The 128,541-nt window shown below is 44.7% G+C and overlaps 7 protein-coding genes and 1 long non-coding RNA gene across 17 annotated transcripts in view; 3 read left to right on the forward strand and 5 right to left on the reverse strand.

Moving 5' to 3' along the window:
• Positions 1–1,421: 1,421 nt before the first annotated feature.
• pisd (phosphatidylserine decarboxylase) lies at positions 1,422–25,681 on the reverse strand. Of its 2 annotated transcripts, XM_015943276.3 has the most exons (9): positions 25,427–25,681; positions 18,259–18,296; positions 18,056–18,192; positions 14,210–14,344; positions 14,026–14,127; positions 8,150–8,315; positions 7,772–7,918; positions 7,544–7,704; positions 1,422–1,913 (listed from the first exon to the last, which is right to left on the reverse strand). In XM_015943276.3, the coding sequence occupies exons 1-9, from the start codon at positions 25,471–25,473 to the stop codon at positions 1,647–1,649; spliced, it is 1,200 nt and encodes a 399-aa protein (XP_015798762.3). In that variant the 5' UTR covers positions 25,474–25,681; the 3' UTR covers positions 1,422–1,646. The 2 variants fall into 2 exon arrangements, with proteins under 2 accessions (XP_015798762.3, XP_054600593.1); XM_054744618.2 differs by lacking the exons at positions 18,056–18,192; positions 18,259–18,296; positions 25,427–25,681 and adding exons at positions 14,571–14,715; positions 15,416–15,677.
• Positions 25,682–28,741: 3,060 nt separating this feature from the next.
• On the reverse strand, positions 28,742–51,641 carry wu:fi75a02 (uncharacterized). Of its 2 annotated transcripts, XM_015943282.3 has the most exons (11): positions 51,451–51,641; positions 50,548–50,652; positions 50,251–50,472; positions 45,483–45,894; positions 43,910–44,206; positions 39,882–39,905; positions 37,927–38,104; positions 37,746–37,834; positions 35,525–35,596; positions 29,858–29,988; positions 28,742–29,222 (listed from the first exon to the last, which is right to left on the reverse strand). In XM_015943282.3, the coding sequence occupies exons 2-11, from the start codon at positions 50,642–50,644 to the stop codon at positions 29,062–29,064; spliced, it is 1,683 nt and encodes a 560-aa protein (XP_015798768.3). In that variant the 5' UTR covers positions 50,645–50,652; positions 51,451–51,641; the 3' UTR covers positions 28,742–29,061. The 2 variants fall into 2 exon arrangements, with proteins under 2 accessions (XP_015798768.3, XP_054600595.2); XM_054744620.2 differs by lacking the exons at positions 50,251–50,472; positions 50,548–50,652; positions 51,451–51,641 and adding an exon at positions 49,330–49,474.
• Positions 51,642–61,055: 9,414 nt separating this feature from the next.
• Positions 61,056–62,587, forward strand: LOC139070260 (uncharacterized). The gene is made up of 4 exons (XM_070551990.1): positions 61,056–61,383; positions 61,600–61,717; positions 61,972–62,068; positions 62,185–62,587. Exons 1-4 carry the CDS (start codon positions 61,056–61,058, stop codon positions 62,494–62,496), a joined length of 855 nt encoding a protein of 284 aa, XP_070408091.1. The 3' UTR covers positions 62,497–62,587.
• Positions 62,588–65,313: 2,726 nt separating this feature from the next.
• On the forward strand, positions 65,314–95,503 carry ythdc1 (YTH N6-methyladenosine RNA binding protein C1). Of its 4 annotated transcripts, none has more exons than XM_015943277.3 (17): positions 65,314–65,400; positions 65,470–65,533; positions 70,461–70,562; positions 72,755–73,035; positions 74,090–74,444; positions 74,523–74,585; positions 74,666–74,781; positions 78,881–78,989; positions 79,082–79,199; positions 90,168–90,252; positions 92,170–92,324; positions 93,889–93,968; positions 94,044–94,083; positions 94,168–94,207; positions 94,280–94,345; positions 94,959–95,147; positions 95,231–95,503. In XM_015943277.3, the coding sequence occupies exons 2-17, from the start codon at positions 65,506–65,508 to the stop codon at positions 95,417–95,419; spliced, it is 2,016 nt and encodes a 671-aa protein (XP_015798763.3). In that variant the 5' UTR covers positions 65,314–65,400; positions 65,470–65,505; the 3' UTR covers positions 95,420–95,503. The 4 variants fall into 4 exon arrangements, with proteins under 4 accessions (XP_015798763.3, XP_015798764.3, XP_015798767.3 ...); XM_015943278.3 differs by having other exon boundaries at positions 94,047–94,083; XM_015943281.3 differs by having other exon boundaries at positions 74,687–74,781; positions 94,047–94,083.
• LOC107375826 (uncharacterized) lies at positions 79,489–79,818 on the reverse strand. Its single transcript, XR_011520899.1, has 2 exons — positions 79,687–79,818; positions 79,489–79,545 (listed from the first exon to the last, which is right to left on the reverse strand). It is a non-coding gene; the product is annotated as an uncharacterized lncRNA (long non-coding RNA).
• Positions 95,504–103,095: 7,592 nt separating the features above from the next.
• On the forward strand, positions 103,096–103,808 carry ufc1 (ubiquitin-fold modifier conjugating enzyme 1). The gene has a single exon (XM_015943285.3). The coding sequence runs from the start codon at positions 103,166–103,168 to the stop codon at positions 103,676–103,678; it is 513 nt and encodes a 170-aa protein (XP_015798771.1). The 5' UTR covers positions 103,096–103,165; the 3' UTR covers positions 103,679–103,808.
• Positions 103,809–107,087: 3,279 nt separating this feature from the next.
• fktn (fukutin) lies at positions 107,088–122,722 on the reverse strand. Of its 4 annotated transcripts, none has more exons than XM_054744623.2 (10): positions 122,489–122,722; positions 119,679–119,735; positions 119,259–119,456; positions 119,039–119,185; positions 114,256–114,386; positions 114,031–114,163; positions 113,825–113,954; positions 112,473–112,606; positions 108,632–108,756; positions 107,088–107,922 (listed from the first exon to the last, which is right to left on the reverse strand). In XM_054744623.2, the coding sequence occupies exons 1-10, from the start codon at positions 122,588–122,590 to the stop codon at positions 107,709–107,711; spliced, it is 1,371 nt and encodes a 456-aa protein (XP_054600598.1). In that variant the 5' UTR covers positions 122,591–122,722; the 3' UTR covers positions 107,088–107,708. The 4 variants fall into 4 exon arrangements, with proteins under 4 accessions (XP_054600598.1, XP_015798773.1, XP_015798774.1 ...); XM_015943287.3 differs by having other exon boundaries at positions 119,259–119,459; XM_015943288.3 differs by having other exon boundaries at positions 119,679–119,738.
• Positions 122,723–127,910: 5,188 nt separating this feature from the next.
• slc31a1 (solute carrier family 31 member 1) overlaps positions 127,911–128,541 on the reverse strand; it is an 11,996-nt gene continuing 11,365 nt past the window's right edge. For both annotated transcript variants that reach the window (XM_054744624.2, XM_015943289.3), the window contains exon 5: positions 127,911–128,541. This exon is cut by the window's right edge and continues 919 nt beyond it. The gene's annotated coding sequence lies outside the window, so the exon portion shown is untranslated.

Here is a 128,541-nt window from a genome sequence, read left to right on the forward strand (position 1 = left end):
AAAAATGAAGTGGAGACTCCTCGGACGCTCTATTAGTGCAATTAATGCCACAGCAAGTCATTTTGTCCAACAATTGCACAAATAATATCCAAAAGGAACGCACAAATGCTGCAACTAATGGTCTAAGGTGAGAGACTGAAAATGGCGGAACAGTTTTCAGGCGAGGCCGAGGCTCAGGCTGAGGCCTTTCCCCGGAGCTAGCTCTGTGGTCACGTGGGTCTGATGCTCATTAATTATACAGAATTTTAGGCTTTTAATACACTTAAACAGAAGAGTGAGAAAAAAAGTCACCCCCCTCAGAGTTGTCATGAGTGTAAACTAGATCATTTAAACCTAAAACATGTTTTGGAACCAGGCTGTAAACATGTTTATTTCTGCTGTGAAATTGGTGTTTTTAACATGGGAGTCAATGAGGATTTGCTCGCTTCTGACACCAGCCCCTAGTGGATGAGGGTGGAACTGCAATTTTTGTCACTTCCTGTTTTGCTTCATTTCCAGACCCGGATTATAGAGGCTTGGTTGAGACTTAGCTAAGCTTAAGGACCTCATACGTTTTGTATTTGTATAGCCATGTAATTGTCCATATGAACTTATATCCTTTTGAACTTCTAAAGTGTGATTTTAAGCTGACACCATTTTTTGGGAAATTGAAAGGAATGAATTGCATGAACCTAGTTCCAATTTAGCATAAGTTAGGGCAAATCCAAAGTAAGTTTGCAATCGAGACACTCAAACTTAGATGACCGGTCATAACATAGAACTTGAAATAAGATTAGGAATTTAGAAATAAACCTTTATTAGATCTTTAACCCAAAGCGTGTAAGGAAAAACTTAAAAGGGTGATTCTAAAGCAAACCTCAAGTAACTGAAGCGGCATTTATCCGTTTATTGTTCGTCTTTGTTTTTTATTTGTTGTGATTAAGTTTGCCAGCTCTTCCATTTAAAGGTCAGTCTCTGACTCACCCCTCCTTCAGAACATAGAACTGGCCCAACAGTTTATTACCCTGTAATAGCATAGGTGTTACACTATGTTATATATTACATCAAAACTTTAAAGACCAATCAGATTGATCATTCATATTTACATGGAATACCACATCTTATTGGTTATTTAACAAGTATGTAGCAACATCCATCACACACACACCATAAAACATGAAACCCAAACAACCTGCATCAACACAGATCCTCTATGAAGGCTGCTCCTACTGATTAAAGAGAGAAGTTCATTACTGCTGACAGTAGTATGGCAATATTCACACTTCTGTACCATAAAATGGTTCACTTCTAAAAATGTGTCACTTTGCGTTCTCGTCGGTTTCATCAGATCAGACTTGATTTTGAAGCTCACATGTTTATTTTGTTTACTGTTGTTTGAGGAATGTCGAGGTGATTTTAAGGCACTGCAAAGAAAATACATCTCAAAGTTAAAGTGTATTTATTACATTTACATATTTTACAAAATATTGTGGAAAAGCAGACCTTCTGTTACTTTCAGAGCTGTGAAACGAGGCAAGATGAAAAAAAATACAGAACAGCTAAAATATTTTGTCCCTTGTGGATCACAAGGCATTTGAGGAGTTTGAGTCTGTGACATGTCTTTTTTCTGTTCTCCGCAATGCTCTGCCACTTGAGTGTGCAGCCAATCACAGGCTGCCGAGGCCCTCCCCTACTCTGATTCGTTGTCCGGGCTGCAGGCAAAAGGTAAAGTTCTTAGGAGCTTCAAAGAGTAGAACGATGGTGGAGCCGAGGTTAAATTCACCAACAGGCTGGCCCTTCTGTAGGACCACACCTCTGTCCAGAGACTCCATGCCTTCTTCGCCTTCAGGCCTCTTTACCTGGTCACCCAAGGAAACATAGCTGTGATCGTAGAAGGAGCCTTTCCTATAACGAGGGGTGTTGGTTTGAAGTTCCTGAGGACAAAATGAAGCATTTTAATGAAAAGTAAACAGTTATGTAAATACCCTGTACACAGCTATTTACCCCTTGATACATCTATAGACACCTGTGTACACCAATATATGCAAATATGCACTTTTAAACGCCTGTATTCACATATCAAAGCAAAAGTACAGTGTCAGGTAAATATTTGTTCATTTAATAATTTCATCTATCACTATACTCATACATCATAAGACTATTATTAATGTTTAAACATTCACTTCACAAAAATGTGTAAGAACATTTTCACTTCACATTAAGAATCAACCCCTAAGTTTGTGAGTGAAGATTGATTTTCTGAGATCTTTGGTAACTCCTTTAAAACTTCTCAAATTCTGATTTGTCTAGAATTTATAAACAAAAGTTGATATCACTTCCTGATTCCTCAGTTCTCCCGCTGCCTCCTGGTTCGGTCAACTGGTGAGCAAGCATTTGGAATCATCCTCTCATTCAAAGCCTCTCCGCAACGCTTGCTCGTGATATCAGACAATGGCTCTTTTAGAGCTACAGTGATCCCTCGTTTATCGCGGTAGATGCGTTCCAGACCTGGCCGCGATAAGTGAAAATCCGCGAAGTAGGGACACCATATTTGCTGTACAGCACATTCTATTTTTGTGGGTAAAACTCAAGAAAAAAATTTTTTTACTTGTTTTTTTTATAGTTTTATTACAAAAAGTGCATTTTATGATGAAATTGATGAAAAAACCAGTACTTTCTTGATATTTAGCATAGAAAAATACCGCAAATCTGCGAATTTCCCTTGAATAAGGCCCCAAAGAAAAAATCTGCGAAGTCGTGAATCCGCGATAAACGAACCGCGAAGTAGCGAGGGATCACTGTACTAAACCCCTCAGAAACAGAACGTCCAACCTGCAGACCCTGGTTGCATCTCATGGCCGGTGAAATCTGAATTCAAAGGAAGCTACGACTCTTTGGGTTCTCATGGTCACGATGTTTGGTAAATCACCACTCGGGCTGCCTTTCTTCCGGACCGCCGAGAGCGACAGTCACACAAGGGTATTGTAGACGCTGCACAATGGTGTCAGATGGTTTTATAAATAATCTCTAGCTTATTAAACCATACAGTCAAACTGATTTTACAACCCAGACATCACGAGACCTCTAAGATTCTGCTGAAACATCTAGCCTCCATTCCAACATTTCCTTTATTATCTGTACAACCATCATTTCATTCATACTTTGTCCTGTATAATCATTAGTTTGAAAATTTAAAACATTTTATAAACTATATTCTTGACTGTCTGAATTGATGTGAAGTGTGTGTTCCCTGAATAGTCAAAGAGCCTAAAGGAATATTAAGTCAAATAATCAACGATCAATCAGATTGATATTAGATATTTGTGTGCCTGTCGTGGCGGCAATCCCCGAACCCGTTGGTGGACACTGGCGGTTAGGGATGTTGTCAAGCTGAAGAAAGAGTCCTACCAGGTCTTTCTGGCCTGTCGGACTTCGGAGGCAGCTAATGGGTACCGGCAGTCCAAGCGGAACGCGGCTCGGGTGGTCGCGGAGGGAAAAATTCAGGCGTGGGAGGAGTTCGATTAGACCGTGGAGCAAGACTTCCATATGGCTTCGAGGTGATTCTTGTCCTCCATCTGGCGCCTCAGGAGGGGAAAGCAGTGCACTGCCAACACTGTTTACAGTGGGGACGGTGTGCTACTGACCTCTACTCAGGACGTTGTGGATCGGTGGGCAGAACACTTCTTCCAGTGAGGAAGCAGAGTCTGAGAACTTTGAGTTGGGCTCTCAAATCTCTGGTGCTGAGGTCACTGAGGTGGTTAAAAAGCTTCTCTGTGGCAAGGCTCCAGGGGTGGATGAGATCCGCCCAGAGTTCCTTAAGGCTCTGGATGTTGTGGGGCTGTTTTGGCTGATGTGGCTCTGAAATATCGCGTGGACAACGGGGGCAGTCCCACTGCACTGGCAGACTGGAGTGGTGGTCCCCCTATTTAAAAAGGGGGACTGCAGGGTGTGTTCCAACTACGGGGGGATCACACTCCTGAGCCTTCCTGGTAAGGTCTATTCAGGGGTTCTGGAGAGGAGGGTCTGTCAGACTGTCAAACCTCTAATTCAGGAGGAACAATGTGGTTTTCGTCCAGGCCGTGGAACACTGGACCTGCTCTATACCCTTAGGGAGATCCTGGAGGGTGCGTGGGAATTTGCCCAACCAGTCTACATGTGTTTTGTGGATTTGGAGAAGGCGTTTGACCGCTTCCCTCGGGGGGCCCTGTGGGGGGTACTTCAGGAGTATGGGGTACCAGGCCCTCTGATATGGGCTGTTAGGTCCCTGTATGACCGGTGTCAGAGCTTGGTCTGCATTGCCGGCAGTAAGTCTGGCTCGTTCCCAGTGAGAGGGCAAGGCTGCCCATTGTCACTGATTCTGTTCATAACCTTTATGGACAAGATTCTAGGCGCAGCCAAGGTGTGGAGGGCATCCATTTTGGTGGCCTGAGGATCAGGTCTCTGCTTTTTGCAGATGATGTGGTCCTGTTGGCTTCATCAGAACATGATCTTCAGCTTTCGCTGAGCCAGAAAGCCAGGCTCTCGATTTACCGGTCGATCTACGTCCCAATCCTCACCTATGGTCATGATCTTTGGGCAATGACCGAAAGAACGAGATCGCAGATACAAGCGGCCGTAATGAGTTTCCTCCGTAGGGTGGCCGGGCTCAGCCTTAGAGATAGGGTGAGGAGCTCGGACATTCAGGAGGGACTCGGAGTAGAACCGCTGCTCCTCCGGATCGAAAGGAGCCAGTTGAGGTGGTTTGGGCATCTGGTCAGGATGCCTCCTGGACGCCTCCCTGGGGAGGTGTTTCGGGCATGTCCTGCCGGCAGAAGGCCCCCGGGTCGACCCAGGACACGTTGGAGAGGTTACATCTCCAATCTGGTCCGGGAACGCCTTGGGGTCCTGCCGGAGGAGCTGGTGGAGGTGGCCGGGAAGAGGACGGTCTGGAGCTCCCTAGTTGGGATGCTGCACCCGCGACCCGGATAAGCGGAGGAAGACGACGACGATTTTAAGGAATAAAAGATTTAAAAAAGGAGACATAATAAGTAACCAATACCACTGATGTGTTTTATTTCTAATTAACTTGCCTGTGTGTAATTTATTTATTCCAGATTCCGTGTTTATGCAAAAATAAGGTTTTTTCCAAATGAAAAGGCTCAACAAAACATATGTAAAGGAAAATGTGCACATTTGCCATAACTTTTCAATAATACCGAGTTTGGCCTGCGACTTTGTCCCAGTTTTTCATTTCAGCCCGGTGTGAATTTGAGTTTGACACCCCTGACTTAACGTTAAGCTCGTCTAAATGATGGAAACGTTGTTTTCTACCTCAGCGTTGTAAGTACACTGCTCACAAGAATTAAAGGAACACTTTTTTATTGGGCCGGGCATGAAATCAATTAAACCTGTCTAATAATTTCCTGGTTGATTAAGCAGCTGAGGGCATTGTTAATCACTTTCAGCTGTATTGGTGTTCATGGACTTAACGACAGGTGCACTAAAGTGGCAACAATTACAAAACCCTCGAAACAGGACTGGTTTAACATGTAGAGGTCATTTCAAGTTTCTTCCTCTTGATCTTTTTCGGCTGGTTTTCCACTCGTGCTGGTTTTGGCTCTACTGGCAGTATGAGGCGATTCCTTAACCCTACAGAAGTTGCACAGGTTGTCCAACTTCTCCAGGATGGCACATCCACACGTGCTGCAGCAAGAAGGTTTAATGCGTCTCCCTGCACAATCTCCAGAACAAGGAGGTTTCAGGAGACTGGCGGTTATTCTCGGAGAGCTGGACAGGGCCGTAGAAGGACCACAACCCATCAGCACGACCGATACCTGCTCCTTTGTGCAAGGCGGAACAGGCTGAGCACTGCTCGCGCCCTACAGAATGACCTCCAGAGGGCCACTGGTGTGAATGTCTCTACCCAAACAATCAGGAACAGACTTCATGAAGATGGCTGAGGGCCCGACGTCCTGTAGTGGGCCCTGTGCTCACTGCCCAGCACCGCAGAGCTCGACTGGCATTTGCTCAAGAACACCAGAATTGGCAAGTCCGCCACTGGCGCCCTGTACGTTTTACACACGAGAGCAGGTTCACCCTGAGCACCTGTGATAGGCGTGAAAGAGTCTGGAGAAGACAAGGAGAACGTTATGCTGCCTGCAACGTCGTTCAACATGACAGGTTTGGTGGTGGGTCAGTGATGGTCTGGGGAGGCACATCCATGGAGGGGCGCACAGACCTCTACTGCCTAGAAATGGTGCTATGACTGCCATAAGGTATCAAGATGAAATCCTTGAACCCTTTGTCAGACCCTACGCTGATGCAGCAGGTCCTGGTTTTCTCCTAATGCACGACAATGCCCGGCCTCATGTGGCAAGAGTATGCAGGCAGTACCTGGAGGATGAAGGAATTGAAACAACTGAATGGCCTTCACGATCCCCTGACCTAAACCCAATAGAACATCTGTGGGACATTATGTTTCGGTCCATTAGGCGGCACCAGGTTGCTCCTCAGACTGTACAAGAGCTCAGGGATGCCCTCACACAGATCTGGGAGGAAATGCCACAAGACACCATCCGTTGTCTCATTAGAAGCATGCCCCGACGTTGTCAAGCATGCACACAAGCTCGTGGGGGCCACACAAGATACTGAAAAGCAATTTCAGTTGCAGAAATTAAGTTTTTGAAATAATGGACTAGCCTGCCACCAGTGTTGCCAACTGTTTTTGACTGAAAGTAGCTGAAGTTCCCCCCAAAAGTCGCTAGATGTCTCCAGATATATATATGTGACTAAAAGGGAGAAAAATATAAACTATGTTGTGTTTAAGTTATTAATTAGTATGATTAAAATGGCTCAAATTGCTTTGATATGTACAATAAATTCCAAAAGTATATATAAAGTGACATTAAGACAGATATGGTGTGGTGATCCAAACAGTTCTGTTGTAGGATGTAACTCAAACCTGCTCTCCTCATTCTCACAGACATTTTCCTAAAAAGCAAAAAATTTTTTACACCTCATAGTTTCTCAACTTCTCCGTTGTGTATTCTCTCCATTGTGATAATAACGGCGCACCGAGCAAAAGGGAGCGGGTGTCTCATGGTATAACCATCCCTGTGTCACTGAAGGAAATTCAGATGAGCCACAGAGCTGCGTGTGTAAACGGGACGGTAGTTGAAACTCCCGTTGACTTTATTTGCCAAATGCAGGAAAAGCCAAAGTGTCTGACGGCTGCAGAACCAGAGATCGCAGGTTGACGCCTGCGCCATCTCTAGTAGAAGCGTGAGCCTGCAGCAGCAGCAGACGTAAGTCGAAACTGAATCGAATCGATCTAGGATATTGGCTACAACACCCATCACTACTGATTGGCTTAATGAACTGAACTGTATTGGAACGTTTACTGTGTGAAGATCCTTGAGACGACTCTGGTCGTGATTTTGCGCTAGATGAATAAACTTGAATTGAATTGAATTGAAATCCTGTACTGTTGAAACAGTGTAATGAAACCCATTAAAACAAAGTAAAACAGAACCTGTGAACATGCATAAACACCTGTGCAATAAAAAATAAATAAAGAAAAAGTTACCTGGTCGAAGTAAACCCTGATGGATCCCACATTTGTGGCTCCAACTGCAGTTAATGAAAAGAAACCGTGCTGCCATTGGCCACTGAGTACCACGCGCTCGTTAAGGCAGAAGAGCTCCTTGACCCAACGAGCAACCCCCGGGTTTACAGACATCAACGAGCCTAAAAAGGACAAAGAGGTAAAGAACCTCCAGATGACACCAAGGTGAGTCATCAACAACATACTCACCTGGGAAGTGACGTCGAAGTCCCACCTTCCAATCAGTTGGTGAGTGAAAACAGTGGTAGTCACCTGGAGCAAGGTAAACCACGACATGGAACAGGTCACTAGCAGGGGATGACATGAGGTGGTCTCGGAAAGACGAGGTAGACGAGACTGACGAAAGAAAGGCATCATCGGGTTTTAGCTCTTTCAAATCATAGTAAATTGTAATAAATCAGAATAAATCACAATGAATCAATCAATATTGTAATAAAATACAATAAGCCGACGAGCACCACACGCTCGTTAAGGCAGAAGAGCTTTTAGACCGAACCCTAAAATGAACAGGTAGCCAGCGCAGCGAGGCTATAGTGGAACCTGCATGCTCTCTCCTGGGCCTGGTACCTGTTTGATCTGACACCTGTGGACCTGACAGGAGGGTCTTTCCATCACTGCAACTCATCTGCGGGCCCAGGAAGTTCTCAAGACTGTAGGTCACCCCCTTCACCTGTTCCACCTCTGAGTTTTTTACTCTACCAAAATGCAGGATCCTCCCATCAGCTGGAGAGGTCTGGAAACAGAACCAGAAACGAAACATAACTGAACAGGTTAAAGACCAGAATAAAGCAGCTGAATTCATAATTGTGTCTTCTCAGCAGCAGCACTGCAGGTGCTCTCCATGTCCAGAGTGCACGTAAGCCAGGTCCTCAGTCAACTTAAAGCTGTGCACATTTTTCTGCTACGTTTTATAAATCCCAGTTTTTTTTTTTTTTCCCCCGTGTGCTGTCTGGCTGTGAAGCAAACAGAACTGATGTCTGAATGCTGGTGACAAGCCTTACAGATTTACTCTCAGGTGGAGCATCAAAGCTTCTGCTTTAATGTCACGCCTGATACTTAAAACTTTATTGTTATTGTTTATAGGAAACAATAAAGAGGAAAAAAAAAATAAAATCCCAAAGTCCGCGTGGAAAGTTGCTTACGCAGTTCTCCGACCCCATAAGTTTAGAACAACATTAAAACAGATGTGTATCACAATAATAGGGGTTAAATTATGGAACAATTTAGAAGAAGAAATCAAAGTAAGTACAAATATAAATGTGTTTAAAATGAATTATAAAAAACATATTCTGAACAAGTATATAGTGGAAAATAGATGATTTATGTGGGTGTCCTTTATTCCAAGGAAAAGTAAATTGTATCAATTGTAAAAAGATGTGTTTTTTTTTTCTTTTTTTGTTTTTTTCCATATAATTTGGTGGTTTTTGGTGACTTGTACCATTTTGTTTGTTTTAATGTAGGTTTTGTGTTAGATTTAGTAAACAAGTAAAAATTACTTGTATAAAGGGGTAGGGATATATAAGTTTCCACTTCAGCCTACTCCTTTTCAAACACAAAAGAAGGGATGATATGTATTTTTTCTGTTTGTGGTATTTTTTAAAAATTATGTATGTTTTCTTTGTTTGAAATAAACTAAACTAATAAATTTAAGCAAGCTTTATAAATGAGACCCCTGGTCCAGTCATAGAGCCAGCCTGATGCCTGTATCCCAGTTTAAGACATGAAAATGGAAATCTCATAAAAATGGGAACAAATTCAACTGAGCAGAAAACTAGAAAAATTAAATGTGGGTTATTGAACATTAGGTCTATTTTTCTAAGACTTTGTTAGTTAATGACTTGATTTGTGATAATCAGATTTCTTTGCTCTCTCTCACAGAATCCTGGCTGCAGCAAGAGGACTATGTTAGTTTATGTTACTATGTCAGTCTGGTCAGCAACCGGTAACAAGATGGCGCCTGTGCTTGGCTTAGCCGCGGTCAACGGCCACATTTTCAAACTTTTCTCCACTAACCTCCTCTTTTCCACCTTGCTCCTGTCTGCGATCGTCTTCAGTAGTGTCCCTGCTACCATCTCCTATGATCGCCAGACTCTTTTGTCATTCCGTTCATTCAAGATCGCCCAAGATGCACCGAGGACGTACCTCCCCGTTTGTTTACCTGAGTGGTGTGCTGGCCCGGAGCCAAATGATTCCTACCAGGACACCTCCAGCAATGTTTATCCTGTCCCGGGAAAACGTCGGAGGAAAAGTGGTAAACGAGCAGGAATCCAGGTGATAATAACCCCTCCTCCCTACCGGAGCCGTCAGCAGCACGTCTTGCTCGTGTAAGCTGCTGCTTGGCTCTTCCCACCAGAGACGCGAAGCAGCAGGGGAGCCGCTGTCACCGACAGAGCCCGAAGTCACACGAGTGACTTCGTCAGTAAACACAAAGAGCAGGAGAAAACTACAACATGGCTCCAAAAGGTTTGTGTTTTATGTTCTGTCCGTTTTATAATCGCCAATACGGCCCTGAAAAACAAAGGAGACCACTAGCTAGGTGATAACTTCTCACGGGGCCGCACAGTTAGTAACTTTTTTTTTAAAGTAAAGCAACCGGAAGGCAGTACGTTTCTTTATTCTGAAAATCTCAACATAAAAATCACGAGGATTGCTGTAAGACACTGACACTAGTCGGTGACTCGATGCAATCTGCTGGGTTCTTCATATCCATCCATTTTCTTCCGCTTATCCAGTCGGGTCGCGGGGACAGCAGCCTAAGTCAGGAGGCCCAGACTTCCCTCTCCCCAGCCACATGGGCCAGCTCTTCCACGGGAATCCTAAGGCGTTCCCTGACCAGGTGAGGGACACCGTCCCTCCAACATGATCTGGATCTCCCTTTAGGCTTCCTTACAGTTGGACGTGCCCGGAAAACCTCACCAGGGAGGCATGCCAGCAGGCATCCTGACCAGATGCCCGAGCCACCTCTATTGGCTTCTCTTGATGTGGAGAAGCAGCAAATCTACTCCGAGCCCCTCCCGGATGACCGAGCTTCTCACCCTATCTCTAAGGGAAGAGCCCAGCCACCCTGTGGAGAAAAGTCATTTTGGCTGCTTGTATCCGTGATCTCGTTCTTTCGGTCACCACCCAAAGCTCAGGTGAGGGTCAGGGCCACCTTAACCGACTGATAGGCCCCTGGGCAGAGAGGCTCATTAGGACCCCCACTGGGGTGGAAATATGTGTGCATTGGTGTAGGAGGTGCTCTGGATAACTGTTCTTGTTAGGTGATTGGATTGGATTTGTGTCAGTGCTTGTCCTTCCCTTTCTTTTTCTGCCCCTGAAACCCTTATTCATGCATTCATCACATCACACATCCACTAAAACAACAGCATCTTATATGGTATCCCATCCAAAACCCTCGCCAACCTTCAACACATCCAGCATCTCCTAACCCACACCTGCTCCACCACCGTGCCCCATCCCTCCCCACCTATGACCAAGCTCTGAACCTGGGGAGACGCCGCTTTCTCCATTGCTGCCCCCGCCCTCTGGAACTCACTCCCACAGCCCCTCCAAAGCTGCTGACCTCTCCACCTCCACAACTCCTCTCCAGGCTCATTTTAAAACAGTTTAAAGTCTGATTTTGATTGTTGCATATTCTGCTTGTTTAATCTGGAATCTTACAGCATCTCTGAGTGTTTAAGTGTTGGGTAGGGCTGCAACAAACGATTATTTGGATAATCGATTAATCGGATGGGGTCTCGACACGATTAATCGATTAATCGGATTACATAGGGACATTTTTTAAAACTGCTAGGGAAACGTTATTTTTCTCCTTCCTTCACTTTATTAAACACAACATTATTAGAAAACAGTTCAATAGCAGAAAACCAACATGCCATCACCTAAATTGTCTTATAAGGTGTATAGACAGAGACCCTAAGCTACATCTATCTGTGACCTAAAATGCTTGGTCCAAGTTAAACAGCTTAAAGAGCAAGTCAACCCCTACCAGAGTCTAACTCCACTCCTGCTTCATGTTTGAAAAATGCAACACATGCTGTTGCCTGGCAGACCGAGAGGGCAGAGCCGCTAACAAATACACACACACTCAGGCTCACGACAGCATTGTGACATCATAATGTACCAGTTTACATCATAGCATACTTCTTAGCCAATAGCAGTGGCAGATTTAAATTAAAATACAGTGCAGAGTTTTTACCTGACAACGGCACAACACTGCCAGTTTGAGGCAGAATATTTAAATTTTAACTAAGATGCACTGAAGTGCCAAATTATTGACGACACGTGTCTGCAGCACGATTAGACACTCGTTTATTTAGTTTATCAGCAAAAAAGTTTATTTGGGGGTGACTTGCTCTTTAAGGGCAATTCTCATCTGTTTTGTTTGATCTCATCTGTAGACATTTATTATAATTGGGGGTGTCAAACAACTAATTTTTAAATGAAATTAAACATAGGCTGTGAATTAATCACTATTTCCAAAAATGACTGAAAAATACCAAATAAAACAAAAGTAAATGAATGCCATTCTCCTTGTGATGATGCCCTGGGCAACTGCCATAAAGTCACATCAAGAGATGCTGCTGATCATTCCAATGATCCCAAATAGACTCACATTAGGCCACATGAAAGCAACTGAACCCAAAAATATACCAGTATATAACTACACGCACACAACACGCCTGCAGCAACAGTTAGGACTCCTCCCTCCCTTTTAAAAGCGTTTTCGCTTGTGAGGACACTGTGGTTGTAAAGCCACATGTTAGTAGTCTGGCCCCGGTGTGATCAACCAGTTTCTGCGGGAATGTGACGGCGGAACCGGTTCGCAGCGGCGCGAGTCCCCCCCCCCCCCCCCCCGCCTATCTAAGCTTACAATTTTATAGACTTTTTTTTACGAGCTTAGGGCATGTCTAGCCTGTGTAATAATCCGGGGCTTGGGTGAATCACTTTTGAAAAGTTTTTTACTTACCCGGACACCGAGCTCTCTCCTTCCTCGCTGATGATTCTGACATGCTTGCGTTTAAGACGCTGCATCATCACCGTAGTATCCCCGTGCCATGCTAAGTCTGACCTACAAACGTTGAATGTCTTCGCCTGATTTAACTGAAAATGCTCCCAAAGTTTAGAAGTTTTTACTTTTTTTGGGGTCTCGCTGCTTCTGCCATGTTCCTCTTACAAACACCTGCCGGCTCTCCACCGGTCTGCACGCAACGGCGGGCAGGAGGGGAGGGGGCTTTTGGAAGAGTTGCGCAACACAACGAATCGATGACGCAATTCGTTGCCAACGCTTTTAGTAATCGATTTTCATCGAATTTATCGATTCGTTGTTGCAGCCCTAGTGTTGGGTAAAAAAATTGATATTATAGCATAATTTCTTGACTGCTAAAACATCTGGTGCTCATTAAGAATGATTAAACGCAGGTTTCATCCTGTTTCCTGTTGCTAAGTCTCCACAGGGAGGACAGTGACCTTGCTTTCCAGATCAAGCTGTTCTGGTCAGACCAAGCGGGTCTGATTTATCAGTAAAACACTCCCATGGGAAGCTGTGGGAGAAACTGCTTGTTGATTTAGTGAGCACATGGAGCCGAGAACTCCCTTCACTAGCAGCTTACCGCCTGTTTGTGTGTGTGTGTGCTTCAATAAATGCTGTCGGAGGACTTCGGTCCGATGAGTGATCTGAGATTCTCGCTTGGTGTGTATTCATTTCCTCTCCACTTTGCAAAGTCTACATTGATTGTTTATAATTGGCATTGGTGTTGATTGGTTATTGCTACAACCCCTGTGCATTAAAGAGCAAGTCACCCCCAAATAAACTTTTTTTTGCTGATAAACTATATAAACGAGTGTCTAATCGTGCTGCAGACACGTGTCGTCAATAATTTGGCACTTCAGTGCATCTTAGTTAACATTTAAATATTCTGCCTAAAACTGTCAGTGTTGTGCCGTTGTCAGGTAAAAACTCTGCACTGTATTCTAATTTAAATCTGCCACTGCTATTGGCTAAGAGGTATGCTATGATGTAAACTGGAACATTATGATGTCACAATGCTGTCGTGAGCCTGTGTGTGTGTATTTGTTAGCGACTCCGCCCTCTCGGTCTGCCAGGCAACAGCATTTGTTGCATTTTTCAAACATGAAGTGGGAGTGGAGTTAGACTCTGGTAGGGGGTGACTTGCTCTTTAAATGTTCCCTAAGGTAACCCTGGATGGATAAATAATTACCTAACATTTAGAAAAGCACTTGATGAACAAAATGTGTGATTATTCTATATTATTAACCTACGAGCCGTCCTACTGTGGTCCCACCTCAAGGCTGAAGCCCCCTTTTACTGACCGGCCTAACGAGCTGACCTGCGTTGGAACGTTTACTGTGTGGATTGACTCGAGACGACTTGGAGCTATATAAACAAACTGAATTGAAAAAGAAAACAGAAACAGGTGTACCAGACAGGAGGCAGCACAAACGGGTCTGACTGCAGGTTTGAGACGTCGACGGAAGAATTCTCCCAGGTTTTTGTAATGATGCAAGTCCTCTACTGCTGCCTCCTAGTGGACGAGTAGAACAAAACACAAGTCAAAACACAGAAAACCAACAAACAGCAGAAGTGTTCTGGTTTTTGCTGGAGACCTGCATGTTGACCCCAAAAGTCCAGATGTAAAGCGAGTAGATGGGTTTACGAAGCCAGGTAGGGAGGTCCAACCCATTCAGACGTCCCCAGGCACGAGAGACGAGACGAGTCGGAAAGGACCGGTAGAGCGCCACCTACAGGAGCAAACAGAAACGACAGATCATCATCATCTTCAGTTAGAGAAAAACATCTGGGTTTCCTTAATCACTGGTTATGTGGATCAATAGGCCATAGTCCAGAGGTTCTGGATTATGGTCCCCAACGAAGACAGGAAACAGAGAGGCTGAAAACTCGAGTTAGGGAAGAAAACAGCAAGCGGAGCATCAGCCAATAAGAAGCCTGTGTTTCAGACAGCCTTACCCGATTAGCCAGCGGCCGCAGGGCATTTACTGACAAGATGAAGCCAAGGAAAGCAATTGGTCGACGATGCCAAGGGGCGGGGCGACAGACGCCATTACTGAGGATGCTCAGACGATGACGCAGAGCCAGACGAGGCACCCGGAGCCTGATTATGAAATCCAATGACATTTAACCAGAATCAGAGGGGGGGCGGAGCATTAAAGGAGGGGGAACAAAGTTGTCACCGGACAGAAACAGGAAGAACTGAAAATTCACAGAAAAAAACGGAAAAAAAACTAAACTAAATGAAAACTAAACCAAACAGGATGTGAAGACAGGTGTAAGGTGGGCGGGGCTGTGCAGAGAGTGGAGGAGGAGTCACTAAAATAGAAAAAAGGCACCAACAGTGAAGCTGAAAGTCTCTTTTTCTTCATTAGATTTCACAACTGCAGCAAACCCAAAGGTGGTAACCAGGGTTAGAGGAGCTTTAATGATGCCCCTCCCCTTAATCCGCTCCAATCCGCTCCACCTAATCACCCTCTCTCTCCAGCGCGGTCTACTCTAAAGCAGCTCACTCAGCAGATCCGTTAGATCAAGACGGGTGGACGTCAAACACACGCTGCATCACAGCTTCACTAGACCACTAACCCTAACCAACAGCATGAATAAAGCTGATGTGAGCTCTTCCCGTTTGTCGTCCTCTCCCACCTGAATCGTGCGGTTGCTCTTGTCCTCACCCCTCTTCCTCCTCCATCTCTCTCACTCTCTCCACTGGCTGCACGCCGCCGCCGCCGCCTCACCTGCCGCAGCAGGTTGCACTCCTGCTGCGTGCCGCCACCGACGCGGCCTTGGCAGCAGAACCTCACCATGAGCCGGAGTTCAGCACCGAGGCCGCTGGAGGCCGAGCCGCCCGACAACACATTGGAACAAGGAGGAAGGACAGAGAAGAAGTGTGCAGAGCCACACCACAGAAGGAGTAACAGATGGTGAGTTGTTAATGCGGACAAGCTCCACCCCGAGTGGCCTGGGACAATCCATAAACAACACAGACGGTCGAAGGAAAACAAGTCAGTAAAGATGATAAATGTCAGTCCTGTTCTGGAAAGAGAGCTGACTGCTGTCTGATAACGGCCCAGATCTATACTCCCATGGTCCCAGATAACGGACAAACGGGTCAGACACAACCAATAGGAACCTCCTGCTGACCAACCTGGTGACTGCTGCACCAATCACATCCTGACGACTATTAACAGACCAATGAGAAAGCGAGGAGTGGGGAAGTGTGACCGTCTGTGATGTCATCATCACCTTTCACCAGGTGAACCCATCAGAGACCTTTGATACGGCAGACGTGAGCTCATTTGCTGTGTGATGTCATAGGCTGACTTCACCGGGATTGGTTGATTCTTTCAGACATCGTTGATGAACTCCTTTACACGTCTCCGGCGGTAACGATGACTCATCATTAGAAAGGTACAACCCCCCAAGACGCTTTAAAACTGTACCGTAGACAAGGCCTGCTTCATCATTGTGCCACCCACCACCAGAATAAGGATAATGAAATATCTCCTGACTCATCGGGCCAACGAAGCCAAGGTCCTCCTACAGGAGACTAGGGTTGAGCATTGTGCGATTCTGAACGATGCCGATTCCAATTCCTCGTTTCGGTTCCGGTTACCATCGATTCCCAATTCTGATTCTTTCAAGACATTCCATTTTTGGTTCATTTTTTAAACACAGATAAGGTTTTTCTTTACCTTGCTGACGTTTCGTTTGCGGCTGCAAACATCCTCAGAGCTGACGCTGATGTGGCGTCACTTCCTACTCCGTTTATCCGCGGGTAGCAGAGGACGTTGTCGCCCTCTGCTGCCCGCTCTCCCCTCTCCGACGATGCAGTCCTATGCGCGGTCCAACATGTAGACCCCATCGTCTCTGTTCATGGTCCCACATCCACGTCTCCTTATCTCTATCGCTTCTTTTATCCATCTTTTGTATTTCTGTTGTTCGGTGTTTATGATCCTTGTGTTGTCCCAGTCCATTATGTGGTTTTCTCTTGTGCAGTGATCTGCTACGGCTGACTTCTTTATTGTACTTTCTTCTTCTTGTTTCGCTTACTCTTTTCTAGTTTTGTTAGATCTCAGTGCTGCCTTTGACACAGTTGATCACAATGTTCTTGTAGAAAGACTTGAACATGTTGTAGGGATCAAAGGAACAGCGCTAGGCTGGTTTAAATCCTACATCTCTGACAGATTTCATTTTGTAAATGTACATGACAAATCTTCTTCATATTCCAGGGTTACTTGTGGAGTACCACAGGGTTCAGTGCTTGGACCAATTCTTTTTACTATATATGCTCCCCATTGGTAAAATCATTAGACAGCATGGGATAAATAGCATGGTATTTCTGTTGTTCGGTGTTTATGATCCTTGTGTTGTCCCAGTCCATTACATGGTTTTCTCTTGTGCAGTGATCTGTTACGGCTGACTTTTTTATTGTGCTTTCTGCTTCTTGTTTTGCTGCTCTTGTGTGTTTTCGACTTCTTTCTTTCTCACACTCCTTTCTATGTTCTATTGTTCGTGTGTTGAGTCGGCGTCCGGTTTCTCCTATGTATGTTTTATTGCAGAGTTTGCATGGGATTTCGTAAACGACTCCACATTTAAGTCCAGCTGGTATCTTGTCTTTTGGGTGTACTAGTCTGTTTCTAAATGTTGTGTATGGTTTTGTTGGTGTGTTTACGTTGTGTTTTTTCATTGTTGCTCTTATTTTTTCCGTTATGCCTCTGATGTATGGTAGGGTTATCACTGGTTTTGGTTCTTTTCTTTCTGGGTTTCTGGTTCTTTGCTTTGGTTGTTCTTTTCTTTCTGTTGTTGTTTGTTGTTTTCCTTTGTTTATTGCCCATGGATAATGGATGGAAGGATGGATAAAGGAAGCTATAGAGATAAGGAGACGTGGATGTGGGACCATGAACAGAGACGGTGGAGTTTACACATTGGATCGCGCATGGGACTGCATCATCGGAGAGGGGAGAGCGGGCAGCAGAGGGCGACAACGTCCTCTGCTGCACACGGATAAAGGAGTAGGAAGTGACGCCACCATCAGCGTCAGCTCTGAGGATGTTTGCAGCCGCAAACGAAACCATCTGCAAGGTAAAGAGAAACCTTTCTGTGTTTAAAAAAGAACCAAAAATGCAATTAGAAGGCAAACACAGCAAGAATGTACAGAAGATTTTTCAAGACATTCCATGTTTTACAAGTATGGATATACCAACGTGTGTGTGTGTGTGTGTGTGTGTGTGTGTGTGTGTGTGTGTGTGTGTGTGTGTGTGTGTGTGTGTCCGTTTGTGTGTGTGTGTGTGTTTGTGTGTGTGTGTGCGTGTGTGTGTGTGTCCGTGTGTGTGTGTGTGTGTGTGTGAACCCCTCCCTAAACGCTGACACCAGCTCTGTCTCTAGACGAAGGGCAGCAGGAGGATTTGGGTAAGACAGGTGCAGGTGATTTTCTAACCTACCTGTCTAGATGAGGCCAGGCTGGGTGGAGCTCTCTCATCCCAGTGACTCCTCCTTTTGTAGTACTGGTAACCAAGGTAACCACCTCCTGTGACAACAAGGATGGGCAGAGGGCGGGGCCAAGACAGGACTCGACGATCTGAGAAAATGGAGCAAGGTGATTGGTTGTGGACCAACAACAATGACCAGCTGTGCAGAGACTCACCTGTGTGACGGCCACGCTGCTGACTCAGCAACAAAAACCTGAAACAAGAAAGCCAGATTTAAACATTTTTCTGCATCTGGTCCACACTGGAACTGGCCCTGTGCAAAAACTACAACACCCCCACTCTTCAGATGTACTGCACTATTCCAGACCAAGGGTCGGCCACCTTGTCCCATCAGAGAGCCGCGTCCCACAGTAAAGAAGACACTGGGAGCCGTGGCTGTCTGAGGGTGGGCCCAGGCCCATAGGCCCACCCTCAGACAGCCAAGAGCCGTTTTAACCGACCACAACAGGTGAAGGCAACCCATTCGCTCATGTACGTCCAGTTATCTTTCAACAGAAGATAATTAATTCATTAAAAGTACTAGTTGTTCCACATGTGTAATGTTTAACAAGAGGAGGCAGGGCTTTCTCAGTTCTGGCCCCAAAGCTGAGGAATGATCTTCCAATGGAGGTCAGACAAGAATCCTCACTGATGGTTTGTAAGAGTCGCTTTTACAATGTAGTGTTCCCTCAGCATGCGAGTTAGCCATACTTTAGATATGATAGTTCCATTAGATCCTGTTTTAGTGTCTTCTTTTAACATTTGTTGCTTTTATCTTAGTTTTTATTTGCCTTCGTGTATATTTGGAGGGCCCTTGCTTGGGTCTGGGTCAGTGTTGTTTTAAATTCCCTCGTTCACAGTGACAGAGATAATGGCACAGAGTGCATGGCTCTGGTGTTAAACAGATTTAATTGTTTCTCTTTACAATAGGGCTGCAACAAACGATTATTTGGATAATCGATTAATCGGATGGGGTCTCGACACGATTAATCGATTAATCGGATTACATGGGGAAATTTTTAAAAACTGCTAGGGAAACGTTATTTCTCTCCTTCCTTCACTTTATTTAACACAACATTATTAGAAAACAGTTCAATAGCAGAAAAACAACATGCCATCACCTAAATTGTCTTATAAGGTGTATAGACAGAGACCCTAAGCTACATCTATCTGTGACCTAAAATGCTTGGTCCAAGTTAAACAGCTTAAGGGCAATTCTCATCTGTTTTGTTTGATCTCATCTGTTGACATATATTTTAAATGTAATTAAACATAGGCTGTGAATTAATCAAAATTGATCACTATTTCCAAAAATGACTGAAAAAATACCAAATAAAACAAAAGTAAATGAATGCCATCCTCCTTGCGATGATGCCCTGAGCAACTGCCATAAAGTCACATCAAGAAATGCTGCTGGTCATTCCAATGATCCCAAATAGACTCACATTAGGCCACATGAAAGCAACTGAACCCAAAAATATATTAACCAGTATATAACTGCACTCTCACACAACACGCCTGCAGCAAAAGTTAGGACTCCTCCCTCCCTTTTAAAAGCGTTTTTGCTTCTGAGGACATTGTGGTTGTAAAACCACATGCTAGTAGTCTGGCCCCGGTGTGATCAACCAGTTTCTGCGGGAATGTGACGGCGGAACCAGGGCCAGATTAACACTTTGTTGTACCCTGGGCAACAATATTCAAGGGCTCCATCATCACGACCCGAGGATCACCATAATGTGGTCACATACAGAATATTTTACTGTAATATGCAGTAAATATACTCAATACTTGAATGCCTGACAACACGTAACCCGCCCAGAGTAACCTTTGACCCACCTCGTGTGGACTGACCAATGAGGAGAGGGTCTTAACTTGAGGCCCTCTCTTCATTGGTCATTCTGCATGAGACTGACTCTCAACTGACGTTCAGTCGTAGCAGCGAAGCTTCTCTGTGCAGTGCAAAAGCCCGGGTGGACACTTTGTTTAATGTAGGGTGATCATATTTCCATTTCCAAACAAGAGGACAGGGGATCTGTGCCTATGACGTCACACTATGGCAACGCCACACAAACCATGTTGGGACCCATTTTTTGTAAGAACTAAATTAATATCAGATTCTGCCAATTAAAGGGCTCTAAAACAATTCATATATAAATATTTAGCATATTTAATGCTAAATCAAATTTTTCTGCTTTAGTTCTGCAACAAGGTTTTATTAATAATAAATTATTATACCTTTTGTTTTACTACAGCATCGGTACGCTTCCTGTGCACAGATTATTAAGGATGCTTGTTTCAGCTGTGAGATTAGACGATAGGATCAATGAAAAAATAAGTTGTCACAAACTCCATGGAAACTTTCAGAGAATCCACAAATAGTGGCTTTCAAATTGTTTTGTTACTTTTTGCAAGTTTAGAAAAGAAGCAGATGAGACAGCATGTCTGATAATTTAGTTTTTCATCTGATAATATTAGAACATGTCAGTAATGTCTGAGGGGCTTTTATAAACACCATATAACTAACACTACTGGAGAGGGCATGAATTACACAGAGGCTTCTGGGGAGCCCAGTTATTGGGGGGGGGGGGCATTTTGCCTTGGCCCCCAAAATGTCTTGAAACGGCCCTGGGTGTGTGACTGAGTTTTGAAGGTGATCTGAATTGTATCAGATGTATAAATATGACATGTGTATAACTTATTGTTTTTTATAGGTAAAAACGTGTAGTGGTGATAAATCTACCTACATTTTACTTTTCAACACTTTGTTTTCAGCGCTTTGTTTCACTTTCAGCGCTTTGGGCTTCCTGACAGGGTTGCGGAAGGCGCTTTATAAATAAAGCTTTGATTGATTGATTGATTGATTGATTGTTTTTTTGTTTTTATTGAACTATTTTCCTGTCCTGTCTGTCTCTCATCTTCCTGCATCTCCTCTTAATTCTCCAGAAAATCTGTTGCCTGGATTCTTACCTTTTCACCTCATCAGTTACTTTTGAGCAGATCAAAGGGATCTCCTGACCGAAAAGCGCAGAGCGCGTTTTCGATGCTGCGTGAGGTGACATCACCACAGCACAGGTGATGAGCTCCGCAGTAGCGAGCTTCAGGCACAAATAAGACAGAAAATAGAGAAGATGTGCAGACAAGAACGATCGTGTGCTAATTATAGTTTTTTGGTTGCGCCACTTTGAGAATGGACCGTGCGCTGGAAGCAGCTGCCTGGATCGCTGTGCAACAATGCGGAACCGGTTCGCAGCAGCGCAAGTCTGCCGGCTCTCCCTCGCGCTGATCTGCCGGCTCTCCCTCGCGCTGATCTGCGGCTCTCCCTCGCGCTGATCTGACTTGCTCTGGTCTGGCTCAACGGCGGGCGGGATTCGGGAAGGGGGGGGGGGGGGGGGGGCTTTTGGAAGAGTTGTGCGACACAACGAATCGATGACGCAATTCGTTGCCAACGCTTTTAGTAATCGATTTTCATCGAATTTATCGATTCGTTGTTGCAGCCCTACTTTACAACAATCTTCACAATAAGGCAGACCAGTTAAATGGCAGGGTTCATGTTGACCGGATAGTTCCCATATTTATGATGGTTTGGATTTACATAAAGATTTTCATTACTCAAGCGCTCTCATGTATGTAGCCGCAGCTGCCCTGGGCAGTCTGACAGTATTTGACCATTTATTTTGATGGAGAAAGAATAGAAAGAATTACTCCACACTTTCATCGTTACACACATCTCGGAGGTAGCTAAATCAGTCATGAGAAGATTCCCATCAGAACATCTGAGATGGACACTGAGCTCAGCGCAGCTCGCTGTCAGCGAGCATTTAAGGTGGACAGCGAGCTGAAGATGTGGGGAGGAGCTTGGAGTTCGTCAGTCAACGGCAGCTGAACCAGAACCATGCAGAAAGGTTCCTCTCACTGAAGCAAGTGTTTCCAAACCCCGTCTCTCAGAGAGACTTGTCACTTAGAAAATGTTCCTGATGATGAAACTTTGGCGCTTGTTCCTGTCTCCAACGTGGCGACGCATCCATGAGACTGTCTGAGGAAAAGTCCAAAAGCTCACATCCTCTTCAGCTCAGAAAGCTCCTGTAGAGACATCTGATTACACACAAGCAGGTGACCTGTACACCTGGTCTCACGTGCACCGGGTCGGACCTGTTCAGGTTCACTCTGGCAATCTTTACATTTAGAATGGGCATACAGATAAAAATGAATGCAGTAAAATAAAATAAATGTTAATTAAATATTCATTCATTATTTTACAAGCAGAGAGAGCGGCAGCGGTCCCAGAGCTGCACACGGCCCCAAAGCTACAGGTGGCCCCAGAGCTACAGGCGGCCCAAGAGCTGCGGCCCCTGAGCTACAGGCGGCCCCAGAGATACAGACGGTCCTGAGCAGCAGATGGCCCCTGAGCTACAGGTGGTCCCAGAGCTACGGGCAGCCCCAGAGCTGCGGGCGGCCCCTGAGCTACGGGTGGCCCCAGAGCTGCGGGCGGCCCCAGAGCTACAGGCGGTCCCAGAGCTGCGGCCCCTGAGCTACAGGCGGTCCCAGAGCTACAGGTGGTCCCAGAGCTACGGGCAGCCCCAGAGCTGCGGGCGGCCACTGAGCTACGGGTGGCCCCAGAGCTGCGGGCGGCCCCAGAGTTGCAGATGGCCCTGAGCTGCAGACGGCCCTGAGCTGCAGACGGCCCCAGAGCTGCGGTTGCTGACCCCTGACCTACCCCCAACTAAAAGCAGATTACATAAAACGTAGTTTGTGATTTGTCAAACTTCACGAAAGCCATGTTATGCATCTTTTGAAATCTGGCCCACACTGGAACTGGTTCTTCAAACTGGTACTAGACCAGGGGTGTCAAACTCAAACTCACACGGGGCCAAAATGAAACTCTGGGACGGAGTCGAGGGCCAAACTTCATATTTTTTGAAAAAGTGACGGCAAATTTGCACATTTTCTTTATCAACATATGTGCAATTTTGATCCTTTAAATTTGGAAACAAACTTATTTCTGCATTAACACTGAATGTGGAATAACCAAATTACACACGAGCAAGTCAGTTTAAAATAAAAGGCATCAGTGGTATTCATTACTTGTGGTATTCATTACTTGTGGTATAATCAGCATTTTATAAATCTATTCAGGATTTATGTTTTCTTGTTTATTCATTTTTCTTATTTTTTATTCTCCTTTTTTTCTCCTGTAATAAGTGTCATCACTGCTGTGACGTCTAGCTTTCCCCACTGAGGAACAATAAAGGGATTTTCTATTCTATTCATCTATCTGCAGCCTTTCCACTTCCTGTTTACTGTAGGTTAAATCTTTTCTCACGGGCCAACAACAAAATAAAAATATCATTTTATCTTAAATGAAAATGCAACATCTGACCTGTTAACTTTCATGTTTTGGAGCAGAAAAAAGAGCATCAAACCAACATATTTAAAGCTCAGTTTGCTCCACTGGTTTACTGTGATGCTCACCTGTTCCAGCCAGATACCTGCATCATGGGGTTGATCTGAGCTGAGGAGGAGACTCCTGTTGTTTTGTTCATCTTCATCATAATAATGACAGCATTAGATGACAACAGGTGCTCACATAGGTTTGTGCTGATGAACATGTCTGAGCAGCTTGACCGCGTTGTTGTGTGTTGGGGAGGAAACACAACCACAGAGCCGTGCTGGTTTGAGCGTGTCGCTGCTCGCTGGAGTTATATCAACTCTGTCTGGACGTTTGTTGGAAAACTTTCTCTTTCAGTCGTGAACACATTACTGAGCGGCTAGAATCTCCGTTTCTGGGCTTCAACGTCAGAAAACAGCTGAGTGAACTCGGCGCTGAGTGAGAGGAGTGTTTAGTTTGTCCGAGACAGCGTAGCTGCAGACACCAGCAGCAGACGCTGGAAAAAACACAAAGGAGGGGGCGCGTCGGCTCCGCGCTAACGCCGCAAAGCATCATGGGTGTTGAAGTCTTTGCGGTAAAATCGGCCAGCGGGCCAGTTTTTTGATATTTATCTCGCGGACCACATAAAAATGCTCCGCGGGTCGCATCTGGCCCGCGGGCCTTGTGTCTGACACAGGTGTACTGGATGATTCTAGCTAACAGCAGAAACTGTTAAAATAGTCCATGATGGATCAAAATGTCAGGTAGATGACTGGTTGTACCAAACATAGAAGTTTTACAGTGAAGTTACATTGTGAATGCACATTACTGAGTTTAATTTTTTATTTGTCTTATTTTACATGAAATTTGGAAACGAACAGAGAAGTCTGTCACTTTGTAGCCCATCACAGTTTAATCCTGATCTTCATGAAGTGTTTAGAAACAGCAGGTTAAGGTCATTTTTCATACTGAACATTTTAATATCAGATCATGAAAATGAAACACGGGGTGGCTTTACCAATTTGGATTTTAATATTTCATTTCTTCTAGATATACAGCGACTATCAGATTATGAGTTTAGAGTGGGCTGAACGAAGAGCCCCTAGCGCACAAGACATAAGCCAAAGGTCACGTGGTCAGATACACGAGCTCCAGAAGCACTCCTGACCTGAAAAGTGCTTTTAAAGTCCCTGAATTGAATATTTGTCATATTTGCACCAGGAACCATGACAGGTATTAAATGCCCTTTTATGTAGAGCTTTCACAAATCTCAGAGATGGTTTTAATTGTTCTGCTAGTGGTAATAATAAAAATAATGCATCAAACGTACATAGCGCTTTTTAGGACACTCAAGACGCTTCCATGCACTCTCACATTCACACACTGCCAGTGATGGTAAGCTACTACGTAGCCACAGCCGCCCTGGGGCGGTCTGACAGGTGAGGCTGCCATTTGGCGCCGTCGGCCCCTCTGACCACCACCAACACAGGCAAGTTGGGTTAAGTGTCTTGCCCAAGGACACAACAGCAGAATATCCCTGGCAGGAGCTGGAATCGAACCCATGACCCTGTCATACCTCCTGAGCTCCTGCTGCCCCGTGGTGCAGAATAATCTAGCACAGGTTTGAACCATAGGTTTGAACTGACTAGGTGTTGGGAGTTTTTGCACAGGACCAGAATCAAAGTAGTGTAGATGCTACAAATAAGCATAAATCTGGCTTTCTTGAAGATTCACATAATCTGTTAGTGGTGAAGAACAATCTGGTCCAGGTTGGACGAGTGTGGGTGTTGTAGTTTTATAGCTAGAGCACATTAGAGATGGTCAGAATGTTTCTGTTCCAGCAGGCGTTAGCAGACCAACATGGTGACAGAAACGCTTCACGAGACCTCGTCTACCAATCACTACTGACTACGTCACACATTTAACACAAACAGCTGCTGGATCCGAGCGAAAACAAAGAAATACAGGTGAGATCTTACCTGTCACTGACCCGAGTCACTCTGCTGAACCTCAGTGACAACGCCATAACGTGTCTGCAGAAGTGACGTAAAAACTTGTGCGTCACCACATGGCGCGTTCCGGTTGTCCTCGGGACTCGTCTTTCCGAGATTGATTAGCCGGAAAAGACACAATCAAGTCGGAATACCGAGCTGTGAGCTCGTCTGCGTCCAAACGGTCCAAACTCAGGGGTTGTGTCGTGTGCTCATGAGATCGGAGATCGGAGTTTAATACCAGTGACGTCAAAGCGCCGCGACAATGACTGTCCAAAGAGCCGGAAGTGTTTTTTTTTGTTTTGTTTTTGTTTTTGTGACTGACTTAATTGAACATTTTCAAAAATACATAAGAAATGGTGTACATAGAATCAATTATATATTTGAAAATTAACAGCCAGAGGGAACCAGAACACAACAAAAGAAAGTAAACAGAATGTACAAAATAGAAGTGAAAAAAGAGAGGCATAATAAACGAGATAAAGCAAAATACATCACGTTTCTAACGTGAGGGGAAGAGCTGCAAGTTTATTATATATAGTTGTAGATTTATTTGTGTTTTTTTCAACTTCTTTTTGTCTGTTAGGTTATTGATGAAAGTAGCATTTACAAAACAAATAAGGAACTTTACAGTTGTACAATAGTTTCAGGTGCAAATAGATGAAGTGATATATAATTTTGTAAAGAAAAGGAAACTTAAAAAAACAGGCGTGTATTCTTCCATTTATATGTATGAATGAAGTATTTACACAAAGTAATTATGAGGTTGACAGTATCAGAGTCCAGATCGTCCATATACCGAGGTACGTTGGACATTTTTAATGAGATCCAACCATGAACGCCAGACCATAAGACCTTAATAGCTTGACAATTATAAAACAAATGTTCTATCGTTTCTACTTCTGATGAACAAGAAACAAAAGGGTCATCTTTGGTGTGTTCTTGCTGCATTGAAATTCTAATTCCATCTTTCAGTTCTTTTTAAAACACAGAAAGGTTTTATTCAACGGCTGCAAACGAAACATTGCAGGTAAATAAAACCTTTCTGTGTTTTAAAAAGAACTAAAAGATGGAACAAAAGGGTCAGATTTGCATCTTTTATATGAGAAATCACCAGTAGGGTACAAGCCAGATATAACCTTAAAGTGGGTTTCTTTCAGGTGCTAGTGGAAACTTAGCATAGGTGGAAAATGATTTCCTACTAAACATAACTTCCAAACCTTGTCTAGTTTTAATGTTAGAGCTATAATATATATTCTGTTTAAAAACTGAAGAGATCAGTTTATTGTTGCATTTTGTATCGTGTAGTAAAAGATTTTCAATTCTTAGTGGGGGCAAGTGAGTTTGGATTGTAGAGTGCTGCTGCTGTTTTGTATTAAGCTTAGGAGCGGTAAGGGGATCGCTTTACCAACTTTATTATATTCTTTGTAAGAAACAGCAATATCGTTTTAAATTATGACATCATTCATCATTATCTCTCTCCAAATACAATATTTACTAAGAAATCACAATGTAACCATAGAAACACCACTTGGGGTGTGTGTGTGTGTGCATGCGCGTGCACGTGTGTGAGTGTGCGTGTGTGTGTGCTCTGTCTTCTCCATCCCCAGTGAGTCGTAGTGGATGGCTGCTTATACTGAGCCAGGATCCTCTGGAGGTTTCTTCCTGTTAAAAGGGAGTTTTCCTCTCCACTGTCACTGCATGCTTGCTTAGTATGAGGATTGCTGTAAGGACTCTGACACTAGTCAGTGACTTGATGCAACCTGCTGGGTTCCTTATATATGAAACATTTTACCGATTGGCTCAATGACCTGACCTGTGTTGTTTACTGTGTGACGGTCCTTGCTGTTATATATGTGTATAGATAAATACCAGCACAGTGGACAAACAGTATCTGAGAGGTGCTGACCTAAACCAGTATGCGAGAAGCTTGGCGGCGCTCAGTGGCTCATGAAAGGATTTGATCTATCTAATCACAAGGAATCTAAATTAATAAAATGTGTTCATCATTAATCAATTTTATTACTTAATTAGCAAAAATCCTTGATATTTTAATTACTTACTTCTGACTTTATGTTACTTTTATTTGTTAATCCCGAATCCTTTATATTTGTATGACCTCAACCTTTGGCCTTTAACTTTTTTAGTTGTGTTTTACCATTTAGAATTTTACCATGTAACTCTTAACATGTTAAGTGCTTGATTTGTGTTGCATCTATTACTCTGATATTACTCATTAGCTTGGATTGCATTTTAACTTTAGTTCGGTAGTTACACGCTTATGATTTGGTTTTAATGCTTTTGCTTGTTTTACTTTATCACCCAAAAAAAAACATGGCTTAGCTTTTCTTTTTAATAATTTATGCCGCGGCCTTTTGGCTGATTTAGCTGTGTTAAAACTGTTGACTCATTAAAAAGGGTTGCTTTATTAGGACCAAAAAAACAAAGCATCATCTCCTGACTTATCTAAACTAAACAGTTATATATGTGAACGCTCCTTTCTCTTTACTCCTAATCCCAGAGTCCAGCTGGAGTCTACAAGGCTCATGCAGCATCTCTGCATCAGAATTCCCCAATACCCCTCCTACCATCCGGTTTGGTGGGATAAAGAACCCAGAATTGTGTGGAGAGACTTCTCCTGGCCAGCACGGTCCGTCTGAATCCAAGCCAGTAGGACGTAAGCCCAGGAACTAGACCAGGACTATTCAGTTCCAACATTTTTTTGTTTTAACCCTGCTTCAGCACATTTGATTTCAATCAGCGGGTGATTAACAGGCTTTTGCAGAGCCTGATGAGCTGCTGCTCAGGCGATTCACCACTGAGCCAGGTGTGTTGGACCAGAGAAATCACTAAAGCGGGCTGGAAACCATCCCTCAGCCTTTCAGTCTAGACGTTCAAGCTTTTTCTGAGGAGGCTCCCTAATCACCCTGGGTGTGTTCAGGCTTCAGGTACAGGAGGTTGTGATCAGAGCGGAGGGAGGGCTGGAAGTGTGTGCATACAGCAGGTTGTCCTACTGTCTCTGGTGTGGCACTTCCCATCCTGGGTAAAGGGGGGGATAGAGGAGAGTGAGGCGTGGTTAAAATCCCTGCTGATGAGAAGGAGCCGTCTGGAGCTTCTCCACAGAACGTTGGAGCCGCCCACATGTAGCGCGGGGGGGGGGGGGGGGGGGGGGTTACACCCCATCATCCCACCACCCAATCACCCCATCATCCCACCATCCCATCATCGCATCGTCCTCTCATCCCATCAAGAAAACCATTTAAACTTAAATCAGTGTAGGAAATTATGTGCTGAGGGAAAAACTTCTGAGCAGAAACAAACTTTATTTGTTCCAAAAATACACGTTTATCAGAAATATAAATTACTTTAGAATGTGCACCAAGTACTTGTTCTTGTAATAGAGAATACTGCACAGTACTATTCAGTACTACAAAGGTAAGTACACATCAGTGCTGACAAGACGATGCCTCCTGGAAAGGGGTGTGGCCTCATGAAAGATAAAATGTCACATGTTGCTGATTCATATTTCAGTTTTAGTCAAAAACATCACGAGGAAAGCAGCCATGTTTTCAGGTTTCATCCATAACAACTGCTCCTTCACTGGATTATCTCCCCATCACAGTTCACATATGAAGACCCCGCTCAGTCAGGAAGTTCTCGAGGGAGCTGAGTCGCTCCACCAGCATGGCATCCGGGTCTCCGCCGCCATCGAGGCCGGTGGTGTGAAGGTGTCGTCGGACTGCTGCACGTTTCCTGGGTGTCATAAAAACAGGAAATCCCGCCCCTAACAGAGACACAAATACACATCCTTGTGCTTAAACCGTCTGCCTTTGAACACATTGTGTCTCCATATATGGAGTTAAATTGTGGAATAAATTGAATACTGAACTCAAGAATGCAAAAACAATATTGACTTTCAAAAAAGAGATAAAAAATAAAACGATTAACTTATATAGATCCGTTACATAAATGTGTGAGGGGAGGGGGGTGGGGGGGATGAAAGGAAGAAAAAAAAAAACAAGTATGTATTCGTATGTGTATATATGTATGTATATAGATCTGTAACTTAATGCTTCTTTCTGTGTAAATTGTTTTCTTTTTCTATTTTTTCTCAAATTCATGGGTTGAGATTTTGTCGGCCAACAGGTCCAGGAACTATATTGTTCAATTTCTTTAAGAATCATATGATTATTTCATTTGTATTAATGCTATTTTAGTTAAAAGGGGCAGACAACATAAGTTTTTCTTCTTTCTGTCCCCTTTTTCATTTTGGCTTGCAGCAATTTAGTTCTGACTGTATTTTTATTTTAATGTCATTAAATGAAAATAAAAGATTTAAAAAAAAACAAAAAAAAACACATCGCTGGTCAAAGCCGAAAGCACACTGAGATTAACAGCAGAGAACATTTCCCAGCATACCTTGTGGCTTCTTCCTTTTCCTGGGCTGAGTAAAATCAGGAAAGAACAGCAGCCTGCGCCGTTTCTGCTGGCCAATCAGAAGCAATGCTCCATCTTTTTCTCTTGGGACCTCAAAGATGGTCTCCAGGCTTCTGCAGAATAGAAAGCAAAGCGTGCTGAGAGATGGAGACACGTGTGAAAACTTTCATGGAGCAGTCATCATTTCAGACCATAAAAACAGAACGTATGCCGTCATCACTTTAAAATCAGCTGCATCCTGTTTTCAGCAGCGCTTGGCACCATACCTGTGTTTGCTTATTTAATAACACGCATCTACACTAATGAATAGATCTTTCTTTTCATTTGTTTCTTCCTGCAGATGAAGGTTTTTGTGAGTGTCAAGCAGGGAGGTGTTGGGTCCCATTTTTAAAGACTTTAGTTTGACCCGAACGGGACTTGAACCCCCAATCTCCCAGTCCCAGGGCAGACACTCTACCACTAGGCCACTGAGAAAGAAAGAAAACAATATTTCATTAAACGCCTCTAAAGAAAGAAATCACGAGGAACTTCACACGAACAAAGATTTTAAAAATAAAGATTTTTTAAAAAGGAGTAAAAAAAGAAACAATAAGAAAGAGCAAAATCAGTGGATCCTGGGAAAGGTGGAATTTGTAAAAAGAGCAGAAAAAGGAGAGGGTGGTGATGAAGGTCACACCCCAGCCACTTGGGCCAGGCCCTCCAGGGGGATCCTAAGGCGTTCCCTAGCCAGATGACAGACATAGTCCATCCAGCGTGTCCTGGGTCTCCCTTTAGGTCTCCTCCAAGTTGAACGTGCCTGGAAAACCTCACCAGGAAGGCGTCCTTAGATTTATTGCATAGTAATAAATCAGGTAAATTCTTAGCTAGCCAATTAGAAATTAATAAAGAGCAAAACTACCATATCTGCTGTTAAAGACTCAACCGGGAATATAGTTTATGACCCTGAAAGAATAAACAACACCTTCAGAGACTTTTACCAAACTATGTACTCACCACAGATAAACCCGTCAGACAGCAAGATCAATGAGTTCCTTGACAGGATAACACTTCCTAAATTATCAGACAGCCAAGTTACAGTCCTGGACTCGCCACTAACATCAGCGGAGCTCCAGGAAGTCCTTAACTCCATGACGAATAGGAAGGCTCTAGGTCCAGACGGGTTTCCAGCAGTTCTACAAAGAATTCTGGATCATTCTGGCTCCAACATTCTTCAGAATGGTGAGGGAAACCGAAGAGAGCGGCAGATTACAGCCAAACATGAATTCAGCCAACGCGCTGTGCCAGAGCGTCGGTACTGACACGAGATCGTTCATGTCGGTTCATTTCCTTTAATGTTTTCTGTCTTTTATTTGCGCCTGATGTGTTTCGCTGCTGTGGAGCGGGGCGCATCACCTTGTCCTCCGACGCACAGATCACTGATGCGGCCGCCAAGCAGGGAGCACTCCGCTGCTTTTGCGGTCGGTAGATCTGCGTCCTGAGCACGGCCACAGTAACAATCAGGTGTCGCCACCTCAAAAAATTATTTAACACGCGATCGTTCATGTCGGTTCATTTCCTTTGATGCTTTCTGTCTTTTATTTGCGCCTGATGCGTTTCGCTGTGGAGCGGGGCACACCTTGTCATCCGGTGACGCACCGATTACTGATGCGGCCACCAAGCAGCGAGCACTCCGCTGTTTTTGCGGTCGGTAGATCTTTTAGAACTGCAGTTCAAAGGTAACTCATAAGGTGAATATATATGAACCCAGGTAGCAGTTTCTCTTTAGGATTGAGAGGAGATGCAGGAAGATAATAAACAGGCAGGACAGAAAAATAAGTCAAATAAAAACAAGTTAGTTTTTGTACCTGGTGGTTGCAACAAACAGACACCATTGAAGGTAATCAGAAGTGAGGAACAGAAAATGAAATAATTATTTTAATGTTTAGAGCAGCAGGAACTCCGAGAGGCTGCAGGCGCATCAGTGAGTTTGCTGCTGCTGCGCAGGGGGAGGGGGGGGGGAGGGCTGAAGTAGAAACTACCGTTGTTAAAAGAAATGTGTTTAACTTTGAAAATGTGGGCGCAATTTTAATTGTCAAAAACTCCAGCGAACCATTAGTTCATTTTACTCAAATAGAAATAGAGGCCTGCCTCTAATACTGGCCCTCCTTCCAATAAAGGCCTGGAGCTTGATGAGCTTGAGTCTAATGGGCCATTCCCATCTGTACCGGGTCGGCCTGGGCCGGGTAGCGTAGGTTGTTTACATATCTGGGTGGCCTGGTATTTTTCCGGGCCAAACAAGGCTCATTCTCAGCCCTCTTCTCGAGGGGGTCTGCTTCAGGCCGACCAGGGCCAACACACCCACTGCTGACAGCAAATTCACACCTTCCATTAGAGCAAGCCTCTGATTGGTGGGTAGAATCAGCCCACATGGGCTTAAGACAAGGATGTGTGGAATCAACCGGGCCAGGCTGGGGCCGACTGGGGCTACCCGGCCCGGGCCGACCCGGTACAGATGGGAATGGCCCAAAATACAGGCCCGGGCCTGTATTAGAGGATTTACGGTAGATTACTTAATCTGATAGATTTCTCTTGCAGTACAAACATAGAAACTAGTATATTATCTCTAGATGCAGAAAAGGCTTTTGATAGAGTTAACTGGAAGTTCTTACTTGCATCTTTACATACATTTGGTTTTGGGAACTTCTTCATAAACTGGTTACAAACATAACAGAGAAAAAGTGGTTTTCGCTGACATTACTGCTTAAAATCATAGCTGCCTTATAAGTAAAACACCTGTTGCTTCATTAAAATCCAAGTGTTATCCTTTGCCAGCTTTCCCGTCTCAACAGGGAGGACAACGACCTTCCTCAGACCACGCTGTTCAGTGTTATCAGTTATACTCCCATGGGAAATAGAATGTTGACTGAATGCACCTGGTTTTGTATGAGGGAGTTGTGGCATTGTTTTTACTCCCTACGTTAAACAGATTTCCACCTGAATCTCTACGGAGCAGTTTAGGAATGTGATGTGTTGTGTTGTCTGTGCTTGCTAATAAATACCCTCAGAGAACGAATGTTCGCTGAGAGATCCTGTGAACCATGCTTGGGTGTGTATTCATTTCATCTCTCCACTTTGCAAAGTAGAATTGAACAATAATATTGCTCTAATCCTCTGTGCGTTTGACTTCTTTTTAAGGTGACCTGGTTTTATTAAAAAACAACCCAACAGTTATGTGAGACCAAAATAAAAATCATGTCATTAAGAAGAGAAAAGTCTCATCTTCTGCACGGACCTTGGAGTTGCAGCTTCTTGTAAACATGGGAAATTATTTTGGTTTCCAGATGGTGCTGCTAGGGATGGTTAAGCATGGAATTGTTTTGGTACAGGGAAGAACACAACATTCCTAGCAGAGGAAGCTGCTGGACAAATAACCTCTTTAACGTCTCTGGTGCTGTCTGCAGATGGTTCACATCTTACCTCACAGTCAGGGCATTTATGCTAGGTTGGAAACCTGTTCCTCGAGGGTCCATGGGATTACATGTGGTGTGCCCCAGGGTTCAATTTTAGACCCAGTGCTTTTTAACCTCTATATGCTCCCTCTTGGCGGGGTCATCAGGAAACATGGGGTGAATTTCCACAGTTACGCTGAAGATACACAGCTGTACATCTCCGTGTCTCCTGATGACACACAGCCAATGGATGCACTTTTTAACTACATTTTAGACATCAAATCCTGGATGGCAGAAAACATTCTCCAGCTGAACCAGGACAAAACTGAAGTTTAAAGCCTGGTTTATGCTTCTCCGTCAGCTCCGCAAGGGACAGACACGCACGGATTGACGGAAGCGTTTTGCTCTCATACCTCTCCGTCTCCTGGAGAGTGTTGCAAAGCAATTGCCCGGCAGGACAACAGAGGGCGTAGCGCTGTTCTGTGGTATCATGTCACGTATCGGTCCAAGATCGTGTGTTTATATTGTGTTTTTTGTGTATATAAGAAACTTTTAATACGGACATATTTGTCTCTCATTCTCCTCCACCTCTTCATGCGCTCCCCACCTCTAAACCCACGTTTCCTGACATTTCCGTCCACAAATAAAACGCTTGCAGTGCATCTTTTCACTCCTCCAGTTACGGGAGAATTAAACGTTCATATTTTTAGAGTTTTTTCGCGAGGCATTCTTCAAGCTTCTCTGTGTCTGCCGCTAGTTATCCTTGGCTCTCTTTGCAATGGCGGCGCTGTAAACAACAGCGGCGTCCTGACCAATCACAAGCTTGCGTAATCCGTCTCGTTCGACGGATGTTTAAAAAAGTGGGCTCGACTCCGTACGTACTTGCGTGCCTGCCGAAGCCCTACACAAGGACGGATAACGGCGTTGCGTGTCTCCGCACTGACGCAGACGGAGAAGCATAAATCAGGCTTTAGTCATCGGTCCTGAGGCCCAGGGAGAGAAACTTTTACCAGAACTAGTCTTTTAATCTTTCTTTAAAAGTCAAGAACCTGGGCGTGATTCTCGATCCCTACTCTGGTTACCAGTAAACCACAGAATAGACTACAAAGTGCTCCTACTAGTTTATAAATCACTCAATGGCATGGGACCAAAATGCATGTCCGATCTCATTCTTGTATACACACCCAAAAGGGCTCTGAGATCCCCTGGAAACAATCAGCTGGTAGAACCTCGGGTCAGAACCAAACATGGTGGAGATGCATTTAGTTACTATGCTGCTCACAGATGGAATCATCTTCCCCATGATCTCAGATCTGCCCCAACCCTAGTGTTGTTTAACCCTAAAACCCTCATGTACTCATCAGCCTTTACATGAATTGTTTCCTGTGCTGCGTCATCTCCTCTGTAATCTGTAATCAGTGCTGTAACTTTGTCTTCTCCTTTAGCTCTAAACTGTAATTCTATCTGTGTGCATTTTAATTTGTGTTTTTATGTGTTTTAATATCATGTCCTGATGATTGTAAAGCACGTAGAATTGCCTCTGTGTCTGAGATGGGCTCTAGAAATAAAGCTGCCTTGCCTACTTACTCGGTTTTTTTAGGTTTTGTGTGTGTGTGTGTGTGTGTGTGTGTGTGGGTGCGTGCGTGGGTGCGTGTGTGTGTGTGCCTGGCAAATTGGTTGTGGGACGGGAGTATGTGGGGTCATTTTAACCTGTGAAGCACGTTCAGCTGCATTTTCTTTTGTATGAAAAGTGCTATACAAATAAAGTTTCATTGAGTTTGAACCTTGTTGGCCTTTCCGAGCGTTACAGTTGAGTAACCTGAAAATCAAAATTGTTCAATCAATCAATCAATCAATCAAAGTTCTATAAAAATAAAATGTGGCAGAAAGCAGAAAGTTAGCAGAGAAAAGTCTGAAAGAGTGGCTAATGACAGCAGGTTAGCTGATCACATGCACCATATTGTTACCGGCTGGAAGCAGAAGTATCACAGAAAGACTTTTATCCTCAGACACGTTTTCCAGGAATAAATGGCCATGCACTGAGAAATTAGGGAGCATGTGTGACCTAAAGGAGTTTCACTGCTTGTATGTAAATAAGCTGATAAGCCAAGTGTGCTGGTTCAAAATACCCACATGGTACAAAACGATCTCAGCATTTCAGAACATTGAAAATAATAGATCCTGATGGTTAAACACTGAGCAGCCAGAGCCATCAGTTTACCTGTTGAGGGGGGGAGGCTTGTAGTTCTTGTTAGTGTAAATCTCCTCCAAACTGAACTCCTTCTTCTTTAGCCTGGACAAGACAAGACACAGGTTACCCTCCTCCCCATCCAGCTCCATACCTCCTTTTGAACCCTAACCCTCTACTATTTCCTCCTACATATTAAACAGGTTCATCTTCTCTTTGTTATGAACTGATAGGGCTTCCACACTAGCACCTCCTCTACTCTGCCTAGATACGGTATGAAGTGTTCACATCCATATAGCCTGGACTTTCTCCACACACAACTGGCTGTTTTTTCAGTCCTCTTACCAAGGCAGTCTCCCTGTGGAGAGTAACTCTGAAGTGCCTTTTTTCCTCCACCTGACCCAATCCTCATGTAAACCCTCTGATCTCTATTAAGGTAGCGCGACTCGGGTTGTGAATGACCACAGTCACCAATTCTTGCCATGTGTCTATGCCTATGTATGTCTGATCTCAGAATTGTGTGTACTGAAACTCTAATTTCCCTCTGGGATTAATAAAGTATCTTTGAATTAGAATTGCATTGAAGTAGCCTTTCATCTGGTGTGGTTCCAGAATCGTGGAAACATGCCGTTGTCCAGCACTACTCAAAAAGCCCGGTCCTGACCAGTCCACCATGTCTAATTATAGCTCTATTTCTAAACTTCCATTCCTTTCTGAGGTTCTGGAAAAAGTTGTGTATTTGAAATTGACTGGGTTTGTTAATATTTGTGAAAAAGTCCAATCAGGTTTTAAAAAGGCACATAGCACAGAGTCTGCACTGTTCAGGGTCTTAAACGATATTCGTTTAGCTACTGTCTCTGGAGATTTTGTGGTTCTGGTTTTGTTGGACTTGTCTGCTGCCTTTGACACCGTGGACCAGTCACCTGATTTTGCGGTTACAACAGCGTGTTGGGGTTCGAGGAGTTGCTCTGGACTGGTTTGTGTCCTACTTGACTGAGAGATTGTTTAGTGCTTCACGTCATCTCATTCGCCTCTCTTATGCGGGGTTCCTCAAGGATCGGAGCTGGGCCCTTTTTATGAAACATGGATGGTCCTTCCATTTATATGCAGATGACACCCAGATTTACATTTCCCTTAAACGTGGCCTACGTAATTCATTGGATGCTCTCCTAAACTGCCTCCATGAGGTTAAAAACTGGGTGTCTGCTAAATGTTTACACTTCACTAATGACCAGACTGAGGTCCTGCGTTTTATTCCATGTGTGTCCAGTGGGCCGTGTTCAGCTGACCTTGGTCCACTGGCTCCATGTCAGAAACCTGCAGCGACCGATCTGGGAGTCCTGCTTGACAGCGACTTACTTTTGGACAAACAAATCAGCACTGTAACTAAAGCTGTTTTAATCATTTAAGGATGATTGCCAAGGTTAAGTATTTTATCTACAAACACGATTTTGAGACGGCGATTCACGCGTTTATTACATCACACCTTGACTACTGTAATTCACTGTACCTTGGTCTCCTTCAGTGTCACCTCTCCCGTCTTCAGATGGTGCAAAATGCAGCAGCACGCCTGTTGACGGGTTTGAGGAAGAAGGATCACATCACCCCGGTTCTGGATTCGCTGCACTGGCTGCCTGTCGATTTTAGGGTTCAGTACAAGGTGCTTTTATTGGCTTTTAAAGCCGTACACGGCCTTGTCCCGCAGTATCTGTGTGAGCTTGTAGTTGCTCACTCCCCCTCTCTGTCACTGAGGCCAGCTGACCAGCTCTCCTGGAGGCGCCGAGAACGAAGCGGAAGCTCGGGGTGGTGGAGCTTTCTCAGTAGCAGCCCCAGATCAGATTAGGATGGCATCCTCACTGCCGAGTTTTAAATCACTTCTAAAGACTCACCTGTTCTCAGTTGCCTTTATTTCAATGTGAGAAGCCATCTGTTTGCTTTGAGGTCAGTTTGAATTATTTGGTTTTATTGGTTTTTATGTTATGTTTTAATTTCATTTATGATGAACCTGTAACTTATTTTCAGCATTATAGGAAACTGCTGTTGTTTTTACTGCTTTTGTTCTGGCTTGTTAAGCACTTTGGTCAACAGCTGTTTTTGCCTTCAAACAAACTGATTTTTAAGAAGTCTTAATTAACCTCACCATTTGTTAAACAGGATTTCCACCACCATGGCTAGAGCTACTAGCTGAAACACGTCAGGTAAAAAACTCTTTTTTTTTTTACCAAAACTGTGTAAGAGTTTATTTCCTCCTCACCTTTTAACCTTTGGTAGCCCCATTGGCGTGAGCGGCGTCTCCTTTGGTGATGCTCGTCGTATTCGGATCTGTGAGACTCGTTGAACGAGCTGAGGAACAAACACACAGTATCACTACCGCACTCACGCCTTTGGAGGTCACAGAGGACAGAAACGACGACAAATGTTTGAAACATCTGCACCTCAATGTCGGGGCTGAGAAACCCTGAGACAGCTGATGATTGGTCAGCAGGGCATGCACCAGAAAGCTCCTCGGATGAACAAGGAGGGAGGGGGAGGTTTCGCCTCTGTGGTAGGCACAGGCTCCGAGTGATGTGATTGGCTCTCTGCTTCTGATGTCGCTGGTCCGAAACTGTAGGGCTGAAATTAAAAGTCTGATTCTTGAACAAGACACCTGAAGAACACACACACATTACAGTCAGTACACACACCAGTCACTTGGTGTGTGTACTGGTCAACACAGGGTTCCAAATACATATACATACATACATACATATACATACATATATACATATGGGGCGAGCACTTAACTCCTGTGCCACCGTCGCCCATAAACGACTCCACACTTCTGTCCTGCTGGTACCTTGTCCTCTGGGTGGACTAGTCTCTATAACCGTTTATGTTGTTGCTATTATTTCTTCTGTAATGCCTTTGATGTAAGGAAGAGTCATCACTGGTTGTGGTTCTTGTTTTTCTGGCTTTTTGTTTCGGTTGTTCTTTTCTTTCCGTTGTTGTTTGTTTTTGTTTAATTCAATTCAATTCAATTCAAGTTTATTTATATAGCGCCAAATCACGACAAGAGTCTTCTCAAGGCACTTTATTGCCCATGCCGGGTATCCACATGCCTTTGTATATGTTGGTCCTCTTGTTTACGGTCTCATTCTTCTGGTATCATGTTTGCTCGGTGGTATAACGTTCTGATCACTGATGTTTATGTATAGCAGGGTGTTCTGATGTCCATCATAAATGTTGGTGTGTGTGTGTGGTGTGTGTGTGTGTGGTGTGTGTGTGTGTGGTGTGTGTGTGGTGTGTGTGTGTGTGTGTGTGTGTGTGGTGTGGTGTGGTGTGGTGTGTGTGTGTGTGTGTGTGTGTGTGTGTGTGTGTGTGTGTGTGTGTGTGTGTGTGTGTGTGTGTGTGTGTGTGTGTGTGTGTGTGTTATACTCAGGGTCCCATCTTTTGTCTGCTTATTGTCATCTCCATGAACGCTATGCTGCCTTCTGTTCTTCCTCATATGTGAATTTTATGTTGTCTGTGTTAATAATGTTCAGGTGTTCTGCTTGTGTCGGTTTGTCCTGTGGGTATGTCGTCTACGTAGTGTTTCCATCATTTTGTTTTACAGTGTTGGTCTGTGTTAGCCAATAGCAGGCTCATGATTCTGCCGACTTCTTTTGCCATGTACCTATACCTGCACCTGTACCTGCACCTGCACCTATACCTATACCTGTACCTGCACCTGTATTACTGGTCTAAGCGAGGTGTTCTGTTTGTGTATTTTTGAAGTTCCATAGATTCTTGGTATTATGTTTACTGCAGGAATCCAGTTTTTGTACATTTTTTTCTGTTATTTTGCATTAATTACATAAACAAAGAAGGAAGTGATGACGCCACTAGCTCAGATGAAGATCGCAGGAGTGATAGAAACAGTCAGCAAGTAAAAAAAAACATTTCCTGTGATAAAAAAATTACTTAAAATGCATTCAGAAGAAAAACACAGACTGAATACACAAAAGAGGTCTCATATCTTTTATGTTTAATTAAAAAGCAAGTCTCCCCAAATCACTGCTTTTGCTGATATACTGTATGAATAAGTGTCTAATAGTACTGTAGACATGTAGTGCATCTTATTTCAGATTTCTGCCTAAAACTGTCAGTGTTGGCTACATCGTAGATCACCACCACCAGCGTGTGAATGTGTGTTTGAATGGATGAATGATTCACTAGTGTAAAGCACTTTGGAGTCCTCTAACTCTGAAAGGAGCTAAATAAGTGTGGGTCATCTTTCATTAGTGCTGCTATCAGGGAATAGGAAATGCTGCCTTTCCTCCATCAGAGCAGTGTGTGTGTGTGTGTGTGTGTGTGTGTGTGTGTGTGTGTGTGTGTGTGTGTGTGTGTGTGTGTGTGTGTGTGCAGAGCATACCTCACGGTGTGTCTTCCTGTGTAACTGAGGATGAAACACCAAACAAGTGTAAGATTTTCTCTCATCCCAATATACTTTACACTGCATGTAATTAAAGGTACAATATGTGATAATTCTACAGCGAAAAAATCCTATAGCTGGAGGAGTCCCTCCCACAACAAGCTGTTTCCATGTCGCCCCCCCCCCCCCACACACACACACGGACATCAGCAGATTTCTCACTCAGAACCATAAAGTAAGTGAAAATGTCCCACGGGAAGGATTTAGGGGAGTTAGCTAGTCAGCTCGGCTCTCTGGATGTTAAACGTTTATCAGGCAGACCGGTTCTGTGGTTCTGATCCGATCTAATGTTCTTAGTGAACATGAACGTTCCAGATTAAAAAGAGCTAAACTAACTCTGATAGGAGGAACTCACTTTAAACACCTAGAACTCTATAATGTAGTTTCTAGTAAAACGTCTCATTTTAAATGGATACGATGAAAAACATCCGGCTGTCAGTAGTTTTATTTAATAACTGAACTTAAATTTAAACTAGAATTGTTTTCATGGCAGACAAGCAGAACTTCAGTCTCGTGCTGGTTAGGGTTAGATATGACAGAGAGGTGTGGTTGTTATTAAATGTTGAAATCTTAATCTTCGTCTTCCTCCGCTTATCCGGGTCTGGGTCGCGGGGGCAGCATCCCAACTAAGGAGCTCCAGACTGTCCTGTCCCCAGCCACCTCCACCAGCTCCTCCAGCAGGACCCCAAGGCGTTCCCGGACCAGATTGGAGATGTAACCTCTCCAACGTGTCCTGGGTCGACCCGGGGGGCCTCCTGCCGGCAGGACATGCCCGAAACACCTCCCCAGGGAGGCGTCCAGGAGGCATCCTGACCAGATGCCCAAACCACCTCAACTGACTCCTTTCGATCCGGAGAAGCAGCGGTTCTACTCCGAGTCCCTCCCCAATGTCCGAGCTCCTCACCCTATCTCTAAGGCTGAGCCCGGCCACAATACGGAGGAAACTCATTTCGGCCGCTTGTATCCGCGATCTCGTTCTTTCGGTCATTACCCAAAGCTCATGACCATAGGTGAGGATTGGGACGTAGATCGACCGGTAAATCAAGAGCCTGGCTTTCTGGCTTAGCCCCCTCTTCACCATGACAGATCGGCTCAGCGTCCGCATCACAGCAGACGCCGAACCAATCCGCCTGTCGATCTCCCGATCCCTCCTACCCTCACTCGTGAACAAGACCCTGAGATACTTAAACTCCTCCACTTGAGGTAGGACATCTCCCCCGACCCGGAGTTGGCAAGCCACCCTTTTCCAGTCGAGAACCATGTTCTCAGATTTGGAGGTGCTGATCCTCATCCCAGCCGCTTCACACTTGGACGCGAACCAACCCAGCAAGAGCTGAAGGTCAGAGCTGGATGAAGCTAAAAATCAGAGACGAGATTCTCCTGTCACCAAACTCGACACACTCCACACCACGGCTGCGCCTAGAAATTCTGTCCATAAAGGTAATGAACGGAACCGGTGACAAAGGGCAGCCCTGGCGGAGTCCAACCCTCACCGGGAACAGGTCCGACTTACTACCAGCTATGCGGACCAAACTCACGCTCCTCTGGTAAAGGGACTGAATGGCCCTTAACAGAAAGCCACCCACCCCATACTGAAGCGTCCCCCACAGGGTGCCCCTGGGGACACGGTCATAAGCCTCCTCCAAATCCACAAAACACATGTGAATTGGTTGGGCAAACTCCCATGCCCCCTCCATCACCTTTGCAAGGGTATAGAGCTGGTCCACAGTTCCACGGCCAGGACAAAAACCACATTGCTCCTCCTCAATCTGAGATTCAACTATCGATCGGATCCTCCTCTCCAGTACCTTGGAGTAGACCTTTCCAGGGAGGCTGAGGAGTGTGATCCCCCTATAGTTGGAACACACCCTCAGGTCACCCTTCTTAAAGATGGGGACCACCACCCCGGTCTGCCACTCCACAGGAACTGCCCCTGATGACCACGCAATGTTGCAGAGACGTGTTAACCACGACAGCCCTACACCATCCATAGCCTTGAGATACTCAGGGCGAATCTCATCCTCCCCCGGGGCTCCGCCGCTGTGTAGTTGTTTGACTACCTCAGCATCTTCTGCCCCCGAGATTGGACAGTCCATTCCCAGGTCTCCCGGCTCTGGTTCCTCCTCTGGGATTGAGGAGCTCCTCAAAGTATTCCTTCCACCGTCCGACTATAGCCCCAGTTGACGTCAGCAGCTCCCCATCTCCACTGCAACCAGTGTGAGCGAGTTGCTGCCTCCCTCTCCTGAGGCGCCGGACAGTTTGCCAGAACCTCTTTGGAGCCGATCGATAGTCTTTCTCCATGGCCTCACCAAACTTCTCCCATGCCCGAGATTTTGCCTCGGCAACTGCCACTGCTGCATCCCGCTCAGCTATCCGGTACCTGTCTGCTGCCTCCGGAGACCCACAGACCAGCCACACCCTGTAGAACTCCTTCTTCAGCCTGACGGCTCCCCGAACCTCTGGTGTCCACCAGAGGGTACGGGGATTGCCACCACGACTGGCACCGGCCCCCTTGCGACCACAGCTAGCAACAGCCGCCTCAACAATCGCAGAGTGGAACAAGGCCCACTCGGAGTCAATGTCCCCCACTGCTCTCGGGAAATGGTCAAAGCTCTGCCGGAGGTGGGAGTTGAAGACCGTCTTGACAGGTTCTTCTGCCAGGTGTTCCCAGCATACCCTCACTATGCTTTTGGGTCTGCCAGGTCTACGCGGCATCTTCCCCTGCCATTTGATCCAACTCACCACCAGGTGGTGATCAGTTGACAGCTCTGCTTCTCTCTTCACTCAGGTGTCCAAAACATATGGCCGCAGGTCAGATGATATGACTACAAAATCTATCATTGACCTGCGACCTAGGCTGCCCTAGTACCAAGTGTACCGATGGGCATCCTTATGTTCGAACATGGTGTTTGTTATGGCCAAACTACAGCTTGCACAGAAATCCTATAACGATACACCACTCGAGTTCAGGGGCCGTTCCTCCGAATCACACCCCTCCAGGTCATGCTGTCATTGCCCACGTGAGTACTGAAGTTCCCCAGCAGGACAATGGAGTCCCCTGATGGAGCACTATCTAGCACTTGTCCCAGGGACTCCAAAAAGGGTGGGTACTCTGAACTGATATTTGGCTCATAAGCACAAACAACAGTCAGGACCCGTTCCCCGACCCGAAGGCGCAGGGAAGCTACCCTCTCGTCCCCCGGGGTAAACCCCAACACACAGGCAGAGAGTCTTGGGGCTAACAAAAAGCTGTTGAAATGGTTCATTAAATTCTAATGTAGTCCACAGCCACCTGCTGGTGTTCTTATCAACAAGAATAAGTAAACATGCAATCAACATTTTATTAGAAGTGTGTATTTTTAGTGTTTTAGTATTTACTACGGTAGGTAAAATAGGTGTTTAACAACCTGTGTAGATGCACCAGAATGCTGGTACTGGCCCCTACACCACCCCAATCGTACCCCCCTCCACATTCTCTATGACCCCCATGTGTCGGAGCGACGATGTGGCATATATCTGGTACTTAATTATTATAATGTGGTGGTTTTGGATATGACATGCCAGTAATTTAATCACTTGTTTAACATCATTCAGTTTTAACATCATTTCAAGCAGCAAATTAGCACAAACAGTGACCGGCATCCCCTTTAGGAAGTCGCAATCGATGACACAGCGTTCGCTGTCCTATTTCAGCTATTATTTGCACACTTGTGTCCTATGCACTGGAAGCCTTACATGCACTTACTCCATGTGCACTTCATAGAGGACTGTAAGCTGCAGTGTGTGTGCTGGGACTGGGTCAGAATCACTTGTATGTATGTATTTACTTGAAAGTGGGATGCAATAACCAGATTTGACCACAGGATGTCACCCTTACTTCATTCTCACATAATGCACCTTTAAATTAGATCTTATGCATAATCATCAATTTTTGAACATAAAAAACAATATTGAGACAGTTTACATACCAATGATCCATGCCTAGGCTGGGCGGGGGCGTCCAGTCTCTCAGGTGCCGAAAGGGACTCCAGCTGGCTTCGCCCCTCACCCAGTCTAACATCGCCTCCATGGCAGAAGCAGACAGGTGCAGCACAGGGGCAGAATTAGTGTGTGACGGAGGGGTGATGAGCCAGTGCTCTAGAACACGCTGATTAGAGGAGATGAAAGTGATGATGTCAGAGAAATGCCATTGGCTAGAGGAAACAGTGGCGTCTGATTGGCTCCCAGTTGTCTGGAGGACCACCATAGCACTCTGGTAGTGAGAGCTGAAAATACAGACAGAAGAAAACACATGAATCTGAAAGACATTAACTAACTAAACAATGATTGTGACTAGACCTGTTAAAAACACCAGGGCAACAATCCAGCATGTTTTGGTTGTTTCCTTGCCCCAACACTCTTGGCTGAAATGTTACTAAAACCTTCTTGCACTCAGCAAAAAAAAAAAAAAAAAAAAAAGACTCACACAAGCTAATTTTTGCACCTATGAATCCCGGCGCCACCATGGCTGAGTTGGGTAGTGATGGCATCCTCGATTATTTTACTGTATCGGGTTTGAGCAACTCACCGAGTCAGTTGCCCAGAGTGCAAAATAAACTACGGGCGACATTTACGTCCAGAATGAGTTCCTCCATGTGAAACTATTTTGAGCCAAATCTGTTTGAGGGGGCGCCAACCTTATTTGCCCCACAGTAGAGCCGGGCTCGTCTAGTAGACTCATTTAGTGTGTTTAAGATCTGACATAAGCCATGAAATAATGCCTACACCCCCAGCAGGTCCCTGAGGTCCAGTGACCAAAGCCTACTGGTTGTGCAGCACCAGGCTAAAGACCGACTACACTTGAATTGAATTGAATTCCTGTACTGTTGAAACAGTGTAATGAATCCCATTAAAACAAAGTAAAACAGAACCTGTGATATAAATATATCCGTGGCAGATGGCTCCTGTGATGGCGTTTACTTGCTCTACCATTTCTGGATCATCTGAACTCGGCCCAAAATCATTTCAGTGATGTTCTTAAATGGATGTGTGTTGGGGTGGGTGGGGGTGGGGGGTATGACTGTGCCAATGCAGTTAATTGGTGTGGGAGGGATAGCAATGGGGGTTATGTAGGGTGATTTTAATCTGTAAAGCACTCAGTTGCACTTTTTGTAGGAAAAGCACTTTATAAATAAAGTTTGATTGATTGATAGTTTTTTTGCTGAGCTTAAGTAGGGTTTTTGTTGAGATTCAAGTTTTCTAAATGAGGTCGTCTCAGCAGCCAGCCAAAGCTCCAACAAAGGCCCACCATCACACAGAAGCACCAGTTGAACGTGAGCATATACAACATACATCGATGCCAGTTTGAAAATCAGAAGTAAGACTCAAATAAAAGACAAACTTGGGATTTAGCTTTTAAGAAATCTGAAAGTTTTTTGTTTCATTCCCAAACGAAAACCAGTCTGCTCCTTCTCTTCTTTTGCTATGACTACCTCACTAGCCAGGACAGGTTAGGGTTAGGTGACGCCCTTTGATCGTTCAGAGGGCGTCACCCTGACTCACCTGCCGTTCCTCCTTTGGCACAAGCCCACAGCTCCCTCTGCTGGACTGGCTCCTCCTTCATTTTCCCTGTGTTGGTTTTGACCGACGTTCTGCAAAATGAGCAACTCCTGTTTTTCATCTCCTCCTCTGAAGAAGGCCGCCATCTGCCCAACAAACCTCCCACCCTTCTTTTCCTTTTCATCACTGTCTGCGCTGTTAGCCAGAAGTATGGGCTCCTCGTGGTTCTTCCTCCTCCTTCTCCTGCTGCTCACCAAGTCCTCCTCGCTACACCTCGTCCTGTGGTCTGACTGTCTGAAACTGGAAGGAGGTGACTTGTAGCCATTTGCTGAAGAGGAGGTACTGACACATGGTAGAGGGGTAGATTTGTAGGAAGAAGTGGTGCTACAGGTGGAGGTAGATGAACCTGCAGGTGCTGGAAGCAACAGATTTACCATGAAACCCCACCCTACTGGGACCTGAAGTGAGTTAGAACATGTAGACGTAACTAATTCATGAAGCTTTTCAAGAACCAACATCTCTCCCTCGTCGTTCTCTCTCTGAGTTCTCAGGACGCCACAGTAGACAACCCCAAATGGCCTTAATTCAACACAGGGCTTTACATACTACTGCCCCTTTAATGTGGCTCTGGAAACATACGGCCTGTATTTGATGTAGCGACCCCCCAAGGTGCTTTACAACACAATCAGTCATTCACCCATTCACACACATTCACACGCTGGTGGTGATGAGCTACGATGTAGCCACAGCTGCCCTGGGGCGCACTGACAGAGGCGAGGCTGCCGAGCACAGGCGCAACCGGTCCCTCTGACCACCACCAGCAGGCGAGGTGGGTTAAGTGTCTTGCCCAAGGACACAGCGACAGACTGAGTGGGGCTCGAACCTGCAACCTTCTGATTACGAGGCAAGCACCTAACTCCTGTGCCACCGTCGCCCCAGCGTAGTGTTGAGTCAAGCAGCACAGCAAGGTTTTAAAATCAGAGACTAATTTATCCAACCTCGTAATGTTTTTAAAGCACCTGAAAGTTTGATGGCCGCTGGTTGCTTGGTGAAAATCATAAAGATGGGTTTTGATGGAGTATAATCAAACTTGTTAATGTAAGGAAATTAAGTCTGGATTATGTCTCTTGTTATGTGAAATCAATTCTAGGCTCCCCAGAGTGTATCTGTGTGTTTGTGTCCCTACGGCCTTGCTAGTTGCCTTCACCGAGCTGTTTCGGTCTCACGGTTCTGTGGTAACCTTTTTGACCTCCAGAGAAGGGGAGGAGGTAAGGAGGCTCATTCTGGAGAAAGTCCAGGTGCACCAGCTAATGGTTTATCCAAACAAGACATATAGACTTTTAGAATCGATAAAACGGCTCCCCCTGACAAGCAAGAAGGAGGGGCAACGTTGGGCTAATGTCAACAGCACGCAGAGAAGAAGAAACAAGTGAACGGATGAAGACTCGGAGAAGAAAAGGTGACATCATGACATCCAAGATTTATGGTCTCTTCGGGGCCGTTGGAGAAGTAACAAGAAGAAGAGGAACACGTGACCAGGGAGTCTGAAGTCTGAAGCAGCAAACAAAGAAATGACTGAGGGAGGGGGGACAGTAAATAAAAAGGAGCTACTGGGTCTGGAGGAATGGCCTTTGATGGGAAGAGTGTGTGAGATAGAGAGATGGAAAGAAGGAAGCTTTTGCTTTGAGCTTTTTGTCTGTGATAATCTGACCTAGTGTCATTTTTGGGGAGCTTATTCAGCTCAACTTTGTTATACAGGTGATCCCTCGTTTATCGCGGTAGATGCGTTCCAGACCTGGCCGCGATAGGTGAAAATCCGCGAAGCAGGACACCATATTTACAGTACAGTACTATATTGAATTATCGTATGATCACATTCTCTTTTTGTGGGTAAAACTCAAGAAAAGAAATTTTTACTTGGTTTTTTTATAGTTTTATTACAAAAAGTGCATTTTATGATGAAATTGATGAAAAAAACACAGGAATTTCTTGATATTTTGCATAGAAAAATACAGCAAATCGGTGAATTTCCCTTGAATAAGGCTCCAAAGAAAAAATCTGCGAAGTCGTGAATCTGCGATAAACGAACCGCGAAGTAGCGAGGGATCACTATAACTCGGTTTATTGGCAAAGAGTTGTTTCACTTTTTAACCCGCTTTGTCGGGGTTTTGTTCGGATTATTATTCTTTTTTCATCTGTGTGAAATAAAACCTAGTTCCTCGGATTCGTGGAACGAAAAAAGGATTTACGAGCGAGGTCTCCTCCTGTCGGTAACCGAGCAAAGGTGAGATGCTGGTTGTAAATGCCATCCCAAGGTGTTATTGATATAAGTGTTTCCTCCATCCTAGGCTACAGGTAAAGTCAGTTGTCTCCTCAGCATAAAAGGAACAGCTGGCAAGGGTCTTAACCTGAGCGTACGTAAGCTACATGGACTGGTGGTGTGTGTAGGTGTGTTTGCGCCTCCTTTGTGTCTGCTTGAACTAATTTTGGTCAGAATTAGAAGCCCTGGGTAATTTGGTGATTGCTAATCAACTCTCTACAAAGTAAGGGTGTTTGTTGGTAACTAGATGCCACGCTCATTACACCGATTACAAGCCAAACCCTGAGAATTTAATAACATCTAGAGGAGTGGAGCTAGCCCGGTAAATTGGCTTGTAACAGGTTTAGTTGAAAGCCATATTTAAAAAAATAAAAGTTTTTTACAGGAAGTAGTGACACTTCCTGTATGAACCGACACGTGACACGTGTGTCAGCCCACCCCCAAATATCACCATGATGGTTTACGCAGCCTTCTGAGAAATGTGGACGTCTCCGAACACGTAGGCGGGGCAGATAAGTCCGGGTGTGCTCCTTAAACTGAGCGTTGCTCTTAGAGACGCTGACATGAAGCACACGGCTTCCTACTGTCTCACCGAGTAGAACAGCTGTCGGTCCTCACGCTGCCACGGCTGGAGCAGCAGGTCCGAGTGCAGTCACTCTACTGCATCCAGACTGATCACCAATCGGACTGGTTCTACCCGCCAGTCAGAGGCTTCCTCTAGCAGGCAGGCACAAACTTCAGCCAGCCAATCAGGTGGTAGTGGGTGTGCTGGGTTAGCTTACACCGCTGGGAGCGTCGGTTGAACACAGAAAATGTAGAAATGACCAAGATGTGAACGCAATCACCCTCCCAGGTAGGGCTGCTCGATTATGGCAAAAATAATAATCACGATTATGGTGACTGAAATTGAGATCTCGATTATTTAAGACGATTTTTCAATTTATGTAGATTTTATTTGTTTTTATTCAGTCATAAAACTGCTCAGGGCACAATCAGGACAAAAATAAGAAACAAGATGATCACTAAAATAACTCCTGATTCCCAGTATAAAAAGACCAATATACTTATAGCTCATAGTCTATGACCCAAGGGCTATGACCTTGGTTTAACTCATTTAAGTCTAACCAGTACAGACCCAAATACCAATATCTTGCAAATACTGACAGCAAGAATTATACAGTGGCATTTATAACAAATAAATGCAAATAAATTGATGTTTACAAAATGTTGCATAACATTTATTGAGTCGTGTCAGGGTGCTGTAGGAGCGTGCACTAGCACCGTGTCCTCAGAGAGATTAGTTATTATTTATCAGCGTGAGGAACTTATTTCTACCTTATTTATAAACTATTTATTTACAAGTCCATCAGTTAATGTAGTAATTGTCCCAACCACAGCTGCAACCCCCCACCCACCAACCCGGTCTCACAGCAATCGGGGCAAGCTGCACGTGTGTTTAGCACGCGGCACGCGCACATTTAGCCGTTTTTAGCTGCTCAGGAATCCGCAGGTGCGGTGTGTGTCACTCACTCTGGTTAATCCAACAGGGAGCCGGCTCCGGGAGGTGTTTCTTTAGCGACTGACACATCACTACATCATTCCCTTTCCTAATGTTGTGAAGAACGGTCCAGAGCGCAGGCGGAGTGTTTAGCTAACCTGCAGGAAATGTCGACGACAGTTATCCAGAAAGTAGCTAAGGGTTACCAGAGATGTTTCTGAGGTGTTCGCTAGGTACTTTTAGGATTAAAAAGTCAAGAAGGGGGTCTGAAAAGCTGCTAGAAATAGCGTCAAAGTCGCTAAGTTGGCAACACTGTGGAGGTGCGCTTCATTTGCAACTCAGGGCAGCGCAAGCGGGAGGAGCAAATAATCGGCTTGTTTTGTTTTTTATAATTGTTCAAAACTCAGATCGTAATCGTGATTAAAATTCGATTAATTGAGCAGCCCTACTACCAGGGCTGGGCCATGACGACCCAGAAGTGGAAGCCCTACAACGCTGAAGAGGGCACAGAAGCAGTCTTCAGAGCATTTGGCCACAAATGAAGGCGACGGCTTCATTTGCACACATTTGAAATTAAACCCGGACACATGACCTTGGCAGGTCGTTGACCTAGTAGTATTGACCCCTGAGGTACACAAACAGGAACACCTATAAAAGCTTACCTGACTCTCATGCAGACATACGGATTCCTGTCATCTAAATATGGTTTTACCTTCAGAACTGTGTCCAGTTTGAATGAAGTTTCATGATTTACTGCGTCACAAGTCTTCAGTAAACACAGGAAGCTGGTCTCTAAATGCATCCTAGCTAGGACTGACTGAATAGTGTTGTTGGCCTCAAGGGCAACCTGATGGCTTCATCCTCACCTGTCCGTCGCTTTGCACAAAAGCATCTGCTAAATACTTAAACATAAAGGTTTTAACCTGCAGCCTAAAGAGGAACATTCAACTCACCTCCTCCTCTCCGACTCTTTCTTCTCCTCTGCCCTTTTCCTCTGCTCCTCCTCTCCAGCGTGTCCAGACGACGGCCAAGTGAGGTCAGAGCTCCTCGCAGGAGGCGTCGCACCTCTAGGCGGTGAGCAGCCAGTAGGCGAGGTAGGAGGGAGGAGCAGGAGCAGCAGGGAGCCACAGGGGGAGGAGGAGGAGAAATGGGGAGAAACTGAGGAGACAATATTCCTGCAGGAAAAAAAGCCACCATCATTATTTGTTTCAACATCAAGGAAAACGAGAAAGATCTGAATAAATCAGTACCTGCATTAGCCAGCGGGACACCAGGGGGTGGAGACTCTGCTCCCAGGCCACGCCCACTTTCATCACTCTCTGTCAGGGTCAGAGTCTGAGAGAGCATCACAAACACTGGAACAGGGAGAGAGAGAGGACATAATAATCAACGCATACAATAAGCGGCTCAGCATTAACCGGGCTTCACTTTTCAATTCAGTTTATTTATAATGCGCCAAGTCAGGACCAGAGTCGTCTCAAGTCACTTCACAAATTCCTGTACAGGTCAGGTCATTAAGCCAATCAGTAATACGTTTCCTATATAAGGAACCCAGCAGGTTGCATCGAGTCACTGACTAGTGTCAGAGTCTTTACAGCAATCCTCATACTATGCAAGCATGCATAGTTATTATCAGGAGAGGGAGAATGTTTAAGTGGTTAGCAGCAGTGTGCTAGCCGATGGCCCCCTCCATGAGGCCACCACAGCTCAGCAGAACATCAATGTAGCTTCTTCTGGGGAGAAAAACACTTAGAGAAAAAATAAAGTTAACAGCTGAAATAGCAGGAAATAATACAGTTAAATAGCAGATTGTAGGAGAAAGTAGTCGAGTGTGGAAAGTGGTCAGTGTGTCCTCCAGCAGTCTAATCCTATAGCAGCATAACTACAGAGATAACTCTGGATAACCTGGTTATGTGAGCATCAGTTATACTCTTGTGAGCCAGTATCCTCTGGAGGTGTCTTCCTGTTCAAAGGGAGTTTTCCTCTCCACTGTCGCTGCATGCTTGCTTAGTATGAGGATTGCTGTAAAGACTCTGACACCAGTCAGTGACTCAATGCGACCTGCTGTGTGTGTGTTGAACTTCTAAAATTGTGAATTAATCAGTATGATGTGCAAGTCTCACAGCTCCCAGCAGATGAGGAGGAACATTTACCTGAATGAGCGCTTTAAACGTTTCTTCAGCTCATCACGCCTCGCACGTTTCATCCGCGTCACATCAAGGCTACGGCGGCACAAAGACTGACCTGGTTCCGGTGAGGGGTTTAACAAAAACGATGGGAATGGACCGAACTAGCAGAGGCTAGCTCCTGTTAGCAGACCTTGTTGTGACGAAAGCTGTTAAACCGGAACATTTGGCGTTACTTTCCTGAGCTTTTCCGGTGCAGCAGCCCGCGCTACCTCAGCCTGCCGCCAGATGAACCCTTTTGACCAGTTCTGACTCGGTAGTTGTTGGGTTTTTTTTTTTTGACTCGGGAGTTTTTACCTGTGCTTTAGCGGCGGACCGGATATAAAGGTAGCGGAAGTACCTGAAAATCAATAGTAGTATATCGCTGCAGACCGGACCAGGACGCCACAGATTCAGGCTTGTACTTTTTTTTGGGACAGCGACCTCTAAAGGACCGACGTGTAACTGCAACTGCAGATTCAAGACTAACTGCAGACTTGGACACCGCAGATTGACGCCTGCTGCAGATTCAAGCTTCTACTGTTTAACAGTTACATGCAAAAATGTGTAATTGTCGGTGAAGCTTATTAAAAATAGTTTATTCATTGTTAAAGCTTCAGTGAGGTAGTTCTCAGAATACAAATTTGAAAACTTCTGAGTAACTTTTAATAATACAAGTTTTTATCACATTTATTTAATTGAAGTTGATTGTAGAAACAAAATAAACAAGTAAATTTTATTTATACAGCACTCATCACAGACAGAAAATCACAGAATGCTTCACATAAGTCAAAACAAAAAACAAAGTCATAAATCATGGTGATCTGACAACCATCCATCCATCCATTTTCTTCCACTTAGCCGGAGTCGGGTCGTGGGGGCAGCTGCCTAAAGCCTGATCCATTCTTCTCCGTCTGTGTCAGTGCGGAGACACGCAACGTCCTTGCGGGCCTGCCGGAGAGCTCAGCAAGGACGGACGGAGTCTATTTTCTAAACATCCGTCAGTCAAGACGGACAACGCAAGCTTGTGATTGGTCAGGACAACGCTGTAGTCTACACCGCCACCATTGCGCCCTCAAAAACATAAATAGAGTTGAGGATAAGTAGCGGCAGACACTTAGAAGCTTGAAGAATACCTCGCGAAAAAACTCTAAAAACATGAACGTTTAATTTCCCGGTGACTGAAGGAGTGAAAATGTGGCAAGGTGGATAAACGAGGGCCTGGGCGGGATTCGATCCCCAGACTCCCGGGTGAGAGTCATACGCTCTAACCAGTCAGCCAAAGGGACATCCCCTTGCCAAGTAGCCAGGGCGCATGATCAATCGGGACATTGTGACAGGACACTCACTGCCACATCTTCCCCCCTCTTTCCAAAAGCACGTCCTCGTGCTCCCGCGCAGGCTGCCACAAACTTCACATCCATGGACCTACTTGACAGTACTACATGGATCCTGCCAACAACGCCAAATGTGGCAAGGTGGATAAACGAGGGCCCGGGCAGGATTCGATCCCCAGACTCCCGGGTGAGAGTCATACGCTCTAACCAGTCAGCCAAAGGGACATCCCCTTGGCCAAGTAGCCAGGGCGCATGATCAATCGGGACATTGTGACAGGACACTCACTGCCACAAAAAGATGCGCAGCAAGCGTTTTATTTGTGGACGGAAATGACAGGAAACGTGGGTTTAGAGGTGGCGAGCGCATGAAGAGGTGGAGGAGAATGAGAGACAAATTTGTCTGTGTTTAAAAGTCTCTTATATACAAAAAAAAACACAATATAAACACACTATCTTGGACCGATACACGACAGGATACCACAGAACAGCGCTACGCCCTCTGTTGTCCTGCCGGGCAATTGCTTTGCAACACTCTCCAGGAGACGGAGAAGTTTGAGAGAAAACGCTTCCGTCAATCCGTGCGTGTCTGTCCCTTGCGGAGCTGACGGAGAAGCATGAATCAGGCTCAAGTCGAGAGGCCCAGATTTCCCTCTCCCCAGCCTCTTGGGCCAGCTCTTTCGGGGGAATCCTAAGGCGTTCCCTGGCCAGGTGAGAGACTAAGTCCCTCCAACGTGTCCTGGGTTTCCCTTTGGGCTTTCTCCTGGTTGGGCATGCCCAGAAAACTTCCCCAGGGATGCATCCCGGAGGCATCCTAACCAGATGCCCGAGCCACCTCAACTGGGTCCTCTCAATGTGGAGGAGCAGCGGTGACCGAGCTTCTCACCCCATTCTTCTTCTTCCGGCTCTTGGAGAGTACAGACGCTTTTTTCCTCCTCTCCTCCCTATCTTATCCCCAAGGCTCTTTGTCTGTCTTTGGGTGTACGGAGTTTCTACATTTTTTCTGGAAACTATTAAAAATGGACCTGGTCAGCTGGTCTCTCAACGCGATTGACAAAATTTTCTCAACGATGAGAACGGGAGAAGGGGCTCCCAGGTGCCCCTCTGGGACAGAGCCAGCTGGGTATATTATGGACTCCTGGAAACAGTGGAACCTGATTTGCCTATCTCAACTGTCTGTAGAGGATTCTGAAGACGTCTGAATATTTGTGGTTTTGGTGTCAGGTTTACTGCTTTTTGGCCTTGGAGGTTACCTGACTTACCGGAAAATTAACGAGCTGTCGAGGAATATTGGCTCACTCCCGGAGCTCAGCGATGGATTGCACCTCGCTGTGAACGCACAGACTCATATAATTGTCGAGATGAGTCGTAAGCTTGGAACTTTGGCTGAGATTCATGCGTTGGCACAAAAGATGGATGCAATCAAGGAGCGAGTGGATGAATCAGCACGGATTGGGATAGATTAATCTACGCCATCAATGGATTTTGTGAGGTTGAGGACCAGCAGAACTTTAAGACAGAGAAGAAATTATCTGTCTGGCCCCAAAACAAGTTCTTATCTGAATCTGGTGCCCTTGAGCCTGTGAGGCTGAAACTAATACCCCCCCCCCCCCCCCCCGAGCAAATGTGGAATGCTGCTGTCGCCATGGCAACTGTCTCCCTATCCCAGCCGGGACTGCGAGCTGTGAAGGCCACTGAATCGTTCCAGGAGTCACTGTGCTCTGTAAACCCAATGACCTCCCACCCATTTCCAGACTGAGGTGAAGAGCGCTGCTTATCGCGGCTGCATTCACTGATGTGTGGAGAGTCTCAAACCCTACCACCCCACCTAGTGGACACTGATGTTGTGTAATGTCTGAAGTCTGTTGCATTTCTGTCTGAGGTGTTTTTTTCATAGCAAAGCTGCCCTCCCTGTGGAGAGTAACTCTGAAGTGCCTTTTTTTCCCTCCACCTGACCCTATCCTCATGTAACCCTCTTATCTCTATTAAGGTAGTGTGACTTGGGTTGCGAATGACCACAGTCACCAATTTTTGTCATGTGTCTTGCCCATGTATGTCTGATCTCTGAATTGCGTGAATTGAAACTAATTTCCCTCTGGGATTAATAAAGTATCTTTGAAATGAATTTGAATCTCTAAGGAGAGCCCAGTCACCGTGCATTGACAACTAATTTCGGCCGCTTGTATCCGTGATCTCATTCTTTTGATCACTACCCAAAGCTTGTGACAATAGGTGAAGGTAGGAACATAGATCGACCGGTAAATTGAGATCTTCGCCCTGTGGCTCAGGTCTCTCTTCACCATGACAGACCGGTACCTCACTGCAGATGCAGCACCAGTCCGACCATTGATCTCACGCTCCAGCTTTCCCTCACTCATGAACAAGACCCGAGACACTTAAACTCCTCCTCTCGAGGCAGGATCTCATTCCTGACCCGGAGAAGGCATTCTACCTTTTTCTGAACCAATCAATCTGAATCATCTTAAAACCGAAATAAATTAATATCACAAAAACAAAGCCATAAATTTATAAAATACCATATAACAAGTGAAAGATGATTACAAATCTGAGTAACAGATAAGAAAATAAAATGTTTAAGTAAACGCAGCTGTAAATAAAAGGGTCTTCAGCTGTTTTTTAAAAGTGTCCCAACTAGGGCCGTGGGATCTGACGATATAAATTCGTTAAGGATTATAAAGTGATCATGATCTACCAAAGTTCGGAGATTGTCTATTTGCATTCTATCACCTGTGCCATTATTTCTGGATGTGTCTACCGGCACAATTGTTCTCAGCCGAGTCACGCTATTTGCTAGTGTGCTGCTGTCGGCAACAGTGATGTGTCGGTCGCGAACGAACCGGCTCTAAGAGCCGGCTCTTTGAAGTGAACGACGGGAGCCGGCTCGTCATTGGGAGCCATCCCCTTCCCTCCCCCCTCCCCTCTTGCTTTGGTGAAAGCTACAGGTCAACATGTGTAACTGCGTGTCCAGACTGTCCACACACAGAGCAGTAGGGGCAGTGAAGAGGGAGGATCAGCCTCAGACAGACACACAGCAGCGCACATGTGGGTGGAGGGAGACGAGAGGGAATGAGGAGGAGGAAAAAGGCGAGAGAGAGAGAGGAGAGTGCGACAAAGACAGTGAGAAAATGAGCGCCAGCAGTCGGAAAGTGGAGATTTCTTGAAGTGTTCAGTTATTAAATCCATATAAATGATAAATATTTGATATATTGCATTTTTTACATAAGTAAATCATTTTACATCTAGTTTAGCATTATTTTGGTTATAAATGTACTCTATGCAACTGAAAATCTGAGGAGCCACTTGGGAGCTGAAAGAGCCGTCTCTTTTTGGTGAGCTGAGCCAAAAGAACCGGCTCTCTAAAAAGAGCCGAAATTCCCATCACTAGTCGGCAAGGCAGTGTGTTGGTTTGTTTAGCTGGGGAGCTTGTTAGAGCTGAGGAACATAATCTAAAAATCAGTGCATTAAGATGCGGACATAAACGATTATGAATCTTTGAAGAAGCACACCATGACCAATTATAGGGGCTAGCTGCTAGCTAACATTAACCACTAACTTGCTCCGTCTCTAAGCGGTCATTAAGTGTATTCTCACATGTCTGCTTGGTCAGGGAACCTCTGGGTCGAGGCCGGCTCTACAGTGGAGCAAGAGGGGACATTGCCCCGTCAAAAGGGTTTGATTCCTTTGATAACTAAACCAACAAGAATCACTGCACTGAGTGCAACAGCAATAGATAACATTTTCACTGATGTAGCAGAGGGATTGAATGGAAGTGGGAGCCTGATGACTGATGTAAGTGACCATTTACCAGTGTTTACAGTCTATAAACAGTTTCACTGTAATAGAACACGGGTGATACCAGAAAAACTTGTAAGGGACAGATCACAAAAGGCCTTGGATGCACTAAAGAGAGACCCACAACAACAAAGTTGGGAAGAGGTTTATGTAAAAGATTTGAACAAAGCATATGATACCTTCATGAGTTTGTAATGCAACTTGTACGAGAAAAATTGTAAACTTCAATCAATCAATCAATCAATCAATCAATCAATTGGACTTTATTGTCACTTCAGCCATATACGGTTTGTACACAGTGAGGCGAAACAACGTTCCTCCAGGACCAAGGTGCTACATGCAACATAAATTTACAACATAAAATAACAGGGAAATCACTAAACTATCTAATTAAGGACAGAACAGACTGACCTAATATGACACGACCTCTCCAAGTAGGTAGTACAAAGGAAAACCGTAAACATACTTAGTATGTAGGTGGTGAAGGAACAGTAAACATGCAAAAGTAAAGCATTAACTGGTTAATATTTAAGTCCAGCCTCCATGCTTTGAGGTAGTTGAGCTTAGTGATAGAGTGTGTGTGCGTGTATGTGTGCGTGCGTGTGTGTGTGTGTGTGTGTGTGTGTGTGTGTGAGTGTGTGTGCATGCGCATGTTTATCAGTCCAGTCCCTTTTTGTTGAGGAGACGAATGGCTTGTGGAAAGAAGCTGTTGCACAGTCTGGATGTGTGTGCCCGAATGCTTCGGTACCTTCTTCCAGATGGCAGGAGTGTGAAGAGTGTGTGGAAGGGGTGTGACCAATCAGCCACAATGCTGGTGGCTTTGCGGATGCAGCGTGTGGTGTAGATGTCGTTAATTGAGGGGAGAGAGACTCCGATGATCTTCTCTGCTGTTCCCACTATCCGCTATAGGGTTTTGCGGTCAGATATTGCACAGTTCCCAAACCAGGCAGTGATACAGCTGCTCAGGATGCTCTCAATAGTTCCTCTATAGAAGGTGGTCAGGATCAGTGGTGGAAGCTGGGCACAACTTAGGAGACTGGCCAAAAAAAGATGCTTTCAGTAAACCATGGATGACTGGAGGATTACAAAATGCCTCCAAGAAGAGAAATGATTTGTATTGAAGTTTTCTAAAATTAAGAACAAGATAAGTGGGAAATAGGTATAAAATACATAAAAATAGAATAATATCTATAATTAAAAGACATATAAAAGAATACTATAATGAATTATTGAATAGAAATAGCAATAACATAAAGGCTACATGGGGGATAATAAATGGTGTTGAAAAAAAAAGATAAAGGAACATCAACTTATGCCAAATTACTTTGTTAAAGACATTTCAAACATATATGATACAAAACAAATAGTGAATGAGTTCAATACATACTTTGCAAACGTGGGTCCAAGTCTGGTAAGGAATATTCTGGACACAAGTGATAATGCAGGTGATAACATAATTGACAATTTAAACAGTATATTTTTAAATAAGATGGGTTAAAAATGAAATAATAAATATTGTACATGTAGCAAGTAAAAGTTCTGCTGATTGTGTTAATATGGATATGACACTAGTGAAGAAAAATAGATTATGTTATTGGCCCTGTTACTTACATATGTAATTCATGATTTTCTACAGGAACATTTCCTGAACACATGAAAACAGCCACAGCAATCCTACTTTATAAAAATGGAAACAAACACATGTTGTTTAGTTACACACCGGTATCTTTGCTCTCACAATTCTCAAAAATACTAGAAAAATTATTTGTTGCCAGGTTGGATAAATTCTTTGATAGACAGAATATTTTGAGCGGTAGCCAGTATGGTTTCAGGGCAAATCACTCAACATCAATGGCATTAATGGAACTAATTGAAGAAATTTCCACTGAAATAGAAAAAGTACGCTGTTATTATTTTTATTGATCACAAGAAAGCTTTTGATACCATAGATCATAACCTTCTTAGCAAACGTATGTCATCAGAGGAGTAGCACTTCACTGGATCACAAGTTATTTAAAGACTGGACTACAAAATGTTCAGATAAATGATGTAAAATCAGATAAATGTAACATTACATGTGGGGTACCTCAAGGGTCTGTTCTAGGTTAGAAAACTTTTTAATTTGTTTATTAATATTACAAAAGTATGTAAATTGTTGAAATGTATTTTATTTGCAGATGACACATTTTTCTATGTGAGTGGTAATATAGAGCCTATGAGAGAAGTGACTCAAATCGAACTAGGAAAACTGAAACAGTGGTTTCATGTAAACAAACTATCCCTAAATCTTGAAAAAACTAATTTTATGGTATTTAGTCAAAGATGAATAAATATGGATATTTCACTGGCTATAGAAGGCGTTACCATTGATAGAGTGAAGGAAATAACGTTTTTAGGGGTCATTAATGATGAACGTATTTGCTGGGAGCCACATATTAATGGTATAAAATCAAAAATGGCAACAGGGATTGCTATATTACACAAAGTAAAGGAGCCTTTGAATAGTAATGCGTTATGTCTATTATATAATAGTCTGTTCCATATAAAACGTATTGCATTGAAATCTGGGGACTACATGTACAACATACAATAATCCAGTTTGGATTTTACAAAAAAGAGCAATAAGTATCATTAGTCAAAGTAGTTATAGAGCTCCAACTAGTCCTTTATTAGCCAAGTTACAAATATTAAACCGTAATGATCTGGTTGATTACAGCATTCTAAGGTTGATATATAAAGCTCGTATGAGTGTTTACCAAGAAATATCCAAACAAAATTAGAAAAAAGACAAAGTGGTTATATTTAAAAGGATGTGAGATATTAATAAAACCAAGATCCAGAACCAACGCGTTGGAGAGATGTGGTTCTTTGTACGGTGTTGGTTTGTGGAACAATATGGAGTCAGAACGGAAAGGAGCAAAATCAAGCATGCCGTTTAAAAAGACTGAAAAACAGTAAAATAGGAAAATATAAAGAATCTGCTGGTTTGGTTCTTTTATTTGGCTGTTTTGGGGGATTTGTTTATTACTGTGTCACCCAGTGTGAGGGTCCGAGACGGTCAGGCAGGAGGACACACTGGTCGTTTCAAAGAAAGAACGGGATTTATTTACCCAGAAATTCAAAAAACAAGTTTACTTTACACATGGGCCCTTTAAAAGAGGTCAAATGAAAAACCATAAAGGTGCTTTAACATAACAACATCTCTGGCTAGCAGCTTAAACAAACAAACTGACCTGACAGACAACAAAGAAAGGGAGCTGAAAAGTTGACACAAGGGGGGGGGGGGGGGGACGACACTCATCTACCTAATTAACAAAAGGACTAGACCCAATTTAAGAGTTAACCTGAAATCCTAAACTAAATACAAAGTTATGAAAAGAAAACAAACTATAAGTTTACATAATTCATAAAGAAATGGTAACAAATAAGTCGTCTGTGAAGGTTCTTAGTCATCCAGGTCATTGTAGTCTAATGAGCTTTGAAAGAAAAGCGTCTGGACTTCTTGAAGACGTTTCACCTCTCATCCGAGAGGCTTCTTCAGTTCTAAGGTCAAATGGTGGAGAGTCCCAGATTTAAACCCAGTGGGAGTTTCCCCCCGAAGAGGGAACAAAAGACCCCCTGATGATCTTCTACATAAACACATGAGCCAAGGTGTGAGGGTGGGTGTGGGTCCTATTCAGCCAGAGTTTCGGGTGAGCTCATTGTGAAGCCTGGCCCCACCCTATCATGTGAATTCCTGAGGTCAGATGGCCCAGGATATGCGTGGGCATTGAGGCATCTGGGAAGGGATCTCAAAACTGGATTATAGATGGCAGACAGTCGGTGTCGTAAACCACCGCCTCTGTTCAAAGATGGTTGCTCACAGTGGACATAAATGGCTTCCTTTACTCCTCTTTCAAACCATCTGTCCTCTCTGTCCAAAATGTGAAAGTTGGCATCCTCGAAAGAGTGACCTTTGTCCTTTAGATGCAAATGAACTGCTGAGTCCTGTCCCGTGGAGGTGGCTCTTCAATGACTACGTTTACATGCAGCCAATATCCGGGTTATGATCGGGTTAAGGTCGGTTTTCGGGTTTCTGAGTTGATCGGGATAACCCGTTTACAAGCAAGAGGCAACCCTAATTTGCATAACCCGTTTTCAATGCGGACTTTGGGGTAGCGTCAGGACGTATGGACGACGTCAAGACGCGTCATTTCCAGGTCATCTTGTTCCGGTATCCGTGAAAACAACAACATGTTTCCCAGTTCGGCAGAGATAGCGGGCGCGTTTGTTTGCGCTTTATTGCTGGTATTGACCCACCGGCAGCTCTTACAACGACTGTGCGTACTGGCCTTCATTCGAAGGAGAGTACGTGAGGAAGAAATTGCAAATATAGAGAGAGCTGCGCTAAACATATCCAACATATCGACGGTACCCGTTACCACCAGAGCCCCGCGGACACTTTGGATGAAGGTGCGCAGCCAGGACTGGTGGGAACTGGTTGTAATGATGGAGTTCACGGACACGGAATGGCGTGAGAATTTCCGTATGTCACGTCAATCTTTTGCTAAACTTTGTGGTATGATGGAAAGAGTGATGGAGCCCAGTGTAGTAACCATCCGCACACCAGTGCCTACAGAAATGGGCGTTGCCATGGTGCTGTATAAACTAGCAAGCTGTGCAGAGTGTCGTTTGATAGCAAACCAATTTGGAGTGCACAAGAGCACCGTGAGGAAGATGGTGTACCTATTCTGCAACGGAATGGTCGACTCAAGTCATCAAAACACTGATCCGGGTACCCACTTTGGAGGAGGCATGTGGCATTGCACAAAGATTTGAACGTGCCCACTCCATTCCTCAAATCATAGGTAAAATATTTCCTGCTCTTATGTCTTGTTAATGTCAATAGTTTTCTGAGAGTAGGCTAAATGTGAACTATACTATGTATGTAGGCTACACTGCTGTGTGCATATTTTTTCGTTTTTTTTTTTTTTTTAACTTTTTATCATAGGTTGTGTGGATGGGAGCCACATCCCTTGCTTGCCTCCAAGTGATGGCTACAGAGACTTCATAAACAGGAAGGGATGGCCATCCTATGTCCTCCAGGGAGTCTGTGATGACAAATACTGGTAGGTGTTTTGCCATTCCCAGCTTTTGTATTCATGATTATGATTTGTATATAATGTTGACAGACACACATCACTAAGCTATATTAGAACCACTCACAAACATCAATTGAGAGGTTCTCTGTTCAAAAAAACATCAACAGCTTATATGTACAAATAATTATGTCATTACTGACCTGAAATAATTTTCCTAACTTTTTGCCACTAATCACACCGCTCCCACTACATCTTGATTCACTGTGATACATTTTCCATAGTTTTTGGAGTGTGAACTGCAAAATGCCTGGTTCAGCACATGACGCCAATGCACTCCGCCAGTCCAATCTGTTCAACAATGCACAATCCTTCCCAAAGGTGGGTAATGCATTAAAACTTTTGGTATTTAAATGCAAGTTGCACACCTGCCACATATCTAAGATGCATTATGACATAATTTAGGAAGAATAATATTTCTATCTGTCCCACTTTAGAGAGCAGTGCAGATCGAGGGGCAGGATGTGGATTTCTTCCTGCTTGGAGTTCCTGCGTACCCACTGATGCCCTGGCTAATGAAGGGCTATCTGCAGTCCCCAAGACTGACACCACAAGAGGAAAGCTTCAACGTCTATTTGAGTTCTGCTAGAACAAGTATAGAGATAGCATTTGGTCGACTGAAATCTCGTTTCCGTGTTCTGTTGAAGCGCAGTGACTTCCATTTTACTTTCACACCATACGTGGTAGCAACCTGTTGTGCTCTACACAACTTTTGTGAGATGGAGAAGGAGCATGTTAATCCCAGATAGGCAGAGGAGGCCACATCAGTAGAAAGGCTGTTTCCACAGCCTGTGTCACAGGTCAATAGGGCTGATAACAGTGCAGCCTCAGCTATCAGACGGGCCCTGATTACCTTGCTGCACGTGTCCCACTCCGTAAGCGCTTGGTAAGAGCGTGAGTGTGCAGGACGAACGGCTCTGATAGGAAACAAACAACTTTAAACTGTAAGCTCGATACTTTTCAAAACGCTTTATTTTCTAAGTTTTAAAAGATGTTTATCTGCCTTCTCCTTTGTTGCTGTGCACCTCTGAAAAAGAACAGGTATATGCAATGTTCAAATAAAATGTCAACACATACAAGTTTTCTAGTAAGTTTAATAAAACATCTGTTCTTTAATAAAGCACATAACAAAATAACATTTTGGTTTTGCTTTTTAAATGTGAGGTTGATTCAGAAATCATTTGAGACATGAGTGCCTCATCACTGGCATGTCTCAACTGCCTTTGCTGCTCAAACCATTGGTTCTGCGTGTGCTGCATTCTCTCCATGAACTGTTGATGTTGAGTAAGTGAAGCAGCTCCACGGTGCCTGGACCTGCGACTTGACCCACCTAGAGCAGACATGACAGGCCTTAGAAAGTGTTGGGTAAGTTCTCTCTTAGTGTTCGACTATTATCACTTTTTGCATTCTTATGAAACTTGTGGATTCTAGAAGATGTTTCTTTACCTTTAGCTGACGTGTCAGAATGTCACCTGCTCCTTCGTCATAAACAAATATCTTCCTACAATTCTGAGTTTACTAAGAATGCAAAAGTGACAATAGTCCTTAGTTTGGGTCAACGGTTATATTACATAATATGTCATAATCACTGTAATCAAATTATCCACTAAAGAAAAGTACTATTTTCAGACATTACACAAGGAGGAGGAGTGACCTGGGGTTACAATACGCTACAACCAGTTATGCCTTTAGTAACAGTATTTAGAAAGCTCACCAGGAGTAGCTGCAGTGGGATTTGATGGCTGTGTAGACTGGCAAGGCACAGTCATTGAAGGTCCACCTTCTCCAATATCTGCATCTGGCCAGACATAAAAACAAGCAAAATGTTACAGCTTGATGTTAAAAAAGATGTTAATGATAGGTTAAACACAGATGGGTCGACGCATGTATCTACCTCCGAGAGCGAAACCCTTTGTTGGTATACGTATTGGATTGAGAAAGTCATGTGACTTACCTGTGTTTTCATCCATAACATCATCATCCTCTCCTTCAAGATGAACCAGACCGATGAAGAGAGAGGTTTCCTCGTCACTCCAAAAGTGTGGTGCTGTGCCGGCTGCGACTCGCCATGTTGCTCCCAACTTGTTTACTTCCGGTGTTCTGGCGCATACAAGATGTGTCGCTACTCAAAAGACCAAGATTCCTTGCGAACAGAGCATGCGCAGAACACACGCTTTGATGGGGATATCCCGATATGCGTTTACACGACCAAACTTTCGGGTTAGAAAAGGGTTACCCCAGGTGTAGTAACCGGGTTTTTAAAAACCCGGTTATGAGCATATCCGGGTTTTTGACGGTGTTTACATGGCCGTGCCGAACCGGGTTATTGCGAATATCCGGGTTTTAAAAGGGTTACTGGCTGCATGTAAACGCACTATGTTGTGCCATGCGCTTGTGAAGTGGCTGTTTGGTTTCTCCGACGTAGAGGTCTGGGCATTCCTCACTGCACTGTACAGCATACACCACATTGTTCAGTTTGTGTTTAGGAGTTTTGTCTTTCGGGTGAACCAGTTTCTGTCAGGAGCATCAGTGAGTTTGTGGCCGCTGCTCAGGGGGAGGGGGAGAGGGCTGAAGCAGGGGGAGGGGGGAGAGGGCTGAAGCAGGGGAACAGTAAATATGCAGAAACTACCGTTGTTGAGAGACGTGTTTAACTTTGAAAATGTGGGCGCAATTTTAATTACTTGTCAACTTTTTTCTTCAACGTTAAAACTGCTGCACAAAAAAAAAGACTGCTGCTCACGTGGGCCCCCTTTTTGCTGTGGGCCCCAGGGCCTGTGCCCAGTTTGCCCATATTATAATCCGGCCTTGGGTTTAGACTGCTGGAGGACACACTGACCACTTTCCACAATCTACTACTTTCTTCTACAATCTGCTCTTTAACTGTATTATTTTCTGCTATTTCAGCTGTTACCTTTATTTTTTCTCTAAGTGTTTTTCTCCCCAGAAGAAGCTACAATGATGTTCTGCTGAGCTGTGGTGGCCTCATGGAGGGAGCCATCGTCTAGCACACTGCTGCAAACCACTTAAACATTCTCCCTCTCCTGATAATAACATTTTACTTTCTTTGACATTGAATGTGCTACTACTAGTTTACCCATTTAATTATAGATTCACTAGGATAAATACAATAAAGTTTATCTCACCAAATAGAATATTTACTAAGAAATCACAATGTAACCATAGAAACATGACTTGGTGTGTGTGTGTGTGTGTTGTCTTCTCCATCCCCAGGGAGTCATGGTGGATGGCTGCTTATACTGAGCCAGGATCCTCTCGAGGTTTCTTCCTGTTAAAATTGAGTTTTCCTCTCCACTGTCGCTGCATGCTTGCTTAGTATGAGGATTGCTGCAAAGACTCTGACACTAGTCAGTGACTCGATGCAACCTGCTGGGTTCCTTATATAAGAAACTTTTTACTGGCTGGCTTAATAAACTGACCTGTATTGGAATGTTTACTGTGTGAAGGTCCTTGAGACGACTCTGGTCGAGATTTCGCGCTTTATAAATAAACTTGAATTGAATTAAACTCGCTTTCTGTAACTCCCCTCCGGTCCAGTCGGTGGCGCTAATACGCCACAACGTTACTGACTAAACAAGAAGAAGAACACGCTCAGACAACAGACGCAGTCCGCCATTTGGCTCCTTCAAGTCCTTGTAAGAGTACTTAAAGATAACAGTTTATTTGAAATATTAGCATATTATAATTGTAAGTTTGTTCTTTAGCATTACGTGCGCGTGAAGCAACAGCACATCTCAGTGATGGCGGCCGAGCGGCGCGAGGACAAAGGTGGGTTAGCTGTTAGCGTAAGCTAGCGTCTTGTTGCTCTTCAGAGTCAGCATGAATGTTGGTTTCATGGTTTCATTCCACTGCAGGAGTCAGTACGCCAACCGTTTAACTCCCTGAAAACCAACTGTTCTGTAGGCTCTTAAATGGCGAAAAACGCAGATATGCACAGTCCCATTGCGCATGCGCCAACTGGACCACGCTGCACAAGTCCGTGTTCTGATTCTTGTTTATCTTTATTTAGGTTACGTTTTTATCCAACATAACTTACAGCTGACTGCAGGTTACAGGGCAGTAAATGTACCTAACAGGGGCCAGTGGAGACTCTGGTCCTGAACGGGTCTTTGAGTCCGGATTCCCGGTCCACAGTGGCGTGTCCAGATCTTTTAAAATGGGGTGGCCCATGTGAGGCACAACTTTGTGCATGGGTGGCACCAATGGTTATGCTTTTTTAGTTTTACCCCCAAGCCTTTTGTGGACAATGAAAAGCCTATTTAAAGGTAAATTAGTGTGGTGGTATTTGGGGTGGCCAGTCAGATTCCAAGGGTGGCATGTGCTACCCCAGGCCACTCCCTGAACACGCCCCTGCCGGTCCACATCTCCATCAGCGGAGAAAGTCATGTTTAGCTGACTTTTAGGCCGGGAACACACCGGCCGCTGAAGCGCTCACGAAATTTGGCCGCTGCTCCTCAGTTCAGACCAAACGCTTGTTTCTCCGGTCGAGGCGCGCGCGCCTCATAGTTTTTCCTTTTAACCACTTGGTGTCCTCCATTTCCACTCTGCCTTTTCTCTGCTCTTTTCCTCTACCCCCCCCCCCCCCCCCCCCCTTGCTGTTTGTGTGTGGGATCCTATGGTGTGAACCAGTTGTTAATAGCCGGCCTACGACTTTCTGCTTCTGTCCTGTTTGCTCCGGTTGAAAGACTCCCAAAACCACACCCCCTTCACGTGGTCACACGCACAAGTTCGGTGTGTGTGTGTGGTTTACGAACATTTGACTATCATGGAATTGTATTTTGTTAAATTTGCCAGCCTGCCTCTTCTGTTTTGGTTTGACTTCCTGCCAGAATTGACGCGGTTCATCCGCGGCTCGCGAAAAAATAGAGCAGACACCGAAACGATCGCTGCACGGCACGGCCCATGTGACCTATTGAATAGGTTAACAAGGGCGCCGAATGAAGGAGGTCCCCGTTTCGCGGCGCTTCGGCGGCCGGTGTGTCCCCGGTGTTACGTTCAACCGGTGTTACGTCGATATGTGTTCCCCCCTCGAGATCGGTTTCTTTTGCACCCAGCTGCAAGTGGAAACGACCCAACCACAAGAAATAACCCTGAAACAAACATAAAAAATGTGCTACACATAATATTTTAAAAATTATATTTATGCAAAACATACATTTTTGGTGCCGGGGTGGTTATGGTTAGGGTTATTTCTTGTGATGGGGTCATTTCCATTTGCAGTTGGGTGCAAAAGAAACAGATCTCGAGGGAGGAACACATATCGGCCTAACACCGGCATCATATCAAAGCTGTTTCTGTGGTTTTTGGTGGTTAAAGTTTTATTTCCTGCTTGATTTGGGACATTTCATACAAAGACAAAACAACCTAATGTAATGTTTGCCCGCTGTGGCCTGGTAGCAAGTTGTTAAAAGAGGATAGAGATCAGTATCTGCAGAAACTGTCTACAATCAGCCAAGTAGGTCTCTACAACCTCAAAGGAAACAAACGAGCTCAGACTTCATTACTGCTGAAAATACATACCCGAGTAAGCGTAGTACTACTTCAACATACTTGTCATCTAGTAACAGTAAAAAGTAGCCGTCCAGACTCCACAAACACAGGAGCTGCTCCAGGTTTCATGTCTGGATGAGCCTTAATTAAACACGTTATTATTAATAAGTCACAAGCAGCTACAGAAACACCCACATCAGAGGTTAGCTACATGTTTGTTTCCATAAACGGTCGTGATCGTTTCCTCCCGTTATTTTCATTTCTCATTAAATAAAAATTCATTAATATTTAATCCAAACAAGCTGACCAGCGTGCCCAGCATCATATTTATGTCACTTTTAAATCATTTCACCTGAAGTAGCAACGCTTTACCTGCTGGTTCTGCGACACCGAGCTGCTGATCGTGGTGTCCGGGTTTGAGATGGTGCTCAGATGTTCTGATGGAAAGCTTCTCTTGATAGATCTTGTTACCTCCTGATGTTCTCTGGGTAACGTTTATGATGTCTGCTCACCTGCATGCGTCGGGGTAATTCCAGTCTGTCAGAATGACCAACACAGAGATTTCTCCATCAAATTTTTAACGGACAAAAACGTAAAATATCCGAAATACCAGTGAGCTCTATTTTCTCTTTAATGTATTCGGGACATTGCACATTAATGAACAATCAAGTACTTCTGTACAGACTGTAAGTGAGCCAGATTATAGCACAGTTGCTAATTTCCATCTGTAGTCCCTAGGCACTGTAGGCAGGAAAGCCAACATTGAATTTGCTGACAACATACAATTCTAAAACAACAATCTCATTACAGACAAACAAATTCAACAATAAAGATTAGTGGGGTGTGTGCATGACTGGGAAAGTTTGAGTGCTTTTTGAAAATCCTGTAAGTGGGACAGTCTCTACTATTCCGTGGTACGTTGTTCCGAAAGTGAGTCCCTCTGACTGCCAGAGCCGTTTTGTCCGAAGGTTGTTTTCTGTAGGGAATCTCCAGGTCTCTACCAGAGGAGGCTCTGGTACCAAAACCATTCAGTTCTTAGTTTGGTGGAGGTGGGGCGAGTCCATGCAGACCTTTGTAGATTAAGCATATTGTATTTTTCCAGAATAGTACACAGGTCAAAAGATTTTTCATCAAGAATTATTACAGACTTTTTGAATAACATTTCTGTTGGTTTTAAGGGTGTGTGTCCAGGTTGTAATGCAATGCTCTATGGTTTAAAGTTATGTACATTGGATCTGATGTGTTCGCTATGACTATGTGTTGTTTAAAAGATGGTGTCGAATCCAGGGTGATCCCGAAGTACTCTTGTACAAGGTCAAGCTCTACTCCCTGGACCGCTCCAGTTTCACCAGTTTTTTTTTTTAAGGGATGCACCTTATATTGGTATCGGCCGATAATAGTCATTTTTAGCATATCGGTGTCGGTCTGATAAATAAAACTGGGCCGATATTAACACTGATATTTTTTCCATCTTCAGGGTTTCCCCCAGAAACTGAGGCCCTGTCCACACGTAGCCGGGGATCTGCCAAAACGTAGATATTTGTCTACGTTTTGGTCTGTCATCCACACGAAAACGGATCTTTTTAAAAACTCCGGCCAAAGTGAAGATCTGCGTTTTCTCCGTTTTGGGTGTCTGCGTGTGGACAGACAAAACCGGAGTTTTAAGGTCCGCAACGTCACTTTCCACGACAAAAAATGCTGACATCACGTGTGCGACCTGTGTTTACACTAGCCGACAGCATGGAAGCCTTCAGAGCTGCGCTCTGTCACTACCCGATCCATCAATTGTCCAAGCGCTTTCTGCTTGTTTGTTTTTGCAAGCGGAATTACTGCTCCTTGCGGAAGACCACAGACGAAGGACGAGGATAAGAACGGGGGAAGTGCTGCCGCCTACAGGTCTGGCATGTCCTTAACAACGTCTTTATCCGGGTACGTGTGGACAGAGTTTGTTTTTAAAACGCGGGGATGTGGATGCAAGTTTTTGGAGGGGCGGATATTCGTTTTCAAAAAACCCCAGCTACGTGTGGACTAGGCCTGAGTTAAGCCTGGCGCTCCTCCACGCGCGCTCCATCCCTCAGCGCTCCATTGTGAGAGCGGGGGTGGGGTGGTTGTACAGTTCTGCTGCTGTTTCTCACCAGTATCAGCTGATGGAAGGCTCTAGTTTTGTTGCATCGTTTGTGTCCGCTTTTAAAGCGCTGGGGGAAACCCTGCATTTAAAACCAGACTGAGAGCCTTGAGGCGGGTTCCCTGTGTTGTAACTGCCTTCTGTAGTTTAGTACATAGCGTGATTGTAGTTGCTAGCATTAGCCACTAGCTTGCTCTATCCTAGTGGTTGTTGCATGTATTCTCACACGTCTGCTCGATCGGGGAACCTCCAGGTGAAACGTTCTGCTCTGAACTTTTGCGTTTGGCTTTGTGGGGACGTTTGTGTGTGTTTTAGCGAGCCTTACCCCGTGGCTGCCGACCACAGCTTTGTTAATGCCAAACCCCTCCGCTGCATAGTCAGGGCACAGCTACGGAGAGCAGTAACCCCGGTTTCACACTGCAAGCATCAGCGGAACGGAACAGCAGCAGAGCGGCTCACTCGCGAACTTCAAAGCGGTCCTTTTCACACCGGGAGAGTCTTGGCCGCCGCACAGCTTCCTCGCTGTGCCTCGCTGTACCCGCAAGATTCTAAAATCCCTCGAGACTTCCGACACCTTCCTCATCGAGAGATCTCAACCCCCGCGAGGAATCACACCGTTGCACTTCCCGAAAGAAACTGGTGTTAACCAAAGCCGTTCGGTCACACGTACTGACGTAAGTTATAAATAACATCGCAACGTTGCATTTTATTTTGAAAATAACCGGGGATTTTACACAGAAACTGTGTGGTTTCCTGTCTCGCTTAATGTGAACTGCGGAAATTGGTAGAAGTTGAATACCTCTACCTGCCTGTGGGACATCTGGGACACGTCTCTCTCGCTCTCCACTGTGATTGGAGAGATAAATAGATGCTTCATAATTTATGTATTTTACTGCTAAATAACTAAAATGTCTGAATTGTCAAAATAGAAAAGATGCGCTAAAATTGGGATTTTGAGTTTGCAAAAACAAAATTGTGACATGAATATTTTTCCATTGGCCGGGTCTTCGTGGCTGCTATGTTAGGCTTGGCCGTTGGTAATCATTGAAGTTGTTGTTCATGGGTGTCCCGCTCTTTCAGATGGAGAACTCAATGTTCTTGAGGATTTGCTGACTGAAGCTCCAGATCATGATGACGAGCTCTACAACCCCGAGACAGAGCGAGACATCAGCGACAAGAAAGGTACTCGTACTCATACTTGTGGCACTTTGGTTGGTTGTGTCTGACAGTAGCTTTTATCCAACAACACTTCTCTTGTGTTTACTGTGGTTGTGCCAGAAAACCACACTTAGAAATCAGAGTGGAAAGGTGATTACTACTGAGACCAACAATGATGGGTGTCTTGATGCAATTTGCTGGGTTCCTTATATAGGAAACATTATTTCTGATTGGCTTAATGAACTGTGAATTGGAATGTTATGTGAAGTGCCTTGAGACGACTCTTGTCGACTCTTGTCGTGATTTGGCGCTATATAAATAAAATTGAATTGAATTGAATTGAATTTATATTGCACTTTGGAAGGCTGCTGGTTAGGGTAAGATGCTACATGGCCACAGCCACCCTGGGGCAGCCTGACGGATGCATGGTTGCCATTTGCACCATGGACATCTGTAACCACCACCAACCAGGGTTGTCATGGTAACCAGTGTAGCGGTAAACCCCGGTAAAAAAGTTGACAAAAATAATAACCGTCTTGTTTTTTAAAAGATATATTATCTCGGTGGGTTTACCGTGGCTATGACCCTTATCAGCCACCGTATCATCTGCTGAAGTTGCCGGCGGCACATGCACACTTTGTTGTTTACGACCAAAACTTTCTTGAAGCTAAAGCTGAAATAATGGCCAAAGGAGGAGACGGCAGCGTTCAGGACATTTATTATCCCTCAAAGAAGACAAAGTGGGAAGTACGGGCATTTTTTGGATATTTGAAGAATGCCGAGGGGCAGTTGATAGAAGACGGCTATCCTGTTTGCAGCAGTGCAGGAAAAGTGTCTGTGAAAGGCAGCAACGCTTCAAATCTCATGACACATCTGCGTGACCATCACCCACAACTCTACAGTCAACGCAAGGCAAGTTAGCGTTTTAGCTAAAATGCGTGATCCAAGGATTTGGGTTGAGGGAGAATGCAACGAGTCGCTATATAAAGCAGCCGCAGTGCCGCTACCTGCATATAAACCGTGTCGCGGACACCCCCATGTTGAAATGACGCTATGCATTACAGGCATGTAATCAAATTTACATTTACGCAACATTTGGACTGAAAGAAATAATTTTATGAGACCAAAAAATAAACTTTTATTAAAAATAATAGTCGTGGTGGATGGCTGCTTATGGGCCATTTCCATCTGTACCGGGTCGGCCCGTGCCGGGTAGCATAGGTTGTTTACATATCTGGGTGGCCTGGTATTTTTCCGGGCCAACCGAGGCTCATTCTCAGTCCTCTTCTCGAGGGGGTCTGCTTCAGGCCGACCAGGGCCAACACACCCACTGCTGACAGCAAATTCACACCTTCCATTAGAGCAAGCCTCTGATTGGTGGGTAGAATCAGCCCACATGGGCTTAAGGCAAGGATGTGTGGAATCAACCGGGCCAGGCTGGGGCCAACTGGGGCTACCCGGCCCGGGCCGACCCGGTACAGATGAGAATGGCCCATTATACTGCGCCAGGATCCTCTGGAGGTTTCTTCCTGTTAAACGGGAGTTTTCCTCTCCACTGTCGCTGCATGCTTGCTTAGTATGAGGATTGCTGTAAAGACTCTGAAGTTAGTCAGTGACTCGATGCAACCTACTGGGTTCCTTATATAGGAAACTTTACTGATTGGCTTAATGACCTGACCAGTACTGTTTACTGTGTGAAGTGCCTTGAGACGACTGGTTGTGATGTAGAGCTTTTTAAATAAAGTTGAATTGAATCTGTTGCTGGTGTCAACGTTCTGCCAGGCTACGCACGGCGGTGTGGGGCTCATTCTGTTCACTACCGTAAATAAAATGCTCCAGCGCCGTGCTTTCTTAACCGCTTCATGTTTGAGTCGACATGAGTTTCCCAGAGTGCTTGGCGGCATGTAGGTGTGGTCTGGCAGAGCCTTGAGTGAGAGGGAAGTGACTGTTCTTAACCTGACTTGTGAATGTCTGCGATGCCTGATCTGATGTCATCGCTGACTCAACTGCTACAAAACTACACACAAGTGCACTTTATGGAGGTGACCAGCAGCTAACCGGACAAAGCTGTTATAGCCGGTTACGACCTTTACGGCAGTTAACCGGTTAACTTTGTTCATCCCTAGTGCAAGTACAGTCTGGAGCTTGTTTCCAGGCCAGACTACCACTGGTGTCTCATTTTGTGTGTGTGATTAAACCCTGATCTCGTCTTTCAGGTACAAAGAGAAAGAGCGAACGCTCTGAAAGCCGGGATCTAAAGAGGCTTCGCTCCTCATCGGGCCACACCCCCTCCAGATCTTCATCTGCAGTTAAGAGGGGTCTGGGATTGTCCTCTAAGAAGTCATCCAGCCCTCGCAGCCGCCATTCCACCACCTACCGTCACGATTACTACGACGAACGAAAGGGGAGGCAAGGGTCCAGAGAAGGGCCCCGGAGCCGTGGAGGAGAGGACGCACGGCGGAGAGAGTCCCAACGGGGCCTAGAGGGTCTGAGCCGGGTACTGCTGCTCTCAGTGACTGTTGATTCAAGTACAAGTTCCCAAAGTAGACTGCTGTAGAAAACGTTCCATTATTCAGTCAATTGTGTCTACCTTACAGTAGAGCGGGACGATAAAACGACAGCACTGGACCCGTCGGTGGCTGGAACGGAGCTGTGCTAAAGCACGTAGCCGTCAAGCTGCAAACGGCTAACGTTAGCAGCTGTAGCTTTGTACTGCAGGTAACAGGTGCGACTCGGCTGAGGAGGAGGACAGTGAATGACGTCGTTAGAAATACCAGACTTATCGTTTCTGTCGTGTGGACGTATTTTACCTAGGTAACTTAATAGCCGTGACCAGTCAAAGTATTTATTGTTGTGAGCCTCACCACAATATCGCAGGAATGTAAAGCTACGACGCTAATGTTGATGTTCAGTTCTTTTATTGAGAACGGCATCACGGGCGCGTTGCTGCCCTCGTCAGGTCAGGGGTGTAAACAACGCTGCTTCACCTTCATATCTGAGACCTGCCACTGTGGCGTGGGCGTTGTGCCCATTAACCCGCCGCTTCATGGGTTTACCGTGTTAGCCGTGGCCAGTGCTAATTTCCACTCCTGGCCAGGACATGAATATGCTAATGAGCTGCTTGCTGATTGGTCGGTTTAAACCAGAAGGCCTATGGCACTGGAGACTGCGGGTTGGAGGAGGAAGGGCTCCACATTGTGACGTTTTTATGAGAAGTTTCTCAGAAAAGTTTTGCTCTGGCATTTTTAAACTTTCTAATTTACATAAAAAGCAGGTCACAAACGGCTTTGACCTTCTGGCGTGCTACTTCTATTAACAAACAACAAGAAAATGTTGGTCTAGATTCTGTGTCCCCTTCAAAGTTCTCATCATATAGCTTAGAAAATCACGTACCTAATTTTCTGACCTGTTTAGTGTGAGCAAGCGTTAAAAAAGAGGTCTTCAGATGAGCTTTGCTTTTTGAAATGAATGGGGAAATTTAACTAACAATATTCTAATGTTAAAGTTAAAAGTTATTCTGCCAATAACAGTCACTTCCTGTTTGCCATCAGAAGTTGCGGCGTGATGAACGGCGAACGACGCTTTCCCCCCATAATGATGAGAACCAGTCAGAGGAAGAGCCGGAGTATGGTTCGGAGCAGGCATCGGGCAGTTCCTCCCACGTAGAGGAGGAGGAAGAGGAGGAGGATCAGGAGGAAGATGAGGAGGGCATGGAGGAGGAAGAGGATGAGGAGGAAGGAGAGAAAGAGGAAGAAGAAGAGGAGGAGGAATATGACGAGCGTCGTGGTGGTGAGGGAAACGACTATGACACAAGGAGTGAAGCTGGAGATTCGCGATCTGCCTCCTCTGTGAGTTTCTCTGATGATGGTGAATCAGCCCACACAGGCTCCGCCTCTGAGGCCTCAGGTAATCGTGGCAGCAGGTGTTTAGCTTTCGTCCAGACTGGTTGACGTTAACTCCGATCGTGTGCTTTCGTTTTGGCAGAATCGGAGAAGAAGCGAGAAAAGCTGTCGTCGTCAGTTCGAGCTGTTCGAAAAGGGATGGAGAGTAAGAAGGCCTCCAGCTCCTTATGTCGTTTCACAGCATTCACCTCATTTGCTCACACTTGTGACGTCATCTGATTACAGAAACTTCCTGTGCCGTTGCAGATCCCACCAACAAACTCCGTTACATCCTGCGAGATGCTCGCTTCTTCCTCATTAAGAGCAACAACCATGAAAACGTTTCCCTGGCCAAAGCAAAGGTGTGCTTCAGCCTCCGTCTGGTTTGCAGCTCTTTCACTGTTGGGTTCACATGCCTTATAAAGCACCGTGTCACCACACAAGTCTCTAAACTCTGTGTCACCACACAAGTCTCTAAACACTGTGTCACCACACAAGTCTCTAAACACTGTGTCACCACACAAGTCTCTAAATACTACACAAAACACTAGCACCGTGTGTCACCACACAAGTCTCTAAACACGGTTTCACCACACAAATCTCTAAACACTGTGTCACCACACAAGTCTCTAAACACGGTTTCACCACACAAGTCTCTAAACACTGTTTCACCACACAAGTCTCTAAACACGGTTTCACCACACAAGTCTCTAAACACTGTTTCACCACACAAGTCTCTAAACACTGTTTCACCACACAAGTCTCTAAACACTACACAAAACACAAGCACCGTGTCACCACACAAGTCTCTAAACACGGTTTCACCACACAAGTCTCTAAACACGGTTTCACCACACAAGTCTCTAAACACTACACAAAACACAAGCACCGTGTGTCACCACACAAGTCTTTAAACTCCGTGTCACCACACAAGTCTCTAAACACGGTTTCACCACACAAGTCTCTAAACACTACACAAAACACAAGCACCGTGTCACCACACAAGTCTCTAAACACTGTTTCACCACACAAGTCTAAACACTGTTTCACCACACAAGTCTCTAAACACGGTTTCACCACACAAGTCTCTAAACACGGTTTCACCACACAAGTCTCTAAACACTGTTTCACCACACAAGTCTAAACACTGTTTCACCACACAAGTCTCTAAACACTACACAAAACACAAGCACCGTGTCACCACACAAGTCTCTAAACTCCGTGTCACCACACAAGTCTCGAAACACGGTTTCACCACACAAGTCTCTAAACACTACACAAAACACAAGCACCGTGTGTCACCACACAAGTCTTTAAACTCCGTGTCACCACACAAGTCTCTAAACTCCGTGTCACCACACAAGTCTCTAAACTCTGTGTCACCACACAAGTCTCTAAATACTACACAAAACACTAGCACAGTGTCACCACACAAGTCTCTAAACGCTGTTTTACCACACAAGTCTCTAAACACTGTTTCACCACACAAGTCTCTAAACACTGTTTCACCACACAAGTCTCTAAACACTGTTTCACCACACAAGTCTCTAAACACTGTTTCACCACACAAGTCTCTAAACACTGTTTCACCACACAAGTCTCTAAACACTGTTTCACCACACAAGTCTCTAAACACTGTTTCACCACACAAGTCTCTAAACACTGTTTCACCACACAAGTCTCTAAACACTGTTTCACCACACAAGTCTCTAAACACTGTTTCACCACACAAGTCTCTAAATACTACACAAAACACTAGCACAGTGTCACCACACAAGTCTCTAAACTCTGTGTCACCACACAAGTCTCTAAATACTACACAAAACACTAGCACTGTGTCACCACACAAGTCTCTAAACACTGTTTCACCACACAAGTCTCTAAACACTGTTTCACCACACAAGTCTCTAAACACTGTTTCACCACACAAGTTTCTAAACACTGTTTCACCACACAAGTCTCTAAACACGGTTTCACCACACAAGTCTCTAAACATGGTTTCACCACACAAGTCTCTAAACACGGTTTCACCACACAAGTCTCTAAACACTGTTTCACCACACAAGTCTCTAAACACTACACAAAACACAAGCACCGTGTCACCACACAAGTCTCTAAACACTGTTTCACCACACAAGTCTAAACACTGTTTCACCACACAAGTCTCTAAACACTACACAAAACACAAGCACCGTGTCACCACACAAGTCTCTAAACACTGTTTCACCACACAAGTCTAAACACTGTTTCACCACACAAGTCTCTAAACACGGTTTCACCACACAAGTCTCTAAACACTACACAAAACACAAGCACCGTGTGTCACCACACAAGTCTTTAAACTCCGTGTCACCACACAAGTCTCTAAACACGGTTTCACCACACAAGTCTCTAAACACTACACAAAACACAAGCACCTTGTCACCACACAAGTCTCTAAACACTGTTTCACCACACAAGTCTAAACACGGTTTCACCACACAAGTCTCTAAACACGGTTTCACCACACAAGTCTCTAAACACTCTTTCACCACACAAGTCTCGAAACACTGTTTCACCACACAAATCTAAACACAGTTTCACCACACAAGTCTCGAAACACTGTTTCACCACACAAGTCTAAACACTACACAAAACACAAGCACCATGTCACCACACAAGTCTTTAAACTCCGTGTCACCACACAAGTCTCTAAACACGGTTTCACCACACAAGTCTCTAAACACTACACAAAACACAAGCACCGTGTGTCACCACACAAGTCTTTAAACTCCGTGTCACCACACAAGTCTCTAAACACGGTTTCACCACACAAGTCTCTAAACACTACACAAAACACAAGCACCGTGTCACCACACAAGTCTCTAAACACTGTTTCACCACACAAGTCTAAACACTGTTTCACCACACAAGTCTCTAAACACGGTTTCACCACACAAGTCTCGAAACACTGTTTCACCACACAAGTCTAAACACTACACAAAACACAAGCACCATGTCACCACACAAGTCTCTAAACTCCGTGTCACCACACAAGTCTCGAAACACTGTTTCACCACACAAGTCTCTAAACACTACACAAAACACAAGCACCGTGTCACCACACAAGTCTTTAAACTCCGTGTCACCACACAAGTCTCTAAACACGGTTTCACCACACAAGTCTCTAAACACTACACAAAACACAAGCACCGTGTCACCACACAAGTCTCTAAACACTGTTTCACCACACAAGTCTCTAAACACGGTTTCACCACACAAGTCTCTAAACACGGTTTCACCACACAAGTCTCTAAACACTGTTTCACCACACAAGTCTAAACACTGTTTCACCACACAAGTCTCGAAACACTGTTTCACCACACAAGTCTAAACACTACACAAAACACAAGCACCGTGTGTCACCACACAAGTCTTTAAACTCCGTGTCACCACACAAGTCTCTAAACACGGTTTCACCACACAAGTCTCTAAACACTACACAAAACACAAGCACCGTGTCACCACACAAGTCTCTAAGCACTGTTTCACCACACAAGTCTAAACACTGTTTCACCACACAAGTCTCTAAACACGGTTTCACCACACAAGTCTCTAAACACGGTTTCACCACACAAGTCTCTAAACACTGTTTCACCACACAAGTCTCGAAACACTGTTTCACCACACAAGTCTCTAAACACTACACAAAACACAAGCACCGTGTCACCACACAAGTCTCTAAACTCCGTGTCACCACACAAGTCTCTAAACTCCGTGTCACCACACAAGTCGCGAAACACGGTTTCACCACACAAGTCTCTAAACACTACACAAAACACAAGCACCGTGTGTCACCACACAAGTCTTTAAACTCCGTGTCACCACACAAGTCTCTAAACTCCGTGTCACCACACAAGTCTCTAAACTCCGTGTCACCACACAAGTCTCTACATACTACACAAAACACAAGCACCGTGTCATCACACAAGTCTCTAAACTCCGTGTCACCACATAAGTCTAAATACTACACAAAACACAAGCACCGTGTCACCACACAAGTCTCAAAACACAAGCACCGTGTCACCACACAAGTCTCTAAACACTCACCACACAAGTCTCTAAACTCGGTGTCACCACACAAGTCTCTAAACACAGTGTCACCACACAAGTCTCTAAACACTGTCACCACACAAGTCTCTAAACTCTGTGTCACCACACAAGTCTCTACACACTACACAAAACACAAGCACCGTGTCGCCACACAAGTCGCAACATAATTACAAAATGCCAGGGTGTCCTGGTGCCAGCTGCACCTATGGTCATCTCTATGTTTCTGTCTCTTCTATCGCTCCACGCGTTTATGGATAGTTTGATGTTACCATTGAGTTGTGGTCCAGTTCTGATGAATGTAATGGTCTGGATGTGGCGAGGGTTAGGGGTGGTGTGGATAATCTTGTGACGTGTCTGATCTGTCTGCAGGGTGTTTGGTCGACACTGCCAGTCAACGAGAAGAAACTCAACGCTGCGTTCCGGTCAGCTCGAAGCGTCATTCTGGTCTTCTCTGTTAGGGAGAGTGGAAAGTTCCAAGGTTTTACACATTCCAGCTTAATCCTGTTCCCGCAGTCCCATCTCTCTCTTCAGTCCTTTAACTTGCACACTGTTCCCATGTTTGTTCTTCAGGTTTTGCACGCCTGGCTTCAGAGTCTCATCATGGTGGCTCTCCCATCCACTGGGTTCTTCCCGCTGGCATGAACGCCAAGATGCTGGGAGGAGTCTTCAAGATTAATTGGCTCTGCAGGTAAACAGTGTGAGCTCTTGGTCTTTGACTTCCAGTGGGAGGGGCTTTGCATCTCTACATCGGTTTGTGTAATAATAATGATAATAACTAGAATTGCAAGCAGTTATCAACAGGTTCCAAGTCAACCAGCTCATGTCCCTCACCCAGCCTCGCTCCTTTGTTCACCATTCCTCACGTGGCCCCGCCCCTCCCAGACGTTCTCTTGCCAAAATCCTGTCAGCTCACTTCAATCGGCATAATGAAAAAAACACTCAGTGTAGCATTCAGTCAATATCGAGAAGGCCGGAACTGATGGTGAATGATGATTTATTGAGCCGTCCGTATCATCAACCAACCAACGTAAGAGCTAGGCATAAACAAAAAATAAATAAATCATAAAATAAACCATAATGCATAACTGATTACATTGGTAGTCGTTTTCACAATTAATACAATCATATAGACACGTTCCGTTTTCATAACAACATTCTGAATTATAATTACAAACCTTGTTCCCCTTATCAACTGAAGCTAGACAGAAGTATTCTTCAAACTTTCTTTGTCTTCTTCTCCGTGAACTGCTAATAGCCTATCCTTTGCTCCGTCTTCACTTCTAATAGATTTCCGTTTGCTTCTTCTGTGTTGCGCCCGTTGCGCCTCCCTACTTGGCTACGGTTGCTATGACGCTATCAAAATAAAAGCCCGTATACCTTTGCCGTTGTTAAACATAAAGAAATAGTTCACCTTTACACTCCCACCAAATTATTTACTATTGAACATATAAACACAAATAATTTTTCCATAACAATAACAGTAGCTTAACAGATACTTTGTATAAAATTCAAAAACAAAAAATGAATAAATAAAACATTTTCCAACACTTTAAAGCATTGTAGATTCAAACATTACAGTCTTCTAACAACAAGACCAACTTATGAACAGGGCGTTCTACCACAGACACTTTGCTGACACGTTGGCCCTTGTTGTTTAGATTTTTGTCTGCAGAGGCTATTTTGACCTTTCTGACAAGTCCATCATTGTCCTGCACAGTGTCCACGATTCGACCAAGTTTCCATTGAGAGCGTGGTAGCATGTCATCTTTGTCCATCACTATGTCTCCAATTTGCATGTTTCTTTTAGGTGTGTGCCATTTTTGTCTCACTATAAGGTTCTGAAGGTACTCTTTTCTCCATCTGCTCCAGAACTGCTCAAGAAGGTACTGAACTTGGCGCCACCGCTTTCGTGCATACATGTCCTCTTTTATGAATGTTCCTGGTGGAGGCAGAGCACTTGAAGTTTTCATTGTGATGAGATGGTTTGGAGTTAGTGGCTCCAGACTGTTTGGATCGTTAAGATTGTCCGTAGTTAAAGGGCGGCTGTTTACTATTGCAGCTGCTTCATAGAGAAAAGTCCTGAGTAAAGAGTCAGTAAGCCGACCTGGAGTGAGAGCCAATGTTGCGTTGAGAACATTTTTCACAGTCCGTATTTGTCGTTCCCATACTCCACCTGCGTGACTTGCGTGAGGTGTGTTTAGAACAAAATCACATTGTTTTTCTGCAAGGAAGGCTGATAGCTTGCCAGTGTCCATTTCACTTTGTGCTGCATTGAGTTCGTTTTTGGCACCTATGAAATTAGTACCCTGATCACATTTTATTTGTCTGACAGAGCCTCTTAGAGCGATGAAGCATCTGAGTCCATTTATAAAGGTGTCCGTAGATAAGTCCTCTAACATTTCAACATGCACTGCACGTGAATAGAAGCATGTGAAAAGGAGTCCATACCTTTTCTGTTTTTTACGTGCTTGTTTGGTCAGAAATGGTCCAAAAACATCCATACCACAGTAGGTGAAGGGTGGAGATTGTTCAGTCCTCTCTGTGGGTAAATCCCTCATTTTTTGTCCTTCCACAGGCCTTCTTTGTTTACGACAGAACACACACTGCCGAATGTAGGAGGAAACCCTTTGGCTCAATTTTGGGATCCAATAGCCACTGGATCGTATCTCATTCATGGTGAAGCCTTTTCCTTGATGATTAACTCTTTCATGAGACTGTGCGATTATCAGTTTTGCAATGTGATGTTCTCCGGGAATGAGTGTTGGCTGTTTGATGGAATTGGGCAGAGATGAAAGCTGAAGCCTTCCACCAACCTTGAGCACACCGTCTTTGTTTATGAAAACATCCAAGTTGCTTATTTTGCTGTTCTTTGGGAGTTGTTTGCCTTTTTTGAGTGTGTCTATTTCATTTTGATACACTTGTCCTTGCAAATCTTTGATGATCACAGTTTCAGCTATTTTTCTTTCAGCTACAGTGGTGAGTGTCTTTGATTTGTCTTTGAGCAGATATCGTCTGAGACGTGCTACAGCACTAACTGCACGGGACCAGGAGGAGAACTTTGTGAGGTGGTCACTGAGACTTGCATGTTTTACAGCTTGAGTGTTTAGGGTCTGCACCTTTCTCACCTCTGGGTCTCCTACTGGGAGCTCGATAGTCTTTCTTGTTGGAAGCTGTATTTCTCCTTTCCACAGAAACTGAGGGCCGGTGAGCCAGTTGGATGAAAGCAGTTCCTTTACAGAAGTGCCCCTGGAAGCCATGTCGGCGGGATTTTCATCAGTAGGTACATGAAACCATTGTTGCGGTGAGGTGTGGCTCCGTATTTTCTGCACTCTATTCGCAACAAACGTGTGGAAGCGCCTCGCCTCATTATTTATGTATCCTAAAGTGACCTTTGAATCTGTCCAAAAGAACTCTTCTACATCATCGTAGAGCAGCTCCTCCTTTAGCATTTTGCTCACTGTGACTGATACTGTGGCTGCGGTGAGTTCCAACCTGGGTATAGTGGTGACCTTTGTGGGTGAGACACGTGCTTTGCCCATGACAAAGGCACAATGAACTTCTTTGTTTTTGTTTGTGAGTCTAAGATAGGTACATTGGCCGTATCCTGCGGTGCTTGCATCTGAAAAGTGATGTAATTCTCTTTTGATCACTTCTCCAAATTCTGCAGGAGCATAACATCTGTTTATCTGGACGTTCTTTAAATTTTGCAGGTCTCCTTTCCAGCACTCCCACCGTGGCCTGAGGTGGTCTGGTATTGGGTCGTCCCAGTCTGTTCCTTGACGGCACATTTCTTGGAGAATTCCCTTGCCGTTGAGCACATAAGGAGCTAAAAATCCGAGGGGATCATATATTGCTGCAACTGCTGATAGGATGCCCCGCCTGGTTGGGGGTTGGTCCTTCAGCATGATGTTGAACGTAAAGCAGTCTTTCTCTACATTCCAATAAATGCCAAGGGCTCTTTCTGTTTGTGCCTCTTTGAATGTCAAGTCCTTTGTTTTTGTATCTGTTGCCAGCTCTGATGTTGGGATGCTGTTTAAAACATCAGTGTTGTTGGATACAAACTTATGCAGCCTTAATCCACCCTTTGCACATAGCTCACGTGCTTCCTTTACTAGTTGAATAGCATCCTCAGTTTTTTGTACGCTGGTGACTCCGTCATCTACATAGAAGTCCCTGGTTATGAACTGTGAGCCTACAGGATATGCAGATCTGTTTTCCTTAGCCAGATGTTTGAGTCCATAGTTCGCACACCCTGGGGATGAAGCAGCGCCAAAAAGGTGGACTGTCATCCTGTATGCTTGTGGCTGGCTGTTAACGTCACCATCTTTCCACCATAAGAAGCGCAAATAGTTGCGATCATCTTCCTTAACCTGAAACTGGTGGAACATTTTTTCAATGTCGCACATTAGAGCGACTTTATGCTGTCTGAAGCGCACCAAAACACCAGTTAAACTGTTGATCATGTCAGGGCCATTTAGTAAATGATCATTAAGGCAGGTACCATTGTGTTTAGCTGAACAGTCAAAAACTATGCGCAACCTGTCAGGTTTCTTTGGATGATAAACACCGTGGTGAGGTATATACCATGTCTCACCAGGTGGTCCAATATCGTCAGTTTCTTCTGCATCACCTCTTTTGATCATTTCATTCATGAATTTCATGTAATCCTCCTTGTATTTTTGATCCTTCATGAGTTTGCGTTTCAGTTGACTTAGTCTGCTTTCAGCAAGTTGTCTGTTAGTTGGCATTTGTGGTCTTTTCCTGAACGGCAATGGCATTTCATAATTTCCCTTTTCCGTTTGTACTATGCCTTCCTCAAGTTTTTGGAGGAATAATAGATCCTCTTGTGACACAGTCTTTTCATTTCTTTCAGCGTCTTTAAAGTCTCTTTCCAATACACGTATTGCATCTGCTGGAGTGGAAGGAGGAACCTCTTTAACGGTGCATCTGTGACAAAGCCTGGTTGTCATGTCTGTTTTCTCTTCGGGGTCTGAGTTGCCAACAATGCTCCATCCCAAATCAGTCCGAAGAGCATAAGGTTCATTATCTTTTCCTAAGATTACTTGTTTAGGTGCTAGAGCTCTAGGACAAGTATAACCTATGAGGAGACTTATCTCACAACTGAGAAGTGGAGGGATTTCATCTGCAATGGGCAGCAAGTGACTCCACTGTTTGGCTGTTTCACATGTGGGTATGTGTTCTCTGTTAGCAGGGATGCAGTCCTTTGAATATGCCGTAGGAAGCTTTATGACTGTGGCTGAGTTATAGCCTCTCACCAAGAGATCAGACACCCTTTCACTGCTTACAACTGCATTTTTTCCCATCATGGTAGTCAGTTTTAGCTTTACTGGGCAAACATCTGCCTGCAGCTCATGTGTTACATCCTGATCAATGAAGACAGCATCACTCTGCGTGTCTAATAGCGCATAAACCAGTTTTTCTTTGAGTGGGTTGTTAGCAGTTGACAGCCACACTGGAACTATCATTGATGTGCTGATTGTGTGTTCAGGTCTGGTAACATTGAGTGACATAGCCGTCGCTGCTGCAGGTGAGTTAACTTGAGTTCCATTATTTACACTCACATGTGTCTCCTTTTGTAGGCTGTTCCAATAATTGTCGTCATGAAGACAGGTAGGATGCCTCTTTGAGCAGGTGTCACAACTGAAGCGGTGTTTGCAGTCTTTGGCATTGTGACCTTGTTTTAGACAACCATAACAAAGTTTATTCTCCTTCACAAACTTTCTTCTGTTTTCTAGAGACAGTTTTAAGAAGTCTGGACACTTGTGGAGTGGATGTTCAATCTGACACAGAACACATGAAAAATCCTTTGATGTTATTATTATTGACTGTGTGTTACTTTGTTCCGTTGAATTTGTCTTAAAAACACTTGCTTTGTTCCCTTTTCGTTCTCTTGTGTTTCCTTTGTCGCTGTTAGTTTCAGAGTAACGAAGGGCATGAATGGAGGTGAATGGGTTACATGCAACTTCAGCTTCAACAGAGAGAAAGGATGCAAAGTCACTAAAACTTGGAAACTCACCACCTTCCATTAAAGTCTTTGTTACCTGTCTGTTCCATCTTGCATTTATCCAATCTGGTAGTTTGTGCAGTAATTTTTGATTTTCCTCGCAGTCGTTAAGTATTTGCAAACCCTTTACATGAGGCATAGCGAGCATGCATGCATTTAGGAAGTCCGCAAAAGTTCTTAATCCATCAGCATCTCTGGACTGCACCTTTGGCCAGTTTGATAGCTTCTCTCTGAATGATTTCTGTATAATAAAGGGCTGGCCGTATCTTTGGTTTAACTTGTCCCAAGCATCCTTATATGCGGCTTCATCACTCCTAAAGAAAGTCCCTTCAATGCATTTGCGAGCTGACCCTGTTACATATCTTTTTAAATAGTACAGTTTATCTGCTGCTGAGATGCCCCTTTGATCAATCAGTGATGTAAATGTGGATTTCCATTCAATGAAATGCATTGGGTCGCCACTAAAAACTGTTGGTTCTGGCGTAGGAAGTTTGTTTAATCTTATGCTGTCTTGAACTGCCTGTGCTAGCTGGGTAACACTGGAGGGAGCTTCCTGCACTGCTGGTGCCAACTCAGTAACAGTAGGGGGGGCTGTCTGCACAGAACCAAAGGAGACTGCTGGTAACGGCTGTTTAGGTGTGATGTTTGGGCTCACCTTTTCATCTGTAATTGACTGTACATCACCCACTTGTAGTAAATGCCTGTCATATGCTTCAAATCTGGCTCGAGCTGCTTTCACATCCCTTTGTGCTCTCAGGCGTTCTAACTCTGCATTTTGAACTGCCACCTGTTTTTTATGCTCTTCCTCTAGAGCCCTTATTTTTTCTTGTTGTCTTTGTTCCTCCAGCGCGACCTCATACTCAACCTCCTTTGCTGCTAGTTCTGCTGCTGCTTCAGCTCGTTTTGCTGTAAGATGGGAAGCTGAGGATCGCTGGCTGCGATTTGATGCTGCAGTTGATCCATATATGGAAATGGCGTAGTCATGCTCTAAAAGTTCACGTAAACGAGCTTTTTCACGATCTGCATCAAAATCTCCATCAACACCACTTATTCTTTCCAGAATTATCCCTATGATCTCCTTAGTTACTGCTTCACATGCATCTATCTTTCTCCTTACGTCAGATGATGGTGCCATTTGGGTTCTATTTTCTGAATATAACTTTAATATATCATCTCTCCTTTCTTCTATTATGTCAGCAAGTTCTGACATCTCCTTCACTGTTATATCTTCCTTTAATTTTTCTCTTGTTTCACGTGCCTGTGCTTTCCATTGCTCATAAAGGACAAGCATTCTTTTTTCCTTTTTGATCATTTCTTCCCTTAGATATATTATCATTTTTTCTGTTTGGACTTTAACTCTTTCAGAGCGTCTTGGCAGATCTGACGTGTTTTGAATTTTATCTTGAAGTTCACTTATCATTTGTTCTTTGCATTTGATTGAATCTTTAATGTCCTGTCTCGCATTACTTTCATCCTGAAGTGAGTCCTTTAGGTCTTGAATTTCCCTTTGCAGAGTTGTCATCTGTTCAGTTAGGGCCGTTTGACTTACTGTTGCAGCCTGTAAGTCTTCCATTTTACTTTGCCTTGATCCGTTTCAATTCCTGACCAACTTCTGCCCTCTGCTGGACGTTGCGGGTACTGCCGTTGAACCGTGAAACCACACCGTTCGGCAAGAGGGGGCGGTCAAGCTCTTACTGTAGCATTCAGTCAATATCGAGAAGGCCGGAACTGATGGTGAATGATGATTTATTGAGCCGTCCGTATCATCAACCAACCAACGTAAGAGCTAGGCATAAACAAAAAATAAATAAATCATAAAATAAACCATAATGCATAACTGATTACATTGGTAGTCGTTTTCACAATTAATACAATCATATAGACACGTTCCGTTTTCATAACAACATTCTGAATTATAATTACAAACCTTGTTCCCCTTATCAACTGAAGCTAGACAGAAGTATTCTTCAAACTTTCTTTGTCTTCTTCTCCGTGAACTGCTAATAGCCTATCCTTTGCTCCGTCTTCACTTCTAATAGATTTCCGTTTGCTTCTTCTGTGTTGCGCCCGTTGCGCCTCCCTACTTGGCTACGGTTGCTATGACGCTATCAAAATAAAAGCCCGTATACCTTTGCCGTTGTTAAACATAAAGAAATAGTTCACCTTTACACTCAGGAAAACCTTTTGACCCTTTTGCATCCCCTATATGTCAGTCATTCACTGAGTAGAAAGGTATGGCTAACATCTCAATCCCTATTCGAATTTAGCGTGGAGGTTTAGTCAGTTAAGTCGTGCTAGCTAGCACAAAGATTTAGGCATAGTGTCATTTGCAAAATGTTTAATAATTCTGTCATTCCTTTTTCACATTTCGTTATCTTTGTCCAAAGATCAAATATTCCAAGTCTAAAATGGATTCCGCATAAAAATGACTGAGTTGTCACAAAAACCAAGTTTTACATTAGCTGCAATATAGCAACAACTCTAGCTAAGCAAAAATGTGTGCGAACTTGATCGAGCAACACAAATTCATCCAACATTAACAAAGTTCATTTTATTAATATAGCACTCATCACAGATAGTGAATCACAAAGTGCTTCACATAGATCAAAGCTAAACAAATCATCAATTCGTAAAATCATAATGATCTTAAAACAGAAACGGATTACAATCAGAAGTCATCAAATTATAAAATACCGTAAAACCAATGAAAGATGATTACACATTTGAGTTAGAAAATAAGAAAATTTAAGATTTAGGTAAAAACCGCTTTCAATATATATTTGCTATACTTTTATTAAATTGTCAAAAGAATATAAAGGTATTGAATGAAATGTAGTATTCCATGGATTATTATAATTAGGGATGATCCGATCACGTGTTTTTGAAAGGATCAGAATCGGGAGAAATAAATCAGATTTAACCTTTTAAAACAACAAACATCGCATTTTAAATTCATCCTGAGAGATTTTCAAATTTAATGAAAATGGCTGTTTTTATTTCAGTAAGCCCCTCTACATCAATATTTGTTTCTTGTATGAAAACAACACAGTAATGTGATCGTACTTACGTTTGCCCTCTGAGAATGTGGCAGCAGCGTTCTGTACCATTTGCAACCTGGCTATTGAACCCTTGCTCACACCAAAGAAAATCCAACCACACCGTAATAAAGCATGGTGTACCTACTCTGGTCGAAAGAATCCACGCTTCGTACTGATGTCCACAATTCTCTTATTTCTCTCTCACAATCATGGAGCACCGTGAAAACTAGAAACAAGTAAAATAATATCAATAGCACATGATATTCATCTCAGCCACTTATTTCCTTTCACAAAGTGCACAAGTGTTAAACAAAGAACCGTATAACGTTTTTTACCGTGTACGCCTTGTAAACCCAGCAGTAGAAAAGATGTATATTCCAAAAAGTCCGCCGTGTTACCGCTCCGTGTCGTCGCTCCCGCGACTCACAGGAAGCGACTACCTCACAACAATCTCAACAGAAACATTTCTTATAAGAAAGATGTATCACTCCACTGCACAGGTACACAAATATGAGTATCAAATAAAGAAAACAAAACAGACAACGTAACGACCTCAGATGCGCTGCTGGTGTTGTCATGGCAACCAACACAAACATTTCAACGTCAGCTACACATGGACTACCATCTCAAGGTCCTGCTGTGGGTAGGAATGGTCTGACCTTCGATAGCCGACGAAGGTGAAAAAAGTAGGAGATCACTCCATTAATGTGGGTGTCAAAACAAAGGGCACTGTCTAGTTTAACACCAAGATCAGTCACCGAAGCACGACAGTGGGCAGCAGTGGCACAGGTGCTCGCCCCGTAATCAGAAGGTTGCAGGTTCGAGCCCCTCTCAGTCTGTCACTGTGTCCTTGGGCAAGATACTTAACCCCCTTTGCCTGCTGATGGTGGTCGGAGGGACCGGTGGAACCAGTGTTCGGCAGCCTCGCCTCTGTCAGAGCGCCCCAGGGCAGCTGTGGCTACAGTGTAGCTCATCCCCACCACGTGTGAATGGGTGTGTGAATGAGTGAATGACTGGTTGTGTTGTAAAGCACCTTGGGGAGGGTTCCAGGACTCTAGAAGGTGCTATATCAAATACAGGCCATTTACCATTTGTCACTCAGCTGGCCATTGAATGACCCGCAGTCAGTTAGAGAGCAATTTGTATGTCCACAAGGAGCAAACAATACAACCTCTGTCTTCTGATAATTTAAGTACAAAAACATTTCATTCACCCAAGTCTTGATCTCAGTCAAACATTTCATTGGGGGGGGGGGGGGGGGGGGGTCGGGACCACTTCTGGCAGCCACCAGGCTTGTGAAACACTGGCCTTTATGTGCATATGCTCCTCACAAATCTGGCAGAAATCACCCTAAGACATGGTAATTGTCATTTGAGTTACTGTGATTGGCTAAAGACACAATATGGTAGCCAGTGCAAACTGGGCACTACCATGCACGTCCTCCAATCGGCTCAAAATATTCTACCAGATAGCCCCCCCCCCTCTTTCAGACGGTTTCTGCTGCAGAGACTAAAGATCTAAACGTGTAGCCTCGACACGGGGCGGGGCTACACACAGAGATCTGGCTGCTGCCAGGTTAGTCACAAGCGACCAAAATGAGTTTTCTCCGCTAAGTGTCTGGGCTCTCCCTTAGAGAGGAGGTGAGAAGCTTGGTTATCCGGGAGGAGCTCAGAGCAGATCTGCTGCTCTTCCACATCGAGCGAAGCCAGTTGAAGTGGTTCGAGCACATGGTTAGGATGCCTCCTGTATGTCCAACTGGGAGGAGTTGTCCACCGGGCTGGGTGGCATCTGTCCAGGTCCCGCTCCAGCAAGGTTTTTTCACACACACTTCTCAGGAACGGGGAAGTGTGTGTGTGTGTGTGTGTGTGTGTGTGTGTGTGTGTGTGTGTGTGTGTGTGTGTGTGTGTGTGTGTGTGTGTGTGTGTGTGTGTGTGTGTGTGTGTGTGTGTGTGTGCGCAGTGAGGAGAGACAGAGCTGCTGCGGCTTCAGTCAGAGGCACCTTACTTCTCAGTATTCCTGCATGATGAGGAATTGCGCATGCAGGAAGCTCCCGCTGGTTGATTCCACGTGTGTTGGACCTGTTCAGCCCGAAGCAGACCTCTGTGGTATGCGGGCTGAAAAACCTACCGGTTGAGCCACCTAGATGTCAACACTCTGAAAGCTACCCAGTCTCGGCCGTGCTGGCCCAGGCGTGAAAGCGATCCACTCGGGGCTGGATCAAGGAAGGAGCAAGTTCCCATGGAATAAAAAATGCTAATTTCACAGCAGAACTAAACATGTTTACAGCCAGGTTCAAAAGCCAGTTTAGGTTTAGTAGAACTAGTTAACAGTCATGACAACTCATCCGAGCTAACAAAACATTATGCAGAAACATTGAGAACGTAAAAATGGAACCTGTTAACTGATGGCGGTTCTTGTTTTGTGAATAAAGTTGTGATTTCAGACAATGCAGTCATGAGGTCTAAGATGTGGGTTTGGCAGCGCATCGTGTGTTTGTAAAGCAGCAGCTGGTGTAAAACGAGAAGCTGCTGGATGAAACATTTGATCAGACTCATTCCATCGTCTCTGACGTCTGCTGCTGTTTTCTTTACAGGAGGGAACTTCCTTTCATTAAGACGGCCCACTTGTCCAACCCCTGGAACGAGTTCAAGCCTGTTAAAATTGGACGTGACGGTCAGGTGAGTACACAGCCATTATCTGTTATTTCTGACCCTACTCTATAGGGCTTCCACAGTAGCGCCGGCTCTACTCTGCCTATGCGTGGTAGGAAGTGTTCACATCTGCATAGCTTGGATTTTTTTTCGTGCGCAACCGGTCATTTTTTCAGCCCTCTTCCCAAGGTTGTCTGTATCGGGCTGATTGTCCAGCTCAAATTCACGCCTGCCATTAGGGGAAGCCTCAGAATGGTGTTTTGTGTCAGCCAGCGCATGTACAATTTATCATCTTTCTGGTTACTGTGGAGTAAATAACGCCTCTGACTGAGGCCGTCTCATCTTGTCTTCCTCTATCTGAGGAGCACACACAGATTGTGCTGACAGGCTTGAGTTGCCATACACAAGGAAAGACACGGCACTCTGGATGCAATATCTGAGTCAGAATCTCCAAAAGCAACACCGCTCACGCCCCCCTTTGTTTAGTTTAAGAGACGCACCGCAAACTTCTCTGCGTGTTTTGCCCGACAGTGTACAAACCCTACCAGTGTGGGACCTGGAATGACCATGTGAAATGTGAAAGCGGCACTAGAGTCTACACACTAAACCTAATCATAGACACTTTGATCAGAACAGTTTCCAAACCTATTGACAATCAAACATTTCAATTCAGTTAATCTATAAGCACTTAATCAAAACAAGTCATCTCAAGGACCTTCACACAGTACTCCAAAGTGAAAGCACCTCCGGCCTGCTTGGTAATGAAATCATAACTAGGTAAGCTGACCGAGGATTTTGGGCTTCGCCAAATCAGGACCAGAGTCGTCTCAAGGACTTTCACACAGTAAACATTCCAGTACAGGTCAGTTCATCAAGCCAATCAGTAACAAGTTTCCTATATAAGGAACCCAGCAGGTTGCATCGAGTCACTGACTAGTGTCAGTCTTTACAGCAATCCTCATACTAAGCAAGCATGCAGCGACAGTGGAGAGGAGAACTCCCTTTTAACAGGAAGAAACCTCCAGAGGATCTGATGACCCCCTCCCTCCATGAGGCTACCACAGCTCAGCAGAACATCATTGTAGCTTCTTCTGGGGAGAAAAACACTTAATCTTAGCAATATTCTGAAAGTGGAAAAAGGAAATCCTACAAACCTGTTTAACGTGGGATCTGAATGACATGTCCTGGTCAAAGATAACACCAAGGTTCCTTACTTTGTTCTCGGAGACTAATTTAATGCATTTAGGTCAGGCGATTGGCTAAGCAATTTCCTTTTCTGGATTTCTGGTCCAAAGATGAGAACTTTCGTCTTGTCTTGAGTTAAAAGCAAAAAGTTTAGAGTCATCCAATTTTTTATGTCCTCAAGACAAGCCTGTAATCTACCCAACCGATTAGGTTCATCAGGGTTAATGGATAAATATAACTGAGTATCGTCAGCATAACAGTGGAAATTTATCCCATGCTGTCTAATGATTTTACCAATTGGGAGCATAAATATAGTAAAAAGAATTGGTCCAAGCACTGAACCCTGTGGTACTCCACAAGTAACCCTGGAGTATGAAGAAGATTTGTCATGTACATTTACAAAATGAAATCTATCTGACAGGTAGGATATAAACCAGCCTAGCGCTGTTCCTTTGATCCCTACAACATGTTCAAGTCTTTCTAAAAGAACATAACTCTGAAAGCTCAACTGGACCGAACTGAATATTTTGCTTCATAGCAATCACAGATATCTCCAACCTGGAGGCTCTGCTGATTGGGTTCTGGTTTTGGACTTCCTCTCTGTCACCGATGGTATCTCTGGTTCTGATTGTGGGCCAGGAGACCAGGTTGTTGGTGAAACATCCTAATGAAACAGAACAAGAAGTCTGGTTCACGGTTAGGTCCTGGAATCTTTAGAACCTGCTCTAATGTGTTTTACTTGAATTTTGTTTTGGTCAGGAGATTCAACCAACAGTTGGCGCCCAGCTTTGTGCCCTGTTCCCATTGGATGAGAGTGTGGACGTTCACCAGGTGGCTCGTCGCATTCGTCACAAGCGTCGAACTCCATCGGAACCACGGCCTCGAGGCCGACCGCCGCTACGGGAACCGGGAAGGTTAGCCAATCATCAAGCTCCTTCCCCCGCTTCCTGTTCTTCTCCTGCGGCCACCACGGCACCACCTGCTGCCCCACCACGGAGATGGCTGTTAGCTGGCGGCTTACTTCCTAGCTCCCTGAGGCGGGTTCTCTGGTTGTTGTTGTGGTTCCGGAGCCTCCACTGGAACGCCAACCCGCTCTGCGTCAGGCTGAATGCTTTGAGTCAGGCAGGAAGTAGGAATCCTGTCCAGCTGATTTTAGAGTCATTCAGTCTAAAGTTGGATTATTTTCCGTCTTCTCAGAAAATTAACTTTTAACTTTAGTTTTGTTTTTGTTTTGTGTCCAGACAGAGGAGCAAGTGAACTTTTCTCTTGTTGCTGATAAATTTGTCTTTAAGCTCTTTGTCTCTGCAGGATTTTGGTCCTTCGGCAGTTTTAATGAAAAGTTTGGCAGTAGTTGGGACTGGCTGACCCTTTCAGAATAAAAGCAGAAAGGACGATGATGGGACTGATGGATGGGGGGGTTAAGTGAGGTGCTTAAGAAGGTGGGGCAGGTGAATGTGGTTGGGGGCTTGTCTACCTGTAAGGTGAATTACAGAATAAAGGACTGAGTGAGGACGAGTCCCACCCTCTTTGGAAAGAACCCCACCCCCCCCCCAGCAGGTGCGCACACACTAAGTTGGACTTTTCTGGTGGAGTTTGTGTGTCGCTGAAGGACTGAACCTCATGGTGTGCGCCATGATGGGGGGGCAACAGGGAAGTGAAAATGGACAGAGCCAAAAAAAAAAACAAGATGGTGGTTTCTTGTTCAGGACTTTTGCTGTGGAGAGGTGGGGCGGGGCTTTGTGTAATAATTCATTGGACTGCACCATCATCACCATCACCCCCAGCCACCCTTTGCAATGCGGTTTATAAAAGGACTGAACTGTTTGTTAGGAAGTGTAACCCCACCCACAACAGCGGTATGTTGCTCCACCCACTGCCTCCTTTTTCTTCTTATGTGTGCGTGCATGTGTGTGCACGTGGGCGCAGCAGCAGCCTAAAGCGGACAGTCGTTACGGCCAGATTCACTTCCACGTGTATTCATTCAAACCAGAGTCCACCAGCAGGACTCAACCAGTGGACCCAGTAAGAAGACGGTAAAGTGCTTAGGTCTCTGAAGCAGGATCAGTGTCTGCAGGTAGCGCTAAGTTCTACTGGGTGTATCTCCATGGCAACAGACATCTAGCTTGATACCCGCACTAGACCCGTTTCTCTAGACCAGAACAGTGAGGAAGAGTCGAGAAGATCTTCTGTTTTTAGGTCAGGTTTCCACGTTTTCAGTCGGAGTGTCTCAGTCTGATGAGGACGTCACACCAGGAGACCTGCAGGTTTGTCACACCCTGACTGTTACCATGGAAACACCACTCAGATAAGTTATATGCCAACCCACCCAAGTTCACATGAGGTTCACCTGGAGACTCTAATCCTGCTTCACCTGTAGAAGACCACCTGGAACGTTCATATCTGATTGTGTTGTTTCCTGTGTGTCAAAGTGTGTGAGTGTGTGCGCACACACACTCACCTGTGAACCTCTTTACTTAGGCGTCGACCTGAAGAGTTCGACCTCCATGGCAGGAAACGGCCACGAGTTGATGGTCCACCAGAATTCAGCCAGCGAGCAGGTGCTTCACCTAGAGGTCTTTTTTATAACGCACACACACGCACGTTCGCTCGTCTTATTAACTTTAATTCATCAGCAGGGTTTATCCAAGACCTACGGAGCCAACCGGTGGATAGGTGAGCTACACACATCACTTAGGAAGTAGGTGGGGCCTAAAGGCAAAAGGCTGACCTGAAATGACCCTTTGGTTTGACCTCTAGGAGATTCTCCGGCGTCAGGCGTGACGTGCTTCCGAACGGGGTGAGTCTGTTAACTTCATGTAGGCAGCATGCTTTTATGGGACATCTCTGACACCTCTTTACCTGTTGACAGTCTTACAACTACTATATGAGGAACTACCACCAGAGCGTCGGACCGGCTGCTCCTTGGCAAACTCTGGTACGATTCATTGGTTCTGATCCCTTCTGATCGATGCTGACTGGTCCTGATCCCTTCTGATTGGTGCTGACTGGTCCTGATCCCTTCTGATTGGTGCTGACTGGTCCTGATCCCTTCTGATTGGTGCTGACTGGTCCTGATCCCTTCTGATTGGTGCTGACTGGTCCTGATCCCTTCTGATTGGTGCTGACTGGTCCTGATCCCTTCTGATTGGTGCTGACTGGTCCTGATCCCTTCTGATTGGTGCTGACTGGTCCTGATCCCTTCTGATCGGTGCTGACTGGCCTGGTAGCTAGTAACTGGTCCTGAACCTTCCTGATCCCTGCTGTTCTCAATCCATCCTGACTGGTCCTAACTGGTTCTGATCCATTTTGATTGGTTGTGAACCGTCCTCTTTTGAACGTTTGTTCTGTGTGTAACTTTCTAATCCATGACTTTGTTCCTTTTTTACACCGTTTAGTAAAGAAGTAGTTTTTCACCTGACAGTCTCAGTACTACGTCTGTAGTACTCTCAGTACTATCTTGTTAGCAGTCTCAATATAGCTGACTCACTGGAGAACAGCCAATCTAGACACATTTAGTTTCCACCCTTTATGTCTTTTTGTGTCAACAGGCGGCTTACCCCAATGTGGAGCAACAGCCCCCTCACCACCCCCCTTACTACCACCACAATCATCCTCCACCACCCCCCCACCAAGCCTTCCATCATCACCACCCCACTCTGCCGCCACATGAAGCTCCACCCCCTCGATTCAGAGACAAGCAGCGACCCCCCCAGCACCGCGCCTTCCCCTCTAGCCCGGTGAGTTCTGATGCAAGTTCTGATCTGGTTCTGGCTCACGTAGCCATCTAACTTCCTGTTGCTGTTGTCTTCTTCTCACGCAGCATGACTATGACATGCGAGTCGATGACTTCCTGCGGCGGACTCAGGCTGTGGTAAGCAGCAGGCGAGAGCGGGAACGTCAGCGGGAACGGGAGCGAGGTGGACCTCGCCGTGAGCGTGAACGAGAGCGTGCGAGGGACAGAGACAGGGAGAGAGAGAGAGACAAGGAGAGGGGGCGGTACCGCAGGTGATCAGTTGCTTTTATTTTGACAGTTTGCAGGCTCTGTAACTGGTTTCCTGTTTGTGAACAAAATAAAAGTTCATTGACGCCATTAGTTGCCATGTTAATAGTGATTTATTTTTTTTTTTTATATATAAAGTTTGTTTGCTTACAGCCTTAACTGAAAGGCATTTTGTAAATTCACTTCATTTTCCAGATTGTTCTCTGTCAGTCTTTCAGTATTGTATCCTGGTGGTTCACAACACGAGGGCCATGGAGGTAGTCTGATGTCACATGATGCAGAAAAACAATCATGTTAGTTTTATTGTGAAAGTTGTGAAATCCCTCAGATTAAAAGTTTTTAACGTTAATCATTTGTTTTGTCATTCAATTTATTTTAAATTTTTATAAAGCACCTTCTAGAGTCCTGGGACCCCCGAAGGTCCTTTACAGCACAGTCATTCACCCATTCACACCCTGGTGGTGATTGAAGTTAAAGTCCCATTAGCCGTTTTCACAAAGCAACGCCGCTGCGGCATCAGGGAGCCTCAAGACGTTTGTAAGCGGTCAGATTGAGGCAGTAATCTGGTGCAACATGTCCTTTTTATAAAGGATTACACGATAGCAGCATAAGGGGTTATGGGGCGGTCTCTGCGCTGCTGCAGACTTCTGTTTATCTTGGACATAACTTGCTTTCATTGCAATCGAAGCTGCGCCCATTAAGCTTTTTTTAAGAAGCCGCTGCTAAAGGCGTCCGGCCTCCACAGTCCCCGATGATCTGAGCTCCAGCTCAAATGGAGAGAAGCTCATGGAGCGCTATCTCAGCTGGTTTTGTATAAAAGCAAAACTCAGGGTGTGTTTACTTTCATTTTTAACAAAAGTTTCCGGCTGGAACTCGGCATTAACTCTCCGCGTCGTCATGACACCTCCCTCTGTTGCGCCATGGCGTGATCGTCTTTTATAAAGCAGACCGTTACCACAATATTACTATCAAGCGACGGGAACGAATGCCGCAAAATTAGTGCAACGTCATGCCGGCATGGCACGTTTATATGACACCATTGCGGTAATAATGTGCCGGCACGGTGTGTCTTGTAAAAAGGGCAGTGAATTCATCACACACCGGTGAAATTCATCTCCACATCTGACCCATCCCCTTGCCGAGCACTGAGACGCAGCTGTGGCAGCGCTCTGGAACTATTTGGTGGTTTAACCGTCCAATCCAACCCCTTACAGCTGAGTGTCAATCATGCAGGCATTGGGTCCCATTTTTAAGGTCATTGGTATGACCAGGCCTGGATTTAAACCCCGATCTCCCAGTGCAGACACTACCACTTGGCCACAAGGTAGGTGAGATGATTTTTTTCTATTACTGGCTTATTTTCTCAGTCCTGTAGTGATACAATGTCCGCCCTGGGACTGGGAGGTCAGGGTTCAAGTCCCGGTTGGGTCATACCAAAGACTTAAAGACCCAATGCCTCCTTCAGCACTAAGGAGTTGGATTGGGGGGTTAAACCATAGACATGAACACATAGACCCTGGAAACACATTGGGCCCTGGAAAGCATAAGACGTGTTGCAAGTGGTCACAATTCAATTCAGTTCAAGTATATTTCTACGACCTTACTGCCTCTGCTTTGTTGTCCATTCTCATCCTTGATCTGAGCAGCATTTGACACCCTTTCCCACAGCACCCCCATCAGCAGACTTTCATCTGTAGGTGTCACTCACACGCCTCTTGCTTGGTTCACTTCCGGTCTCTCTGACCACACAGTTTGTTCAACTGAAGTCTTCCAAATCCAATAGGCTTCCTGTCTCTGCTGGTGTGCCCCAGGGTTCTGTCCTGGGGGCCCTTCAATTCAGTTTATTTATACAGCGCCAAATCAGGACAAGAGTCGTCTCAAGGCACTTCACATAATAAACATTCCAATCCAGGTCAGTTCATTAAGCCAATCAGAAAAAAATGTTTGCTATATAAGGAACCCAGCAAATTGCATCAAGTCACTGACTAGTGCAATCCTCATGCTAAGCAAGCATTTAGCGACAGTGGAGCGGAAAACTCCCTTTTAACGAAGAAACCTCCAGAGGATCCTGGCTCAGTATAAGCAGCCATCTACCACGACTCACTTGGGATGGAGAAGACAGAGCACACATACACACACACAACATTTATACCAAGTAGTGTGTCTATGGTTACATCAAGGCCGGATTAACCATACGGGCAACTGGGCAATTGCCCAGGGCCAGGGCAGCAAGGGCATGAGCAAAATACTGAATCTGTAATCTCCCGCTTTATATTAAACTAGTGTGACCATACATCCTCTTTTCCCCGGACACAGCTGTGAGCTGTTTAGCCACAACCTTTTCCAAGATCTTGGAGATGAACGGAAGTTTACAGATGGGTCTGAAGCTGCTATGGAGAGAGGGGTCAAGGCTCGTTTTTTTAAGAAGCGGGTGGATTACAACGTTCTTAAAGTAAGCAGGGACCTGACCAGAAACCAGAGAAGCATTAATTATAGAGAGCACGCTGGGACCGATGGACTGAAAAGCACTTTTAAACAAAGATGAGGGTAAGATGTGGAGGGGGCATGCAGAGGTCTTCATAGAGTTAACTAGTTTGGTTAACTCAGGCAAAGAAACAGGAGCAAAGCTATCTAGGATGATGGGCCTGGTTGGAGTCGGGAGAGGCAGCGATAAGGCTGAAGGGGAGATGCTAGATCTAACCTTATTAACTTTGTCCACAAAGAAAGACAGAAAGTTTTCACAGTCTGTAACAGAGTGGATGGAGGCTGTAGGAGAGACGATGCTGCTGATGGTGTTAAACAGCACCTTGGGGTTCCCTTTACTCTGGGACACCAGGTTGGAGAAATAGGAAACCCTGGCGTCTCTGACTGCAGAGTTAAAGGATGTCAGAAGACCCTTTAGGTGCAGCAGATGGACGTGGAGATGGGTTTTCTTCCACAACTTCCTTTTTATTTAACCTGGATTTATCCAGATGAGTGGACAGAGAACTCGTCCTCATTTACAAGGAGGATCTGGCCAAGAGGCAGCAGACACAAAGTTAGCTTTACATCAGAGAACAACAGGTAAGATAAAACATACAAGATAAAGTCAGATAAAACTGTCAGACATGAAGACTAAGGACTGTTCTCATATAGAATATGTACAAGCAACCAGAACAGACTTTTCAAGATTAGTAGTCAACTTAGGGCTGCAACAAACGATTATTTGGATAATCGATGAATCGGATGGGTCTCGACACGATTAATCGGATTACATGGGGACATTTTTAAAAACTGCTAGGGAAACGTTATTTCTCTCCTTCCTTCACTTTATTTAACACAACATTATTAGAAAACAGTTCAATAGCAGAAAAACAACATGCCATCACCTAAATTGTCTTATAAGGTGTATAGACAGAGACCCTAAGCTACATCTATCTGTGACCTAAAATGCTTGGTCCAATTAAACAGCTTAAGGGCAATTCTCATCTGTTTTGTTTGATCTCATCTGTAGACATTTATTATAACTGGGGATGTCAAACAACTAATTTTTAAATGTAATTAAACATAGGCTGTGAATTAATCAAAATTGATCACTATTTCCAAAAATGACTGAAAAAATAAGTTGTCACACACTCCATGGAAACTTTCAGAGAATCCACAAATAGTGGCTTTCACATGGTTTTGTTACTTTCTGCAAGTTTAGAAAAGCAGCAGATGAGACAGCATGTCTGATAATTTAGTTTTTCATCTGATAATATTAGAACATGTCAGTAATGCCTGAGGGGATTTTATAAACACTGTATAACTAACACTACTGGAGAGGGTATGAATTACACAGAGGCTTCTGGGGAGCCCAGTAATGGGGATTGGGGGGGGGGGCATTTTGCCTTGGCCCCCAAAATGTCTTGAAACGGCCCTGGGTGTGTGACTGAGTGTTGAAGGTGACCTGAATAGTATCAAATTTATAAATAATACATGTGTGTAACTTATTGTTTTATAGGTAAAAACGTGTAGTGGAGATAAATCTATCTACATTTTACTTTTCAACACTTTGTTTTGTTTTGTTGTTTTTATTGAACTATTTTCCTGTCCTGTCTGTCTCTCATCTTCCTGCATCTCCTCTAAACTCTCCAGAAAAACTGCTGCCTGGATTCTTACTTTCTCACCTCATCAGTTACTTCTGAGCAGATCAAAGGGATCTGACCGCAAAGCGCAGAGCGCGTTTTCGATGCTGCGTGAGGTGAAATCACCGCAGCACAGGTGATGAGCTCCGCAGTAGCAGAGCGCTGCAGGCACAAATAAGACAGAAAATAGAGAACATGTGCAGACTACATGAACGATCGTGTGCTAATTATAGTTTTTTGGTTGCGCCACTTTGAGAATGGACCGTGCGCTGGAAGCAGCTGCCTGGATCGCTGCGCAACAACGCGCTGTGCCGCTCTCTGCTCAAAAGAGTCCAAAAATGATATAATATAGAAAACTTTTTTCCGGCTCCCCGGATGTGTAGGATATACAGCTCCCCCATAATTCGATCCCTGCTCCTGGATGAAAAGCCGGACATTTTCATCAATACAAGAACCCGCATTCCGGACGCGCCGGACAGAGAGTGAAAAGTGGACACGTCCGGGGAAAACGGAACGTACGGTCACCATAATCCTCATAAAGCGGAAAATTATAGATACAGTATTTTGCTCGTGCCCTGGGCCCTTTAGAGTTCGTGGGCCCTGGCCAATTGCCCAGTTAATCCGGCCTTGGGCGGAACCGGTTCGCAGCAGCGCGAGTCCCCCCGCTCATCTAATAAGCGTCGCGCTCACGACTTTAGACTCTTTTTTTACGAGCTTAGGGCATGTCTAGCCTGTGTAATAATCCGGGACTTGGATGAATCACTTTTGAAAAGTTTTTAATTTACCCGGACACAGAGTTCTCTCCTTCCTCGCTGATGATCCCGACATGCTTGCGTTTAAGACGCTGCATCATCCCGTGCCATGCTAAGTCTGACCTAAACGTTGCAGGTAACGCATGTCTTCGCCTGATTTAACTGAAAATGCTCCCAAACTTAAAAAGCTTTTACTTTTTTGACTCTCGCTGCTTCTGCCATGTTCCTCTTCCAAACAACTGCCGGCTCTCCCTCGCGCTGATCTGTCTGCGCGCAACGGCGGGCGGGAAGGGGCGCGCTTTTGGAAGAGTTGTGCGACACAACGAATCGATGACGCAATTCGTTGCCAACGCTTTTAGTAATCGATTTTCATCGAATTGATCGATTCGTTGTTGCAGCCCTAAGTCAACTAAAGTTCAAGGTCAAGGTAACTTTATTAATACCTACAAGTAACTTTGAATTGCCATGTGACACGAAAATTAGCGAGTTCAGAGAGTTGAAATAACCGAACACGTGTTGACGTGAGGCCTTCTCCTGGAGCTATATATGTATATATATATATATATATATATATATATATATATATATATGTATGTATATTTATATATATACATATATATATATTTACATATATACGAATATATGTAAATATATATATATATATTCGTATACATGTAAATTATATATATATATATATATATGTATGTATATATGTATGTATATATATATATATATATATATATATATATATATATATATATATATATATATATATATATATATATATATTTACATTCAATTCAGGTTTATTTATAAAGCACCAAATCAGGACCAGAGTCGTCTCAAGGACCTTCACACAGTAAACATTCCAACACAGGTCAGGTCATTAAGCCAATCAGTAAAAGGTTTCCTATATAAGGAACCCAGCAGGTTGCATCGAGTCACTGACTAGTGTCAAGAGTCTTTACAGCAATCCTCATACTAAGCAAGCATGCAGCGACAGTGGAGAGGAAAACTTCCTTTTAACAGGAAGAAACCTCCAGAGGATCCTGACTCTAGAGCCCTGCACAGGCCTAAAATCTGAGCCCATGTCCGGCCCAGCCCGAGGGGATGGAGCCCCAGCCCGACCCGGTCCAAAAAGGTTTTCAGGATTCTCTGGTCCGACCCGAGCCCGACTTTTTTTTAACCAACTAAATGAAAACAAAGCGCGTCAATCCTGACCAATGTGTTAAAAGACGTGCAGGATCCGATCAATTTGTTTTTCCCTCATTTACCGTCACGGAGATAACGGCGCACTGGCTCTGGTGGTAATCAAGTTAAATTTTATCTCTTTCCAACAATTTTCACAAGAAAACAAAACAGTCAAAAGCAGGGCTTGTGTTGACCGGACAGTTCCCGTGTTTGACCGTTTATTTTGATGGAGAAAGAATAGAAAGAATTACCCCGACGCATGCAGACGAACTGACATTTTATTCTACGCACATCGCAGATGTAGCTAAATCACCCAAGAAAAGATTCCCATCTGAACATCTGAGCTGGACACTGCTCAGCGCAGCTCGCTGTCAGCGTGTACTACATAAGGTGCACAGCGAGCTGAAGTTGTGGAGAGTGGCTTGGAGTGCGTTGCAGAACCAGAGCGCATGCGGTAAGATTCCTCCCACTGAAGCGAGTGTTTTCCAAACCCTGTCACTCGGAGGGACTTGTCACTTAGAAAATGTTCCCTGATTATGAAACTTTGGCTGAATAGCGCTTGTTCCTGTCTCCAATGTGGCGACGCATCCAGGAGCCGTCTGAGGAGAAGCCCAGAATCTCACATCTTCAGCTCAGACAGCGCCGATATGATTACGCACAAGCGTGACCCGTCAACCTGGTCTCACAGTAAGACCGGGTTGGACCTGTTCAGGTTTATGCAGACAATCTTTACATTTAGAATTGACTTACAGATATAAAATTAATTCAGCTAAATATAAAGCATTTTATTTAAATATCCATTCATTATTTTACAAGCACAGAGAGCCGCATCAGATGGATGGAAGAGCCGCGGGTTGCCAACCCCTGGTATAGCCTATAAAATGACATGTTTTCTCCAGGACCAGAGAGGACGCAAACTCAATACATCCCTTTTATTGTGAGGTAATAATTTCTCCGAGTTTTGCGGTTGAAGGCGGGAGTAGACATGTACGCTGCAGGTGCGGGCGGTAATAGTCAGAAATTCAGCGGGAGCGGGCAGGAGCGGGATGAAGAAAACAGTCGCGCAAGGCTCTACTGCTGCGTTTAAGTGTTTCAATTTTTTTAATGAATTCGATTAAAAATAAAGGCGCCCAGCCCGTGTATGAGGTAATTACACAGTCGTTGGCCCTCGGGCCGGGCCGACCTGAGGGCCTAGGGCTTCAGTGCAGGGCTCTACCTGGCTCAGAATAAGCAGCCATCCACCACGACTCACTGGGGATGGAGAAGACAGAGCGCACACACACACACACACACACACACACACACACACACACACACACACACAAAGTAGTGTTTTATGGTTACAATGTGATTTCTTAGTAAATATTCTATTTAGTGAGAGATAAACTTTAATGTATTTATCCTAGTGAATCTATAATTAAACGGGTAAACTAGTAGTAGCACATTCTATGTGTTCAATTTGTACTCATCTTTAGACATTCTAACTACGTAATGTGCTAAGTGTGTTTTTAAAAATACACAGGGAATGTATATTGAGTTTTAGGGGCTTTACCAGTAAAACTGACTACTTTATATTGAAAACAGCGTGCCGGAAACAATGACGATGATTCCAGCGACTTCCGTTTGTTCCACGTCAGTACTGAAAACGAGCCCATCGCCAGCCCTGGATCGGTGCGGAACCGGAACCGTGTGAACAGGGAAACAACATGGCGGACGACGCCACGCGCAGGACCGTGTCAAATATTCCTTTACTGAAGACGCACGCGGGGCCACGGGATCGCGCGCTGTGGCCGCAGCGGCTGAAGGAGGAGTACCAGGCGCTGATCCGGTTCGTGGAGCAGAACAAGGCTGCCGATAACGACTGGTTCCGACTAGAGTCCAACGCGGACGGCACGCGCTGGTCCGGGACTTGCTGGTTCGTCCACGAGCTGCTGCGATACGAGTTCCGGGTGGAGTTCGACATCCCGGTCACATATCCGGACACCGCGCCTGAGGTGGCGGTCCCGGAGCTGGACGGGAAGACCGCCAAGATGTTCCGCGGAGGGAAAATCTGCCTCACTGAACATTTCGCACCGCTGTGGGCGCGCAACGTACCTCGCTTCGGACTCGCGCACCTGATGGCGCTGGGCCTCGCGCCGTGGCTCGCGGTGGAGATCCCGGACCTGATCAGCAAAGGGCTCGTGATCCATAAGGAGCGGCCTCGCGGATCCGTGGAATGACGTCAGAAGCAGGACTTCAGGCCAGAGAGACCAGATGTCTCCAGCTTTAGGTTCTCGATGGACCCGGATGTTGGAGCTCATCGTTTTAGTCATTAGATTTAAGAACAAATAAAGTTTGAAGAGAAAAGAACGCCTTGTTTATGTTGGCAAGCCATTTGGTTATTTAACAGAATGTTAATAAATTATCATTTGTCTGATGAAGATGTTGGAGTTACAGCTGCAGAAGAAGTAGAACGTCTCCCGGTGTTGGAGAATGTTAGGGATGTGTGAGGAACTCAGGTTAATGGCTGCCACTTATTTTTGCATTAAGAAAAGTCTCCAAACTGCGAAGGTTGGTGTCAAAACTTGAACTGAAATGGTTCTCCATGCCTTAATTACTGTAACACACTCTTCACATGTTTCAACAAAAGCAGCTGCTTCTGCAGTCCCACAGGCCGACAGGACTCTTTCTGAAGCTCGACAGCATCAATAACCATCACTGTCCACCAACGGGTTTGGGGGTTGCCACCATGACAGGCACCACCGACAACTCTGCGGCTGCAGCTCCGGTCAGCCGCCTCAAAACTAGAAGCACAGAACACGGCCCACTCAGACTCGATGTTCCCCGCTTTCCTCGGGGAGGAAAATCCCTCCCTTCTGACAGGAGACTCCGCCAGACATTCCCAGCAGACCCTCACAATACGTTTGGGCCTGCCGGGTCTGACCGGCTTCCTCCCCACCATTGAAGCCAATCACCGCCAGGCAGTGGTCAGTTGGCAGCTCCGCCTCTCTCTTCATGACATGCATGTGATCAAAAACATTGAATCTCAACTCTGAGGCTGCTCTGTAAATCGTTTTCAAAGAAACAAAACATAAAGCAACTTCTGATCAATCCACTTCAGACTTAAAACAATGTACCGATTGAAGCCCCACCCACTTCCGGTTAAAGCACACCCAGTTCCTGTTTCGGCCCCGCCCACCCCGAGTACAGCTACAGATATTTGTGTACCTGCTCATCCCTACTGTTCACCACCAAATTCCATCATTTCTCCACATGTGGCCCAAGCGAGAAAGTCTTCAGATCTTCTGCTGTTATGATTGAATTCAGAAGGTCAACCTGACCTGATGAGTAGATAAAACGCAGTTCGACTCTTACTGAACCTCAAAGTGTAGAAAACAAAAACAATTAGTATGTTTTAGCACCTGGCTGGAGCTGCAGACACGTGCATGAACACACTCATTGTTTTATCTTCTGTTAAAGATAACTTGAACATACCAGAGCGAACGGTACTGGTTGCTGTCACCTGTTGTGATTGGTTAAAGCAGCTCGCCGGGCCCCGCCCTGTGACTGCTGCAGCTGCTGTGGGAAACGGGTAATGGCTCTTTGATGGGAAAAGGTTGCCGACCCCTGAATTAGGCCAACCACGGTGGTGCATGGGCTTTTTCAAGCTGCGTCAGTTTTGACCCAGAGGCTGCTGCTGCGCGGATCCAGATGCACTTGATCCAGTAACGTTGGTGACACGGAGCTAGGTCGGGTTTCAGGAGCTGAAGAACAGGAAAACATCCTCAGTGAATAATTCTGGTGACAGTAAGGGCGTATCTGCGCTAATTAAAAATAATAATAATACATTAAAACGTATATAGCGCTTTTTAGGACAGTCGTGCTGTCACATTCACACACTGCTAGTGATGGTAAGCTACATTGTAGCCACAGCTGCCCTGGGGCGGTCTGACAGAGGCGAGGCTGCCGTTTGGTGCCGTCGGCCCCTCTGACCACCACCAACACAGGCAAGTTGGGTGGAGTGTCTTGCCCAAGGACACAACAGCAGAAAACTCCTGGAGGGAGCTGGAATCGAACCCATCACCCTCTGACCATGAGGCAACCCGCTCTACCACCTGAGCTCCTGCTGCCCCAAGTTGCTCGTTAACACGGATTCCCTTAAATGCCGCTCTTTTAAACACGATAAACACACAGACTAACAAACGCGGACATCTCTGGTGATTCAGTTTGAACAAATTTCCATCTGCAGCCGTTTCTCCCATTAAAAACGCTCGAGCCCGACCCGCTGATCAACCAGAGGCAGAGAGAAAGAATAAACCTCCAACATCTTTATTAATGTGGACAGAAACCACAGCAATGCGTCATTTTACCTGCAGTTATCCTGACTGAGGCACACTTCCCAAATGAAAAACATGAAAAGTGATTAAATGAATCAGAAAAGTAGGAAGAAATCTTATTTCTGTTTTTACATTTTTCACTTTATTTCAAATTAGAATTTTGCCGTCGTCTTCCCCCACTTATCCGGGTCGCAGGGGCAGCATCCTAACTAGGGAGCTCCAGACCGTCCTCTCCCCAGCCACCTCCACCAGCAGGACCCCAAAGTGTTCCTGGACCAGATTGGAGATGTAACCTCTCCAACGTGTCCTGGGTCGACCCGGGGGCCTCCTGCCGGCAGGACATGCCCGAAACACCTCCCCAGGGAGGCGTCCTGACCAGATGCCCAAACCACCTCAACTGGCTCCTTTCGATCCGGAGGAGCAGCGGTTCTACTCCGAGTCCCTCCAGAATGTCCGAGCTCCTCACCCTATCTCTAAGGCTGAGCCCGGCCACCCTACGGAGGAAACTCATTTCGGCCGCTTGTATCCGCCATCTCGTTCTTTCGGTCATTACCCAAAGCTCAGGACCATAGGTGAGGATTGAGACGTAGGATTGGGATCGACCGGTAAATCAAGAGCCTGGCTTTCTGGCTCAGCTCCCTCTTCACCACGACAGATCGGCTCAGCGTCCACATCACTGCAGATGCCGAACCAATCCGCCTGTCGATCTCCCGATCCCTCCTACCCTCACTCGTGAACAAGACCCCGCCCGAGATACTTAAACCCCTCCACTTGAGGTAGGACCTCTCCCCCGACCCGGAGTTAGAATTTTGTGTTTTCATCATATGTAGCATGAATTAAATTTAAATATTCATCTTTATTCATTTTAGGACTTTAGTGTTGCTTTGTGTGGAAAATGAATCATAACACAACATAAATAGTTTATTTTTAAATACGTTCTGAGGGTTACATGTTCAATAGTTTTTATAAATATTTGTTCTGCTGGATTTCGTCTGGTTTGTGAGAATGTAAAACCAGTCATTCTGACATAAATAAACAGATGAAAAGAATATATTGATACAGACTTTAGGAAATTTGCCCATTCCTACCCAAATGAATAATAAACCAGCTTCTATCAAGGTCCTGCATGGTTTCCACGTCTCTGCTTCAGCCCACCTGGTTTACACACCTGCATTGCCTTCTCAGGATGACATCAAGTGCTGCAGAAACCTGTTAATCACTCATTCTTTTAGATCAGATGTGTGGCAGCAGGGAAACATCTAAAACATGTAGGACAGGGGAGCTGAAGACCAGGTTTAAGAAACCAACAGTATCAGAATCAGAAAGAATTTTATTGCCAGCGCTCCAGCGAACCAGAGCATAGGAACTTGACTCCACAGAACAGCCTGATCAAGGTTAGACACACACACATATGGACAAAACAGATACAGGCAGACCACGAGAGCAGCCATAACGGAAAATATGAAGGAAAACCAGAGCAGGGCTGCAGCTGCTACTGAGAGGAGCTGAAGCCTCGACCACACCGAATGCAGAATGGATACGATCCAGTTTCACATGGACCAGAGTCCAATCAGAACATTTACACCAGCTCTGGTGCGGATCCAGATGCAGCGCTCCAGAAAATTTCCACATGGAGTCTATCTTCTGCTGTTAAAGTTAAACAATTCACCTGAGAAGTTAGACATGGTTCAGCGTTAAGGAGATTTAATTATTTCATTTAATAATCAGTTGTACGCTCTACTTTTGGGCAATCGTCAACACGTTTGACGAAGGAAGTAGTCGTGGTACGAGGACACGGCTCAGGGGTCCAAGAGTCAGAACCACTGGTCTACAGAACCACCAGGTGTTCCACCGACAAACACTTTCAAAAGATAAGATTTTATTTGAAATGTTTTAGCTTACACAAGCTTTTGCATTGTTGCCCCACTTCCTCTCAGTACACTTGAATAAGCTCCGCCCATTCTTTTGAAGGCCACATCCCATTTTCTATCACATTTCTTGGGGATGTCTTCCAGTCCCAACTCCTCACTGGGACATTCCAGAAGACACCATAGTTTGCCATCACATAATCGAGTGTCTCACAAGGAACACGAACTTTGACCTCCAGAAGCTCCGCCCAGCATAGCGTGAAGGGAGCGAAAACATACCTGGAAAAAAAAAATCAACTGTAATATTTAAACAGGGCAGGGGACATTTTACACAATACACACTGGTGCAAGACCACATCTGCAGGGGTCAGAAAAGGCTCTGGCACTCCTGTTTCAGAAGGTAGAGGTGAGTCGGAGCAAAGGTTCACTTCCAACACCAGGATTTAGTCCTACTTCCTGATATCTGACATCTCTCCTCTGATTGGCTAACAACAACACCACTCCACCACTGACTGTCTGCTCTGCAACGTTGATGTTTTATCTCCACAAATAACACAAGCCTGGAGAAATTCTGCCCTGTGGTGTAGTAGCTAATGCTAACAGTTAGCTTCTACTAGCAGAGACGTACTCTGCTGTTTCCTGGACTAAACCAACAACAGCTTCCCCATCATGAGTCCAGATGGGTGAGTCCATGAATGTTAGTGACAGTGTGACATAGATCTGTCAGGATTTTCTAATCCTAGAGTTTTACGGTCTGTTTTCTATCAGAAGCTACTGCAGGAGATAGGTGTAGGAGACTAATCTGGGTAAAATCTGGGGCAGCAGAGATTGTGTCCAATCTCCTTTAGGCATAAAATAAATGATACTGGCATGAGTGTAAATAATAATATCCCTTTAGACTGTCTGTAAACCTAAAAACTAAAACTATAAAGCATGTTAAAACCAAGATGGCTGCTGAAAATAACACAGCGGTAAGAGACTTCCTTACTTGAACTTCCTGCCGCTTTTTGCTTGCGTCCCTCCGTTCCACATGACCCCTTCATGCTTGTAGAAGAAGAAAATGTCCAGTTTGACATCATCACTAAGAAAGGACAGCTCCAGACTGTCCTCCACCTGCATCCCAAAATAACACGGATTAGATTAACCTCCTTACAGTGAACACATTATTGTTACAACCAAGGGTTGTAAGTTGTTTTGTTGTAAGATGCTTTGTATGTTCATGATGTTTCTTAGTGCAGATGCCCACACCTAATTGGTGAACCAGTGGCCTGGAGAGAGTCCTGATTGGTATAACTGATGGGAGCAGACCTTTAAGAGGGATGTTAACACCACCTGCAGTTGATCCTCATTCTCTGCTCATCCCAACCTGCCACCATCCACTTAGTGTCCTGTGTTGAGTGCTGTGTAAAGACGTGTTGTTAAACTTGAGGAAAGTATGGGTGAACCTGCTATTTAATTTCTCCATTCAGTTTTCTCCTGTGTTTATAATCAGGGAGGTAAGTTTGGTTGTATTTCTTTTTATTTTAATTTGTAGGTAAGATGATTATTTAAGTTAGGGGTCTTTTGTTTGTTGTTTTGGCCTTTGGTTCACCCTGAGTTATATTTATCCTCCCTCGCTTTTAATTAATAAAGAACTTATAAATAAAAATTGTCATCGTCTTCCTCTGCTTATCCGGGTCCGGGTCGTGGGGGCAGCATCCCAACTAAGGAGCTCCAGACCGTCCTCTCCCCAGCCACCTCCACCAGCTCCTCTGGCAGGACCCCAAGGCCTTCCCAGACCAGATTGGAGATGTAACCTCTCCAAGGTGTCCTGGGTCGACCCGGGGGCCTCCTGCCAGCAGGACATGCCCAAAACACCTCCCCGGGGAGGCGTCCAGGAGACATCCTGACCAGATGCCCAAACCACCTCAACTGACTCCTTTCGATCCGGAGGAGCAGCGGTTCTACTCTGAGTCCCTCCCCAATGTCTGAGCTCCTCACCCTATCTCTAAGGCTGAGCCCGGCCACCCTACGGAGGAAACTCATTTCGGCCGCTTGTATCCGCGATCTCGTTCTTTCGGTCATTACCCAAAGCTCATGATCATAGGTGAGGATTGGGACGTAGATCGACCGGTAAATCAAGAGCCTGGCTTTCTGGATCAGCCCCCTCTTCAACACGACAGATCAGCTCAGCGTCCGCATCACTGCAGACGCTGAACCAATCCGCCTGTCGATCTACCCTCACTCGTGAACAAGACCCAGAGATACTTAAACTCCTCCACTTGAGGTAGGACCTCTCTCCCGCCCCGGAGTTGGCAAGCCACCCTTTTCCGGTTGAGAACCATGGTCTCAGATTTGGAGGTGCTGATCCTCATCCCAGCCGCTTCACATTCGGCCGCCAACCTACCCAGCAAGAACTGAAGGTCAAGAGCTGGATGAAACTAGGAGGACCACATCATCCGCAAAAAGCAGAAACGAGATTCTCCTGCCACCAAACTCGACACACTCCACACCACGGCTGCGCCTAGAAATTCTGTCCATAAAGGTAATGAACAGAACCGGTGACAAAGGGCAGCCCTGGCGGAGTCCAACCCTCACCGGGAACAGGTCCGACTTACTACCAGCTATGCGGACCAAACTCACGCTCCTCTGGTAAAGGGACTGAATGGCCCTTAACAGAAAGCCACCCACCCCATATTCCTGGAGCGTCCCCCACAGGGGGCCCCTGGCGACACGGTCATAAGCCTTCTCCAAATCCACAAAACACATGTGGATTGGCCTGGCAAACTCCCATGCCCCCCCTCCATCACCTTTGCAAGGGTATAGAGCTGGTCCACAGTTCCACGGCCAGGACGAAAACCACATTGCTCCTCCTCAATCTGAGATTCAACTATCGATCGGATCCTCCTCTCCAGTACCTTGGAGTTGACCTTTCCAGGGAGGCTAAGGAGTGTGATCCCCCTATAGTTGGAACACACCCTCAGGTCACCCTTATTAAAGATGGGGACCACCACCCCGGTCTGCCACTCCACAGGAACTGCCCCCGATGACCACGCATTGTTGCAGAGACGTGTCAACCATGACATCCCTACAACATCCATAGCCTTGAGATACCCAGGACGAATCTCATCTGCCCCCGGGGCTCCACCGCTGTGTAGTTGTTTGACTACCTCAGCAACTTCTGCACCCGAGGTTGGACAGTCCATCCCCAGGTCTCCCGGCTCTGGTTCCTCCCCGGAATGCGCGTAAGTGGGATTGAGGAGCTCCTCAAAGTATTCCTTCCACTGTCCGACTATAGCCCCAGTTGACGTCAGTTGACCCCATTCGCATACCTACTCGCTCACAGTGAGTTGCTGCCTCCCTCTCCTGAGGCGCCGGACAGTTTGCCAGAACCTCTTTGGAGCCGATTGATAGTCTTTCCCCATGGCCTCACCAAACTCCTCCCATGCCCGAGATTTTGCCTCGGCAACTGCCACTGCTGCACCCCACTTGGCTATCCGGTACCTGTCTGCTGCCTCCGGAGACCCACATACCAGCCACGCCCTGTAGGCCTCCTTCTTCAGCCTGATGGCTCCCCGAACCTCTGGTGTCCACCAGCGGGTACGGGGGTTGCCACCACTACTGGCACCGGCCACCTTGCGACCACACCGAGTAACAGCCGCCTCAACAATCGCAGAGTGGAACAAGGCCCACTCGGAGTCAATGTCCCCCACTGCTCTCAGGACGCGGTCAAAGCTCTGCCGGAGGTGGGAGTTGAAGACCGTCTAGATACATTCTTCTGTCAGGCGTTCCCAGCATACCCTCACTATGTGTTTGGGTCTGCCAGGTCTACGTGGCATCTTCCCCTGCCATCTGATCCAACTCACCACCAGGTGGTGATCAGTTGACAGCTCCGCTCCTCTCTTCACTCGGGTGTCCAAAACATACGGCCGCAGGTCAGATGATACGACTACAAAGTCTATCATCGACCTGTGACCTAGGCTGCCCTGGTACCAAGTGTACCGATGGGCATCCTTATGTTCGAACATGGTGTTCGTTATGGCCAAACTGCGGCTTGCACAGAAGTCCAATAACGAAACACCGCTCGAGTTCAGATTAGGTGGGCCGTTCCTCCCAATCACACCCCTCCAGGTCAAGCTGTCATTGCCCACGTGAGCATTGAAGTCCCCCAGCAGGACAATGGAGTCCCCTGATGGAGCACTATCTAGCACTTGTCCCAGGGACTCCAAAAAAGGTGGGTACTCTGAACTGATATTTGGCCCATAAGCACAAACAACAGTCAGGACCCGTTCCCCGACCCGAAGGTGCAGGGAAGCTACCCTCTCGTCCCCCGGGGTAAACCCCAACACACAGGCAGAGAGTCTTGAGTCTAACAAAAAGCCAACCCCAGCCCTCCGCCTCTCACCCGGAGCAACTCCGGCAAAGGAGAGTGTCCAACCCCTCTCAAGGACGTGGGTTCCAGAGACAATACTATGTGTCGAGGTGAGTCCGACTATATCTAGCTGGTACCGCTCAACCTCTGCCACAAGCTCCTGCTCCTTCACCACCAGTGAGATGATGTTCCACGTCCCAAAAACCAGTCACTGTAGATAAGTCAAACTGTGGTGTGGTACTTGGGATCTGTGGCAAAATGGGAATCCACCTTCATGTTGTGGCCTGGCCTCTTCTAGACAGGTTGTAACATTATTCACTCACTCACTTATACTCAGAGGTAGAATACCACCACACATTCATAGGGGGGCATGGCCGCTGAACTGTCTTGCTGTTATTTAACTGGAGGATGACCTGCTTTACAACCCCTTAAATAAAACATCCCCTGAAAATGAACCAGAATGAGGAACAGATGAGACCTTTCCAAACTTATGTTTGAGCGACAGGCCGGCATCTCTGAATGCAGCCACGATATCAGGCCGGAAGTCTGAGATGAAGATGCCGATGTCCACATCTTGACTGTACGAGATTATGTTGCACTGGCGAAACCATCCTGCAGGGGGCGAGAGACATCCAGACAAAGGAAGGACTTCATTTAGTCTGAACCAGTATAATACATTTTAAAATGTACGTCTCAGATGTTTGTCAAGAAGTGCAGAGACCAAACATGTCAGTTTTAAATAGTACTAAAAATCACCAGAGGTGCTGCTGAGCACGATGTGCTGCCGATCTGGGAGCGCCCTGTGCGAGCCTCAAAAACTAAACAAAGAACCGCGGTGAGGTTAGGTGGGTGTTCGACGTTTACTAGTGGTTCACTACGGTCAGTGATGAGCTTTGACGCCGTGGACTTCACCAGAGAAAGGTGGAGACCAGCTGTGTTCCCAGGACCAGCTCATGAAAACTATTTCTAGTTATTTGAGAACGCATAAAAACATCTACCGCTTCCAGCTTCATTGATTAAAAATTTATCCTGAGCTCTGTTACTAAACTAGACCAACGCGACACCACAGTTTTAACAGTTCAACCCTAACCCTCCGCTGCAGCAGAGGGCATCAGGTACTGATAAAGACAGAAGGTACCAGAGAATATGAGCGGACATGAACGATCATGTGTTACCTACGTGGTTTGAGAAAGTTACTGTGGTCAGGACACAGCGGATGAAAAATCAGGACTCTGCCGTTTTCTGCCTCTCTGCTCAAAAGAAGTCCCAGTGCACCGGGACTTTGTATAAATAATGTAATTTAGGTAGGAACAGGATATTTTTGATACTCCCCTTTGGAGTGTAAGTTGGGGGCTTCTAGGGGAGCCCGTCGGCCTTTCAGGGGAACCGGGCTCCCCTTAGCTCTCCCGTAATTTGAACCCTGGATCAGGAGGTAATGAACATCAAACCATGTGATCAGATCTGGACATCCCTAATCTAATAAAATTTATTTGTTTATCTAAAAGAACAAAGCTTGATTCTTTATTACACAGATTTACAAATACATGAACAAAGATAATCAGCCATGCTGGAGGTTATGTGGCCAAACAAATTCGTAAAAACATTCCACCTGTTTGTAAGGTGGTACAGACACCAACAGGTAAAGGACCCGGCTGTTACTCGTGGAGCAGCGGCTAAAGTCTGACTGCTGCTGGGAAACGGTTGTAACGAAAACCCGGCTCGAGGTAGAACCTCGCACACCAACAGAATGGGAGGAAGTTATGAAAGAAACAAAGACCGACAGCACATCTGCCATTTACCTGCTGCATGTTAATAAAAAGAGCACATTACCCAGACAGGTGCCGCTGCTGATCCAGAACGGAACGTGGAGCACAGCGAGAGTCTGAGCCGCCACGGAAAGCAGCAACTTCGCTTTCCTCCGAAAATCATGAGCTGCAGCTGACGAGTCATCAGGGTAGAGCTGCATTAACACATACGGACAAGGTCACATGACTAACGTTTAACTGCTTTTGCTTTAAAGCTAAGTAAACAAGAACCTGCAGAAAACGGCGTGCATCCTGGTGACGGCACTCCAGGAAGCGAGCGTGTTGATGCTGCATCAGGAAGTTGGAGATGTTTTGAGGGAGTTGAACATCCAGACCATCAACTACGGTGAGTATGAGCTCTAGCCTGGAGAAAGTCACACACACAGAGACATTCACTCATTCATCCCCTCCCAGATGCTACAATCACATGACCCCACACACTCGGCCTGATCCAACCTGTCGTACGCGCCAGCGTGCTGCCCATAATCCAGAAGTTGGAAGGGTGCAAACTTTTGGTCCATGTTGGCATTAAGTCGCACAGCTCCATGCCACAGGTAGTTCCCACTGCGTTCGTACAGGAGCACCACCTGCACAAAGATACAGATGCACTGAAAAGCTACAACCTTGGAGAACACGAGTCATCCAAGGAAGAAAATGAGTGAAGCTGAGGCCCTGCGGAGTGGTTACCGTCATGTTTAAAGCAAGAAAACCTCTAAATTTCCAATTCTCGCGCTGCTCTGGGTGGCTGCTTGTTGGAGTGGCTCTGTTAACTACATGTAAGTTTGCCTTTTTTGGACATTTTTTCTTCTAGCTTCTTAAGAATAACTATTTTTTTGGACCTTTTACTTTTCTGTTTCTGGTGCTGTGAAGTGTAGAGGATTTTTACTGCTATTTTTTTATTTTTATTTTTTCACATTTTGAGCATGTGATATGATGCGTAACCATGGCAACAAGCTGATTTACAATCGGGAGCAGCTGACTAACATTGGAAAGGCTGAACTTTTACCTCAACTGAAGCCAAAAATCCCAAATGAGCTAAAACAAATGAAGCATAGATGCAGAGCTGGAGCAAAATGGAGACAGAGAAAGGGGAAATTCAAACCATCTCTATCATCAATCATAATGGGCAATGTGAGATCACTGGCCAATAAGATAGATGAACTCCAAGCCCTTTCAGGGCCTCAGCCAGAGTATTGGCAGTGCAGTAAGTGTTTCACTGAGACGTGGCTGCAGGACCATATCCCCGATTCCAGCATCTCCCTGCCAGGATTCCTGACTGAACGAGCAGACAAAGATCTGAAGAGGAGCGGGAAAAGAAAAGGAGGTGGAGTGGCAGTGCTTGTCAATGTAATGATCAACGCTACATCAACAACAGATGGTGCCATCCATGCCATGTTTCAGTGAAATGTCGTCTCTGCAGCCCAGATGTTGAACTCTTGGCGGTAAGTTGTCGCTAAGCTACAAACCCAGCACCCCAATGCATTTGTGGCTATATCTGGTGATTTTAATCATGCCTCGCTCTCTGCTACACTTCCAACATTTCAACAGTTTGTCAGCTGCTCCACCAGTGAAATCAAGACATTGGATTTGTGTTATGCAAATGTAAAGAATGTAGGGCTGCACAATATATCAAAAAATTATTGTCATCGCGATAACAGGACATGCGATAGGCCCATCGCAAAGCAAGTCAAAAACGGCGATAAATGTTTGGTTCAAACATTTCCATCCGTGTCATACATCAACTTTTTGTAAACCAGCTCTGTTTTTTACGCGGAAGTATTATTTGACCAATCAAATGTAGCCCTTCTGATATGCGGCCAATCAGATGGGTCCGTTCACGTAATACGCCCGCCCCCTATGTAGACAGGATGGGTGGAACGCAACACCCGAACCGAGTTAACGGCACCGTTTCCTTGTTCGTCATGCTGGCTCAGAGCAATGAACGCACTTTGTGCTGAGGTTTCTGGAATCAGCGCTGCTTTCAAACATGAACGTGAGTCCGCTCGGTGTCATTAAGCAGCTGATAATAACCGGGCTGACTCCGACAAGTGCCGGTGAACCAACCCACCTTCATGTCGCTAGTGTTCCACCGGGTGGTGATGTTAGCCCCAGGCTCCGGTTAGCTTCCAGCTAAAAGGCTACAGCACTCTCCTCCCAGTCCCACCCTGCTAAAGAGGGCCTGGAAAAGTTCCCCCACACATCAAAGTGATTTTTCATTTATGAGCTTTTATAACCTTGTTAATCAGGATAGTTGATTGGCTGGTGCACGTAAACTGTCAGTCAGAAGCTCTGCTAGCCGGTTATCTTAAGAGGAGCTAGTTCAATTTGTTAGCTTGTTATCAGAATCATAGTTGCAGTTTCATCATCTGAGCTGCTTTTTAAGATCTAGGTAAACTTGTTCAATTTGGGGTTAAAAACAAACGTTTTCACATATTTTCCATGTAGTTTTTTTGCCAGTTCCTCTTCTGAAAGGTAGACAATTGTTTTTCTCTTTCCCTCAGAAAATCTTAATATTCTCCTAGCTTGGCCCAGCACAGTTCACTTCCCAATTACAGCAACAGCCTTATATCATAACCACATAAGTGGAGAAAATGTTCAGTAGCAATGAGAGAATTTGCTGTTGCATTTAAGTGATGATAACTATTATTTAACATTTAAACTTATTTTCTGATTTTTTTTATTTATTCCAAAAACCCTGGTAAGGGATGTTTTTCTGTATTTGGAGCATCAGAAAGTTTTATGGTGGAGGTGATGTTTTAAAGTCAATGAGAAACTGCATGCATGCAGTTTGTTGTTTTGCTGCTAATACAGTAGCAGGTGCAGCTGCATATTTTTTCAATAAAAATGTTATGTTGTTCATGCATTAGTTTATTTTTCTTTGAACCCAGAGCAGAAGTCACACGCCAGACAACATCAACACTGCATACTTTAGTATTTGTTCATTTATCGTGAGTAATATCAATATCGCAATATTAAGCACTGTTATCGAATATCGCAGGTTTTCCTAATATCGTGCTGCCCTAAAAGAATGCATACATGTCCAAAACAAGACCTCCTATGGGACAATCAGATCACAATCTTGTTTTTCTCTGCCCAGAACACAAACCACTTGTTCAGAGGCAACCCGTGACAAGAAGAACTGTGAGAAAATGGTCACAGGACGCTGAAGAAGCCCTGCAGGGTTGTTTTGAGAACACAGATTGGATGACTCTCTGCCAAGGATATGAAGAGGACATCAATGCCATGACTGGATTTGTCACTGACTATATAAACTTCTGTGTGGACAACATCATGCCCACCAGAACAGTGAGATGCTTCGCTAATAACAAACTCTGGATCACCAGTGAACTGAAGAATCTGCTAAATGAGAAAAAAAGAGCCTTCAAGGAGGGAGACAGGGAATTATTGAGGAGTATACAGAAGCAACTGAAGATCAAGATCAGAGACAGCAAAGAGGCATACAGGAAGAAGCTGGAGAACAAACTACAGAGGAACAATATCAGAGATGTCTGGTCAGGGATGAAGAAGATCACAGGCTTCAAGCAGAGGAAGCATTGCACAGATGGCAGCCTGGACACAGCCAATGAACTGAACAAGTTCTTCAATAGGTTCAGTTCAGGAACAAACCCAGCATCCTCCTTGCCTGTCCCCAGCCAATCAGACATCCCATCCTCCTCTAATCCAACATTTTCCTGTCACACGCCAGCTCTGTTGCCCTCTAACGCAGTCATGGACTCTTCTGGTTCTAAAAATCTGTCTTCAACCAAGTCAGGAGATGCTGCTGCCCCATTTACCTCCCCCTCCCACCTATCTGTCTCTAGAGATCAGGTGAAGAGGCAGCTGGAGAGACTGAACAGGAACAAGGCTGCAGGTCAAGATGGTGTCAGCCCCAGAGTACTGAAGGCCTGTGCAGAGCAGCTCTGTGGGATTCTGCAGCACCTCTTCAATCTCAGGTTGACTTGATAACTTTTGAACTCATAGCAGCACAATGTGTGTTGAAGGCAGAGAGCCTCGTAAGGTCTCAACGGGTCCAAAAATTCAACTCGAACCAAAATGACCCGACAGACTTGAACCCCGAACCCCTTCCGGATGCAGAGCTCCCAAGCCTCAAGCATGGATGTAGTTTTGGGGGGGATGGGAGGGACATGTCCCCTCCACTTTTGTCCCCTTTAGTTTTTACCGTCCAAAAAAAAAAAACATTACGCTGTCATTAACAGGCACTGGTTGAGCACTAGGACCAAGCAGAAAACAACCGCTTGTATTGAAGCCTGTTAGTTTTCATTGTCGTCTCTTATTTGTCGACAAAAGTGACAATTTGGGAGACTTTAAAAAGCTGTTAAAAACAAACGCTTTCTCCTTGGCTTTTAGAGGTTGTCTTTGTTCCTTGTATTGACATTGTTCTTCTTATCGCTTGACTTTTATCCTTGCTTTTATGATAATGTTTTATTGCTATTTTATTGTCCTGATCTGACTGAACGGTTTTATTTTTGCTGTACAGCACTTTGATGCAGCTCTGTTGTTTTGTAAAGGGCTTTATAAACAAATTTGATATTGACAATCAATATTTGTCATAATTTAATCTTTATAGAAGTACAAATTTAAGTTTTTGTTTTGTTTTGCAAAATTTCATTCATCAAGAAAAAAAAAGGAAAATATTTCGTCAATGAAATTAACGGGGGAGGCCGCTGCTGGCTGATTCTACCCACAAATCAGAGGCTCCCTCTGTAGGTAGGCGGGAACTTCAAGCCAGCCAATAGTTAGCAGAGGATGTGTTGGGTCATCTCCACACTAAGCTGACTGCCAATGAGCAGGTCTGCAAAAAAACAAGTCCGCTAAGCATGACAAATGCATGGATTACACAGATGAACACAGTTAACCTGCCAGGGCCAACCCACATGTGTACCATTAGGACCTCCCCAGGGGTAGGTGGACCAAGGGGCTGGAGAGAGGGAAAGTCTAGGTGTGGCGGCCTAGTCTGCTGTCCCAAGTAAGCAGAGGAAAATGGATGAGTGGATCATTCTGGAGTCCCTGACTGAGAAATGCTCTATATTAAATACAGGTCACTGATCCTTTATCATGGATCTATTCAATGTTTTATAGATGAGGTCCCAGCTCATTATAGAAGAAAAAGGGAACGCTGTAAACTGGTTGTTTCTAAGTGGTTACCAGGTGTGCTAAAACTGTTGCTTAGCATTAGCAATGTTCTGCATGTGTAATAATGATTTTCAGCACTACCCACATGGATGGTGTAACCATGGAGACGAAACAGAAAGTGCAGGGGAATCTCCCTCCCGGACAGGGTGTCCAGACTGGCCAATCGCGGGTCCTCTCCTTGCAGCTCGAGCAACTCAAAGCCTCTTTGCTGGGCAGCCAATAGGAAGCCAGGCTGATGAACAGACACAAAACAATGTTTACTTTGGAACTCCTGTTGTTTCTGTGGACCTGAATTCATCACTCACATCATACTTCCACAGGTTGGCATACAGAGCAAATGATGTAACTGGCTGGCCAGTGCACAGGAAGATGCATTGTGGATCATGAGGCATCTGGTTATGCTGCTGCAATGCATCTTGGGAGAGCAGCGTCAGTGCCCTGATGTCAGCAAGGAAAAGCGGCAGCCTGAAGTGCTGCGCCAATGACAGGAACTTCTTTAGCAACTGCTGCAGAAACAAAACAGTTTGGTTACCAGGGCAACAACAGAGCAGCTCACTTTGGTTTGTTCCTGTCACTGAAATGTCGAACAGATCGGTAGGGTAAGGTCTGGTTCTGACGGACCACATGGGACAGAAACACCTGGTCTCAGATTTAAAGGACCATTTCAACCATAATCTCAGATAAGGGTGTTCAGAAAGTTTGGATCAGAGCATATTCCAACTTACCCATTGGACATCGCTGGAGGTCACATGACCTGCTGGGTTCAGGATGTGAAAACCAGTCTGCTACAGACAAAACAGACAGAACTTCACTCACTTAGGTGGCAGTCTGGGATTTTTCTCTGGATCATTCATTTCTACATTGTTTGAAATGCTCTTCACATACTGATGGCAACAGATTTGTGTGTGTGGTGTGTGTGTGTGTGTGTGTGTGTGTGTGTGTGTGTGTGTGTGTGTGTGTGTGTGTGTGTGTGTGTGTGTGTGTGTGTGTGTGTGTGTGTGTGTGTGTGTGCTGCAGTTAAACTCTGAAAAGACTGAATGTCTGATCATTGCCCTGAGAGCATGGTTCTCCTGATTAGTCTAAAACTTGTTGGCAAAAGGAGATCTGAGGCACTCAGGAGATACAAAAATAAAAAGCCTTTATTAGTACATGGCTCAAATGGTTAAAAACATAGATGCCGACGTGTTTCAGCCCACAGGGCCTTCGTCAGGGTTCAAAAAGCAAAGTTAGCCCCGCTTTGTTAAAAAAATCCGGACTTCTGAACGGCTCTTTCAGCTAAATGCCTTTCGAATGAACATCTCCCGTTAAAGAGCCATTCATCTCACAAATAGACAGTGAACATTGCGTCATCAACTGCAACTTCCCAAATAGGGATGCTGGTCACTGTTTGTGCTACATCACTGCTTGCTTTTAGTACCCCTAGTGTCTCCTCGCTGTGTGTTTTAAAGACCTTAATCTAACAGCTGAAATGTCTCCCCAGCCTTTATTAGTGTCTACATAAGTGATTCATCACTAAATTAAAAAAAAAATCAACTTTGTTCATGATCTGAAACATGCTGGAGGCAGACAGCAGCGCCAGGTATGTCAGCTCCAACAGACTGGACCAGCATTCTGATTCTGATGTGGGGAGTGAGTGACATTTCATATTAGGGGCTGCATGACTTAACTTTTTCTATAGTCCACCGTCAAGTAATGAAAATCGAGTCGACTTCGACTAGTCGTTGACGTCATACACCTGAAGCAGCTAAAACTGACAATGGGTGACCAAGCGTTTTTTTCCAACGCATGGGGGATTTTCAGGGGGGCCTTGGTTTGCTGGAGTTTTTGACAATTAAAATTGCGCCCACATTTTCTAAGTTAAACATCTCTTTTGACAACGGTAGTTTCTGCATCCTGCTTCAGCCCTCTCCCCCCTCCCCCTGCACAGTGGCTGCAAACTCACTGATGCGCCTGCAGCCTCTCACGTGTTCCTGCTGCTCTAAAAATTAAAATAAATATTTCATTTTCTGTTCCTCACTTCTGATTACCTTCAATGGTGTCTGTCTGTTGCAACCACCAGGTACAAAAACTAACTTGTTTTTATTTGACTATTTTTCTGTCCTGCCTGTTTATTATCTTCCTGCATCTCCTCTCAATCCTAAAGAGAAACTGCTACCTGGGTTCATATATATTCACCTCATGAGTTACCTTTGAACTGCAGTTCTAAAAGAGCTACCGACCGCAAAAACAGCGGAGTGTATACTGCACGCCGGCCGCACCGGTGAGGTGCGTCACCGGAGGACAAAACAGGTGATGCGCTCCGCTCCACAGCAGCGAAACGCATCAGGCACAAATGAAAGACAGAAAACATAGAAGGAAATGAGCCGACATGAAGGATCACGTGTTAAATTAGTTTTTGAGGTGGCGACACCTGATTTGATAACGTTACTGTGGCCGTGCTCAGGACGCAGATGTCTGGAGCGCGTCAACAATCAGAGCTTTGCATGTGCAAGCTGGCTAAGGTTAGGATAGGGGTGAGGGGAAGGTTAAATTGCAAGAGGGTAAAGGTCACAATTTGGTTAAATGTCTGTTTTACGGCGGGCGTCAGATACCGACGCTCTGACACAGCGCGACACCTCCCATCACGCAGGGGCTCGTCACCTGCTGTCTTTTCCGAGGACTGCATCTTGATGGTCATTATCACGTGACAGCGACTAGTCGATGACAGGCATAAAAAGTCACTACGGAGCTGAGCAAGTCTGTTCCATTTAACCGTTTTCTTTGACCACGGAAGGACAGTGTCCTCGTAAGCAAAGCGCCTTGACATTGAGAAAAACCCACTATCTTGAACCGGACAATGACAGGATACCACAGAACAGCGCTACGCCCTCTGTTGTTCTGGCGGGGAATTGCTTTGCAACACTCCCCAGGAAACGGAGAAATACGAGGGCAAATTGTCTCCACTGCGTGTCTCTCCATTGTAGAGCTGACGGAGAAGTATAAATTAGGCTCAAGGCGGATGCTTTACCACTTGAATCATCTCTTTGACATGTGTAGGTTGTCGCCCAGTGGAGTTACATCTGATTCACAGCATGCTCTATGTTGGACTGCATTTAATAAATTGCCAGATGAACATAACCCCAAATAACTGTAGCCACAAATGTATCTGAATGGATTCTACAGCAACACTTTTTGGTCGTGGACATGACGCTGCCATCAGACCAATATTTGCTGGGGTGCTTAATGTTGAACTACATGTAACTAATTGTCAAAATAACAATAATGCATGTAAATGTAGACATGTACAAAAATATATGAAGGGAGTGCCGTGGACACCACGTTACTTCGGACAAATATTTACTGTATGCTATATGTAACTAATTGTCAAAACAACAATAGTACATGTAAATATAGACATGTACAAATATATCTGAAGGGAATTTTCTGTTACGTATGTTTTAACTAACTTAAGACATTGGAGCGCGACCATTTTCGGCCGTGGACCCCACGCTGCTGTTGTTTGCTGGGTTGGGATATGGCCTGAGGGGCATCTTACCTTACTGACGTACTTCCGGTAGTAGTGTAGCTGGAAGAGCAGAAACGCGCAACTGCCAACGAGCAGCAGCAACAATACGAAGTTCCGGTTCACGCGAGGCATCCGGTTTCGTTATGCTCATGACGTCAGAATCTGCAACCTGCAATACGCTCAAATAAGACGTTTAGAATGTGTAGAGCGGCGGGAGAAATGCCGATCCGTTCGTCGCCATCTTTCAAATCCAGGCTGTCAGCGCTGCCCTTTTCCGGTTCACCCTTCACAATAAAAGTCCAGTCAGTTTAAGAAACTTTGCGGTAAAATTGAAGCGTCCATGATTTCCAGATATCTATAATTATATTTCCTGGTAAGAATTAACATCCCAGATATCCGTAATAACATTCCTACTATCCACAATAAACATTTCAGGTATCAGGAATTCTTCCTAGGACAAATGACGTCACATTTCCTGTTTATGTGTATTGGGTTAGGGTTTGGCGCCTCCTATAGTGGATAGGAGACAGGTGTTGATTACAATTTCTGGCTCTCAATAGGGATAGGAGAAATGAAACAAAGGACATCAACAATATCAAAGTAGAAAGCATGAAGTTATTTGTTTCTGGGGAGATTGTAGTTCTGCCTATCTAAATTTTACATTGTACTAGAATAAATGCATGTTTGGGTGTCCAAAATGAAACTACAGACATCAGGAATAGAGTTTTAATTTGACCGATCTAAAATAAGAGTTTTACTAGTAACAGCTGAATTAGAGCTGTCTGAAATGAGAGTTTCTCCTGTCCAGTGTTCATTCTTGACAGGCAGAATTTTGGATAGGAGGCGCAAGAACCCCAGTACACACGAATGGGAAACGTGATGTAATTTGCCCTGGGAAGAATTACATATCAGATATCTGTAATGTTAATTCTGGGTAGTAGCTGAGGCGTGGACTCGAGTCACATGACTTGGACTCGACTCGGACTTGAATGCCAATGACTTGCGACTTGAATCGACTTGCGTCTGTTGACTTGATGACTTGAGCATATTTGATATTTTAGCACAAAAGTGGCACGACATGGACATAAATCATAAATCGTTCTTCGTTCTGGGTTTGATCTTGTACTGCTAAAAGCAGCAGCACTTTGTTTACAATCAGTTTCAGTTGCACTTCCTGCTGTTTGAGCAAATAAACGAAGCTTTAAGAAGCTTTATTTCTGGAATTTATTTATTATCTTTGTCATTCAATTTAAGTTGGACAGATGACTTGATCTTTGACTTGACTTGCACTTCCACATCAATGTCACTGGACTCAACTTGGACGTGGTTGTCTTTGATTTAATTAGAGATCCACTAGGATAAATACAATAAAGTTTATCTCACCAAATAGAATATTTACTAAGACATCACAATAGAACTGTAGACACATTATTGTGTGTGTGTGTGTGTGTGTGTGTGTGTGTGTGTGTGTGTGTGTGTGTGTGTGTGTGTGTGTGTGTGTGTGTGTGTGTGTGTGTGTGTGTGTGTGTGTGTGTGTGTGTGTGTGTGCTCTGTCTTCTCCATCCCCAGTGAGTCGTGGAGGATGGCTGCTTATACTGAGCCAGGATCCTCTGGAGGTTTCTTCCTGTTAAAAGGGAGTTTTCCTCTCCACTGTCGCTGCATGCTTGCTTAGTATGAGGATTGCTGTATAGTCACTGACACTAGTCAGTGACTTGATGCAATTTGTTTATAAACAAATGTGAGATCTTACCCTTAAATGATTGTACTATTTCTAACACTTTTAATATTCCTGTTAAATCCAATGTCAAATATTTGGGTGTGTATATAACCAAGAATAAGAATGATTTAGATAACCTTAATATTTGGGAGAAAATTCAAACCTGTAGAACTCATTTAAATAACTGGGCTCAGAGAGACTTATTGATTCTAGGTAGAATTTTTCTTACCAAAATGGAAAGTATCTCCAGGCTAGTATACCCTGCATATGCAATAGGAGTGTCTAAATCAGCAATCAAAGCTATCAACCAGCTAAACTTTGATTTTATATGGAAACGCAAAACCCACTATATTAGGCAAGGTAATTTAGTCAAACGTTTTGAAGATGGAGGTTTGCAAGCTAGTGAATTTGACAGCTTAAACAGCACCTTAAAAATAAATTGGCTTAGGTCTTTTTTAAGAAGTCAAAATAGCCTTTGGTTTCACATTCCAAGCAAAATATTCTCAGATCTAGGTGGATTTAATCTCTTACTTAGATGTGACTTTGACATAAAAAAAACTCCCCCTAAAGCTCTCTTCCTTCCACCCGCAAGTTTTATTATACTGGAAATTAATATACAAACATAACTATAGCCCACACAACACTCCCCTATGGAACTGTCATAACAGTTGGAAACAAATGAATCTTTATGGGAAAATGGTACGATAAGGGCATCTGGTCAGTGATGCACTTGTTAAATGATAGAGGTAAAATTTTATTAGAATATTTTACCGCCAATTATGATCTGCAAATAAATAACAAAGAATTTCAAAAAATTACTAAGGCTATCCCTCAAAACATTCTATGTACAGCATATAATCTTTTTTAAAACCCTGACTATAGATCCCCTGATCTCCCTGAACTGTTGGTAAATGGGCATAACATAACAGCTAACAGTCTAAAAAACTCCCAAATTAGGGAATTATTTACTAATGTTTTTTTCCCTTATATATCCAATCCAAATTCCATCTCACATCTGTTCTCTGGTGATCAATAGAAAGAGATCAGAAAAATTACCTAAAACTTCCCATTCCTCCCAAAGCGAAGGAGGTCCACTACAAAATCCTCTCTGGTGTTTACCCTTCCAAAGAATTTCTCAGACGTCGCTTCGCTATTGATGATGATTGTTGTTCTTTTTGTAATGGGGATATTGAATCAACAGAACATTTATTTTATGACTGTATATTCTGTAAAGCCCTGTGGAACGATGTGCACTACTGGCTCTTTCCTAAGATCCCAAACTTACCTGAATTTTCTAAAAACGATATTATGTTTGGTTCTCTAAGAAAAGAAGCTTGAAGATGTTTTAAATGTAATAATTATTATGGGCAAATTCTTCATTCACAAATGTTGTTTTCTGAAAACAAAGCCGTCTTTTTTTACTTTTCACAAAGAACTCTGCCTCCTTTTCTCATCTGTTAAATTTATGGACAAAAAACAAGCTCTGGATTTGAATCATATGATTGTTGAACTAGATCTGTTAGAAAGCCCCTAAGGTATAACTTTTTTTATGTTTTCTTTAATTATCTGTCTTTTTGTTCATTTGTTTGCTTATTTGTTCTGTTTGGGGTTTGTTTTTATTTTATTTATTTATTTGTTATTGTTTGTACTTCCTGTTCATTATCCTTCTTCTATATGTTGGAATTCAGCCTGTTCTGATACTATCTCATGTTGGTAAAACTCATTCTTTGTAGAGACTGCCATAATTGTTGTACATTATATTTTGTGCAAATAATAATAAAAAAAAGTTGTTTTCCTGTTAGCTTGCCAGTGTTGCTCAATTGAGTTCATTTTTATTTATGTTCGGGTACAAACCATTTTTGAAGGCTGAACACAAATAAATAAAGGCCCTGTTTATCTCTACCTCCGCCTTGGTTCCTTGTTGTGACCAGGCCCGCCTGGGGATCTGGTTGTGGGTGTCTAAGCCTTGCTCTCGGTCACAAGTGGCGTTGTTGGCAGGATCCATCGAGTACTGTCAAGTAGGTCCATGGATGTGAAGTTAGTAGCACCCTGCGCGGGAGCACGAGGACGTGCTTGTGGAAAGAGGGGGGAAGATGTGGCAGTGTGAGCGTCCTGTCACAGTGTCCCGATTGATCATGCGCCCTGGCTACTTGGCCAAGGGGGTGTCCCTTTTGTTGACTGGTCAGCGCGTATGACTCTCACCTGGGAGACTGGGGATCGAATCCCGTCCGGGCCCTCGTTTATCCACCTTGCCACAACAATTAAGAAGTAAGGACTTGTAGGCTACCAACAGGGCAGCCACATCGGTGACTACGTCACCATCACAAGCCGAGTGTTGAAACTGAATTAGGCAGGTGCATAAATTTGGGCACCACAAAAAATAAATTAACTCAGTATTTAGTTGATCCATCTTTTGCAGAAATAACAGCCTCTAAATACTTCCTTTAGCTTCCAGTGAGAGTCTGGATTCTGGTTGAAGGTATTTGGGACCATTCGTCTTTACGAAACATCTAGTTGATTCAGGTTTGATGGCTTTAGCATACCTCAAGCTGCCGTTAGTGCTGTGGGTGGAGAAATGGTTTCCTCTGCATCACTCTCTCATACAGCATCTCCTTGTGTACAGTGCACTGAATAGTTGAACGATGCGCCGTGACTCCATCTGCAGCAAGATTATGTTGGTCTTGGTGCTGGTCTGTGCGTTGACTCTGATAGTTCTCACCATTCTTAGCTTCTGTTGAACCCTAACCCACTTCCTCAGTATGTTCCTAACTGTGGAATCAGACAGCTTAAGTCTCTGAGACAGCTTTCTGTATCCTTCCTCTAAACCATGATGGTGAACAATCTTTGTCTTCAGCTCATGTGAGTTGTTTTAAACCCCCCATTTTGCTGCTCTTCAGAGGGAAACCTAAAATTAGCCCCCTTAGATACTCTCTCATAACTGCATTCACATGTGTATGGAGGTCAAGGGTCACTGAGCTTACCAAACCAATTCCGAGTTCCAGTAATTAGGTCTAAAGGTTTTGGAATCAATAAAATCACAAGAGTGCTCACACGTATACACCTGCCTATCACACGTATACACCTGCTTATCACACGTATACACCTGTCTAATTCTGTTTATTGCACACTATAAATCATAATCCTGTAAACTTTGTTTCACTTCTCAAACATCACTATGTGAGTTTTCCATGTCAGATATTTAACTGAAACGTTTTATTGTAACAACCAACAATTTATACAGTAAAATCATGAAGATTAACAAACTTTTGCATCCTGTATGTCTGTGACTGAGCTGTTTGTCATTTACCTTATTTCATTTGTTTTTAATTGGCTTATCCTAATATTTCTGAATATTTTAATATGTCATTTGTTATCTTTTAGGGTCGGTCCTATAAAAAAGTATCCTTACTGCTACATATTGATTCAGTGTTATTTGCTAACAGCAGATTAATGCTTTCATATCTATACTCTGTACAAGAGTGAGTAACCAAATGTGTGTTAACAAACAGCATTAAATCATATGTTCTATATCTTTCTTATTATCCAATTTCCCCAGTTTGATTTCACTAAATCCTCCTCGGACCTGATGGTGACTGTTTGATGTCTGAAGCAGGTCTGTTTGTTCGTGTTGATGATCCAGAGTTGGTCATAGCGCTCCTCAGGGCTCGGTCTAATGCCACCAACATTTTAGGTTTTTGCTTTACATCATGTTGTGGTGAACAAATGGGTCAAGACTCAACTTCACATTACATTTATTTTGTTAAACACGATTCCAGCATTTGTCACATAAAAATTTTCTTCAGACGCAAAACATTTATAAAACGACCAAATGCCACCTGATGCAGTCAACACACCTGGTGACAGTTTGCTGTGGTCACTTTAACCTCTGCAGATCAGTTCATAATATTAACTTGGTTTACATGACAGAAGATAATTACCTTAATAAAGAGTGTATTCAGACAGGATGAGTGTTTGAGAAAATAAGGTCAAAAGAAAACAGCTGAGTCTCAGATTAAAAAAGCTCCAGAATCAAGTAAAACTAATCTAATTCAAGTTGAATAGGCATTTGGTTTAAAAATGGCTCCTTTCTTTCTGAGAGGAAACTGAGGATTACACGTTGATCTAGAAAGCAACTTTCAACAATCAGTTCTCTGACTTAGTGTTCTTTCTTGGGTTTACTATAACATTTTGGGGGCTCCTCCGGGATCAAACACTGCTTACTTCATTAAACATGGTCAATCAGAAGCACACTGAGCCGAGCTGAAGCCTAGTTAAAATATCTACATCATTTAAAACAGAAATAAATCCAGCTACTCAGTCCCTGAATTCTCATTGGTCCAGAATGTAAACTCTGCCTACCTCACAG

This window comes from Nothobranchius furzeri, chromosome 6, assembly GCF_043380555.1.
Source record: "Nothobranchius furzeri strain GRZ-AD chromosome 6, NfurGRZ-RIMD1, whole genome shotgun sequence".
NCBI lineage: Eukaryota > Metazoa > Chordata > Actinopteri > Cyprinodontiformes > Nothobranchiidae > Nothobranchius > Nothobranchius furzeri.

Bases quoted from the DNA above. Each gene is read 5' to 3' on its own strand.
- pisd (XM_015943276.3), bottom strand. From the start codon at position 25,473: ATGGCGTTGTCACTGAGGTTCAGCAGAGTGACTCGGGTCAGTGACAG. The intron at 18,297-25,426 runs GTAAGATCTCAC...TTCTTGTTTCAG, and splicing joins GTGACTCGGGTCAGTGACAG to GTTTTTGTTGCTGAGTCAGC. The intron at 18,193-18,258 runs GTGAGTCTCTGC...CCATTTTCTCAG, and splicing joins GCAGCGTGGCCGTCACACAG to ATCGTCGAGTCCTGTCTTGG.
- wu:fi75a02 (XM_015943282.3), bottom strand. From the start codon at position 50,644: ATGCTCTCTCAGACTCTGACCCTGACAGAGAGTGATGAAAGTGGGCGT. The intron at 50,473-50,547 runs GTACTGATTTAT...TTTTTCCTGCAG, and splicing joins TGTCCCGCTGGCTAATGCAG to GAATATTGTCTCCTCAGTTT. The intron at 29,989-35,524 runs GTAAACTGATGG...TCTATTCTGCAG, and splicing joins AAGCCTCCCCCCCTCAACAG to AAGCCTGGAGACCATCTTTG.
- LOC139070260 (XM_070551990.1), top strand. From the start codon at position 61,056: ATGAAGGTGCGCAGCCAGGACTGGTGGGAACTGGTTGTAATGATGGAG. The intron at 61,384-61,599 runs GTACCCACTTTG...TTTTTATCATAG, and splicing joins TCATCAAAACACTGATCCGG to GTTGTGTGGATGGGAGCCAC. The intron at 61,718-61,971 runs GTAGGTGTTTTG...CATTTTCCATAG, and splicing joins GTCTGTGATGACAAATACTG to TTTTTGGAGTGTGAACTGCA.
- ythdc1 (XM_015943277.3), top strand. From the start codon at position 65,506: ATGGCGGCCGAGCGGCGCGAGGACAAAG. The intron at 70,563-72,754 runs GTACTCGTACTC...CTCGTCTTTCAG, and splicing joins AGACATCAGCGACAAGAAAG to GTACAAAGAGAAAGAGCGAA. The intron at 79,200-90,167 runs GTAAACAGTGTG...TTTTCTTTACAG, and splicing joins AAGATTAATTGGCTCTGCAG to GAGGGAACTTCCTTTCATTA.
- ufc1 (XM_015943285.3), top strand. From the start codon at position 103,166: ATGGCGGACGACGCCACGCGCAGGACCGTGTCAAATATTCCTTTACTG.
- fktn (XM_015943286.3), bottom strand. From the start codon at position 122,590: ATGCCTCGCGTGAACCGGAACTTCGTATTGTTGCTGCTGCTCGTTGGC. The intron at 119,739-122,488 runs GTAAGATGCCCC...TTTTGTCTGTAG, and splicing joins ACCGGAAGTACGTCAGTAAG to CAGACTGGTTTTCACATCCT. The intron at 107,923-108,631 runs GTAAGGAAGTCT...TTTTTTTTCCAG, and splicing joins AAAAGCGGCAGGAAGTTCAA to GTATGTTTTCGCTCCCTTCA.